The 144,179-nt window shown below is 37.7% G+C and overlaps 2 protein-coding genes across 5 annotated transcripts; one reads left to right on the top strand and one right to left on the bottom strand.

Annotated features, from left to right (window-relative positions):
* Positions 1–40,015: 40,015 nt before the first annotated feature.
* On the top strand, positions 40,016–142,567 carry LOC131034876 (uncharacterized). 4 transcript variants are annotated; one of them, XM_059213083.1, is made up of 6 exons: positions 40,016–40,321; positions 62,228–62,519; positions 62,818–64,516; positions 99,700–99,939; positions 138,242–138,381; positions 142,109–142,244. In XM_059213083.1, exons 3-5 carry the CDS (start codon positions 62,843–62,845, stop codon positions 138,344–138,346), a joined length of 2,019 nt encoding a protein of 672 aa, XP_059069066.1. In that variant the 5' UTR covers positions 40,016–40,321; positions 62,228–62,519; positions 62,818–62,842; the 3' UTR covers positions 138,347–138,381; positions 142,109–142,244. The 4 variants fall into 4 exon arrangements, with proteins under 4 accessions (XP_059069066.1, XP_057822463.2, XP_059069067.1 ...); XM_057966480.2 differs by lacking the exon at positions 138,242–138,381 and having other exon boundaries at positions 142,109–142,567; XM_059213084.1 differs by lacking the exons at positions 138,242–138,381; positions 142,109–142,244 and adding an exon at positions 100,540–100,882.
* On the bottom strand, positions 51,200–51,835 carry LOC131858866 (uncharacterized). The gene has a single exon (XM_059212334.1). It carries the CDS (start codon positions 51,833–51,835, stop codon positions 51,200–51,202), a length of 636 nt encoding a protein of 211 aa, XP_059068317.1.
* Positions 142,568–144,179: the final 1,612 nt, after the last annotated feature.

The following is a 144,179-nucleotide window of genomic DNA, read 5'->3' as shown; positions in this document are numbered from 1 at the left end:
TACTCATCTCTTTGTTCTTCTATCTCTTCTCTTCTCTCTCCCTTCCTCTCTATATCTCTCCCTTCCTTTCTTCCCCTCTCCATTTATATATCCTTCCCCCACTCTCTCATTATCTCTCTTCCTCTCTTATTCTCTCTCTTCATTGTGTAGTTCATTAACTCTCCAACCCAGCCTCTCTCCCCTCTCTAGGTTTCTCCCTCCCTTCCTCTCCACCTATCTACCTTTGCATATAGGTCTCGTTACCCACCTCTCTTTATCCCCCTCTATCTTTCTCACTCCTCTCTTGAAATCTAGGTATCTTGCCTATCTATATGTCCCCTCTATAGTTCTCTCTCTCCCTCTCTATCTATCTCCCCCTCCTCCTTAACATATGACCCACAACAACACCAAGTGGTGTCCTAAGGGGTCACAAGAGATGATATGACCCCTTAGGACATAATATGACCCCTAACAACACCTAAGGAGTCATATGGTGCCCTAAGGGCACACCATATGACACCTTAGGGCACAATGCAACCCATAACAACACCATATGATGTCCTCAAGGGTCATATGGTGTCCTAAATGGTCATAAGACACCATATGACCCATTAGGATACAATATGACCCCTAATGACACCTAATGGGTCATATGGTGTCCTCAGGGGTCATATGGTGTCCTAAATGGTCATAGGACACCATATGACCCCTTAGGAAACAATATGACCCCTAATGACACATAATGGGTCATATGGTGTCCTAAGGGGTCATATGACACCATATGACCCCTTAGGACATAATATGACCCTTAACAACATCTAAGGGGTCATATGATGTCCTAAGGGGTCATAGGACACCATATGACCTCTTAGGACACCATACAACCCATAACGATACCATATGGTGTCCTAAGGTGTCCTAAGGTGTCATAGGACACCACATGACCCCTTAGGACACCATACGACCCATAACAACACCATATGGTGTCCTAAGGGGTCACAAGACACCTGATGACCCCTTAGGACACCATATGACCCATATTGACACTATATGGTGTGCTAAGGGGTCATATGGTGTCCTAAGGGGTCTTAACACACCATAGTACCCTTTAGAACACAATATGACCCCTAACGACACCTAAGGGGTCATATGGTGTCCTAAGGGGTCAGAGGACACCATATGACCCCTTAGGACACAATATGAACCCTAACGACATGTAAGGGGTTATATGGTGTCCTAAGGGGTCATAGAACACTATATGACCCCTTAGGACACCATATAACCCAGAATGACACTATATGGTGTTCTAAGGGGTCACATGGTGTCCTAAGGGATCATAGGACACCATATGACCCCTTAGGACACCATACAACCCATAACGACACCATATGGTGTCCTAAGGGGTCATAGGATACCATATGACCCATTATTACACAATATGATCCCTAATGACACCTAAGGGGTCATATTGTGTCCTATGGGGTCATAGGGCACCATATGACACAATACGATGCATAACAACACCATATTGTGTTGTAAGGGGTCATATGGTGTCCTAAGGGGTCATAGGACACAATATGACTCCTTAGGACATAATATGACCCCTAACAACCCCTTAGGGGGTTATATGACACCATATGACCCCTTAGCACACTATACAACCTATAATGACACCATATAGTGTCCTAAGGGGTCATATGGTGTCCTAAGGGGTCATATGGTGTCCTAATGGGTCATATAACACCATATGACCCCTTAGCACACCATATGACCACTTAGCACACTATAAGACCCATATTGACACCATATGGTGTCCTAAAGGGTAATAGGACACCATATGACCCTTTAGGACACCATACGACCCATAACAATACCATATGAGGGCTCATATGGTATCCTACACCATATGACCCCTTAGGACACCATATGACCCATAACAACACCATATTGTATCCTAAGGGGTAATATGGTGCCCTAAGGGGTCATCAGACACCATATGACCCCTCAAGACACCATACGACTCATGACGACACCATATTGTATCCTAAGGGGTCATATGGTGTCCTAAAGGGTCATAGGACATAATATGACCTCTAATGACCCCTTATGGGGTCATAGGATACCATATAACCCCTTAAAACACTATATAGCCCATAACAACACAATATGGTGTCCTAAGGGTTCATACAACCATATGACCCCTAACATCACCATATGGTTTCCTAAGGGGTCATATGGTGTCCTATGACCCCTTAGGACACCATATGACCCCATAAAACACCATATAATCCCTAACAACAATATATGGTGTCCTAAGGGGTCATATGATGTTCTATGACCCATTAGGACACCATATGACCCCTAATGACAACATATGGTGTCCTAAGGGGTCATATGGTGTTCTATGACCCCTTGGGACACTATATGAGCCCTCGAGACACCATATGACCCCTAAAAACACCATATGGTGTCCTGAGGGGTCATATGGTGTTCTATGTCTCCTTAGGACACCATATGACCCCATACGAAACCATATGAACCCTGACGACACCATATGGTGTCCTAAGGGGTCATAGAACACCATATGATCCCTAACGACATCAGATGACCCCTTAGGACACCATATGGTGTTGTTAGGAGTCATATGGTGTCTTAAGGGGTCAAATAACACTATATAACCCCTAAGGACACCATATGACCCCTTAGGACACCATATGACCCCTAACAACACCACATTGTGTCTTGAAGGGTCATATGGTGTGACAAGTTGTCATGTCATGTACTAGGATGTTAAAATGGGTTATATAGTGTCCTAGGGCGTGATAGAACACCATATGACCCCTCAGGACCCCATATGACCCTTTAGAGAGGGTGTGATGGAAAGATGATGATGTAGATGGTAAAGAGAATAAGAATTAGTAGGGAAGGGAGAGAGACGAGGATAAGGAGGGAGAGGGAGAGGGAGAGGGAGAGGGAGAGGGGAAAAAAATAACAAAGATGCCTATAAATGGGAGGGAGGGATAAGAGGAGAGATGAAAGAATAAAGAGAGAGAAGAGTATGAGGGGATTGAGGCAGAGGTAGACATGGAGGGACTACAAGACCTAGGGAAGGAGATGATGCAGAGGTGGGGGGAAAGTGAGAAGAGGAGGAGAGAGTTCAAAAATAAATAGGGGTAAAGGGGGAGGGAGATATAAGGGAAGAGAGAGGGAGATAAATAGAGAGGGGACAAATAGATAGGTGAGAGAACTATATTGGGAAAGAGAGATGAGAGACCTAGATGACAAGAGAGAGGAATGAGATAGATAGAGGGGGGGAGAGAGAGGTGAGTAATGAGACATGATGCAAAGGTAGATAGGTGGAGAAGAAGGAAGTGGTAAACCTAGAGAGGTGAGAGAGAGTTGATGACCCTAGAATATAAAGAGAGAGAAAAAAAGAGGAAGAGAGAAATAAAAAGTGTGGGAGTGAGATATATATGGGGGCATGTATTGATGGGGAGGTAGAGAGGGAGAGGGGAAGAAATGAAGGGAGAGACCTAGAGAAGGGAGGGAGGGAGAAGAGAAGAGATAGAAGAACAAAGAGAGGAGTAAGAGGGGATGGATGGAGAGGTAGACATGGAGGAAGTGAAAGACCTATGGAAGGAGGAGATAAAGAGGTTAGGGGAGGAAGAGAAAAGGAGAGAGTTCATAAAGGGATAGGGTTAAGGAGGAGGGAGAGAGAGCTAGAGAGGGACATAGAGAACTATAGAGGGGGTATATAGATAGGTGAGAGACCTAGATGGCCAGAGAGGAGTCAAATAGATAGAGGGGGATAAAGAGAGGTGGGTAACGAGACCTATATGAAGAGGTAGATAGGTGGAGAGGAAGGGAGGGAGAAACATAGAGAGGGGAGATAGGGTGGGATGGAGAGGTAATGACCTAGACAATGAAGATAGAGAATAAGAGAGGAAGAGAGAAGATGAGAGAGTGGGAGAGAGAGATAGAGAGGGAAAGAGGAAGAAAGGAAGGTAGAGACCTAGAGAGGGGAGGGAGGGAGAATATAAGAGATATAAGAACAAAGAGATGAGTAAGAGGAGATGGATAGAGAGGTAGATATGGAGGGACTGTGAGACCTAGAGAATGAGGAGATAGAGAGGTTTCAAGAGAGAGGGAGAGAGTTCATAAATAGATAGAGGTAAGGAGAAGGGAGAGAAAGGTGGAGAGGCAGGGAGAGAACTAGAGGGTGGACAATTAGATAAGTGAGAAACCTAGAGGGGGAGAGAAAGGTGGGTAATAATATAGGGAGGGAGAGATAGTGAGGTGAATAGTGAGGGAGGGACAACCCTAGATATGGGGAGAGAGAGAGGATAAAAGGGATAGGTAGTGACCAAGAGAAAGGAGTGAGAGGGGAGAGAAATGATAAGGGAGTGAGAGAGAAGAGAGAGGGAGAGAGTCAAGGATAAAGAAGCGAGAGAGACAAGAGAGCGAGAGAGATAGGTCTAGAGTTTGGGGAAGATAAAGAGAGTGAGATACATAGCTAAAGAATGCTAATGGGATCATGTTGATTACTGAAATTTGACATGTCGATTATTGAAATTTGACTAGGTCTGAAATTTTATATGATCCTCTAAAAACTAGAATCTACATTATAAGTCCTATAGAGCTATACTTAAATTTTATATTTCATGTATATATTCTCCTTCGGGAGTCGATTTAACTTCTGCCAAGATTGAAAAATTTACACTCACAAAACCTTCACATTGGACAATGTAAAACATTTGGCACTTGCCAAATGCAAAAAATTGACTTTTTACATTTGGCGAGCGCCAAATAGGGAGAGCGCCATATTTGGCGCTCGCCAAATGGTTTTCTTGGGAGAATACCAACCCTTTGGGTTGGATTTGCCTTGGGAATCCAACCCATAGGTTTGGACAACCTTTTCATTCCAATGACGCATTTTTATGAAAAAGTAAGAAGTGGCACCTTTTTGGTACCACAACTTGGTGCACTTACCCCTTGAGCTCAAATTAGTATTTTATAATGTATATTAACTTTAGATAATGTATCTTTGTGTGAGGTTTGACAAGTGTTGGTTGTGGATCATCTTTCATAGGTTCATGATGCCACCGTTACAGCTATTTCATTTGACCTAGAAACCTATACGATCTTCTTCTTTGTACACATCTTGTTTATAGTTTGTATTGAGTATGCATCTCATTTGAATTGTGATTAGTTAACGTTGTTGGCATTTCAATAGGAAGAAGATTGTTGATATTCAATAAGGATATTGAGAAGGTTGTTGGAGATTATTGATATAACTAAAAAAGGATGATAACTATCTTTATAACATTATTTTGTCATTGATGTCAAGAAATTGATTTTCTGATTCAATATGATGTTGCCATATCTTGAGAAGATTGATTTGAAGAGAATTAAGATGTCGGTAAAAGACACAGAAAGAATGTGATGAATAAGGGGAGAAATAAGTTATTCAATGGGCAACTATTATCGAGTTAGACAGTGATGAGATCATGATGTTTGGATTGTTTTGATATCCTACATATGTTGTTGATTGTAAGGTTAATACTATACTATGTCACCAAGCAAGGAACCTAGTCGGTAAACCCTAAGGTTATCGATGTCAGTTAATGAAGGCAGAATGTCTACCGAGTAAAGTTTAGTATTTACTGAGTTGCAACCGAGTTTTGACAGATCGCATTGGATGGATAAAAGCATTATTTAATGAAGGATGCTGATGAGCTGGAGATGAATAAATGATTAGTATGCCACGCATGAAGTTTGTTAAGGATCTACAGCAATGGAAAATCAAGAGGAAGATCTACAGCGCAGATTGAACCGCAATAACCTAGCACAAGTTCCTAGGAAGGTATGCAAGTTCCAAGGAGAGGTAAAACATTTTCAGGATTGAAGGATACATTGAACCTAGTCAAGATCGAAGATCTGATGGCTATGATTGATCATGGGAAATGTGATCAAGGAGATTCAGCGGTTAGCAAATTGTTTATAAATAAGGAACTATTGATAAACAATGTATGCAGGCAAGTGTAAGCACAGGGATGCTATATAGTGATTACTGAGCACAGAAGCTTAAAGACCTGTTTGAATAACAGAGTAGGGAGCCCAGCAGAGGGACAAGATAAGTCCTATGACAAGATTGTTTTGAGAAAATAGAATCTGCTTTAGCATTTTAGATGTGAAGTTGCAGATATATTTTTATTACTGTTATTTTGTAAGTGACAAAAAATAGCTTAACCGAGTGGACTTGACAGTCTTATTTGTAAACCCTCTAGCAAGGTAACATTCTAAATGAGTGTTTGAAATCCTTTGACAAGGTCACTTCTAACAAAGTGAAGATCCTAACAGATCTGAGGGAAATCCCTTAACTAGGTCACATCTAGCAATGTGTTTGTAATCTTTAACAGGATTTGCTTTTAACCGAGCATACTCTAGAAGAGTATATTTCTTAGTGGGTCCAAAATCCCACAATGGTTTTTCCCTATTTGGGTTTCCACGTTAAATCTGGTGTTATATATGTTATGATGATTATGTGTTTATGAGTTAGCATGTTTAGCAGTTTTTGGTTATATTGCTAAAGTTCAAGTTACCGAGGTTGAATCTGTTGATTTTATGGAAGATTAAGTTTGTATGATTCACCCCCCCCCCCCCCCTCTCATCTTGTTAGCTATTGGAATCAGAACTTTACAATTGGTATCAGAGCTTTGGACTCCAAAAGAAAAATTTAAAGGTACTTGAGGCAAAGATCCGGAGATTTATAAAAGGGATGCACCAAAGCTGAACAAGTCAAGTTTCTCCACATGGTAGAAAAGGATGAAGTTGCATTTATCAGGAATTGGAGAATATGCAACATATTATTTGGAGAATGATTACATACCACCAAGCACCAACCCGATGACCTTGGAAGAGACAAAGGCAAAGCATGAACATATTCGAGCTATGATTGAAATAAAATCAGCATTGACCGACTCAGAGTTTAATGATCTACAAGGCTGCAATGATGCAAAAGCAATGTGGACTAAGCTCATATCTGTGTATGGCGGTGATGAACATGTTCAAAGAGAAAAAGTAGATATTCTAAGAGGACAACTTGAATCCATGAGAATGAATGAAGGTGAGAACATAACCCAATATAGTACAAGGTTAAAGGAGATTGTCAATCAAATCAAAGGAGCAGGAGGAACTATTGAAGAAAAGGATGTAACAAGTAAGTTGTTGAGAACCCTTCTACCTGCTTATGCCATTCGAGTCTCTGCAATCAATGAACTAAGGTATGTACCTAACATGCCAGTTTCTTTGGATGCTACTATTGGTAAGCTCCATGCATTTGAGTTAAGTAATTTTGATAACAGTGGGTCTTCGGTAAATAAAGTAGAATCTGCATTCAGTTCTTTTCATATTGGTGGATCTGATGATTACAATGATAGAATGAGTAAGTACTCTGAAGGGAATCACAGTGGAGCAAGTGAAAGAATTCATAAGAACATGGAAGAAGTGCACAAACTGTATGAGGAAAACAAAAAGCATGAAGAGTTTGAAGTATTATTAGCCAGAAGGTTACCAAGAGGAAAAGGTAAGTATAAAGGAAAGCTACCTTTAAAATGTTTCAATTGTGATAAAATAGGAAATATGGCTTATAACTATCCTGACAAAGAATCTAGTGAAAAGAGAGAATATCGAGATAACAGGCAGAAAGACAACCAATATAGAGGACACCAAGACTTCAGAAGGAGAGACAGAAAGACATGCCTAGTAGCTGATGAGGAATCCAACGATGATAAATCTGATAAAACAGATACAGAGGAAGTTGTTTATGTGGCTATTAAAGATGGATCTGATGAAGAAAGGTATGAAGAAAAAGCCCTAATATCTCACATAAATAATAATGATTCTTGGATCATAGATAGTGGATGCTCACATCACATGACAGATGATAAACACAAGTTTGTTAAATTAGAAGACTATGATGGAGGTTATGTAAGATTTGGTAATGATGCACCATGTTCAGTGAAAGGTAAAGGATCTATAACACTTCTTGACAATGCTAAATGTGATGATGTATACTGGGTTGAAGGTTTGAAATACAATTTGTTGAGTGTAGCATAGCTAAACAATACAGGATACCGAATAGAATTTCAGAAAGGGATTGTCAAAGTTCATGACAAGCATGGAAAGTTAATTGCTACCAGAACACAAACAAAAGGTAATACATTTCATCTTCACTCAACTCGGAACAAGTGTCTTTATGCAAAGATAGATGATACCTGGTTATGGTATAAAAGGTTTTGTCATGTAAATTTTGATAATCTGATCAAAATAAGTAAGAAGCATCGAGTAAGAGATCTATCGAGTCTTGAAAAACCTGAGAATGCTATGTGTCGAGGATGCTAGATGGGTAAGATGACAAGATCAAGCTTTACAAGTAAGTCCTACACTTCTAAAGGAATTTTAGATCTAGTACACACTGATCTTTGTGGTCCCATGAAAGTTCAAAGTTATTATGGTGATAAATATTTCATATTATTTCTGGATGATTACTCAAGGATGATGTCAGTTATCTTTTTAAAAGAAAAATTAGAAGCTTTTCAAATGTTTAAATGGTACAAGGAAAGAGTTGAAAATGAAACAGGAAGACAACTGAAATGTCTTAGATCTGATAGAGGAGGAGAATTCACTTCTAATGAATTTAACTTATTCTGCAATGATCATGGTATAAAAAGGCAAGTGTCTGCACCAAGAACACCTCAGCAAAATGGGATAGCTGAGAGAAGAAACAAATCAATTTTAGATTGTGCAAGAACCCTGATGATAGAAAAGAGGGTACCTCAAACATTTTGGAGAGAAGCAATCAGCATTGCAGTTTACACCCTGAACCGAGTACAACTAAAGAAAGGAACTATGAAGACACCATATGAGATCTGGTATGACAAGAAACCTAATGTAAGTTATTTTAAAATCTTTGGAAGTAGATGTTATGTTCACAAAGATGACAAAAATGGAAATTTTGATCAAAAAAGCGAGGAAGGAACATTTCTAGGATATTCTTCTAGAAGTAAAGCATTTAAATGTCTGCTCAAATCATCTAACAAAATAGTAGAAAGTGCAAATGTGAAAATTGATAAATTTGCAAAAAGAAATGATGAAGGAAATTCCAAAGAACCAAAAGATTATGAAGAATTTGTCTATGTTCAATCGAGAAATCCTACCGAGAAAGCTGCTGAAGAAAATGAAGAGAATGTCCAGTTACCAAGTGATGAAGAAGATCATACAGAACCTACTGAGCCTATATTAGCCAAATATGTCAGAAGACATCGTGCATCAAATCAGATTATAGGAGATAAGGATGATCCAATGATGACAAGGAACAAACTGAGACAGAACACATGTCTGATATCTGAATTTGAACCGAGAGTAGTAAAAGAGGCATTTAACAGTGAAGATTGGGTAAATGCTATGACAAAAGAGATTGATCAAATCAAGAAGAATGACACATGGACACTGATCCCAAGACCAAAGGACAAAAATGTAATCGGCACAAAGCGGATTTTCAGAAACAAGCTAAATGAAAAAGGTAAGGTCATTCACAACAAAGCAAGACTAGTTTGCAAAGGTTATGCCCAAGAAGAAGGAATAGATTATGGTGAGACTTTTGCAACTGTGGCTAGACTTGAGGGAGTAAGAACAATGTTGGCATATGCTGCTTTCAAAAATTTCAAGGTATATCAAATGGATGTTAAATCTACATTTTTGAATGGTATACTAGAAGAAGAAGTCTATATTGAACAACCTGAAGGATTTGTTGAAGACAAGATTAAAGATCAGGTATGTAAACTAAACAAAGCTTTATATGGTCTGAAACAAGCACCTAGAGCATGGTATGAAAGACTGCACTCTTATTTCATCAAGATTGGTTTTATAAGGACAAGTGAAAACAACAATATGTACATGAAGAATGATGAGGACAATGGAATACTGATCTCGGCCATATTTGTTGATGATATTATTTTTTGTGGTAATGACTCCTTATGCAAGAACTTTGGAAATGAAATGTGCAAAGATTTTGAGATGTCATTAATCAGTGAGATAAAGTATTTTATAGGTTTATAGATACTGTAAATGAAAGATGAGATTTTCATTACTCAATCCAAGTACATAAAGGAAATCTTGAAAAAAATTGGAATGGAGGATTCTAAACCTGTAAGTACTCCTATGACTACTAACTGTAAACTATCAAAGAATGATGAATCTGCATCTATTGATGAGACACTTTACTGATCTATGATTGGAAAGTTGCAATATGTTGTGCACAGTAGACCAGATACAGCACCTGCAGTAGGTATTGTTGCAAGATTCTCTGCAGATCCCAAGAAAACCCATATGACAACAATCAAGAGAATTTTCAGATACCTGAGAGGCACTGAATATTATGGCTTAGTATATGAAAAGAGGAATGATTTTGATTTAAAATTTTATACTAATGTTGATTGGGCAGGCAACATTGATGACAAGAAAAGCACAAGTGGTGGAGCTTTCTTTTTAGAAGATAGACTAGTAAGTTGGCTTAGCAAGAAACAAGGATGTATTTCACAGTCAATAGCAGAAGCTAAATATGTTGTTGTAGCATTGAATTGCACTAATATAGCATGGATCAAGCAACTGTTGGAAGGTATAAATGAGAAAGTTACCGAGCCAGTAACTATATTTTGTGATAATACTAGTGCCATTAACATTTCAAAGAATCCGGTAATGCACTCTAAGACAAAACATATCTCTATAAAGTATCATTATCTCAGAGAAGAAGTTCAAGAGAAGAAAGTTGTGCTGGAATATATCAGTTCAAAGGATCAATTAGTAGACATCTTCATAAAGCCACTGCCAAGGGACACTTTTGAGTATCTCAGAAGCAAGTTAGGGGTCCTACCCCTATCTTCTACTCACTGACAGAGTTCGGTGAAAGCATCAATTTGATGAATCTACATAATATTATGTGTGGATTGATGTTGATTTATGCACTTTAGGAGGTTTTCTAAAGGTGTGCAGGAAATAGTAAAAAGAGACAAGTTTGCTCTGACCGAGACTAAGATGATACATAGCAAGGCAAATCACTTCACAGGGGAAGAAATCATGATTTAGTTCTTTTACTTTTTGGCATTGTTGTCAAAGGGAGAGAAGACTAAATGGAAGACTAAATGGTAAAGCCCTAAATGGAGAAAATAACATAAGACTAATGATGGGGGGAGAAGATTACTGAAAAAGGGAGAAGACTTCAGAAGATTTTAACAGCTCAAGGATAACAAGATAAGTCTAACAGCAATCTGAATCCAAATCAATTTGAATATCTTGTTGGTATTACCATTTAATTGTTGGTTTTGCCATCAATGCCAAAGGGGGAGATTGTTGGCATTTCAGTACGAAGGAGATTGTTGATATTCAATAAGGATATTGAGAAGGTTGTTGGAGATTATTGATATAACTAAAAAAGGATGATAACTATCTTTATAACATTATTTTGTCATTGATGTCAAGAAATTGATTTTCTGATTCAGTATGATGTTGCCATATCTTGAGAAGATTGATTTGAAGAGAATTAAGATGTCGGTAAAAGACACATAAAGAATGTGATGAATAAGGGGAGAAATAAGTTATTCAATGAGAAACTATTACCGAGTTAGACAATGATGAGATCATGATGTTTAGATTGTTTTGATATCCTACATATGTTGTTGATTACAAGGTTAATACTATACTATGTCACCAAGCAAGGGACCTAGTCGGTAAACCCTAAGGAACGAAGGCGGAATGTCTATCGAGTAAAGTTTAGTATTTACCGAGTTGCAACCGAGTTTTGACAGATCGCATTGGATGGATAAAAGCATTATTTAATGAAGGATGCTGATGAGCTGGAGATGAATAAATGATTGGTATGTCGTGCATGAAGTTTGTTAAGGATCTACATCAATGGAAAATCAAGAGGAAGATCTACAGTGCAGATTAAACCGCAATAACCTAGCACAAGTTCCTAGGAAGGTATGCAAGTTCCAAGGTGAGGTAAAACATTTTCAGATCAAATGATACATTGAACCTAGTCAAGATCGAAGATCTGATAGCTATGATTGATCATGGGAAATGTGATCAAGGAGATTCAATGGTTAGCAAATTGTTTATAAATAAGGAATTGTTGATAAACAATGTATGCGGGCAAGTGTAAGCATAGGGATGCTATATAGTGATTACCGAGAACAGAAGCTTGAAGACCTATTTGAATAATAGAGTAGGGAGCCCAGCAGAGGGACAAGATAAGTCCTATGACAAGATTGTTTTGAGAAAATAGAATCTGCTTTAGCATTTTAGATGTGAAGTTGCAGATATATTTTTATTACTGTTATTTTGTAAGTGACAGAAAATCTCTTAACTGAGTGGACTTAACAGTCTTATTTGTAAACCCTCTAGCAAGGTAACATTCTAAATGAGTGTTTGAAGTCCTTTGACAAGGTCACTTCTAACAAAGTGAAGATCCTAACAGATACGACGGAAATCCCTTAACCAGGTCACATCTAGCAATGTGTTTGTAATCTTTAACAAGATTTGCTTTTAACTGAGCATACTCTAGAAGAGTATATTTCTTAGTGGGTCCGAAATCCCACAGTGGTTTTTCCCTATTTGGGTTTCCACATTGAATCTGGTGTTATATGTGTTATGATGATTATGTGTTTATGAGTTAGCATGTTTAGTAGTTTTTGGTTATATTGCTAAAGTTTAAGTTATCGAGGTTGAATCTGTTGATTTTATGGAAGATTAAGTTTGTATGATTCACCCCCCCCCCCCCCACCTCATCTTGTTAGCTATTGGCATCAGAACTTTACAAACGTTGTGCTAACATTATATGTTTTTGTATATTAATTATGTTACTCTTTTAGGGTATGTGTGACAAGATAACTGTTGTTACTTTCAGAGGCCATAACTTGAGAACAGTGTGTCTGATTGACGAACCGTTTGAAGCGTCAGAAAGCTCCTGAAGTGCTATATTGCCTCATAAACCGCTATGTCATTTACACCCACTTTTCAAGATGTTTCAGGGCCTCTAAATTCCTCAAAATCAAAATTAAACCTTTCATTGGACCCCTCCAAAATAGAAAATTCAATATCTTCAAAACTAATTGTGATCTTGCAACGTAACTTTACCAGAATGCTTATCTAGCCAACCAGAAGCTTCAGAGAGAATTTCACACCATTTCGTGCTCAAATAAAAAAATTCCTATAAATAGTAACCTTATGTAAATGCAAGGTTGAGACACCATTTTCCCAACAAATCTCCCATTTGTTGAACACCTTGTAAGAGAAAATGGAGTATCAACATAATAAATCAATTGCTAGGGGCCATGAGGCCCATAGACTCTAAGCACCATCTGAAATTTTATGTGCTCGCAGCCTTAATTAAAGAATTTGCAACATTCATCAAAGTTTCTACCTTAACCAGCTTCACCCTACCATCTTCAACCATATTTCTAACAAAATGATATTGAACTGCTTGATCCGGGCATGAAATGTCAGGGTCTTAGCTAGGCAGATCGCAATCTGACTATCACAATAAATTGTCATGGCTCCTTGTTTTATTCCAATGTCTAAACACAGTCTCTTAAGCCAAATGTTCTCTTTATAAGCACGAGTAGCTGCAATATACTTTACTTCAATAGTGGACAAAGTAACCACATCTTGTCGCTTACTCATCCAACTAATTGCACTACCAAATAAAGTAAATGCATAAGTACTGGTGGATCTTCTGCTATCAATATCACCTGCCTAGTTTGAATCCACATAACCATGAATATCAAGGGAAATCATGTCTCCAACTGAATTACCATGATAACACAAAGAATACTCAGAGGTGTCATTCAAATATCTGAAGACTCTTTTGATTACATCCCAATGAACTTTACCAGGATTAGACATATATCTGGACAGAACTCCCATTGCTTGGGTAATGTCAGGTCTAGTACAGACCATAGCATACATCAAACTTTCAACTATAGTTTGGTAAGGCACTCTGCTCATGTCTTCCATCTCTGATGGGGATGTAAGACAATCTGTAGCAGATAATTTCATTCCAACTATAAAAGGAACACACAATGGTCTACAATCATTCATAGTGAACCTCTATAACATTGAATTCACATACTTACTTTGGCCTAGTCATAGCTTTCTATTCACTCTATCTCTTCTAATTTCCATCCCAAGAATGTGTTTCGTTGCACCAAGATCTTTCATTACAAATTTAGCAATGAGTTGAGACTTTAGTTTTGAAATCATACCTTTCACTTTACCAATGAATAACATATCATCAACATACAATGCAATGTATAGGAAATGACCTAATTTAGAACGCTCAAATCCCAAACTCAACACATATGTATCAAATTTTTGGTACCACATCCTAGGACTTTGTTTGAGGCCATACAGGAAATTCTTTAACTTACAGACCAAATTGATTTTACCTTTCACCACATAGTGCTCTGGTTGTGTCATATAAATATCCTACTCCAAATGACCATGAAGGAAAGCAGTTTTTGAATACATTTTCTCTATCTCTAAATCATAAGCAGTAGCAATAGAAAGAAAAAATCTAATGGATGTCATTTTGGCAACAGGAGAAAACATCTCACCATAATCAACACTCTCAACCTGGGAGTAGCCTTTTGCAACCAACCTTTCTTTATACTTCTCAATGCTTCCATCTGAACCAATCTTTTTCTTGAACACCCATTTGCAGCCAACAAGATTTCGTCCTTCAGGCAATGGTACAAGATCCCATGTATCATTCTTTTTCAAAGCTATCATTTCTTCTTCCATAGTAATCTTCCATGATTATGCATCATTCATACCTAATGCCTCTTCTATAGATTTTGGTTCATCCACATTAGTATTCAAAGAAAAAATGCATCTCCAATCATCAGGTGAATACCTTTCAGGTGGTTGTCTATGTCTTGTAGACCTTCGAACAAGCTGATTTGGAGGTTCTTCCTCCTCTTCTGAAGATTCGGAGCTAGATGAGCTCTCCTCAACTTCTTGTCTATCTAGGGGTCTCGATTCAACTCTTTTAGGTGTATAAGGAAATTAGATCACATCTTCCTTTTTATTCTGTTCTAGCTACAATGTAATAGAAGGTGACTTAATTTCTCTAAAAATAACACTTCTACTATGAATTACCTTTTTTTCAACAGGGTCCCAAAGCTTGTATCCTTTCACACAATAACTATACCTAATAAAGATACATTTCATAGCCTTCTTCTCCAACTTTGTCTGCTTCTCCTTTGGCACATGTGCATATGCCTCACAACCAAAAACTATAAGATGTCTCAATGAAGGCTTGTGACCCGACCATGCTTCCATAGGCATTTTATTAACAAGAGTTGGTGTAGGAGACCTGTTAATCAAGTAGCAAGCAGTGAGAATAGCTTCAACCCAAAAGTTTTGTTCTAGACCAGCACCACTCAGCATACTCCCAGCCTTCTCCATCAGTGTCATGTTCATTCTTTTTACAACTCCATTTTGTTGTGGAAGATATAGAGTTGTCTTTTGTCTGTTAATGCCACAGTCTTTACACAATCTATCAAAATCATTAGAGAAAAATTCACTGCCATTATCAGTCCTCAAACTTCTAATTTTCTTTCCAGTCTGCAACTTAACCATTGCTTTAAATTCTTTAAATCGACTGAAAACTTCAGATTTACTCTTTAGAAAATATACCCATGTCCTACTAAAATCATCATTAAATGAAACATAATATGTGGATTTTCCAATCGAAGGAACATCTACAAGACCAAACACATCAAAATGAATAAGATCCAAAACACCGCAAGTTTTATGAGAACTCGAGTAAAACTAGATGCGGTTTTGTTTTCCATAAATGCAATGCTCACAAAAAACAAATTCAAGATTACAATCATTCAAACCTACAACAAGGTTTTTGTTTTTCATGGTCCTAAGACCCTTTTATCCAATATGGCCAAGCCTCTGGTGCCATAACATAGTTTTCTTTGTAGGTAACTCTGCTTCAGAAGGAAGAGGACCCTTAGGTACCCAAAAGCCATTCCCATTTGTTCAAGGTGAAACCCTCAAATCTTCCATAGATTTACTTTTTACAGAAGTGCTATTACCCTCAATAGTGTATGCATCTAGCTTATACAAAGTATCAAACCTGGCACCTCTAGTAATTACCATAGCACCCTTAATAATCTTACATCCTGCTTCAAAAAAGACTACCTGCACACCCGCATCTATCAGTTTGTTCACTGATAACAGATTTTGTTTTAAACCAAGGATATGCAACACATCATTAATCCTTTTTATTCTACCATCAAAAAAAATGATTCTAACTTTACCTCAACCAACAATGTCTAAATGTGAATCATCACCCAAATACACCTTACCTCCATTAAATTCTTCATATTCAAAAAACCAATCTCTATTGGAAGTCATATGAAAATATGTACTTGAGTCAATTAACCAGGCATCATTACCTGCATGAGTTCCCAAAGCTGCAATAAATGCATCACCATCTTCCCTCTCAGACTCAGAATCATAATCAATCTTCTTCTTTTTCTTCTTCTTTTTTTCTTTCCAGTCCTTATAGATGTGACCCAGTTTACCACAATTCTAGCAAATGACTTTGGACTTTCTAGGACATTTCAATCTCCCTCTCGATTTGGACTTATTGCGCTTCTCATTCTTCTTGCCTTTCTCCTTAGGTCTTCCACGAATAGTTAGGGCTTCCTTTAAACTGTTGGATACCTTCTTTTGTATCTCTTCACCAAGTAGGGCACCCACCACATCTTTAGACTTGAAAACAATAGAAGTACTATTGATTGCCATAACCAGATAATCCCACGAATCAGGCAAAGAACAAAGCAAGATTTGGCATTTCTCCTCTTCGTTAATCTTAACACCGATAGATACTAATTGAGCCACCAACATATTGAATGCTTCCAGGTGGTCTTCAACTCGTCCACCCTCTTCCATCTTCAAGGAATACAATTTCTTCCTCAAGAAAATTTGATTTAATAAAGATTTTTCTTGATACATTTCACCAACCTTAATCCATAGCTTCTTTACAGTGTTTTCTTTATGGGCATTGATCATAACAGAGTCTTCCAGGCACAGTCTAATTAGACCCTTGACCTTTTGATCCATAACATCATACTAAGTCATTGTTGTAGGATTTGAGAGCCTTTAGAAATTCACATCAACAACATCCCATAGATCTCGATCTATTAGCAGATCTTCCACCTTCAACTTCCACATCTCAAAATTTGTTCCATTAAATTTCTCCACCTCTATTTTTCTTGATGAAATTGTCATCTGAAAATTCCTGCAACAAGATCAAAAAGTGTCTTATGCACAAGCTCCCACTCAAATCTGGATTAGTTCAAAAACCCCAACAACCCACAACTGAAACCAAAGGTGATCAAGCTCTGATACAACTTGTAAGAAAGTTAAGTAGAAGAACAAATTCCTACACTAACCTTGAGAGGAGGGTAATGCAAAAACTTTTACAGATTGTCACAACATTTATAAAAAATAGAAATAGATATAATAACATTCAAACCATAACACAATGATTTACGTGGGGAAAACCCTTTCGGGAGAAAAACCCCACACTCCAAAATCCACCCAATATATTATTTAGCAATCAAAACATATTGCAATATACTTGTAGAGAAAGCTCTTCGCAAGAGTACCACTAATCAGAGATTTAGAGGTAACTCAATAGCCATAAGACTCTTACACACAACCTCTATCTCACGCACCTCTTATATAAGAGATACAATGCAAGAAATTGTCAAACGGTATTACAAAACCATGGGAAAAAAAACCACCCAATAAGGTGTAGCTGACCTTATCTCTCTTCTAGATTCCCTATGACATGTCCCTCCCTTTTTACAGCTCATTTATGTGTCTGGTGTATTTTAAATTTCTTATTTCAAGAGTACAAACTTCTGGAGACCATAACTTGAAAACTATGTGTCTGATTGATGAACTGTTTGAAGCATTGGAAAGCTCGTGAAGTGCTCTATTGCCTTGTAAATGGCTACATCATTTACGCCCACTTTTCAGGGCATTTCAGGTCCTCAAAATTCCTCAAAATCAAAATTTAACCTTTCATTGGACCCCTCCAAAACAAAACAAAAAATCAATATCTTCAAAACTAGCTGTGATCTCGCAATGTAACTCTACCGGAATGCTTATCTAGCCAACCAGAAGCTTCAGGGAGAATTTTGCACCATTGCGTGCTCAAATAAAAACTTACTATAAATAGTAACCTTAAGTATGTAAATGCAAGGTTGAGACACCATTTTCCCAACAACATAGATAAGTAGAGAGAAATGAAAAGAGAGAGAGGTAGAGATATAGGTAGGGAGGGAGAGAGATGTAGGCTGAGAAAAAGATAATAGAGAGAGAGAGTGGGAAGAGAGTGAGATTGATAGAAGTAGTAAGGCAAGGTTTGGGAGATAGAACAAAAGATAGAAATAGAGGTATTATAGAGAGGGATATAGAGAGAGAGAAAGAGAGAGAGGAAGATGGGAGATAGTGATAATTTGACAGGGGGAAAATAGATAGAGAGGTGGAGAGGGAAGGAGAGAGATAGAGAAAGGTGATATATAAAAAAGTGGAGGGGAGATTTGGAGTGAGGGAGAGGATAGGCAGTCAAAGAGAGGTCCTCGGTAGATAGAGATAAGTAGCTAGAGAGAGAGTATGGAGATGGAAGGAGAGAGAGAGAGAGAGAGAGAGAGAGAGAGAGAGAGAGTAGAATGGAGGGAAGGTGGTAGAGAATTAGGGGAGATAAAAGTAGATAGGGATAGAAAGAGAGGTAGTAGAGAGAGGGAGAGAGGAGATAAAGAGAATAGGAGGGAAGATAGATACCCATAGAGAGAGAAGAGATAAATACTTTAAGGGAGAGGTGAGATAGAGAGTATAGATAGATGGGTACTTGATAAAGAGGTGGAGTAAAGAGTACCTCTCCTTCCCTCCCTCTCTTTGCATACCTCTCCTTCTCTCCCTCACTCCAACTCTCCCCTCCACTTTTGTATATCTCACCTACCTCTATCTCCTTCCCTCTTTGCCTCTCTTTATCTATTTCCCCCCTCTACACTTATCACTATCTCCACTCTTCATCTCTTTCTTCCTCTCTCTCTATTCATACATCCCTCCCTCCTTCCCTCCACCTCTCTACTTACCCCTCAGGATACGATATGACCCCTTTTAACATCCTAGTATATGACATGACCCCTTAGGACACCATATGACCCCTTAGGATAATATGATTTCCTAAAGGGTCATATGATGTCCTAAGGGGTCATATGGTGTTCTAATAAGTGTGGCCCCTTAGGACCTCATACGACCCCTCAAGACATCATATGACCCTTTTTAACATCCTTGTATGTACAACATGACCCCTTAGGACACCATATGACCCCTTAGGAAAATATGATGTCCTAAGGGGTCATATGGTGTCTTAAGGGGTCATATGGTGTTCTAACACATGTGTGGCCCCTTACGACCCCATATGACCCTTTTTAACATCCTAATATGTATGGCGTGACCCCTTAGGACACCATATGAGCCCTGAGGACACCATATGACACCCTAAGGGGTCATATGGTGTTCTAACACATGTGGCCCCTTAGGACCACATATGACCCCTTAGGACATCATATGACCCCTTAGGACCATATGATGTCCTAGTTGGTCATATGGTGTACTCCTAAGAGGTCATATGGTGTTCTAACACATGTCCCCCCTTAGGACCCCTTATGACCCCTAAGGACACCATATGATCTCTTAGGGCATCATATGACCCCTAACGATGACACCATATGACCCCTTAGGACACTATATGACTCCTTAGGATACCATATGACCCCCTAGATAACTATATGACCCCTTAGGACATCATATGACCCACTTTAACATCCCAGTACATGACATGACCCCTTAAGACACCATATGAACTCTTAGGACATCATATGGCCCTTTAGGACAATATGATGTCCTAAGGGGTCATATATTGTATAAAGAGGTCATATGGTGTTCTAACACATGTGTGGGCCCTAAGGACCCCATATGACCCCCAAGGACACAATATGACCCCTTAGAACTCCATATGATCCCTAATGATACCATTTGACCCCTCAGGACACCATATGACTCCTCAAGACACCATATGACCCCTTTTAACATCCTAGTACACAACACAAACCCTTAGGACACCATATGACCCCTTAAAACACCATATAAACCCTTAGGACAATATGATGTCCTAAGGAGTCATATAGTGTTTTAACACATGTGTGGCCCTTTAAGACACCATATGACACCTTAAGACATTATATGACCCCTCATGACACCATATGACCCCTTAATAGACTATATGACCCCTTAGGATACCATATGACCCCTTTTAACATCCGAGTACACAACATGACCCCTTAAGACACCTTATGACCCCTTAGGACACCATATAACCCCTTACAACAATATGATGTCCTAAGGGGCCATACGGTGTTCTAACACATGTGTGGTCCCCACGTGGCCCGTTAGGACCCCATGTGACCCCTAACGATACCATACGACCCCTCAGGACACCATGTGACCCCTAATGACAACATATGACCTCTAATGACACCATATCACCCCTTTTAACATTCTAGTACACAACATCACCCCTTAGGATAGCATATGACCCCTTACGACACCATATGATATCCTAAGGGGTCATATGGTGTTCTAACACATGTGTGGCCCTTTAGGACCCCATCTGACCCCTAATGACACCATATAACCCCTTAGGACCCCATATGACCTCTAACAACACCATATGACCATTTAAGACCCCATATGACCCCTAATAACACCATATGACCCCTTAGAACACCATATGACACCTAACAACACCATATGACCCCTCGGTACACCATATGACCTCTCTTAAAATCCTAGTACATGACATAACCCCTTAGGACACCATATGAGCCCTACGAACACCATATGATGTCCTGAGGGATCATATGGTGTCCTAAGGGGTCATATGGTGTTCTAACACATGTGTGGCCCCTTAGGACCCCATATGACTCCTAACGGCACCATATGACCCCTTAGGATACAGTATGATGTCCTAATGGGTGATATGGTATCCTGAGGGGTCATATATTGTCCTAAGGGGTAATATGGTGTTGTTACAGGTCATATGGTGTCTTGAGGGGTGATATGGTGTCGTTAAGGGTCATATGGGGTCCTAAGGTGCCACACATGTGTTATAACACCATGTGACCCCTTAGGACATCATATTGTTCTAAGGGGTCATGTGGTGTCTTAAGGGGTCATATGGTGTCCTAAGTGGTCATATTGTATTGTTAGAGGTCTTATGTGGTCCTAAGGGACTACATGTGTTAGAACACCATATGACCCCTTAAAACATCATATTGTCTTAAGGGGTCATATGGTGTTGTAAGGGGTCATATGGTGTTGTTAGGGGTTATATGGGATCATAAGGGGCCACACATGTGTTAGAACACCATATGACCCCTCAAGACACCATATGACCCATTAGGACATCATATGGTGTCTTAAGAGATCATATAGTGTTGTTAAGGGTCATATGGAGTCCTAAGGGGCCACACATGTGTTAGAACACCATATGACCGCTTAGGACACCATATGACCCATTAGGACATTATATCATCCTAAGGGGTCATATGGTGTCCTAAGGGGTCATATGGTGTTGTTAAGAGTCATATAGGTTCCTAAGGGTCCACACATATGTTACAACACCATATGACCCCTTGAGATACCATAAGAGAGAGAGAGAGAGAGAGAGAGTATTAAAACTTCTAAAAGGGGACAAAGGGAGAGAGGTCCTAAAAGGACTTAAGGAGAGAGAGAGAGAGAGAGAGAGAGAGAGAGAGAGAGAGAGAGAGAGAGAGAGAGAGAGGCTAAAAGGGGACAAAGGGAGAGAGGTCCTAAAAAGACTAAAGGGGAGGGACACTATATGACCCCTTAGGACAATATGATGCTCTAAGGGGTCATATGGTGTCCTAAGGGGTCATATAGTGTTCTAACACATATGTGGCCCCTTAGGACCCCGTATGACCCCTTAGGACCCCATACGACCCCTTAGGACACCATATGAGAGAGAGAGAGAGAGAGAATGTGTGTCATGTATTTATAAAATAGAGGGGAGATATAAAGAAGGGTGAGAGGGATAGGTTTAAATCTTGGAAGAGAGGAGAGAGTGGGATAAACAAATGGGGGAGAGAAGGGGAGAGGGGGGGTGATAGGAAGAGGGATAGGTCTAGATATGTAGGAAGATAAAGAGAGAGAAATAGAGAGAGGAATAGAGAGAGAGAGAGAGAGAGAGAGAGAGAGAGAGAGAGAGAGAGAGAGAGAGAGAGAGAGAGAGAGAGAGAGAGAGAGAGAATGTGTGTCATGTATTTAGAGAATAGAGGGGCGATATAAAGAAGGGTGAGAGAGATAGGTTTAAATCCTAGAGGAGAGGAGAGAGTGAGATAGAGAGATGGGGGAGAGAAGGGGAGAGGGAGAGTGATAGGAAGAGGGATAGGTCTAGAGATGTAGGAGGATAAAGAGAGTGAAATAGAGAGAGAGAGAGAGAGCCTAATGATTACTGAAATTTGATTATGTCTAAGAAATTATTAAATCTAAAGCTCGGGGAGAGAGGAGAGAGTGACATAGAGAGAGGTGAAGAAAGGAGGAGAGAGATAGAAAAATAGATAATTCTAGAGCTTAGGGGAGGCAAAGACCGTGAGATAGAGAGATAACAAGTGAATGAAGATATAAGCGCACTGATTACTAAAATTTGACTAAGTTTGAAAAATCATAAGATCTCTGAAAATCTAGAATCTGCATTATGACTCGTATAGATCTGAAGCCACTCTCAAACATCCTGACAATATATACATAAAATAAACTTAAAGCATAAGAAAGATAAAAGACAAAGAGAAAATATAACTTATACTTTAATGTTATATTTTACGTATATATACTACTGAAGAAACTAAGGGAATGCTAAATGAATTGCATACAAGTCCATGTTACTAATCTAACTTTATGTAAGAAAAACGTGTATGTGTTTTTTTACTAAACATAACACGTACATGTTTTCTATTTTTTAAAACACGAATGTGTTTTTTTTTTTTTTTAACATGATCACATTTTTGTTTGAAAAAACTCGTACGTGTTTTTAATTTAAATAACCCGTACACGTTTTGCCTTGTACTTAGGCTTGGATAACAAGGCTAAGGCTTGGGAGCTTTTTTTCCCTCCTTTTTAAGTGTTTTCTTCTTCTAGTTTAGTTTCTCAACTTTATTGTCATTAGGTTTACACGTTATCAAGTGGGTATTTCTAAAATTTCCACCATAATTTCACCCATCATCTGAGCTTTCTAACCATATATTTTTTTAAAATTTGAACAACCCTAACATATTAATCTTGAATTTCTTTTACCAATGTCTTCATAGTTGTCAGAGACATATGTGTACCATTTTTTTAATAACTTTGATCTACTTAAATCCAAATTTTTTTAAAAAATATATATTATTGTAGTTCACTTGATTATTTACACTTTAATTTTTTTTTACATTTTTCGATTATTTTGGTGCAAGTTATGCTTCGTGCACAAACAGGTGCCTGATTTTCAAGATGTGCTTGTTTCAAAAAATCATAAAAAAAAATACTCAACATAAAATTACAAAAAAATACACAACTTCTAGTTCTCACTTTTAACTATCTTTCTACCAGAGGATTTGTCAAAATACTAAATCTAACTATGACTTTTTTGATGCGCACGCTAGACACTGTGTTATGTTTTTCAGAAAAAATAAAGATTTATTTTTTGTGCGTGAAGGTTTTGACCCCCTTAATCTTATCTAATTTTGAAAAAAATTAATAGTTTGGAAACTAGATTCAGAATACTATAATTGTTGTTCTTTGTGTATCTTCATATTTTGAGTAGACGAGTCTCAAATTACTCCTCCAAGTTCAAGTTTAGTTGATTTAAAAAAAAAAAGGTGTCCACTTATACCCCACTTTTTGCACACCATCTTGGTGCACTTACCCATACAAGGAACATCAATACCTATTTGATCAATGATGACCTCTCCTAGGAGAACGAGAGAGCCATCAGAGCCTCTGGTACACATTAATTCTATATTATAAATATTCATTTAGATAAAAGTAGATTTATTTATAGTTTATACTTCTTTGTCAGTTGTTTGTGTGTGTGTGTGTGTGTGTGTTGAATTGCATCAATTGTATTTTAATTAGTGTAGCCCCCTTCGCAATATGAGCATAAAACAGATCCTCTACGTCACCAATTTGGTAGGACTCTTGATCATCAAAGGGGACCATCATTTTCAGAACAAATCCAACAAAAAACCAACTTGAGGTAATCAATAATTCAATTGTAGAGAAATAATAGTACAATATAGTTATTTTGATGTTAATTTGATAATTGTAAGTTATTATTAACATAAGTAATATAACATGTTTGAATTGTTGTTTTGCAAGCATCTACAGAGCCACGTAGTAATAAAAAAGGCTCAATTTTGATGATCCACCACAACTATAGGATTTTTTAGTGTTATATAAGTTGTGACCATATATATATGTATATATATACATATATACATATATATGTGTATATATATGTATATGTGTATATGTGTATATATATGTATATATGTATATATACATATATATGTGTATATATATGTATATACATACATATATATGTAGACATATATATAAGGTGATATTCGATCCAATTTGTTTGTTGTGAGCATATCTCCATGCTTTGAACAATTTATGAACATCTTAAGAATTGTTAAGTTATGAATAATGTATATTTGTTTGAATAAGAATGGTTATGTTTTGAAGAACTTATGAACAATGTATATTCAACTATGAATGGTTGCATTATGAACAATTTAGCATGTTATGGATTAATAATATTGAAATTCAATGGAGCTTATGAATGAAAATTGGTATTATCTGAATTTCAAGTGTTGAATTTGGTTGCCTTGGGCAACTTCACAAAATTTTATGATCATTGAGATCATAAGTTATCAATAGCTATCAAAAGTTGTCAATAGTTGTCAATAGTTGTCAATAGCTATCAAAAGTTGTCAACAATTGTCAATAGTTGCAATGAAAAGTTGCAAGGTAGGGTAAATCTCATTCTATTTGTTGTAAGGTAGGGTAAATCTCGTTCTATTTGTTGTATCCATGAATTGTCAATGCAAGCATCTCCAAGTGGGCAACAGTTGTCAACAGTTGTCAACAGTTGTCAATAGTTGCAATGAAAAGTTGCAAGGTAGGGTAAATCTCATTCTATTTGTTGTATCCATGAATTGTCAATGCAAGCATCTCCAAGTGGGCATTTTTATGCTAGGCTGGTTGGTTCTTAAGTTGGTCAAACATTCAGCGTACTGTCATCGTGACGCCATCTCTTGAGTGCCATAAGTTTGAAAAATTACATAGAACTTTGATGGGTTGTTTCTCATAATATGGGACACATACAAATGATCCATTTGAACCCACAGGGTCATATGAGGCCCCTCTACAATATCATATCTTATATTGTGAAGAAGCAAGCTGATTTTCTTAGGACAACAATTTTTCTACTAATGCAAATATTGCTAGTCGTGCGCAATACCAAGTTGCAATAGGGTAAATCTCGTTTTGTTTGTCGTATCCACAAACCATCGGCATGAGAATGTCTGACTGGGAATTTTTATGCTAGGCATAGTCCCAGTTGGATTCCCAAGTCAGTCGAATGTTCAGTGCCCTACTTTCATGACACCATCTCTTAAGTGCCCTAAGTTCAAAAAATTGTTGAACTTTGACAAGTTATTTCTTGGAATTTGGGACACATACGGATGATCTGTTTGAATTCATAGGGTCATGTGAGTCCCCTCTATAATAACCTATTTCAAATTATGAAGAAACAAAGCCATTTGCTTAAGGCAACAATTTTTTTGTTGATGCAAATATTATGTCGTGCGCAATGCAAAGTTGCAAGATAAGGTAAATCTTGTTCTATTTGTTGTATCCATGAACCATCAACATGAACATGTTTGGGTGGGCATTTTTATGATATATATGGTTCTGGTTGGGTCCCTAGGTTGATCGAACATTCAATGCCCTACCATTGTGGCATCATCTCTTGAATGCCCTAAGTTCAAAAAATATCAAACTTTGACAAGTATTTTCTTGAAATATGGGGAACATATGAATGATTTTTTAGAATTCACAAGGTCATGTGGGGTCCCTCTACAATAACCTATCTTAGATTGTGAAGAAAAAAATTAATTTTCTTAGGGTAGCAATTTTTTTGTTGATGCAAATAGCATTAGTTGTGCGCAATGCAAAGTTGCAAGATAGGGAAATATAATTATGTTTGTCATATCCGCAAACTATCTACATGAGAATGTCCGAGTGGGAATTTTTATGTTAGGAATGGTCCTGGTTGGGTCCCCAGGTCGACTGAATATTCTACGCGCTATCGTCGTGGTGCCATCTCTTAAGTGCCCTAAGTTCAAAAAATTGTCAAACTTTGATAGGTTGTTTCTCGAAATCCAGGTCACATATGAATGATCCATTTGAACCCACAGGGTCATGTGAGGCCTCTCTACAATAACCTATCTTAAATTATGAAGAAACAAAGCTATTTTCTTAAGGCATCAATTTTTTTGTTGATGCAAATATCATCAGTCGCGCGCAATGCAAAGTTGCAAGATAGGGAAAATATCATTTTGTTTTTCATATCCATGAATCGTCAGTACAAGCATATCTAGGTGGCAATTTATATGCTAGGTATATTCCTAGTTGGGTTACCAGGTTGCCCAGACATTTAATGTCCTACCGTCATAGTGCCATCTCTTAAGCACCATAACATTCATTTTTTTTGTTCATGCAAACATCATCAGAAGCATGCAAAATTTGCATATTAACAGAAGAATAGTGCATGAATTACACATTGACAAAATAATAACGCATGAATTACACATGGACAAAATAATAACGCATAAATTACACATTAACAAAACTATAGTGCATGAATTTCAAGTAGAATCATAGATACAAAATTTGTCAAAAATTTTCATTTGTGCATTTATAATCATTTGGTCATTTATACATACAAAATTTGGCCCCTAAATAGGTACAAATTAGCTCATAATCGCCTATATACAAAATTTAGCCTCTAAATACATACAAATCAACTCATGGACATTTATATACAAAATTTGGCCTCTAAATAGGTACATATCAACTCATGGTCGTCTATATACAAATTTTGGCCTCTAAATACATACAAATCAACTCACGGCCATCTATATACAAAATTTGGCCTCTAACTACATACAAATCAGCTCATGACTACTATATACAAAACTTGGGCTCTAAATAGGTACAAATTAGCTCATGGTTGTCTATATAGAAAATTTGGCCTCTAAATAGGTATAAATCATATATACAAAATTTCCAAAATCATTCTACCCTTTTGTAGAATCAATCTAATGAACCTTGTGGATCAATTCTAACCCTTATGGTCAGATTAATGAACTTTCCATAAAGTCTTATTGAGTAGTCTACCACAAAATTTTATCAACCTGAATATTCATTGCAACAAGAAGGTTAGAATAATGAAGAATATGCATGTGTGTGTAGAAGTCCTTGAACAACCAAACATTAGATTTCTTCATAGGGCACCTTCTAAGCCATGTTCCTATTACAATAACAAACCCTATTGGGTACTCAATACCGTCTCCATTGATGATTGTGGTTGTCAAATTTTTTTCGCCTCAATACAAGGATACAAAAATTAATCTTTGCCTTCTTCATTGTTTTCATCAACAATAAACGCATACACATGACCTACATTTTATTGAAGGATAAATTAGTACCAAAAACAATGTAAGATAAAATAAAATGAGTTAAAATTTTCCAATATAAGTAAGTAATAAGTTACAATACTTGTTTGCACTATGTCAGATAAATGATCAAAATCCACATAAACTTTAATTTGGTTCAACTGTAGTGGTTTGGGAAGATATGTATCAATGGGAACTAAAGGTCTACAAGACCATCCATCAAAAAATCCATGTACATGATGAAAAAAAAATACAATTTCTCTAGCATATAAATAATTGGTGAGCTTACATATGAGTTTCTCAATGAGTGCAATTCACTCGATCATGTAAATGTATAACAATATACATAGAACCTACAACATCAAAATTGCGCATCAACCAAAAATATCTAGAAATGGTAGAATTACCTTGATTACCTGGTCTCATCGTCGAGTTACACCATTGCACAATGGTTGTTTCATCTGTTAACTTAGCACCACCTTCATACTTTAGTTCTTCCCTAGCAAGGACTCTTTTTACGCATGCACTTGCACCATTGTGCTCTCCCTTTCCATGTCCAACCTCACTAAAATTCCAAAAATGGTGTATGCCGATCCTCACATGCATCTTACTTAACCAATAGAATATCCTTGCATTCTTGAATTGTGATGTGCAGTTTTCCAAGCATATGACATATTGGTTGTATCTAATATACCTTTCCCTTAAATTCTCATAGTAGAGTTGAAAGCATCCTTGCAAAAACTCTATCGAATGACTACGATCATCGCTTATGTAGAAGTGATATTCTATTACTATCTTTTTATCTTGCTTTGTGCTATCATGTGCATGCATGAATGCTATTTGTACAAAAATAGTAACTTGTTGAGAGTGGTAATATTGGGATTGTACTTCATTTTGAGGTTTTAGCATATAATGCTCTACAAAATCTACAATAGAAATGATGGTACCAAGAGAAAATGTATCCTTACATATCTTGAATTGCTCATCAAACCACCACGCTCTATGTGTATGCATTATGTAGCCATAAACTAGTTTCTCCTAAAAAATACTCATAAACTCTGCTATAGGTATATCTTGACTCACCAACTCACATCTCTTCAGCTCTTTTCCATCTTTAACCCCATATGTGATTGACTTGCATTTTCCATAAGAGACTAGTGTCTTTCCAAATTCATGTGTAATCTCTAAATGTATACATCTTTGCAACTTTTGCAAACCACCACATGTAGCACATGAACCTTTCAAACACATAATATTATAAAAGGTCCAATAATCATCTCTTTGAGATAATACACTTGAAATAAAATCTTTCAATGATTTTGGAGGTACTTGCACACCACACTCCTACAAAACATCATTAGTGTGCAAAGTACAACATATATGACGATATATATCATAATGCATGGAAAATTCAATATGAATTCTACAAAAACATGTAGCGTGTGCATGATTTATCTTAACATAAAAGGGTTTTGTCATTTCAAAAAACCTTTGACTAGTTCTTATGTGAGGATAGGTTTGAATTAATATCTCATAAAATTGTGTTTGAGTCATATCTAAAAAGTGTTTTGGATGTGGCTCACAATTTCTTGATCCAATTTGTCTTCTAACAACATCTCTTTGATAAGGTGAAACTCTTGCGTTGTCATTCCAAAAAAATTCAATTAATTGTCTTAATACATCAACAACAACCTTGTATCTTCGTGGAATTCTACCAAAAAATGCCCAAAGAGAATTATTGTTAGGTTCCTCAAATTTTTCATGCCTCCCTAAGGCATGGCATGGTGTTGTTCTACTTGTCTTTAATGACTTACTTGTTTTTCTTATTAATCAAGACTTTTAGTTTGCTTGCTCATTATGGTTGACACACGTTGACATAATGTTACCCCCTATTTTTGCACACATTGATTTTTCTTACATTGGTATAATTGTGCCGAGATAATGTGCGTTTAATTCAGCATAATTAATTCTCTTAAGTTGTCATCTTTCTGCTTTAAGTTTGTATCGGCCAATGCATCTTTATGTCTAAGTGTTCGCGTCTTTGAACCTTTTGTTTGAACTTGGAGTTTAGTTCAAGAGTTCATCAATTCATTGAGTCTTTGTGTGTATGATGTCTTAGTTGCGGCAAGTCTAACTTATGCAGAAAATTTTGTTTCGGAGAATGAACTTGAACCTTTGAATCTTCGTTGGTTCAAGAGTTTAATGGTTCAATGGTTCAACAGTTCAACATTAAAAATGGAAACGTCGTAAAAGGAGGAGGCCAAAGGAGGGAAATGACCAACATGGAGGAGGATATTTCGAGAATCACAGTGATTTATTTTAAGGAATTCTCAATTTAGGAGGTAATCATTTTCTTGATAAGAGATCACACAAAGTATTTTGTAACAAAAGCATGTGTCGGAAGTGTCACTTCAGCAGTAACTCGACACGAATGAATGAGACGTGGTAATCATGAACCGAGTTTTAAGACATTTGTATCGACCTCAAAAAGATTTGTATCTTCATGGAGAAGCTAAATTAGGGAAGGTGTAAGTTAGGCACTGGAGGTAATTTTATCACTTCTCAAGATTAGCAGACACTCAATTGCATGAAAGGTGAGTTAAAAATCTTTGTCGTCTCTGTCATTTTCATGCCTCAAAGAAGAGATTGGTTAATTTTTGTTGTAGTAGCTATAGTGGGCATGTCATTGCAGTCTGTGTTAGTGTGTTGAATTTGAGTAAAATTTAAAAATGAGGCTCTTTCCACCAAAGTTAGGCCCAAAATAAGGTCTTAGTTGTTCTCTCTCAGAATTTGGTGACACATCCTTAGCTCATGTTGATTTGAATGAATCCTTAGAAGGAGCTAAGAATCCCTCTGATTCACCCATGATAGAAAAGATTATGAATAGTGGGTTAATATAAGCTATTATTTTTCCTCCTGCTATATAGTGCCTGGAATCAGTGCTCGAGTGCATGGGTAGGTATGACTCAGAACACAAATGTATTAGAAATGCAAATGGGAGTGTTTTATTGAATATAAATAGAGAAACTGTTATGGCTGTTTTGAAAATCCCTGCTAAGGAACCATATGAGGACTGGACGATAACCATGTCCTATGGATTCTTCATAAAAAAGAAGTACCATTATAGGAGTGTCATAGCCACAAATTGGCTCTTGAAATTTCAAGAAGGCGGTTCTAGGTTACCCAAGGCCTTAACTAGAGAGAACTTGATCAGGGAGGTAAGGGACATTGTCATTTTGTTGCACAAGGAGAAAGGGAGCCAACAAGCATTCCATTGGGAAGACTGGATGTACTTTTTCATTCAGGTCATATTAGATGAGAAGCGCTATATAGATTGGGCAGAGCTAATTGCTGAAAGGTTACATGAAGGACCAAGTAACTACCTCGAGAGTAAAAACTTATATATGTCTTCATATTTGTTCTGTTGTTTGGCTTGTGTCAGGCCTTGGCCTGGTTTGTATCATGAGGAATGGGTTGATGGAATGAAGATTTATGATTATCATCCACACCTTCAGCTGCAAAAGTGCCATGAGAATTTACGGAGGGTTCATGATGTGTTTGTAGGGAGATTAATCTATGAACTTCAAGGGAATGTAAACAAAAGACTATTTGATGAAGCTATGCAACTAATGAGCACATATGGGAGTTATTTTATTTAGTATCCTTGGTTCACTTGCATAAGAATTGGAGGGTTTGAACGAGAACCATTTAAATTACCGAGGTTTTCCCTTGACCACTTTGTGCTAATTGAACTTTGTAGGCAACTTGCTCACATTGATAAGAGGACATTAGCCAACCAAGATTCAGGTGTTTCTTTCCTAGTTGAACTGGGTTATTATATTTGCAAAATTATTTTTGATGCATTGAACCTAGAGGTTGACTTCAAAAAGCTTAATCTTCAATATTATATAGCTTGACCTAATTTTGACAGCAAAGGTTATGCTCAAGTGCATCTAGCTCTCAAAGAAGGTTTTTCTCACATCCCACAACTTGAGGACTTCTGGGAGGATTGTAGTGATGAATTTGAAGCAAGGAGGAGAACATTTTCTAGGTTCATGATGGATCAGATCAGTAGCTTTCAGCTCAAAATGAATGTAACAGGGGTTGTAGATAATGACAAGGATTTGATTGATCCGCAGTATGCTGAGAAAGTATAGGGTTCCCCAATTCTAGAAATAGAATGGGACAAGAAAGAGGAGGATCAAATTCAAATGAGAACATTCCCTATTATTCGCAGGATTGAGTAGTGGTTACGGAAATAGAGACTTTGAAAACTAGTAATCAAAGATTCTCCTGTTCTAGTTCAAAATGTTTTTTCTAATAAATTCATTAAAACTTGTGTTGCAAGTGGCACCAAAGTTAACTTTAAGGCAGATACTACAAGAGGTTCAAATAAATTCCTTGTAGGTCAGCTTCCAACCCGTATCACTAGATCAGGAACCAAAAAAAAGTGTAAAAAGCTCCCTGAAAATACAATAGTGGTGGATTTAGAAGGGTCCCCAGAGGCCGGGAATATAATGACAAAGCAAAACACTGAGATGTCTACCGTAGAAGTTGGTGATACTAAGATGCTTGAAGAAGAAGTAGATATTGGAGGTTCATTGATCTTAGCAAATGTTGGTGATGAACAATCCCAAACAAATAAGGATGCAGGTTCTAGTGCTCCTCATTAGTTAGAAAATGCTCTCAGTAGCAAAATGAGAAATGTGGTTCCCGCTTTAGTTCCCATTGAGGATATGGTCAATAAATGTTTGGGAAGGACTTCAAAGTCCAAAAAAGCTTAAAACAGTTTCAAAAATGGATTTTGACCAAGATATTGGCAATTGGACTATTGAAATAGCTCGTCTTGTTTCAAATAAAGAGGTATAAAATCCTTCAGCAAAAGATTTCACCATTGAAAATATTAATTTAGGTGTTGGATCACAGGTAGATGATGTACACCATTTGGAAGCTTCTACAAAAAGAATAATAAGCAGGAAATGGAAGGATGAAAAAGATAAAGAGGATATCAAGGAGAGACTGAGGCACATGGCTGAGTATATAGATGCTATTCATAATCCCAATTCCCAACCAATTTCACATCTACCCACGTCATTTGACCCTAAGTCACCCGCTAATCAGAAGCTCTTGGGTCAAATTCAAAAGAGCAAGATGGTGACAAAAGTCTTTCTGGAATGGTTGGATGGGATTACTCAATCTAGCATAGAGTACTTCAAGAACTTAAGCAAAGTATATAAAAATACCATAACAGTAATGAGAGAGCTGGAAATAGAAATTACTAACTGGAAAAAGGAGGAAACAAAGTGGATAGTTGTGGTGACTCAAATGAATGATGTGCAAAAATATGACATTATGAAGTTTTTATCAGAAAAACTTGTGCAGGGCTTAAACAATAATGTTCTCTACGTGTACAAGAAAAGCATTGAGTGGCGTAACTCTATTATGAAGCAGGGGTGTGAAGAGTCCGACAAACTGCGAAACAAGTTAGCTCAACTCGTTTTATCCATGCAAAATGACTTGAAATGCATAGGAATTAAATGTCTAATGAAGGATGTGAAAATAATAGAGAGTCTGGAAGTTATCACCCAATCCTTCAAGGGAAAAATTAATTATGTTGGAGAAGCCAAAATTATAACGACAGAAGATTTCTCAACTGTGACGAAAATTGAGTTCCTACTATTTCTATGCATAGCAAGCCTAGGTAGTCATGCTGATATTGTGGCCCAAGTCCGGTGAGACAAGGAAGTATGGCAATAGAGGATCACTCATATCGGACTCCCAAACTATGATGTTATACAAAGTTTTTCGACCACTTATCTGGAATGGAAACGTGTCACCATTGTAGTACATAATCAGCCTGAGGATCTCGCTCCATAGCTTCAATCTCGGCCAAGCATGCCCTTTAAAGTTATTTGATGATGAGTTTTAGGACGGTTTTTAGAAATTAGTTTTCTGGGTATATTTCAAAACTGAATCTTGATTGTAGGGTAGAGTTATGTAACTCTATGTTTCCCTAAACTACAATTAGCTGATCTGTGGCTATATATATATTTTTAAAAGACCTTGGGAAGGTCCAAGAATTTTTGGCTTTTAGAATTGATATACTTTATTTTATAGTTGCATAATATTTTGAAAAGAAAACACTCATTTAACTGTGAAAAATGAAAGTGAGTATTTTGGAGTTTCAAATTTGTGTGTTTGATGAATGAATTTGAATTTCTGTTGGAATTCATTTTTGTCGAAATAGTCTCTTGTTTCTTTAAGAATTGCTATGCATTTGATGAAAAATTTAGTCTAAAAGTTTCTTTTGAATGAAAGGGTGTGAGACATAACAAAGTCTGTGAGCTTTGTCATTTGAGAACTATATTTCTAAAAATCGTGTTTACAACATAGTGATGTGTAAATGTGGAAATGTCTTTGGTACTTTTTGGTTATAAGTATATGCATAGTTTATTTTCTTGTTTTTATTCATTGAAAATCTAAGAGGGAGCTGTACCTAAAAAAATTAAGAGGGAAACTTTCATAAGCTTACCCAACTGTTTGGTTATTGTTTTGTTCTTTAAAGGGGCGATAGAGTTGTGATTATTTCATTTTCATCAAAGGACAAATCTATTAACCAACACATAAGAACACATCGATTTTAACATTTGCATCTTTAGAGCATGATGTTGAACCAATTTGCTTGATACACATCAAATTGGTTTCTTACTATAATTTAAAAAAAAAAAAATTTCAGATGATCTTAAGCCAATAATTTTCATTGTCTCTCTAAGATTCAATTTTTTATCATTTCAACAATTAATTGGCATCTTCCAATTTGATTTAATCTCTCAAAATAATTTTTCCATACTTTAGTAGCCACTGTTCAACAAGTGCATTCAAAATTTTTATCAGACATTAGCTTCAAAATATTTTCATCAATGTCAATTATATACTTTGGTTTTCTACAAATATTTCTAAGGGGTGTTATTATTGGTGCATGTTCATGGCTTGCATTGAGTACATTTGTTTGATCATTGATTATCTCTTGTTCATGGTTTGCATTTGATTCATTCAATCCATATAATTGAGTTGGTGTAGATGGCATACCTCTCCCAACTTTCTCATTTCATGTAGTCTTTTCATGTGCTCCCTTTGCCTTTCCTTTGTTCCCTCTTGTGATTTAATGGTTCCTCACTTGTTCCTTCCCATTGTGAATATGAATTGTTCTAAACAACATCATATATGTTAGTAAATATTATACAATTTAAACAAAAAAACATTTCATAAAACTATGAAAATCATTGAATTTGACAATCAAAAGCATAAAAGAAACAAAAAAGAATTGAAAAATCAAACTAATCATGCATTTAAATCATTTGAAATCATATAAAAAAAAAGTAATCATACACTGTCCAAGAATGTCATGAGTGAAGACATGGTTACAGTGCTCCTTCACCAGAAATTGTGTTTTTTTGGTCATTATGAAACCACCTATAGTGACAAAAACCTGATCGTAAAAACCTGATTGGGGTATTGACACTATATATATATATATATATATATATAGAGAGAGAGAGAGAGAGAGAGAGAGAGAGAGAGAGAGAGAGAGAGAGAGAGAGAGAGAGAGAGAGAGAGAGAGAGAGAGAGAGAGAGAGAGAGAGAGAGAGAGAGAGAGAGAGAGAGAGTTACAAAATCATGGTCGTGGTTTTGACACTATAGACATAGTGACTAGAACTCGATTGAGGTTTTGATAGTATAGATGAAGGGAGAGCATTGCAACATCTATAGTCACCAAAACCTAACCAAGGTTTTGACACCATAGGCAAATAGAGAAAGGGAGAGTCTATAGTGACGAAAACTTGATTGGGATTTTGACACTATAGAGAGAGAGAAAGAGATAAAGAGGGGGAAGGGAGGGGAGGTATCTACACAGGGGAAAGGAAAAGAGAGATAGAAAGAGACTAAGGTTGAGAAAGGGAGAGGAAGAGAAAAAGAGAGTTTAGGAGAGAGGGATATGGAGGGGGGAGGGAGATAGAGGGGTTGAGAGAGAGAGAGATCCAGAGAGAGGGGTTGTGAGACAGAAAGAGAGAGAGGGGGAGATAGAGAGTGTGTGTGAGAGATAGAGAGAGGGAGAGAGTGAGAGAGAGAGTATGAGAGAGAGATAATGTGTGTGTAAGATAGAGAGAGGGAGAGAGTGAAAGAGAGAGAGAGTATGAGAGAGAGAGAAGGGATAGATAGATAGATAGATAGATAGATATATAGATATAGAAATACGAATATATGTATGTTTACATATATGAATATATGTACGTCTACATATATGAATACATGCATGTCTACATATATGAAACTCTATATGAATATATGTATGTTAACATATATGAATATAAAAGAACATAACCCGATCGAATTTATAAACAAATAAAAATCCAATTGGGTTATTCAAAAAATAAAACCCTGATCGGGTTATGTATAAAATAAAAGATCGATCGGGTTATGGCTTGTAATTAGCCTTGGATAGCAATGTTGAGGCTTGGAGGTTTCATTTGCCTCCTTTTTACGTGTTTTCTTCTTCAAATCTGATTTCTCAACTTCCTCGTCATTAGGTTTAAATGTTATCAAGTGGGTATTTGTAAAATTGCCACAATAATCTCATACATCTTCTAAGATTTCTAAGCATATATCTTTAAAAAAAAAATTGAACAACATTAACATATTAATTTTGAATTTCTTTTACCAATGTCTCTAGAGTTCTTAGAGACAAATGCGAACCTTTTTTTATTAATGTTTGAATTACTTGTCCACATTTGAAACACATTATATATTATTGTTCTAAACTTCATTCTTTACACTTAATTTTTTTTTTGATTATTTTGGTGTAAGTTATATGACGCACACAAGCAACTACCTAATTTTCAGGATGCGTCCACTTTGAAAAATCATTAAAAAAAATACTCAACAAAAAATTACAAAAAAATACGCAACGTCTATTTCTCACTCTTAACTATCTTTCTACAAAAGGGTTATTCAAAATAATAAATGCAACTATAACCTTTTTTATGCACACGTTAGACATTATGTTATGTTATGCTGAAAAAATAGGAACACTTTTGTGTGCGTGAAAGATTCAACCCCCTTAATCTTATCCAATTTTGAAAAACTTTAGTAGTTTGGAAACTAGATTCAGAGTACTAAAATCTTTGTTCTTTGGGTATCTTCAAATTTTGAGTGGACGCATCTCAAATTGCTCCTCCTAGTTCAGGTTTATTGATTTCAGAAAAAAGTGGCCACTTATACCCCCCTTTTTGTTCACCATCTTAGTGCACTTACCCATGTGTTATTTTTATATACATATACATATATGTATATGCATTGTACGTGACTATACATCTACATATATATGTATTGATGAAGTAATAATAATATTGATTATATATATATATATATATATATATATATATATATATATATATATATATATATATATATATATATATATATATATATATATATATATATATATATATATATATATATATATATATATATATATATATATAACCAAGAGGGCAATGATCTAGACAAAAGGTTAAATCTAACCATCACATAGATCTAGGTCCAAACACTAGGATCGACATAGGTCATACCAACACTTCCTCGAAGTGATGCAAGGGGTAACAATCAAACACAACCGGAAGACAATGATGGCTTAAATCTGTGTGTGTGTGTGTGGAGACTTTGATGTCATCATTCACCCAATTCCCACATCTATATCACACTCTCTAGTGATGATCTCCCTCTCCATCCTAGAGGGCATGTTGGATCACCCTGCATCCATCTTAGCAACCACAATTGTAACTTTAGCCCATTACATAAGCATCATAATATACACTGAAATAAAACCATTAATTGTGTATCATTAAACATTAATGACAAGCATTAGATACACATATGCTCAACAAAAAACATACATATGTAAACTAAATCCACATGCATATTTACTACATAATATCATGTAAGTAAAAAGTATCGTCAATGTCACAAAGAGGGACCGTGTAATAAGATACTTAATCATAACTCCTAGGGTGACCTAAATACATATATATGATTATAATAATAATTATTGTAGCTTATTTAAGAGTTAAGTTAGGGCCACAAGCCAACTACTCCTAGCTCAATACACATTATAGGGTTAGGGGCATAACAAAAGTGGTCATTTGATGGGGGGTTTTATGTGTTGCAAGGTGTGCGCCCTTGGTCTCCTTGTGCTATGTAGCGCAGCGCTTGGGTTTGTGACATGGCTTAAACGCCTCCTGTGGATTCTATAAGTCTAGTGGTTGTATCAGGCATTAACAGGTCAATCTTTTGGTGCAACAACAACCGCACTTGTAACATGTGGTATCCGAGCTTGGTCACAGGTTCAAACCCCTCGCTTGCGTTGGGGGGGGGATTGTTGCAAGGTGTATGCCCTTGGTCTCCTTTTGTTGTGCAGCGCAACACTTGGGTTTGTGACATGGCTTAACCGCCTCTTATGGATTCTATAAGTCTAGTGGTTGTATCAGACATTAATAGGTCGATCTTTTGGTGCAATGACAACCACACTTGTAACATTATGATCTATTTTTATAGAGCACCAACTCCCGTGAGATAAAAAAAACTACTATAGGATAAAGTGGAATCTTATATTAAAATATAAGAGCCTCTTTATTTTAGCTATCAATTTCCAACAACTATCTTAAAGATGGAGCTACAAATTTTTTTCATTAACTTAGGAGTTTTTTGCCACAAGTCATTATTAGAAGACATTTCGGTGATAGTTTCATGCAATTGCCATTTTGATTTGCTAATTAAATTTTAAAAACACATGCCATTCCATGTATATTTTAAATTAAATATGAAGGATAATTTGAAATCTTCTCCAAGTGTACCTACTATAATTTAAGGATTGAAAATAAGTTGAAATTTCCTTGTTAATACAAAAAAATACACATATCTAATATGCATTTAATAAGCGTTGAATTTTAAGCCAAAAAAAAGTTCATAACACCATTAACTCTAAAAAAATTTCTAAAACATTTGAACAATAATTGATAAACAAAATAAATTAGACATTTACATAAGATCCCCTCTTACAAATTTTTTACATTAACCACTAAATTTCTAAAATTTTCAATGAGCATTATATAAATGTTATTATAAAATCTATAGAATTCTCTTTAATTGTAAATTGTTAAAAAGGTCTAATAATGACTTGAAAAAAAAATTAAAAAAATAATAATAATTGATGAGAAAAATATTTGAACAATAATTGATAAGATCCCTCTTACAATGTTTAACATTAACCAATTATATAAATATTATTATAAAATCTATATAATTCTCTTTAATTGTTAATTGTTATATAAATGTTATTATAAAATCTATAAAATTCTCTTTAATTGTAAATTGTTAAAAATGTCTGATAATGACTTGTGAAAGAAAAAAACAAAAAAAACAAACAAAAAAAATAAAAAAAAAACCCTCTTACAAATGTTTAACATTAACCAATTATATAAATATTATTATAAAATCTATATAATTCTCTTTAATTGTTAATTGTTATATAAATGTTATTATAAAATCTATAAAATTCTTTTTAATTGTAAATTGTTAAAAAGGTCTAATAATGACTTGTGAACACTCTTTAGTTGATGAGAAAAATATTTGAACAATAATTGATAAGATCCCTCTTGCAAATGTTTAACATTAATCAATTATATAAATATTATTATAAAATCTATATAATTCTCTTTAATTGTTAATTGTTAAAAAGGCCTAAAAATTTGTGAACAAACACCCGCTCAAAAAAATTAGATAGCCCCCTTCATAGGACCACAGCCTCATGTTTTTTCAAAATTTGTGAACAAACACCCGCTCAAAAAAATTAGATAGCCCCCTTCATAGGACCACAGCCTCATGTTTTTTCAAACTTTGAAGGTTAGGAAAACGGTTAAACCGCCAAACTGGTACTGTAACAAAACTGAAAGTGAGTTCGGAAATACGATGAAAGACAGAAAGAAAGAATTAATATATAAAGCAGATTTCTATGTAAACACTAAACAAGAGGAAGCGGGTAAATAGATGAGAATGAGAACAATCTAGGTGATAGAGTAGATTCGAATACGAGCAAATTTTGTACGAAAATGTTTTGTCGCTTATTATTGTCAAACTGCAACTTCATGAAATTTAGGTACGTCTGAACATGAAATGACGGCGTGACGTGCTCTGTCTTGGTTCTTCCTAGCATTTGAAGGGTTTGGTTGTTGGCGTTTTCTCGCTTTCGCTCCAGTTCACATCGTTCAATTTTGGCACGCGAGGAAGAGCGACTTTTTAATAGAACAAAATTGCTCTTCCGAAAGTGGGACTAGGTATTCTTCTGTACATTATAGGGTTTTGAAGATCTTTTCGTTTCATATGTATAATTTCACAGAGCTTTCAAACTAGTGCTAGTCAATCTTTTCAGATGGAATTTTGCATCCCATCAGCGGTTCCAATTATTGGTGAATTTCATGTATTATCCCGACATTGTTATTTGCCTCTGTTAATTCGGCTGATTATATTACACTGTAGTACTAGCATATACTACATGCTTTCATTGAATTATAGAAGAGGTTCTTGTTTCATTACATCATGCAATTCATATTATTTGCATCCACTTTTGAGCTTGTAAGGGTTCTTCCCATCTCGGGTGGCTCAGATTTATCCCTGTAAGGAGCTTCGACTCGTGATATTTGTCGTTAGTCACGATGAAGTGCGGCACGCAAAGTGGATTCACTTTTTGTCAAGGTATTGTTTCCCCTAGAAGTTGTTTTCTATAAAAAATTCTGTCCAAATGACTAATTTCAAATTTGCACTAGTCTTAACATAACGGTGAGAACAATACACAGTTCTCCATACTAGGTTGGTCTTCCTTAAACTTTGGCCATATGTAATGCACGGAGCAGGACTTCCTTGTTAAATAATTTAATTTAATTAATTTAAATTCATTTTTTTTTTCATATAATAGGGAAGAGTTCACCCCTCCTCGTTATCAAATAACTGAACCTGAAAGGAAAATCACAAAGATATACCTGTTGACAGAAAAAGCTTCATACCACAGAGACAATTATACGCTATTTCTCCCTGCGAGATGGACCCTATCCCTATGGGCTCAAATAGAGTCTTCCACAAACTTCAAATACACTAAACCCCTTGCAAAAAAGCAAACAGATAAATAGCTGAGAAGAAGATTGCTATTAATTCATGGTGATCTATTGCCATCCTCAGCTATTCACTGTAGAGAAAGATAAATTGGAAGAACTTGAAAATTGTTTCCCAAATATCTGATAAACCCAACCACCTTTCAACGACATTATCAATGACTGCAATCTCCTTGGAATTTGCCCCACAGTTAGCAAGAAAATTTGTTATTTTATTGGCTTCTCTGAAGTGGTGCTGGAAAGAAAAAGAATCAAATGAATCCAAAATATTCCAGGCTAAGTGAAGGATATTGTCCAGTCTTCAGTTAGGGGACTCTGTATCTCAAATGACAATAAAAGCTGCTCTAATCAGGGATTCTGTACAATTCCTGATCACACAACTAGCTCCCGAGGCTCCAGGATTTTATCTCGCGGCTCTGTCAAATTTGAGTTTGAATACACCCAGAAAGAGGAGGTTCCCATTTAGCTCTTAACCTTTGTCGGTTTCTGAGTTGGGTCGATAAAATCCAGGCTTTAACAAACTCCACTTCCTGAGCATATAATTATCCCACCCTGTGATGTCTATTGAATTTCCTTTGTTTATATTATTCGGGTTGTAGAATAAAGATTAGCATCAGAATCATAGTGGACATTCACGTGGCAGACTACCATCTTTGGCAAGGGCTATAACCGACAGTTGCTATTTTTTATGTTCCTATTTGTAGATAGAGGATGAAGGCCTATTTTTAGGTCACTGTAGTTAGTTGTTATTTTATTACTTGTTTTGGGATTAGATTTGCATTAAAGTTTATTTTTTCCAGGTTTTTTGCCATCCCTTCAAGCATTTTGCTTTAAAGCTTATTTTTTGGGATAAAAATTATATTATTCTAAAGTCCCGTGGATTGAGCATTTGTAATCTATAAATAAGTGCTTTGAGCACATAAACTACATATGATAGTTGATGCTACCCTTATGCTACAAAAATTTGTTGTTCAAGCTATAGTTATTGTCGAACGTGTGTTTGTAATTCCATTAATTGAATTTAAAGTGGATTTTACAATCAAGCTTTGTATCGGGGATTCCTATCTATTTAGGTTGTGGCTTTGTATATGATGCAATTGTTTAATTCATGGAATGATGTCACCTTTTTGTTATTCCTTCGAATCTTGTCTGCACTGAATAGCTGTTCTTTATATTAGCCAGCTGAAACATATTTGTGTGTTTAGCTTAGATACTTAATCCTTTAACATTTGAAAATTTCGTTTGCAAATATGGTTATTATAGTCTGGTATCTGTATCTAAGGCAAAATCATAGTTATTTCATTTATGCAAACCTCCCCTTGTGAATCTTGTATATTGTGCATAATTGTATATTTTGTTTCTAGGTTTTTTTTGTCTAGGGTTGTTTTAAGATTAGGTTAGTTTAGGTCTTCGGAAACTTCCCTCCGAATTTGAAGAGAGGTTTATTCTCGTGCACTATTCCATTTTGTTTCTTCTTGTTGAAGACAAATTAAAATGTTTAAAACCTTTATGCTCACTTATTTTGTTAATCTGGAAGTTGTGGCTTACACTCTATCAGGATGATCTTTGATGAGCTGAGCCTTAGTTTGATGAGAACTAGAGACTCTTCCCTCCATAGAATCTGATCGTTGGCCCAACTAGGTGGCTATCTCTCTTCTTTTAATTTTCTCTTTTGGCTTCTTGTCAGACATCAACTACTCTTATTTCTTTAGTTGTTTTTCTTTGTTGGTAACTTTTTTTGGCTACTTCTGTTTCTGTTTTGTGGCAAGGTCTCTTTGTCATTCTCCTCCTTTTCCTTTGACTTTTTTAGTAAGTTCCACTTGTTTATTCTTCTTTCGTTCTGCAGCACTTGCTTTTTGTGTCTATTCCATCTTTTCCATGAGTCTTTTTCTGCTGTTTCTCATCTTGTTTCTTGGCCAATTCTTTTTTTCATTTTTCGACCTCTTGCTTTGCAATGAATTTTGCTGTTTTGGTTTCCTTCTCTTCAAATAGTCACAGTGTTCCTTGGTGGCTTTCTCTGAAGCTTTCTTAACCTATGTCTTAGTCCTAGCTGTAGTGGCATCCATTTTTTTCAAGGTTTTGACCTTCCAGTCACTTTAGACTTAGCTTTAGCCTGTCTCCTTGCTTGTGTCCTCGTACAATTTGGCCTAAGCTGCTGGTTCTTTTCTTGCAGTATATTTGTGGGCATTGGTTTTCAACAACATTGTGCCAAAGACCGAGAACATCCATAGTTTATGGCTTTCTTCCAAATGACTTAACCACTAGTGAAATCCAAAGTGAGTGCACCATAGAGGGGAGAGGGTGGATGGGAGGGATTCATAGGATGTTAGGTCAAATCTAGAGGTTGCTCAACCTACCCATCCGCATGCAAACAAATACATGCAAAGTACACTTGTAAAAATTTGAGGGCATAGGGTTTAACAGTGTTGCAATAGTCATTTAGGGCTTCTTCATTAAAGATTAAAAAAAATGTGGTGTTTAAATCTTCACGAACTGTTCGATTCATTCTAGGTTTGTCACATTGACCTTAGAATCATCAGGGTTTGAGCTGCAACATTTCCAAATGTTTCCAACAACTCCAAATCGAATCCTATGCTGACCAATAGTTCATTTGACTTAGTACCTGATTTCGATAAAATGCATATCTGGAAATGGCCAATTTTCTGGCCAATTCAGTAATGTAGGATTCAAAATATTGCCAAAGGATTACTGATGAGAAACTTGATCCCCTAATACTTTGCCAATCACCTACTTGTGACCTCCAAACATAATGGCTAAATACTAGCATTGATAGACATGCTCACAAATTAACTATATTTTAATTCATCAAATGAATCACGAAGCTCCAAACATTGCTCCTATTCAGCATCTAAATATTTTTTATAGGGATTAAAAAGGACTACTATAAACAACGAGGAGCCAATTTCATAAGAAATCCTTGGGAAGATATGTGGCAATACTAACAAAACCACTTAAACTTTGTATTAGATACCACTCTAAATCAAAAAAGGAACACATAAGACTAAATCAAAATACAGATTATAGATAAAATTCTCACCTCTATTGTTAATCGCATTTTCAGTATCTATTCTTATAAATAGTTGTAAATATGGCATAACTAAAGCTCACTCCTGAATGATAACTGCCTTCGTAATTTATTTAATCAACATACTTCATCTGAGATCTACTTTCTCCTCCTTTGAAGAACATTTATTCTATTGAAGATACGGCTATTGATTCTCTCCTATATCTAGTTGTTGTGAATATTTTCATGGAAGATTTTGAAGGCAAAGCATTGTCTTCAACCCATTTACAACCAAAGTGGGAGATGTTTCTACGTCAAGTGGCTTTATTGGAATGAAAGTCTTTGGAAATTTCATTCAATTCATGAAACTAATATAATATAAAATTTCTCCTCTTTTTTCTGGATGTTCTTGTATCAAGAAATAGTGATGGGTCCTTGGCACAAAATGTTTGTAGAAAAGGTACTGAAAATGATCTCTACCTCCATGCCTTACCACATCATTGTCCTTCTTAAAAGATTGATGTTCTTTTTACTTTCATCAATAGTGCATTCAAGATCTGGGATGCAGACTACATTGAAGAGGAAAAGTGTCACTTGACAAAGGATTTTTTTTCTACTTTTTAGAATGAATGGGTATGACATGTAAATTTTGAATTTCTTCAACCGGTTGGGAAAGAAGATTTCTTTTAGTATCCTAAGGTTGTTCTTCCCATTAGATAAAAAGAGCAATAATTTTGGTCAGAGAGGAGCATTATTTGGGAAAAAAGCTTAGAGAGGCCATTGAAATTAGGAAACATCTGAACAATTGTAAGAGAAATGTAAGGCTGAAATTCGGTGATTTGTGGAAACATATTATTCATTTGCTCAAATGACAAAAAAAAAAATTAATACAAGTGATTTTTTATTTTTTTTGATTGGTGAATTTGGCCTAGGGGGCCATAACAAAATTTGGGCTGCTCCAAATGAAGGGCCATAAAAGAACAATGCATCAAATACACAAATAGGGATGCACAATTTTGTCCTTGAGGATTCTAAATTTTTGGATCATTGAAAGTTAAAACAATCTATTCTAGTTTGGAGACATTAACACTGTTCTTGGATCAAGAGTATAGATGCATATTGTGGCATGCATCATTGCCTTTGCTGGAAACTTTCTCTTTCTTTTACATCACTTTCCATGCTTCATTGCAGCCTTCTTTGTTTTGTGTGTCTGCAGAGATGCTATAGAAGTTGTAGAGGTTTCCCCACACCTGCCCATTGATATCTGTTGATTAATATCAATCATAGTTGGAGACATTTCTTTAGATTTTTTCTTGCCCTAGATGAATCTTGCTGTGCCAAATTATAGTCCAAGTCTTGCTGAGATACATGTGAAGTCTCACGTTCACCCATATAACTCTCAACAATGTAATGATGAGGAGAGCAACTTTCCTTTATTGATTTTCCTTGGTCATGACTCGACTCTTGTTGTGCATGTAAATTGTCCATTTTTTGCTCAAGCTCGGCCAAAATTTCTTGAACTCCCACTAGGCTGTCAACTATGTAATGGTGAGAAGTAGCATCTTTCCACCATGTAGCATGATGATTTTATTTGGATTTTGCAATGGGGCTGTCTGTAGCAAGGTGGCCAATGTTATAGCATGTTCGACAATGAATAGGTAGTCCCTCATAATCCAAGGATTAATCTTATTAGAAGAAAGTGTCTAATTCTACCAATATGCGAGCAAATGTTGTATGAATGAAATCAGAAGGTTGCTTGCCAATAGCGAAATGGTTGCCCAAGGAGTCATTGATAGGTTCAAAGAAAGATTCACTCCAGAAATGAAGTGGTAAATTGAGAAGGCAAACCCAAACAGGCTTAACAGTAAAAGATTCATGGAAGGATTGAATGTGGGGTGCCATGTTTTAATCTAGGAGACAAGGCCATAAGCAAACTTGCAGATTAACCCTTTCTTTGAGAAGAATTCTTTACTTCAATTATTTCTTTTTTTACATCGTCACCAAAATTTAATTCAATGGGCTTACTAGTGATTTGAATGGGTTTTCCCAATTTAACTGTTCCATTGTTGGATTCCCTGATTTGTTTCCAGTTCGTTGAGGATTTGGGTTTGTTCACCACCATGGTGGCATCTAGGAAAAACTTGCACTCTCCTTCAGGGATTTTGCCAAAGCCCTTATTGGTGGTCATGCTGCAACAAGGGAGGATTTGAATTTCCATTGACCTGCCGCTGAACACATGCGAACAGACCACAGAAGCTTTTCCATTAATGCCATTAACTTGTCGTTGAAATCCTATAGCCAAGCTGTTCGAAGTTTTTCCCTTATCGCCATCAACTACGGTAGGAGGATCGACCCCTAAGCAGACAACTAATGACAAAAAACCTATCTTTGGTTTTTTCTCAATCATTATTTCGTGTTTAAAGGACAATAATTTAAATTTATCATTGAGCTTTAATTAATGTTGTTATTGATCTCTTCCTCTTGTTTTAAACTTGGTTATTGATATAAGGAACCTTTGTTTGTAATTTTATCATTCCTAAGTTGGAGGTTCAGGTTCGGGGATCTGGTTTGCCGGTTTGGCTAAAATTTTTTTGGGGTTTATGTTCGTTAGTACAAAAAACATGTAAAATTCACACACACACTATAATAATTAATAGTAGCAACAGAGCCTGCGTATATCACAGTCACAAAAGCAATCAATGTGGTGTATGAGGAGGAGCCACCACTTTGTTGACTGCTGACTGGAACCTGCAGCAAACCCAGATCCGCACCGGGACTGGGCCCAGACCTGCATCCGGGCTCTTGATGCTGAACCCAGTTTCATAGATTAATTCATCCTTCTAAAACTCTTTACTTTGTCTGAAACATGGCTATCTTAATCTGCATCCAGTTTCTTCTCTACCCAAGCATCTTCAATGACACGTAAGCTACCAATAATTTACAAAGCTCTTCTTTGCTTGTCTAGCTTCTACTGTGGTATCCACTTTTTTCATTTCCATAGATCAGGTGATATATTTTTGGTGGTCTTCTGGCTTATCTGTGGTATTTCAACTCTGCATGTAAGTTTGTGGCTTTGGTAGTTATGCATGTGACTTTTCTTGTATTATACATACCTGTTGCTTGGCTGTTGTTCTCCTCTAGCAAAGCACAGAAATCATTAACTTTGTTTTTAATCCTTAGCTGACCACAGGTCTTCTAAGATACAAACACTTTTCTTATATTTAGAACAATTCTAAAATTTAACTGCTGTTCTTATTTCTAGAACAAGGCACTTTGGGTCTTCTGCTTTCTTTGCTTTCTAAATTAGTTTCTTCTTTTCCTAACTTTGCGCTCCATTGAAATGGGTGTTTGTGAAGCCTAGAAGCTTCTCCTATTTAATAATAGAGACCTAACGTGCATAACTGTGTGTAGAGAAGAAGATAGAGATAATAGTTTTGAGTGCAGTGTAAGTTGTTTCAGTTTAATAGAAGATAAGCTTTTTCAGTGTTTGTTGTTCATATTTTAAACACTGTGTGTTTGCGTGATATCATCCTCAGGTCTGCTGTTTTGGTTGAAGTTTTAACTTGCAATTAGGTTTTAATTTTCTTAGTGCAGAATAAATTTAACTCACAATTAGGTTTAATTTTATCAATGTAGAATCTGATTACTAAAAAATTATAAAAAGAGGATTGTTTTTGAAAAATGATCTTTTTGCTCAGTCTATCAATTTCAATTTATTAAAATGAACATTTTTTAAGGACAGATGAAAATCCATTGGTATGTGGTAACTGGTCATGTTGCCGGGCTTAAATTTTAGTGACTTTGATAGCTGTGTTTCCCCCCCAAATCAATTAATGGGCAAGTGCAAGGGGAGTAGAGACCCTCTTGTAGGGCATGGGGGGCCTGGGACAGAGCCCACGGTAGAGGTTTGGGGGCAATGCCCCCGAAGCAAAAATTTCCCATCGTTTGATAAAGGAGTTGGTTGTTATTTTGGTATGTAAACTAACCTTTGTAAACTGCCAAAAAGGCTATATAAATAAGTTTCCTTGGAATGTGAAAAGCCATGAGATTGGAATTTGTTTCTTTGTTGGATAATAGAAGAAAGTGAACAACTGTTTATTTGTGGATGTAGCCCACATGGGTGAACCATGTTGAATTTGTGTGTTATTGTGAATTCTTATTTTTGCTTTTTATTCTGCATTCTATTTAATATTGTTTTTTGCTCCGATTTGCCTAAACCCTAACAAAACCTTCCTAACCATTAAGAGCAATTCTAAACAGGGATTAGGCTTGTCATACAACTGATCAAGATTTCCAATTTTTAGTGTTGATTTTGGTTTGGAGCTTCTAGTTGCGGATTGACAAGGTGAAATAAAAATATTGTTGCACATTTATCTAAGATTAATCCTCATTGTTCAAGTTGTACCATTTGGCTTTTGGTTATACCATTTTTAGCTAGAATCAAGTTGTACTATTCCTTTTTTTTGGGCTATTCAACTTATTGGTTAGTATTTATTATTCTACTTATCTTTATATTGGACGCCAAGTTTATGACATTGTCTTCATTCTTTTAGTTGGTCAAATACCTTCTTGCATATTGTACACGTGTTGTCAATGGATTGCATCCTTGAAAAAGTTTTAAAAGGCTTGCATCTAAAATAAAATATGTTGCCTCTTGCTTATCACAATCCAAAATATCTTCTACACAACTCAAAAACTCTCACATGCTTATACAACAGTGTTTGTGGGAAGGTATAATTTTGACAATCTTGGAAGGAAAGTGCAACTTTCACAATCAAGACTATGAGATCAATTCACAACTTACAACTTACAACTTGCATAGAACTTGCTATCTTGCCTAAAGTTTTTGAAAGAGACAATGCTTAAGATTTTATGTCAAATACATAAACATTTATCTATTTGAGAAGGTGAATCTAGAAACACTATTGATTAGGTATAATTTTGACAATCTTGGAAGGAAAGTCCAACTTTCACAATCAAGACTATGAGATCAATTCACAACTTACAACTTGCATAGAACTTGCCATCTTGCCTAAAGTTTTTGAAGGAGACAATGCTTAAGATTTTATGTCAAATACATAAACATTTATCTATTTGAGAAGGTGAATCTAGAAACTCTATTGATTATGGAGAGGCATAAGCTCTGTTGCAATAACAGAGATGCACAAATGCACAATGCATGAGATTTGCAAAGAACACCTAGGAAGTAACCCTTACAAATGAAGCTTATCAAACTATTTAATCGTCAATGTATGCCAGAAAGAAGGGAAAAATCTGACTTTGTACATTCAATCTGATCCATAGGCATGGGGAATGTCTTTTGACAAAAGAAAGATGCTTGGAATGGATTGAAAGTACTATGTGCAACAATCAATGGACATGGAGGAACAATTATGGTGCCACATTTCAAACTCAAGCTCATGGGATGAAGAGATCTTATCATTAGATGAGCATGGGACATGTTCCTTTCTTCAATCCCATGTTAGGGTGTTGAAGAAAATTCTACAACTCCCATGGCTCGAAGAAATAGTGGTTGGAATGGTTGTTGAGTCTTAATGGCAATCACTATGTCCAAAATTCATACTATCAGGCTTATTCCTACAAATAAAAGGCTTGTAGATAATGGTTTTCTAAGTTTTAATGTGGGTAGTTGATTGAAATTTTGCGTGTTGGATCAATGGTGATCGTGTGCTCTAATTGGATTTGAATATTATGACTTGGATGGTATGACATGTCGAAAGTTATTGGCCAATTGGAAGTTGTCCTCCAAAAGTCAAACCTGCACATCATGAGTTGGGGCTTGCACAATAGGTAATCCCTTTTGAACAAGATGGATAGTCTTCGCAATTGTGCACCATTGTACTTGAAGTTGTGCCTCATGTGGATCCGTTTGACAAGTCAGTGTCTTTAGGGAGTGGGGATAATATGTGGGCTCAAGACACGTGTCCATATTTTGCAGTATTGTGGCTATGTGATGAGCCTATTTTTTGAAGCCCACAATAGTGTGAAACTAGTTAGGAATGACCACATGGAGCGTCGTAAACAGTTAGAGTTCACGACTAATTTGAAGCAATGGAGAGAGTGGGCCCGTACTAACACTAGGAAATGCGTCATAGCAATTCACCATCGTGGGTTGAAGTGGATCAGCCTTTGAAGTCTTGTGGTCGCATGATAGGGAGCCATGTGAAAGAAGCGGGGACCACCTTCAAGGTGCTTAATGAGAGGACTTAAGGATTTTTATAAGCACAAATACAAAGGTTGACATGCAATTGTGCTAGGAAAAGGGGTTGGTCACTCTACAAACATAAGGACTTAGGTTGTAACTAAGGTGACTGAGAACGGGCGATAATAGGTCAACGATAGATTAGAACATAAGCCAACAAGGGTCAAGGGTTTAGGGTGTAAAATCAGGAAACAAACTAAACCCCTCTAACATGCATGATAAACCCTAGCCTCCAAGAATGATTAGATGGCAAGAAATGCCAACATTTTTGGTGACCTTTGCAGGATGTTTGTCTGCTAAACATGAGATCTAGTAGCCTTACCATTCCATTGGGTACAAAGTCATGGGGAACTACTTTAACAACTAACCTGCCTCAAAACACAAAAGGGAAAACCCTATGCACTCCTACTCTTAGAGGAAGACAAGAACTAAAACATACATTCCTTTAAGGAGAATGCATACATTCCTTTAAGGAGAATGTAGATTCAACGACAACACTTCTTTGCAAATGAAACTAGGCTAAACTATATACATGAATTGAATTTGAGATGAATCCCATTGACTGGTATGGTAGCTCTTCTCCATCCAACTTGGATAGTCGGAAACCATTATGTTGTTTGCACTTAGAAATCACATAAGGCCCAATCCACATTGAATCAAATTTGGTGTGTCTCTCAAGCTTGCTCTTCAGCACATGCCATTTGAGGCCCGTATCACCTTCTTTAAAGATTCTAGAGATTGCTCTCTTGTCAAAAGACCTCTTCACTTGTGCTTGGTGCAACTCCATTGTCTTCATTGTCTAATCTCTAATCTCTTCCAACTCTACTTGCTGTTGCAACATTATTGCCATTGGCTCTTCTCCCATCATTTCAAGTTGATTGACCAAATCAAAAGCTGGAAGCTCAAGGGAGATAGGAAACCTTGCCTCTTTACCATAGACCAGCATGTTGGGTGAGTTACCAGTTGACCTTTTAGGGGTGATTCTATTAGCCCATAGAGTTGATTTCAGTTTTGTATGCCATGCTCTTTGATTATCCTCAATTTTCCTCTTGATGATTTTAATTAAGTTCTTGTTTGTGGACATAGCTAGTCCATTCCCTTGAGGATAATAGTTTGAAGATGTATAAGAAAATCTGCCATTATGCACTGCCCACTCACTTATCTTTGTTCCCACAAAAGCTAAGGCATTATCAGAAATGATATAATCAGGAGTACCAAATCTTGTTACCAAATCTTCATAAAAGTTTAGGACAACACTCTCACTAGCCTCTTTTAATGCTACAACTTCAGTCCATCTTGTAAAATAGTTAGTAGTAGTGAGAACCCACTTATGACCTTCACTGGAACATGGGTTAATGGCTCCAATGAAATCAATTCCCCACTTTATGAAGAGTTGCTCAACTTGGATAGGCTGCAAGGGAAAAGCTTCTAACATTTCTTTTCTTGAGAAGGCACATTTTATATTTCCTCACCCATGCATGTGCTTCCTTGAATAGACTAGGCCAATAATAGCCTTTTCTCATTATCTTCCATGCTGTTCACAATGAAATTCTTGCAAAAATTGGTCAACATCAATCCATCTAATTTTCTATATAACACACCATTGAAATCCTTCTTGAAAAGTATACCATTCAAGATCACATATGGGATAGATTGCAACCTAAAATGTCTTCTTTTAGCCTTATCCATTCCTTGTGGACACTCACTTATTTGAAGGAAATGAGTCATGTTTTGCACCTAGCTTGAAGGAGAAGCATGTGCAACTGTTTGGGCATCATTTTGGAGAAATAGAACCGCCTCCCTAACTTACTTTTTGTTACTTTCAAAAACACCTACTAGTTGTTCACACAAGCCTTACCTTGTTACCGGCTTTGTTACCTTGATTTCCATACTCCATGACTTTAGTAATCTAACCTGCCCTCTTCTCACCCAAGTCTTTGCTCAACAAGAGTTCTTTAACACTTGGATGGGCAACCTAACGACTCCAAGGTTCATGAATGCAGTGTCACTACGTGTGGATAAGCTCATTGGTTTGATGTGATTATGCTGGAATCACAAGGGAACTTACATTCGAATGCCTAAATGCTTGATTTATTGGAACGTGATCATTTGATGTTACAATATAGTGATGCTTTTGATCCTAAACTAGCTTGAATTGAAAAAAAAGGCAAAAGGAAAGGGTTGAGAGAGTCTATTCTAATCCTAAGAGCGTAGGAATATAGATGAATGACTCGGTAGAATCCTACTGAGCGAGGTCTCACCATCAAACTGAACAATTTGACACAAGCTCAATGCAATCTTCTAAGGATGTTTCAAAGATGTTCAAATCAATATCATCAAACATTGCTCACCAATCAAGTTAATGCATAAGCAATGAGTGTAGAACGATCCGAAATTAAGCTCATATCACTTCAGTTGACCATGCAAGGCACACTTACAATCAGCAAGAGGCTAGTGGTATGGATAAAACAAATTCCACACAAATTCATTCAACAATTTCTTCCATTCAATCTAATCAACATGAAAATAAATTGAGAAGTAGAACCATGAGGCTTGTTGAAATAACAGATTTCGCCAAACTTCAATGAAAAGAGTATCTCATTTACAAGTCATACCAACAATTCTTCCCTCGCCTAATCTACTTCTATTCTATCCTCTATTCTATTCTCTTCTATTACTAACTATTCACTATTAACCTTTACAAATGAAGAGTCTGAGCTTTTATAGAGAGCTCATTTACAATGAATGGCCAAGATTAAATCACCATCAATGGCCAGGATTAAATCGCCATCAATGGCCAAGATTTTACAATGAAAACCCTAATTAGGGTTTGTTACAACAAACTCAGTTTGACCAATGAGAAAATTACATTTAGTAAGTGTGGACCAATAGACATCAGGGATAGGTGCCTCGCAGTTTGTGCCATCACTGGTGAATCAGGTTCATTGAATCAAGACATGCCGATGTGGATCTTCTTTAATTGGCAAATGGTGACTGGGATGATGACTAGGAGGCCACCTTTAACTTGCACCTTTGTAAATTGGATAGATTCATCATGATGAAGAGATATCAAAGAGATATCTCTTGATACTCAACATTATCCAACTTGCTCAAGTAGTGGTGATGGGAATTATTGATATAGCCGAGTCCTCCTTCCATCCTTGCTTGCCTGCCTTGGAGTGATTGTATGACTTCTCCTTAACACTCCTTTGATCTCTTCATGCCTCCAGGGTGTGGTGAGAATCGAGATTCCTCTTAGGTATTTTGTGCTTGTAAATGAAGCGTTCCCTTTGCATGCTGGTGTAGATATCTTCCTTGCAACTTGATCTTGATGTTGACATTTTCTTTTTAGGACATTTTTTTTGATCTTCCTCCAACGTGATTCTCTCCATTTCTTTCTTCATTTGCTGCAAAATAAACAAATAAGCATCAACACATATGATTTATAACCTTTTCATACTTCTAGTTTGACCCAATCTCTCATTCTACATGTGCAGGTCTGATATGTGTTTCTATAGGGGAAATTGCTCCTTTTGATAACTGAATTCACTGTCTAAAAGGTAAACTTAATGTCCTAGGGCAGATCTGGGCTGTCTAATGATGAAATCTGTCTTCCTTGATCATCAGGTCTGCACCTTCAAAGTCCAATTTCGCCCTTATATTGGAGCAATTCATTTACGTTTTGATGAAATTTGTTTATGTGCTGACAAAATCTGATGTCTAGTTGGAGAAATTCGCTGACCTGCTGACAAAATTCGCCGATGGAGAAAGATAATGTTTTGGTTTGATGTTAAAATGATCTTTTGAGCTCCCTTATATATGTGACCTAGGGTAGAGATGTGTCTTTTGGGATGCGAGGCCGACTTGATCTAGTGTAAACAAAATATAAATTATCCTTCTTGATGCTGGCCGACTTGGTAAATCACACTCTCCCTTCTATCAATTCTAATTTTTGAATTAGTTTAGGTGCCCAAATGTTTGTCTTGTGGAATTTCGCTCTAAGATAATCTCGCTCTATGTCCTTGCTAGGGACAAGACCTATATGACAAATTCGCTCACTGTCCTTCCCAAGGTCAGGACCTAAATGAAGCTTGCTCATCGTCCTTTGAGAGGGCAAGACTCATATCAAAATTTCGCCCTTTGTCCTTTGGAAGGACAAGACATAAATGAAAATTTCGCTCTGTCCTTTCCAAGGACAGGACCTAAATCAAAATTCGCTTTCTAACCTTTGCAAGGTACGCTCTCATCTATTTGTTCCATGTCTTTTGGGCGGTCAAGGTCAAGACAGGACCTATAATGACATTTTCGCTCTATGACCCTCCTAAGGATAGCTTCAAATGGTAAAGTTCGCTCTTGGACCACGGTAAGGACGAGGCATGAGTCTAACAAAGTTCGCTCTAAGACACACTCAAGTTCATTCTAGACCATCAGCAGGGACAAGGCAAGCAGTTCGCTCTAGACCATCAGCAAGGACAAGGTTGAGGTGATGAATTCACCCAATGTCCTTTGGAAGGACAAGACCTTTAATGCATTTTTTGCTCTAAGACCTCTCTAAGGACAAGTTTCAAAAGATGAATTCGCTCTATGTCCTTGATGAGGACAGGCCTTAAAAGATTCATTCGTTCCAAGTTGATGCGAGATTCATGATTAAGTGAAAAAGCTCGCTCCATGTCCTTGATGAGGATTTCACTCTATGTCCTTGATGAGGACAAGACCCAAAGCATAATTCGCTCACCGTCCTTTGAGAGGACAAGGTCAAGATAGGTGAAATTCGCTCACCATCCTTTCCAAGGACAGGACCTAAATGAAGACCTTAGGATCTTTACATGTACATGACTTGAAACTCTTTTACCTCATTGATTTGAAAGCATCATCAATTCAGCCCTTAAAAAACATCTATAGAGGAAATTCGCTTTGTGACCTTCAGAAGAACGGGACCTAAAACAAAATTTCGCTCTAGGACCTAAGCAAGGACAAGACTTAGAGGTTTCGCTCTAGGACCTTAGGAAGGGTAGGACCTAAGTAAAGATTTTCTCTCTATGTCCTCTCCAAGGACAAGACTCAAAGACAAAATTTGCTCTGGGACCTTGATGAGGACATGAAACAAGTTCGCTCTTGACCCTTGGCAAGGTACGGGAGCTAAATGTAAAATTTCGCCCTAAGTCCTTAGAGAGGTACATGATCTCAAACAACCTTAAACTCAATCCTTCACTTCCCTTCACTCAACTAGGTCATATCCCAAATCTTCACGAAACATGTTAACTTTTACCCTTCAAGAAGGCTTAAGGAAGGAATTCGCTCTAATCTTGAGGCCAAGGATGTGTCTAAGGCATGTTTGTTCCAGCAAGGGACATGACTCTATGTAGACACTTCGTTCAATCTCTCCCCTTGCCTATACTTTATTCATCCAAACTTCCAATTCTTAAGTCATTTCAATGTCCATATCAAATTAATCTTCAAAAGTGACCCTAGGGAAGACTCCTCATTTAATCCCTTTTCACCTGAATTGATGAATTCTTTGGCTACTCAATTCTATCCCTTCAATGCAAAAATTAATAGTAAGGATTCTAAGACAACCTAGGACTAAGCAAAAAGGACTAACCCTAGAAAGCGAAAAGTGGGGGTCCCCATTTCCAATGGGGCAATGTGTGAATACCTCACAACACAACCATCAAGTAACTTTGTTATTTGAAATCAGGTGTCTAAATTGTTTGAGGCTCCTAATAATGGAAAGAACATACTTCTTAACAAAAGTATACCTTTGCTCATCCATTCCTTGTGGGCACTCACTTGCTTGAAGGAAATGAGTCATGGCATATAGGAAGAGGCCCTTTGGATTGTCCAATGCTAGAACAACTTTTCAAAGAGCCATGGATATAGCTTTTCAAGGACTTATGAACAAAAAAGATGCAAAAGAACATTTCACTCATCTAAGGCAAGCTCTTGACATGTGTAGGGAGTATGGTATATTCCTCAATCTAAAAAAATTCATTTTTGTTGTTCATTAAGGTAAGCTTCTTGGCCATGTGGTGTCCAAACATAAATATTACAATTAATTTTGAAAGGGTGAGAGCTATCTTAGCTTTGCCTTTACTGACCCATAAAAAGGGTTTACAAAGTTTTTTAGGAAGCATGATTGGGCGTATTTGGAGTGCATTTGAATTTGAATTTGGTTGGCAAAAAGTTATAAATAAGTGACTTGGGCTCTCATTTTGGTTGTTGTCGGGTAATTAAGCAATAAGACATTTAATGTAATTAGAGTAAAATGACGGCAGTTAACTCGTCGGTTGTCGACAGTTGACACCGGGTAACTGACCGGTCACCTTTATATATTAGCGAGTCCTTGGTCATGGGGACGGAGTTAGTATGGTCATTGTCATTGTACTGACATTATTATGAATCAATGAAGATCTGAGTTTCTTTATATTCTGTCATGTCTATTATTTCTGCAATGCATTGAATTACACTTTATTGGCAAAACATTTGGCGTCGTTGCCTAGACAGACTCGGGAAAAGGAGCGGATGGCGTACGGACGCGATGGGCCTACCCGCGAGTGAGATTAACCCTGAGGCGGACGACGCACGAAGAGAGCTCTACGACGGAGAAGATACTACGAGGGAATTTTCAATCCTGCTTCAGGTGGCCATCGAAACCTACGTCTGAAGAGAGGCCACGGAGGCGGAAGTTCCAACAAGTGCCGTGTGGACCGCACTGGAAGTTAGCCCTGCGGTGAATCAGTTGATGAACCACCTCCCCTAATTGCTCGCACAAGCTTCACTCGCACAACGAGCTCGCTTGGAGGAAATTACTTGCGAAGAACGACACCAACAGATCCTCCTACAGTATGAAGAAAACAACCATCGTTGGGAAGCGCAACAGGATGGCATGCGATGGGACACTTGAACCTTGAGCCGTACGGGGTGGAATAAAGAACACTCATTGTAATAATTATGTCATATTGTTGACATAGACTTGTATCCCACAGGATGAATGAATAAAAGTGTTCTACTTTTTATATGTTGTTGTTATATATAAAGCTGTACGGGAATTAATGCCCAATACATTGAATAAAGACAAAAATAAGCAAGAGTATATAGATGAATGTGCAGTAGCCCAACGTGCCTTGATCCTTGAACAGCAAGCGGAAAGGCGACGGACGTATAAGTGAAGGGGGGAGGAACGCTCCGAAGGGGACAGTGAGGCCGATGGCCACCCACGGAGTCGGGAGGAGTTACTTGCGGAAACCCGCCGCAGGATAGAGTGTACTAAAACTCAGTTGAGGGACTTGAGGGACTTGTCACACACACCAGAGGCTAGGAAAACCACATGGAGTGGGGAGGAGGCAAGGGAGGGAGAAGACATCGGGGCTGCCAAGAGTGTCGAAGGGACATTGGGGCATGGCGGTCAAGCACCTCTTACAGGATCTAACCCATCCGGAGTAGGACAACAGCCACCAGTAGTAAAAAGACAAGGCATGGCGCAAAAACAAAAACTTCCAAAGTTCCATGGGGACGAGAAAGAAGACCTTGTCCGCCACTGTTGCACTTGTGAAACAATTTGGGAAGCGAATGGTGTTACCGATCCGGACAAGTGGGTAACACAGTTTCCCACAACCCTAAGGGGCGTGGCCATCGACTGGTTCTCTGATACGGAGAAGGCTAAAATTAGCACATGGCTTGACTTGAAGAAGGAATTTCAAGTGGAGTTTCGTCTCCTAAGAGACGATAATGAGATCGTAGCCGAAATTTACGGCACGAAACAGAGGAAGAATGAGACGGTTCAAACCTACAGCCGGCGGCTCAAAGAGCTCCTAGGAAAAATGGAGAACCAGCCCGCAGACGGACTGAAAAAACGGTGGTTCGTGGAAGGTTTGAAGACGTCTCTTAGACGGAAAATGAAGATCGTACCTCCCTCTTTATATATCAACGCCTATAATAGGGCAATGGATTTAGAAAGCAAGCAGAAGACGTCCAAGAAAAAGAAAAAGAAATCCTCGTCAGACGATGATTCCTCTTTTGACAAAAGCAGTAGTAGCGATGACGAGTCTAATCGCAAGGTACGGGCTCTCTAGAAAGATATGGAGCGAATGATGAGAGAGATGAAGGCAACCAAAGGAAGCACAAGCAAAGCCGACGAAGGGGATTTATGGTGCACGGACTGCCACAGCGACGGACACACCAAGGGGTCTTGTCCGAAGAAAGCATTTTGTGATATTTGTCAGATTGCCGGACACCTTACCAAGGAGTGTCCGTACAATATGAGGACCCGTAACCAAAAGGTTCTCTTTACGGAACCGTCTACGCCAACCGGCACGTTCCAGCTTGCGATCAACAATGCGTTCAGACTTTCTACCAAACTTTCCCACTAGAATAATACAGAATTTTCTCTAGCTTTCATGATACAGAAAACATGGCAAGACACATTACCCTTCCTCTTTTTATTTGCAAAACAATCAAACCTTTTACCCATAATCAGTAGAACAGGTTCAAAAGTCTTTTGCTCACTCCATAAACCAGATTTTGAGAGATAGAAAGGAATTTTCCAGAAATACGGCATATATATGTATTTATTTGCATATATATATATATATATACAAATACATACGTATATATACCATACATCTCCTCATGGTGATAACAAAAATAATACACCCCAAATTAGATTAACCCTCTCCTTAAATTCCAGGAACAAAATTAATATTGAAATAAATAGTAGAATAATGGCAGGAGAAAAACGTATATCTACTTTTCAATTTCAAACTACCACTAAATCCCAAATAGAATACATGGAATTACTTCATGCTGGTTATCACTTGATAAAACTGAAACAACAATTAATATACATTATAAAAGTGCAAAAGGGTTTCAAATCCATACAAAATGCCATGAAATTTTTCTAAGCTTTCAGCATTTTACAAACCACAGATGTATTTATGCATTTCTCCCATTTTAATTTTCGAAACGAGAATATAACGGTAAGAAGAAGAGTAAATCGCAGGTCTGAGAGATAACATGACCTGTGAAATGAAGTATCACGTCAGAGAATGTATTCCAGCGCCCTCCTTTTAGCAGAAGCCTCTAAACTTCGAAATAGCAGAGCTGAAAATGAGAGAAACTGCACAACAAAACCCTTGTTTCTCGCTGTTTTGCAAAAGTTAGGAGTAAAAGTAATGAATCGTTCTTTTCCCATGTTGGCTTACGTATTCCCAAAGTCGTTTTCATTATTGCCAAAATGCCCTAATACCAGACGGGATTCTCAAACTGCCCAAGGAGTCACGCAGGGCATGCTTACTCCCTCACGTGATCTGCATTTTTCCTTCCTCCGAAAGCTTCTCCTTCACGCGTTGAGCATTCTCGGCACTCAAGACATGCTTCCAAAATATTTTCCTTCCTCTCCATAAAATAATGAAGTGTTTGAATATATTATAACTTCCTTTATTGACTTGCCCGATATCTCATGTATATAGGATGGCGATGTAACATGTTTTATTTTTAAAATTGCATTGCTCTTCATTTTTTTTTTAAAACTCTTTTATGCCCGATAAAATCATATGGCAAAGTGGAGCGATAAAATATGGTTAAATTAAAAGCTTATATCCCTCTCAATATTACCATAATATATACTAAGCCAATCAACTAGCAACTTTAGGAGGGACAAATTTCATATCTCCCCCTCACATAACCTTCACTTGATTATAGAGTTGCCAATTTAAAGTTGGCAAAATAATAATTTATTTAATAAAAAATAAACCTTGCCAAGCAAATTATAAATTGATTTAAATATAAATATTTATATATATTTATATATATGTGACCCATACATCCTATGTAAATCTGACTGCGGAAGTACGTATACGACTCTGCATATGTACTCCCATACCCAGGTATTCACATAGGATATATATGTAACATATATATACATATACATAAATATATATTTATATAATAAAAAAATAATATTAGTCCCAGCTAACTTGATTAATAGTTAATGATTTAATTAATAATTATCTCGAGATGCGACAAACCCTAGGGTTATGAACCCTAAACTCTCTACACTGACCCTCTAGGTTACCTGGCGCACTGGCTAACAAGGTCTGACAAGGTCAACATATGTTTACCTGGCTAGGTTAGGGTTTTCAAATGGCATTGAGTCCTTTCCTTCCTTTCACGTCCCGACTTGATGATACTTTCCCTCCTTTCGTGGAGGACGGCAGTCTCCTGCACACATTTGGCCCATGAAAATCGGTTAGATCCAAATCTTGCCTAATTCTGACAATTAATAATTCATGACAAAAGTAAAACATTGTACCATATTGTTAACTGCAAATTTATCAATTAATAAATCAAAGTCCATCAAATCATCGTAGAAAGCATAATTATCATCATTCACATATAGCATAGTCATCTGAACATATCCATCAATTAAAGCATGAAACTAGGGCACATTAAACATCTACAAGTATATCAAAAATGCACTAGGGTTAACATGTATCAGGGCGTAAATACTGCACATAAACAACTAGGGCACAAGTGGGATGTAACAAGATGGCTCATGACTAGATCCATGCTATTATTTTGAGAAGATCTTGGTTGATTTATCTGTTGATTCCATTTTATTTTCATTTCATTATCTGCTAATTTGGCGTGAATTAAAATTAGATGATATAGTATTACCAGGCATTGATGCATTTCTACTTGTTGTCTTCCATTTTGGCATGATCATAACTTGCATGTTATTATCTGCCATTTTGGCATTTATTGATTTTGTTGATTTTATATGTTGTAATTTTGTTGGTTAGCTGCCAATATCTTGCTGGTTATTTTCATTTTCCATATTCTAGTCTCTGTATGCTCTCATCTTGCTCACATTGGGAACTTGGTGATTAGAAAGAGCTAGGATTTGAATTGATTTAAAATTTTTTTTGGTGGATTTGAACTAACTGTCCTGCTAGGGACGCTATAATTCACTCAATTGAAATTTTATTGTATGGATTAGGGTTAATTTTCTGATTGAATCTTTACCATGGTTTGAAAATTCAAGAATATTGATCTATTAAGTTTAGTAATTCACTTGATCTTGATCTGCAAACTTAAAGGTTAGCTTGTTTACCATGTTTAAATTGTTATAAAACATTTTTGAGATATCAAGTACTCCTTGAATTGGCTCATTTCTTTGGAAATTAAGTAAAGTCATTTCTTTTGAGTAATTGCTGAGTTTTATACTAATTATGACATTGACATGTTATGTTTCCCATTTTTATGAAGGCATTTTTGTATCTATCTTGGAAACCTTGATGTTATATCTATGCTATGTTTTCCTATCTGCTGTTCTAAGCTCATTTTCTTCAAAGTTGATTATATTTTGGCTTGCTTTTGTTACTGGGTATTACTATTAAGAGTATTAACTACTAAAAGACAAGACTTTTTATAACATTTTCCTGAATAAGATTAACATTGACATCCAAACTTCTACTGAAATGGCATACATGGTCTAAGATGATCTTTAGGCAATTCTTTGCTCACTTATTGCCAAATTTCCATTGAATGTTGAGTGACGAGTCAACTCTTATTTTTAAATTTTTTTGGTGTGTTAAATCAATCTCAAGTCTGAATTGTGTGACTATGTAAATAGCAACTTTGTTTATGCTTTGCTATGCTCTATAATTGAAGAGCAGTAGGCTCAATCATAGGTTACTGCAGATGTTGGTAAATCTAAGGTGCATTTATGTGCTTTTAGTTTTAAGACTGAATATTCTTCTCTCCTCCGGTACCATGCATTTCTTTCTGTTTCAGAGGTTTAACATTATGAATTATGTGTGTTTTCCAGGAAGTCATTTTTTTAGTGGAGTGCGGTTTGCTCCAAAGGAATGTTTTTTGAGCAATGCCTCCAGTGGTGATGTCTGATTTTTTTCAAAGAAAGAGGATGAGCTAGGATCCAGAAAGCAACCACCTTCTTGATGGCATACGTGATTGAGATCCCTAAAGAACATAAAACTGGATATTCAGAGAGAGGAAGTAGAGAAGGATCTGAAACTGTCGAGATCAATCCAGACAAGGAATCTGAAATTTTTATCAAGAAGGATCAGTGTACCAACAGTTCTGCAGAGTCGATTCCCTTGGTAATTTGTCATGCTCTACAATATAACCCTGAGAAGAATAATTCTTTCGTAAATTGGTGTCTTTTGCTGACTCTTTCATATGAATTATCTTTCATATTTTGCATTCCCGATTTTTAATAGACATTGGTTGAAGTTGAGACAAATCAGTTCTCTGCTGTATTTTGTTTGATTAAATTACAATTCAAGATTTTAGTTACATATTTCTTCTCATATTGTTTGATTTTCATTGATTGTATTGCGTCTTTGAAAATCATCAAAACTGACTGGAATTATTTCTCATATTCTTACTTGAATTTAGGCCATTGAAGAGGTTTGAGAAAAAAATGGTAGCGGTAGGTGGACTTTCAAACATAGCTGAAAATGTTATTGATGCTGAAGCAAAACTTAAGCCTGCACAAGATAAAACTTTGAAGCTAAAAGAGGAATTGATGCTTGCTAAGGAAAAGGAAAGGAAGATGTATTTTCTAGAGTTAAAACAAAATAAGGTTGAAAAGGAAAAGGAAGATGTCCTGACAGAATGGGAAAGACTGAAGAATTTTGAGTCAAAAGCCAGAAGGTTGACAAGAGAGCTCATTGACTCTGAATTCTTCCGAGGCCGATTCACAAATCTAGGGCAATTTAGGGATGACCCAAATCTTTTGGATAAATTAAAAGAGGTAACAGTGGCCTTGAAAGAAAGAGATTTGATTTTGCATGAGCAATTCCAGGATGCTGAATGCAAGAGAACAGAGTTAGAAGATAAGTCTAACATGGAACTTGACTTGTTATCTCAAGAAAAAATGCATAGCGCTCTGCAGGAAGATGAATTGAAAAATGCAGTGGCTAGATTAAATATGCTTGAAATGAATTCAACATGCTTTGAAGAGAAGGTTCCAGCTTTAGAGGGATCGATAAAGTTTTTGATGAACAAAAATAAGGAATGTGATGAGCTAGCTAAACAGGCAGAAGATAATTTTGTTGAAACTTTTAAAAGGGCTTTGGAATCAGACTATTTACAAGTAATATATGAGTCCAGGGCAAATGAAATGCAGAAAATTTTAACTAAACTGGAAGAAGAGATTGAAGGACTTCATCAAAAGCTTAAAAAATGTGACCAAGTACAACAGGCAATGAACAAAATGGAAGCAAATCACTTCAAAATTGAGGAAGAATTTAATTGTTTTCAAAATTATTCTTTGGAGAGAGTAAAGAATTTTGAGACTGCACTATTGAACTCACGGCAAAAGGAACAAGAACGGCAGGAAAACTTAATTTCTGCAGAACAAGAAGTATGTAACTATAAAAATATTGCAAAAAAATCAACAGAGAGGCTTTTTGAGGTTCAGAATTTGGCTGAAGTACTGGAAGGTTTGTTAAAGGACACACAAGAGAAATGGGAAACTGTTGAACGAGACATGAAAAGAGTGTCTCAAAGGGAACTTGTACTTCAAAGTAAGCTTGAAGATTATGAGGTAAAATTCCTAGCACAAGAGAGTACTCTACAAAGTATGACAGCTAGGATCAAGGAACTCAAACAATTGCTTGAATCTCAAGTAAATGGTCCAGAAAAGAAGTTCAAGATGGATCAAGAAAAATCTGCATTTTCTGAAGGTGAAGACATGAGGATGTTGAATACATTAGTAGGTCATGTTAGAGAATCTAATAATCAAGTGTCAGTTGCATCCAAATCGGCCATAGCAAAAGACATTGAGCTGCAGATTCTATATGCAAAATTGACTGAGATGGAGACCTTAGTGCAGCAAATTCAAGGTAAATTCTTGACTGCAGAAGACAGAGCCCTGCATGCTGAAGCAGAACGCACACAGTTATTTGAAAACAATTTAAAGTTGAGTGACGAATTTGCCCATATCCAGTTCCAGATGGTTGAGTTGCAGACAACTTTGAATCGAGTAGAGAGCAAGGAAGTGTTAGCCACTAATCAACTCATGTCTACAGTGAAAAGAATAAATGGTTTGACTGGACAACTGCGGAATGAAAGACAAGATCTTCACAATAAGGTATGTGTCTTTGCATGTTCAGCTGTATTCATGACATATAAATAATTCTATCCTGATTTCTTTGCACAGATGTCAGGAAATTCGCAAACAAATGGTATTGCCTTTTACTCTTCAGTAATAAACAAAGAATGTACTTACCACCTGGCCTGAATGTGCATTTTGTCAATTTCTGGCATGACTTCTCATTTATTTTGTTCCCAGGGGACAGGTCCCTACCCTTTGAATCTCGTGGGGATGTGTGCCTCATGAGATGGGGATGGGGGGAATGGTGGGACTTAGAGATGACTAAGAGACATCCCTAGTTTGCTTTCCAACCCATCAACCGTGGAAACATATCCCTTTTTTAATTAACAATTTGAAGAAAATTTAAATCATACTTCAAATAAAATTTAAATCATACTTTTCATACTTGCTCTAGAATCTTTAGTTTTTGTATTGTTGTGTCATACTGTGATGTAGTATGAGTATCGAAGTAGTCTTATTGACACTTAGGCTGCTATTAGAATTGATAAAATCCTTGATTGAAGTTTTGGCTATTTTTATATTAATGTTAAATTTTAATTCATTAATTTTTATAGTAATTGGTTATACTACCCCTTTGCTATCCCCTTATTCCTAATTTTTTCATGGCACCTCCATTTCTCCACCATTTTTACATCCTCCCGCAAAATAAATTCTTTATCTCATTTTCAAATTCCCCTGTGCAAGGGTCTTGGCAGAACATATTTTAATTTTAGGATTTTAACAGTTCAAAGTTCAAACCTTTTGCAACTTGCCAATTGAAATTCATACTCTCAAAATATATTCTAAAAGCTGATCGTGTCATAAAACATTTATTTTGAGGAATGGGTATTTCATTTGCTCATTTCTCTGGGTTTTTTTTAGGCTTTTTAGTTTTTGTTCCTTATGGATGGAAAGCTCAAACATGCTATTGATTTTATTGCTCATTGTTTCTACTAGAAAATAGTTTGAGAGCTTAAATACTCTAGTCCTTTTTGGAAGTCTTTCTGCAGTGATAGAATACTTAATCTATACACCTCAACACATTTTTAAAATCAATTTATGAATTTAATTCTCTTTGTAATTCTGAAGTAGCATAGGGGATGAAATAATGCCTACTTTTGGTCTATGCTTATCCAAGCTTCTGTTATGGATGTGAATGTATTGGTGATGACAAATCATTTCCTGGATTTAAGGGTCGGGTATTAACAAATATAGTGATGATGACAATAACGACTTTTAACATCCTTTAGACCAGATTGATTTAGGATGTTTTGAAGTGTATTTTGTCTTTAAATTCAGTAAGCAATACATTATTGGAGTTGCTATTTTTGTTGTTATTTCCTTCCTTCTTGTGTCATCCTTGAGAATTTGAAATTAATATTAATTTAGCAATCATTTTCATTTTCATTTTGTAATTTGATCCCTCAATGTGTGAAATACATTGAAAAGTAAAAAGAGACATAATATAGTGTCCATACATAAATATAAAAGTGAGGCTTTCTATATTTGAACATGGTGGGAATGGAGACGCCTAAGCCATTGTGGTTCTTGGAGTTTAGGAGCTCACAAAGAGTAAGATTAGTTGCATTGTTTGGTGAAGGGAAGATCAAAATAAAAGACTTAGTGTTCATCCTAAATATCATTGGCGCTGCATATTTTATGAGTTTTACTCACCCTAAGGTGTTTTCGGGTTTGTTCAATTGCTGGTTTTGCTATGGAGGTCATGAGCAATAATCTTTATTTTAATATTCATTTGTTTTTTTAGGTTTATAGTGTTGGAAAAATAGTTTTGATCAGTCAAACTAGGGCTTATACAATCTTTGTAGTATTTCATCACTCCTTTTTTTTCTGGAAACCTTATAGGGATGTAAGATTTAATCTATGTATAATTGATTATGTTTTTATTTTTCAAATCTAGGTATTCAAGCCAATCTTTAGTATCTATTGTCCAACCTTTCTTCACTCAACGGTAGTTGTTACTTATATTAGAAACAATAAACGAGAGCCTAGTGTTACTCCAGATAAGTGCAACCACCATCAATCAATAGAACAAGTTAATTGGTATTACATTCTGTTTGAAGCCCAACAATCGAAAGTTTCTGACCCCTCCGATTGGAACAAGAGGAGTTTTCTTGCTCTTCCTACATCACTACTATCTTATTGGCTCCAAATCCCATCTCATGTGTGGGGAAACTATTGCTGTACTATAGTTCCCCCACTCAGGAATAGAAAGTCCTTGGGGGCCAAAGTCCCCAGCCCTAAAGAAACAATAGGCAAATACTTTGAAATAGCCTTCCCATCCCCCCTACCTAGAATGTGCAAGACAAATCCATTGATCTTTTGGCTCCAACTGCTATTTAATCAGCTTGAACTAAAAGGTAGGAACTGATCGAGTAGATTTTATCTCCCCTCGATTATATAGGCCTCCTCTTTTCTATTATTGGCAGTCAGATCCTCTCTACTACTTATGGGCATGCCGAATCCATCTCTCCACTTGAGGTCTAGGTTAGGTCGATTTTCAATGCGAATTGTCTCTCTCCCAATTGTCATCAATGATGCCACCTTTAGAATAGCAGTTTACAAAGTGCTTTGGAATGTTCTCTCAATTCTGTTCCAAATATCATGGGAAATACTACAAATTTTTGCATTCAAATAGAATAACCCAGTAACAATATTTAAGTACCATTCATGACATTAAACATTGAAAAGAAAAATTAGATACCGGTATGACAATAGCAGTAGGAATTAGAACTAGAGTTTCTGCAAACGCATGTTTAGGGTTTGGGGGCCATTTATATTAGGAACAAGGCCCACCTTGGTTATTCTTTATTTAAAATTTTGAAATTTGATATCTTTTAATGTTTCAGACAATTCACATTCTCTGTGACATCCATCCCTAGGATAGTTGAGGAATGTGTTGATGTCCCCATCTATACTAGGAATATAGGATTTCCAACATAGTATGGATATTCCTAGATATGTTGCATTTGAATGCCCCACAAATTGAACATAAATGGTGAAACATCTCTGGGACACCATGAATAACCTTAGATGCTTCATCTTTACTCTGATATCCTTGAAATGCATTGAATCAAGACAAGTTGGAAATATTGAGGGTGTATATCGTGGTGCAATGTATTTTTCTCAGCCTATTTTCCTTCTAGAGAAATGTTGGTAAGGTATGTGTTGACGTGTTTTTTATGACAGCATCGAACACAAAATAAAGTTACCAACGGTCACCTTAGGCTTACTCTCTCTTAATCAAAATTAGTCCGTATGCTAAGATTGCACAAAAAGTTCAAACGGCTAACTCCAAGGTTCCTTCAATGTGTGGACATGACTCAGTTGATTGATAGGTTTGCTGTTAACCCAAGGGGCCTTACTTATTCTCTTGAAGAGGATAACAAACTTATGTGAGTTCAAGGATTTTTATGTGAATGATTTGCAATGAAAGCCCTATTTTTTGGATTTTTGGATTTAAGAGATGCGGAAAAGTAAATGAGGAAAGGTTTAGAGGACTAAGTTAAGGCTAATCTAATCCTATGAACACGGAGGCGAGATTACTTATGCAAAATCCAACCACGCTTCGCTTCGCCAACAATGCACAACTACATGAAGGCGGTGTAATCTTCAAAGGGTGTGTTAAAGATTTTCAAATCATCAGTAGAAACCATCAAATTGAACAATCTCTACTGATAATCAAAGTTAAACATACACAAATAACAGAGGCTCAGGCTAACTTTGCACGGTATGCAACAATCAACTGCACACCAAAAGTATGAGCACGAATCTTGCACAAAGCAATCCTATCAAATCCAGTCCATCTAATAACATGAAAGAAAATCTAATCTATGAAGAGAGCAAGACCATGCAGATTGCTAAAATAGAACAAGAATACACCATCAAAGTGGAACAATGTATTAAGTTGGCTACTTCAACAATCCTTAGCAACAATCTCAGACAATAATCTCTCTTTTACAAATGAGGGGGGTCACCCCTTTATATAGGCTCTTGGCATTGACTACATGCAAACCCTAAACATTCCTCACTCAAGATGCAACAAGGTGGGAATGGGCTATTAATGCCCACTAAGCCCATATACAATTATTCTAAAAGCCCAAAAATGGCGTCCATCAGTGCATTAAATGCACCCTATTACATCAAACATGCCCAAAATACAATAAACATTCCCATGCAAGAAATAAATGCCCATCATTCCCCATGCAACAGCTACATGTGTAGAGAATTTGTCATAGAATTAATAATAAGGCGTTTCCATGCAAGAAAATTCCTCATGCATTCAACATGCATTGACCTGGACCACCACTAAGTCAAAAATATTCCAGCAGTAAATATGCTGCCACTATTTAGCCAAAAGATTCTCGTCGAGGAATGGACAACCATTATCCCGTTCATTTATTGCATATGCAATGAATTTACTGATGACGGCTTCCAGCTCTCCGATGGAGACACTTGGCACATTTTCAATACGAATTCCATCAAGGGAATTTCTTCCTCACTCTTGGAAAAGAAGCTTTCCCATTCCATCATGATTTCCCGTGTCTTCTTCATTATACTGGAAAATGAAGAAACATTTGCAAAATGTTCCTTAGGGAATGAACCTACGAAGAACTCATGTAACTGAGATTTCAGGGAGTTCACTGTTACTCCACTATCATTGAGCTTCCTTGCGAACATTGCTTCAATTGCATTGATGATTTCCTCTTGCTGATCGAGTCCCTCAAAGTTAAAGACTCCACGTTGAATTTATCAAAGGTGTTCTTTCTTGAGCAAACGACGTAGAACTAATGGGGAAAGTCATAAACCTCGTTCTCCTGAATTACTTTCCCATCAATTAGAATTTGCCTTGGAATCTTTGTTAGAGCCTTGAGCCGCGGAATGGTTAAGTCCTGGTATATGTGACCATCTTCCCACAATCCTTCCGCTGTCTCCAATCTGTTGAGGAGGGCTATGAACTTTGAATGAAGCTGAGCCAAGTCCTCGATGAATTTTCCTGCTTCAGCGTAAACATCTATCCATTCCTTGGAATTCTTTGCCATTACTCTAATTACCTCCGCATCATCAACAACTTTCTTAGGAAGGGAAGGAGGAATGAATGAAGGGCTTGCCTCCTTGAGTGGCCTTTTAAAACTTCTGATGTACTCGCATAGAGCTCTATTTTCTTCCCTCAGCCTCTTATACTTCGCTTTTGTCCTCAGCATCTTTTCCTTCATGGCTAAGGAAGATTCTTCGAAGTCTCCAATTACTTGTCCCGTGGAAGCAGGACCAAGATCAACCTGTCTGATAACATAATTTTCTTGCTTGATTTTATTCCTGTCCTTAACCACTGCAGGCTCAACAATGTGCAGGGTTCGGGATCCAGACTCATCCCTCACAACTTTAGAAAATTTTCGGGAGCCTTCCTTTCTGCTGGCCGATCCATCTTCAACAACTCTTCTAATTCCCGAGCTGGATCAATTTCCTTTTTTGGTTCCTTCCTCAGCCTTCCTATCAACCAATATGGAGCCGGAATGGAGTGATTATGGATTTCCATGTGCTCCTGCTCCTGTGATTCTTCTTCCATTTCGCCAAGGATGGCTTCTACGAAGCTATCCCGACGAGTCTCTTACTGGTGTGGAGAACTTTCTTGTTTTTGACTTCTTGGCTGATTGGGTCTGTGTGAAGCACTAAAGCTGAGTATATGTGGTGTTGGAGTATTACCTAGAGGTGGATTTGCTGGATGTGCAAACATCTCTACCTCATGTACACAGGGAGAACTTGCCGGTGACTGCACCCTTTCTACCCTTGCTCTCTTTTGCGGAGGTTCTTACTGTCGCACCTCTTGTTGAACTCCTTGTTGAACTTTCCTTCTGCCAACTTCCTTATTTGCCCATCAAACCAGTGCTTAATGAATTTCAGCACCGGTCTAGACAGGACATTCAAATCATCAATTTCGGGCTTCGACCAGTCTAGCAATTGAATGTGCTAATCTTTCACTTTCTCAAATTCAGGTTGCATTAAATCCGAATCCTCTTTCACCTAATTCGACACCTGGTAAATTTCACTTATCCTGATGGTGTCAAGTGGCAGTTTGGAATACATTTTCTTCCGGACTTCAAGGTCATCCTTGACACTTGCCCGATAATCTTCTAAGTGAAATTTGTGTATGAATTTAATGCCAGCAACCTTCCTGATTTGGCGGTAAGGATCATACTAAACTCTGGATGTATAAAATGGTAGGCGGTAGAATGCCAATTCCTCCGCTACACTCTCAACCGCTTCCAAACTTGGGCACATTTCCACGAAATCACCTAGGACAACTAGGAATTCAATAGACTGCTTCTCCTTTTTCTTCTGTAATTGATCATAGGCTGTTAACTGCCTCATGAGTTCCAACAGTATGAGCTTGTCTGATGGATACCTTGGCAACTTGAATGGCTGGTATGAAAATCCTTGCGTCTTGATGTAGGTGAATCTAGGAAACTGTAAGAACATGGCTCCATACTTCTGGACCAAGGCCCTCGCTTGCAATGACACTCTTACGTGCAATTGTTTCTGCATAAGCCGTGCCAAGTACATAGTGAAGGTGTCGTTTGCCAGCCTGTAAGAACTAACATTGTGAAGATGCAGTTGGGCATAAAACTCATGCACTTTCAGCTGTGCTGGTCTGCAACCCATGATTCCACTTGCTGGCAGACCATCAAATCCTCCCCTTTGTGCAAGCATATAGATTACGTAGGAGCTCATGGAGAAGGATTGGTACTTTCTTTCTTTTAAGTTCTTCAGCTATTCGTGCAAGTAATGACTAATCAATCTGGCCTAGTCAACTAGCCCATTTGCATTCATGATCTCGCCTATATAGAACATCCATGTTTCAAAGTTCACGGTATGTGGACATCCCATTACTCTACTCAGCATCTTTATCAGGTCCACATATTCCTGTTTGAACTCAAAGATAGTGAGAATCTTTGGCATTTTGGAGATATGTGGCCTAGGCTTCAGCAACCACTATTTATTATTGATCAATTCAGCTCACATGGCAAGACCTGCGTCATATATTGCTTTAGCCCCGCTGCTAGTCCTTTACGTCATGGGATGGTTTGAAGGAATTCCGAAAGCTTCACCAATTGACTCCGGAGTCAATGTCGCCAACAACCTGCCATCTGACGTTGAAGTTGTCTTCCACTTCGGATTATAATGCTTTGCACACTCCTGAATCAGACTTGGACACTGAATAGGAGGAGGAAAACCAACTACCGCAACATTTCCGCTCTTGACAAATTTGACAGCTATTGGTGATGGACTATGTCTTGTCGTCCCGAACATTTTCATCTTGAAGGCAGCCAGATTGAATGTGCCCAAATTTGTATTGTTGATTTCCTTCCATCTGGAATTCATCTGGGAACTAGGAAGGAAGCCTTTCATCTCTGCCTTGATCAATGCTTGCCTGGTGAGGGTAGCCGTCTTGCTTGATTCCGCCATCCTGAAAAGTACTTTGGAAATGATGAAAAATCGACTAAGTATGACCTCTCTTCACTCCTCCAATTCTTCTTACTCAAATCCTGCACATGAGAAATGAAATGCCTCGTCCATGCTTATATAGAATTCATTAAATCGTATTGCTAAGTTAGGAGACATTAATTTGGCAACTGAATTTATTATGCGTCATACTTTCCCAATCACTGCACCATGCGAAAGAAACTTCCCTTGTAAGTGAGCTTGAATTTAGAAGTTTCACTTAATGCACTAAGTTATGCCATACTTAGAATATTCCCTTTGCCAACTCATTAACTTTCCATTCTTTCAAATTTCTTCAAGATTCTTCAAGATTTGTTTGATTCTCCATCCTAGCTTGACTTTTTCTGCTTCGAAGGGAATTTTCCATGCTTCTTCAATATCCCCTATTTTTGAGGGATCCTCCTAAAATTTAGGAGCCGGGTCTATTAGATAAAGAAATTTCTCGCGATTCCGAATCCATAAAAATTTCCAGATTTCGATAAGATTCAGTGCTTAAAAATGGAAAATTCAAAAATCTTCTTGAGGGAATTTTTTTTGCTTTTCATTCCTCCTTGACACTTGGACTTTCATGCCTTGGACAAATTTCTTCAGTTTTCAAACTTAAGACATGGAATTCATGGCGGAATTCATCACTTCCTTGATTCTCCTTGCATACCTTGTTATAGCACCTTGACTTGGCTTGGGGCGGATTTTTTAACTTGTCATGGAATTCATGATTTCCTCCATTTTCCAAGGCATCTTGAGTTTGGCGCCTTCCTCCAACCTAGGGCGCTATTTCACCTTTAGCATGGAATTCTCTCTTTTTTCCATCTCTCAATGCACATCTCTTTTTGGCACCCTACTTGAGTGTTGGGCGGTGTTTTGTATTGGTGGAGGATTCATGCACTTCTTCATCTTTCCTTGCATACCTCATTATAGTGCCTTTACCATGCCTTGGGTGGATTTTTGAACTTGTCATGGAATTCATGATTTGGAGGATTTTCCTTCATTACCCCTCTTTAGCGCCCTTCCTGAGTGGTGGGGCGGATTTTTGTCATGGAGGAGGAATTCAACATTTTGTCTATCCTTCCGAGCATACTTCATTTTGGCGCCCTTTTGAGCGGTGGGGCAGATTTTCACCATGGAGGAGGAATTCAACATTTTTATCCATTCTCCATGAGCATGCCATTTTGGCGCCCTCCTCTGGCTTTAGGCGGATCTTGATCATGAAGAAGGAATTCATGATTTCCTTGCTTCTTCCGGACTTGGGTGAATTTCTAAGTTTCTTCCGGATCAGGCTAGCATATATGGATTTGAGGTGATTTCCCGCACTTACACAAATTTCTCGAGCCTTACACTTCAGGAATGGGCTTTCAACACTTAGCCATTTTTGACTCTCTCTGTTTGATTTCTAACTTTCTAGAATTAGAAGTAGTCGTGAATGCTTGGCCTTCATCACTCCGCTTGAATGGTCTTGCCAAAAAGGAACTTCCAAAAATAGAAACCTTCAGAACGTCAGTGTTAGCTCCCTAGAATAGGACATAGGAATGACTTACTATAAATAGAAACTTACTAAAATAGTAAGTTTGATTTTTTGGCAAAATGACGACATTCCAGGACTCAGTAAAATCCCTAAAAAATAGGAACTTTCTAAAAATAGAAAGTTGCTCTGTTTTGGCTCAAATTTTACTGGGAGGTTCCTTGAAGGATCCTGATTCCAGTTGTATGTTTAGTTTTTTGAAAAACCTAACATAAACCCCTAAAATGTAGGACTAAAGGCAAAAACCCTAAAATTGACAGAATAGGCCCTAGACTTCACCAAAATCACTCAAACAAAAAGAAGACTAAATCAATGCGACTCCCGAACACTCGCAAAGCCGAGAGACTGCCACCAAAAGACCCCAAATACCAAAACCGAATGACCAAAAGGGCCTAAAAGGTAGGGGGTCCCTTCTGGGATAGGGTGATGTGTGATTAAGTCACAACATCTGGCAACTCCACAGGTGGTGTTAAAAAACACTTCAAGTGTTGAGAAACACTTCAGGATTTGAATCCAGAGTAAAATTCAGGATTTGAAACACTCTAGACTTGGATCATGAGCATTTGTGCACAAGTATTTGAGATCAGATCATACAAACAACCACTACTTGCAATTACCATGGTACACACCACTTGTTCAAAATGGTCAAGGTAAGGCAATATGTAGATCAAGAAAAATGGTAGTCTTTAGCAACTCTACTCTCAGTTCCCACAACTCACTGAAGATGTGAATGGTGCCATGACTTCTCAAGAAAGTGTAAATGATTTGAGTGCAATCATGCAAACTTCAAATAACCTCAAGTAGACATCCATATTGGTTTGTGCCAACATGCAAACTTTTTTGACATCTCACGCTACTGCCCAAGCTACAAAGATAGTATGTACTGTTGTGCTAGCTTTGCTAGTATTTTATGCATCACCTAGGGTACCCACATGGTCAACAATCTTGCCAATGTGGCAGTTGCAAATTGTTTCACTTTTAGCCTATAGAGATGGAATAGCAAACAACAAAAACCCAACTACAAGTTGGAAGGTCAAGCTACATTGGTCATGCAATTTGAACCATTTTCTAATTACATGTAACTATATTTTACATATAGACATCCAATCCTTTATGTTGCGGGACATATAGAACAATATTCCAAGCAAACTTGTCTAATTTGTATTACCCTTTCTAGCCAAGCTACATTTTCTAATTGCATGTAACTATATTTTACATATAGACGTCCAATCTTTTATGTTGGGGGACATATAGAAGAATAGTCCAAGCAAAGTTGTCTAATGTGTATACCCCTTTCTAGTCATGGGACTTTTCATTCTCATCCTTGCTATATCTATAACATCCACTATAACCTATTTATTTTTGTCTTACATAGATGTAACACACTATTTCTAAAAGTCTTGCTTTCAAATGTTTATTTGATTAATTGTGTTTTTTTCCCTTTGCATATTCTATAATTTTGTCTTTCACTAAGGATTTCTCTAGATCACCTAGGATCTAGATCACTAATAGAAAGAATCATACACTAATCAACCTCCTTGTGCCATTTGAGAGTGACATGGTCTTCCTCAAATCTGTAGGATGTATATGATAGAGTGAAATCAACCCATATGCTTCTCTACTTATTTGGTGAGGTACTAATAGAGGTTATACCACAATATTTAGTGCAATCTGTTATAGATAATGTAGCAAATTGTGTGGTAGTAGGTGAAATTTTGATGAAATATTCTACATTGTTCTGGAGGCCATGCACACCAAATTGTCTTGATTCAACCTTGGAAGACATTGACAAACTTCCATGGGTTAAATTTATAATAGAGGGGAAGATCCCTCACTAAATTCATGTATAGTCACACTAGGGTGATCAACATGATGAGATCCTCAACCAAGAGAAGGGAGGTTTTGCGACTAGCTATGACAAGATTTGCCAATGACTTGTTTGCATTGCAAAATATGTGGCTCGAAAGTGAACTTCAAACATGTATCTATTTCATTAGATTGGATTTAGTCTAGCCTTGCCAACCACTTGTATGGTATTACTGTTGCATGCCTTGTTTTTGATGACTTATTTTGGACAAATGTGCATGAAATTGTGCAAATTTTAGAGCCCTTGGCTAGAGTACTATGACTGGTTGATGGGCAAAAATCCTTCATGGGATATTCTTGTGAGGCCATGGATAGGGCAAAGGAGACAATATAGTCCAAAATACAAAGTGATGAGAGTGGGTACATATTAAAATGGGAGATTATTAATATTAGAGGGGATCATCAAGTACATTGTTAACTCCATGCCATTATATACTACTTACCATAGTTGAAAAAATCTCCAAAAATTCTTTTGACTCGAGAGTACTAGTCCAAAATACAAAGTGATGAAAGTGGGTACATGTTATAATGGGAGATTATTAATATCAGAGGGGATCGCCAAATACATTGTTAACTCCATGCCATTATATACTACTTACCATAGTTGAAAAACTCTCCAAAAACTCTTTTGACTCGAGAGTACTCTCAAGTTAAAAAGCTAGAAGAGTTACTCGCCCAAAAAATCTTAGCAATTTTTCCAATAAAACTCCCAAGTAAATGCAAATATTTTTGAGTTTTGTATTAAAAACTCCAAATTCATATTAAAAAAATAGGATTTTAATTGGTGGTAAAGGCAAAGGCCTTAACTTGGGCTTGGTTGCTCCTTGAACCCATTGGGGCATTGCCCCAAACTCCCATGAGGGGCACTACCCCTCCTCATTGGGGTCTCTACTCCCAAATCCCCATAGTTATTGGAATCTGTCAAATAAAAAACTAAATTACAATGAGGGGGTGATGGGGAATTGGGATATAACTCTTAAGTGTGCCTACTTAGACGTTATTATTGCACAACTTGCCAAAAATCTCTTTAGATGAGACAACTTCTACATATGACTGTAATATTTCAAAGTTTTTTAAGTGACAGTTAGTTAAATTGATTTTTATTAAGTTGTCAAAAAAACAAATGAATTATACAAATGATGAATTTTTATTAATTATTTTAATTAAATAATAAAATATTATCATATGTCACTTCATTAAATAAAGTTCTCCAAAACATAATTAATATTTTAGTCGACCAAGTCAGCCTAATGTTCTAGATGATTCTTGGAGTTCTTTATAAGGAGGCTAAATGAAAGAAGGCAGGCATACTTGATGTGATGTTTTTGATTTGATGAACGTTTTATGCTTTTTGGAGAAGAAAACGTTTAGGAGTTCAATAGAAAGTTTGGATGAAAACTTGGTTCTTCCAAAGGGGTGGATTCGTGACGGAGTCTACATTAGGGCTAAATTTGTGAAGTCTCCTGTGGTCTGTAGACCAGAGGTATTTTCTATCTATTTTGAGAAATAAGGATATGTTTATTTTGGGCTTTCTATACCGATGAGATATTAAATATATGTATTGGATATATTTTTACGGAACAAGAAAAGATTCCATAAAGTCGTGGTTTGATTAATATGAAGCCAATTCATGTTTGAGGCGTCTGTTCTAAGGTTGAATCGAAGGATTTATTGAGGCTTCATTTATATCGCTATTAGGTGTGAGGTGCGATTATATTTTAATAATCGTTGGATGTATTGTGACCATAGCAATAAAATAAAAGGGCTAGTTGTAAACTCCTAAGGCGGCATAAATAAATTGCTATAGAAATAATCTTATTAGTGGTTGGATTAATGTTAGTGGTGGAAATATTTATTTGAGCCTACTGTGAAGACTAAAGTTTCATTGCCATTGCATGTAATATTTGAGGGAGTTGTTTATTAACTCTTCAATTGTGTGTGATAAATTTGATAATGGTTCTTCCTTGCGTGAGCTTTGGCGATAATTATTTCTGAGCAGTCAGTGATTCCTTCATTCTATTCATTGCGGTGTGCCCCCATTGGTGCGACTGAAACAAGCGGAAATCTTCCTTCAATTGGATATTGGCAACAAGTGTGAAGATGGGCATTGACATTATCATTTTGTGCCTTCCAATGCAAACTCCATCTATTCCTAATCGCAACCCACCTTGACTATCGTGGAAGAAGGAGAGTGTCGCAGTGATACACAGAGTCTACTTTAGGGGTGTTTACAGGTTGCACAGCTGCATTAAACATTCAAGGAGCTGAAATGGGTACTATCTATGAGCGAATATATTGTATGGTTCTAAATAGAATTTAAGATTCCTTGTTCTCGATTCTGTCAATAAACTTGGTTCGCACACTTTTGATCATTTGCTATTTGCCTGAGTTCTTTTGAAGCAATATTTATGACAGAAACACCGAAGTTATATTTCTGATATATAAGTCTTATGTTTGAAATTATGACTCCCAGTTTTGAGAATTAATTGCTTTTGAGTTTGCAATCATCATTGAAATTATTGTTTGAGGGAAATCTGGTTATATACATCTAGTACCCTGTTTGGGATATTACAATGACATGGCTAGTGGAAGTGGCATTATAACTCATTTAGAGTTGAACTTGTTTTTTTGGTCTATGGTGTGTATTAAATTCCAATTTTGATTTAAATATGATGGAAATTAGTAATGTGCTCAACAAATTTAGTAATATGCGTGTTTTTGAAGAATTTTTTAAAACATTTATGTATATAAAATGTTCGATAAAATTGGTTATTGCCAAGTAAGAGTTGAATGTTTGGTTTTAAAATTTTTTGGGCCAAAAGAGCTATTGTCGAGTAAGAGTTTTCCAACTATGCTACTTACAACCAACATTCCTTTATTATACATCATTCAAGGATGATGAAGAGGTGACAAAAAGTGTATTCAAGTGCATTGCAACATTTTTCCGTGATATAAAGAATTGATGTGTAGCTATTGTATAGTGCCAGTATATTAGCAATCTTCTCTAACATGTGTTGTAGACTCAAGGAAGACATAAAATCATGTATTAATTTATAAATTAATAATTTGCAATTAGAGTTTAGCTATAGTGTTTTTGATGTTGAAAAATTGAAATAAACTATGGATTTGTTAATAATTTTTTCTCTTGCAACGAATCTAAATGTTAGTGCTATGGTGGGACTAATTTGGCAAAGAAATTAAAATGCTTTGATGGATGGCAATTAGTATTCTAAGCCAACCATGGAATTCTTTTGGTTGTGATCATTCTTGACATATACACTCTATAAAACACAATTGCCCTAGTCAACAATAAATGAATGGTTCACTCATTGTTCATCACAATCTTTGTTGTCAGCTAAGAAATTTCAAGGTTAGAAACTATAAATACGATAAATTTTATGAAGTTTAATGATAATTAGTGATTCAACTTTTCTATTTTAGATTTTAGTTACTTAAGTTAAATCAATTTGAATTTATAGCATACAATAATAATTCAATATTTAATGGGTTGCCAATCTCAGTTAGTGTAAAAAATGATCAGCCGATTGACCTTGATGAGATTAATCCTAAAATCAAAATAGACATCTTTAATGAGGCATTTGATGATTGTGACAAAATCGTAGGGAGGAGAATAGTTATATAGGGGCATTGTCTTCCACTTCACATTTTGTAGTCTAGGATCCTCAAAGTGAAATTACGTTTTCAGCATTTGTTGTATGCTCTTAAGTGATAGTGACACGTTAAAAGCTAGGTTGCTGGTTCGGGTTCGGGCTTGGGTTCAAGTTTGGGTTCGAAGAACTGGTTTGCTGGTACGACAAAATTTTGAAATGGGATTTGGGTTCGTTAGTACAAAACATGTAAAAAATTTATATATATGCAGCCTATAAACAAGAATTAAGATTAGAATGTCATATAAACACCATAAACACCATAATACCATATAAACAACAAAAACACCATAAACTTGTAATCATAGCATCATGATCATACCATCATAACATCATATACTTCAAGTTCAACATCAAAATATTAAAATGATAATATCAAGTTCAAGTATCATTGTTTCAAAATTCAATTTGCAACAATTGGAACTTAATACTAGTTTAAATTATCTAATGGATTCTTCTTCTTCTTCAATGGCATTAGTTGATTCACAAATACTATCAAGGCCAATGGGGTCAGCTGCACGAATAACATTCTCGCTGTCCAAGTCCTCCAATGCAGCAACTGCAAGCTGAGAAGTGGAAGCATCCAAGTCTGTATGCTCTGCATTCATATGCCACATCTTTGCTTCCCTTCTTTGTATTCATTCTGCTTGTGTGAAAAGAGACGCAAGTTGGAATGCACATATACTAAGTTCTCCGCTCTTTTTGATTGCAACCTATTGTGCTTTATTGAGTGGATGAAAGAATATGTACTCCAATTTCTTTCTGATGCAAATGAACTAGTAATGTATGAAGACAAGACAAAGTAAACAATTAAAACTAAAAATTATTACCAACCTATGAAGGCAAAGTAAATTAAAATTATAAATAAAACTTGTGATATAATTTTGATTGCGAGGGGCTGCAACAATTGGAATCGTTGGCCATGGAGGTACCACCAACTATGACCATCCTTCTTAAATCGATGACAAAGAGAGTCAATACTTAAACCTCTTGCATTCACAAAGTCTATGAACTCATCTGAAATCAAATCTTGCATATCATCATCAGGAAAGAGTCTAAGGAATGCTACCTTGTACCCATCAGACACTTCTAAATCTCTATATGGTGGAAGCCTTCATGGCATATGAAGATATTGGTTTCTATAATATTTTGGTGTCAATGCATAGGCAAGATGTAGAGGAGTGGTCATTTTGTTCTATCGTTCTACAACAATTGCTTGCAATTGTTTGAAGAAGGTCTCCTTAGGGTCTTGCTTTGTCATTTATGATTTTCTTCATCTTCTCAAGCATTTAGTCGATACCATCATACACCTCTCCAATGCAAGGCCTATCCACATTATTGTAGCAAAGCAAGCCCATAATGGGCTTGGTGAAGCAAAGGAGATACTCTACACTTTCCCACCATGAGTCATCCAATATCCTTAGCCTAATTTTTGCTGCCCTCTCAATGCTGCTTTGCTTCCATATAGACCAATTATTGCTGATCACCATATTGCAAAGTGCTGCTTTCACTTCCACAAGTCGTCTCAAGATGATTAAGTTAGATGCAAAATAGGTCTCAGCAACCTGTAATAGAAATTAAAGAAAATTAATACAATTAAATAGAAACAAACATGTAAAAAGAATACTCATTACACAATCAAATTATGAAAATAAAAAAATGTAAATTTTAATTAAATTACTACTTCAAGTTCATTTACCTTCAATAGCTTCAAATTTGAGAATAATCTAAAAATTACTCGAGACATGTGGTGGTTTGGGATGAACATTTGGATGTCCTTAGCCTCTGCATACACCTCTTTGATCCACCCAATTTTATTCCCAATCCATTGTAGCATAAGATTGAGAGAGTGGACTGCACAAGGTGTCCAAAAGATATGTTGATATCACTCTTCAACCAACAAACCGACAGTTCTTCAATTCTTTGCATTGTCCATTATGATTTGAACAACATTTCTAGGTTCCACTGCCTCAATGGCAGAGATGAGAATATCAGCAACAAATTGCCCATCTTTTCCTTGCCCCCTCACAATCCACAAATTTTAAAAACATTGCCTCTTTAGGGGACACTGCTATGACATTGATCATGGGATGGTTTCTTGAAATTTTCCACCTATCTGAAACAATGGATACCCCTGTCTCAATCCATGAATCCCTTATGGGCTTCAATGCATCCTCAACCCCCTTGACCTCTCTTTCCAACAAGGTGTTGTGTATCTTCTCATAACCGGGGTCCTTATACCCTTTTGGAGCTTCATTGACACTTTTCAACATCTTCTTCTAGTATGGGGAACGAACAACACTGAAAGGCAACCCATTCGCATATATGCATCTTCCTATATCTTGGTCGGCAATGTCCCGAATCTCATTTTCAAATGAAGTTTCCAAAGGTCCCTTTCTTTTGCGTGGAATGAGTGCTTGAGTTTTAGTGTCAGGCTTAGTTGCGGTAGTATAAAAGGGTTGGTCTTCTATCACAATATTCGAAGATGGGGGCTGCATTCCCTTTGATTTTTTTTAATGGGCATATTTAGTCTACATGCTTCTCTCTCTTCTACTTCTTCATGCTCCATGATATATTTTAATAATGTATCATTTGGTAAAGGAGCACTTTTTTTTCAGGGAATTTCTTGAATCCTCTTTCAGATATTCCGCACAAATGGCTTGCCACCTGAAAATATGACCTATTCCTTTCTTTATCACAACCCTGACATTTACAACAGAATCCCCCACCTCCTAGAAGGGGTCTTATACCATCAACATACTTCCACAAAGGAGAAGAAAAAATTGGTTGTTCATTATTGCCTATGGAGGAAGAGGTAGATGCCATTTTAGTTCCTATGACAAGAAATTTTATATACGTTCAAAATAAAAACAAGAGAATGGAAAAAAAATAGTTAGATCTTTTGGACAATTATGAATTAAAGAGAAAAGAAAAAATTTAAAAAACTTGAACAAAACAAAATAAAATGAAAAAAAACTTACCTCTTTCACCCAATAGAAGCTTGCAAAGGAGTAGGAATGAAGCACAAACACTTGATCAAGCTTCACAAATCAATCTTCCAACTCTCTCTTGCTCAACCACCTCTTTGCTCCAGTTCAAGAGAAAAGAATCTATTTGCACACCAAATGAGACACAAAACCCAACATAAGTCATTTTAAAACCACTTTTTATGGTTGTGGATGTCAAATTTTTATTAAATTTGCAAAAAAAATGTGTTTGCTGACAGTTTTCCAGCCGAGTTCATGCGTGGTCTATCAAAATTTGCTCAAGTCCAGCCATGGTTCGAACATGGTCCATCCGGTTGAACCAGCCGCTGTGGTCATGTACCCTGTCCAAATCCACAGGCAGACCAGCCCCGAACCCGGACCCAGTTTGGCCCAAACCGGAACTAGGGGGCCAAAGGGCTGAACCAGACATCCTAGGTCAAAAGTATAGAAATAAAATTTAATCCCATTATAATGGATATGTTAGCATTTCAATGTTGTCCAAACACTTAAATAGATATATTAACCATCAACAATACAAAAAATAATTGAATAACATGCACAAATCTAGAAAATTCCCTTTAATATGGAGAAAACTCACTTCGGGTAAAAATTCTAGTCTGAGAAGCAAATATGTCCCATTCCACCATGGAAAAAGGAAGTACAAAGGTTTTACAATAAACCAAGTGGCCTCTAAAACCAAGTGGCCTCAACAAGCTCCACATTCATTAAGAGAGCTCACATAAATACCTTAGAAAACATTCCCCTGGTACTTCAGACTTGCGTAAACATGCTACTCTCTGAAAAATGGCTCTACACACTGTTGTGATGTTTTCACACATCGCCCCATTGCAAATGGGGACCCCCTACTTTTTAGGTCTTGCGAGTCTTTTGGTTTTGGTTCTTTGGGACTTTTTGTAGTGGTCTTGTTAGTATCCTCGGTTTGCAAGAGTTTTGGGGTTAGTTTGATCAAGTTTGCAGCTCATTTGAGCAAATTTGGTTAAGTCTGGAGCTTGTTTTGTTTGTTTTAGGGTTTTGACTTTTAGACTTGATTTTGAAGCCTTTCCTTTAGGGTTTTTGAAAAACTAAGTGTTGCATTGAAATCAGGACCCTTTAAGGAACCTGCACGTGAAATTTGAGCGAATTCTAAGCAACTTTCTATTTTTTAGGCATTTCATTGTAATATCTCGGATGATTTTTTTTTTTTTTTAGCACAATAAGAATTACAAACAAACACGTAACCCGTTAAGGTTAGAAAATATAATCTCAATGCTTGCTAAAATTGTAACCCTTCCACTTTCTGATCACCAAGTGCCCAATGTGGGAAGGTGAAAGCATACGGTGATAAGGGGTTCGTTAGCTCACTGATCTACTGGAAATTATAAAGTAAGTACATTGTTGGGCGGCAAGCCAGCCCCTTCCACTTTTCAGCGGGATGAAGAACAAGAACTTGGTGGTAAACCAGCCAAGGGAACAAAAGCATAACCAAAACCAAATCACTTTACTGCTTATGCAGCAGGAGAACTTATGCATAAAAACTATCACTCAACTGCATATTTCAGCGGGAGGACAATACCACTCAACCACTTATTCAGTGGGAGGACAGAAGCACAAAGAAATTACAAACACTAAGGCGGCCCAGCCAACCTCTTCCACTTATGCAGTGGGGATTACAATGAGCACTTCAAGTTCAATATGAGGTTAGTACTACTAACCAATGATACAAGATGATTACAATGAAGTATTACAAGATTCAATCATAGTCTAGAACTAATTTTAGGCTAAAACATAAAAACAACAATTCTGTTATAAATACCAACATCTGCAGAAATGGGCCAGCAACATGGAAATGCACATAACTCTTCCGAATCAGCTCCAAAATGCTCACGAACTTAGGCAAACAACTGTTATGACCAAGGCGAATCAACTAGGAACTCAAACCAGCACCCAAATCACCACACACAAAAGGCACACAAACCAAGGCACAACAGGAAAGGTACGCTGTTTTGAAATTTCAGAATCTGATCTATCCGTAGAATAGCACTTCATTTGATGCAAATTGCCTTTCCCATGACACTTATGTCCTGGGGCCCAAGGTTCTCTGCAAGAATAGCAAAGATTCTTTCTTCGAAGCTCTTGACAGAGCTCATCATCCATTCGTGAAGGAAACCTCTTGGTCTGATTTGTAAATTTTTTCTTATCCTTTTGGAAAGGGAAAGGCTTGGACTGAATTTTGTTTCTTGGGGCAGCCAACTCCATGCTTCGAGATTTCTTAATAGCTTCTGCCAAGGTGGGTGGATCAAATGCTTTAACCCAACATTTCAAAGGTTCCTCAAGTCCTTCAGTGAAAAGGACCACTAACCGCTTCTTAGAGATACTACTTACCATAACTGATAGATTTTGAAATTCAGTTATGTAAGTGTCCAATGAACTTTGCTGTTTGAGTTGAGCAAGTTCTCTAAATTTCACCTCTGGATCCTTGGTGTCAAACCTCTCAATTAGCTTGTTGGTGAATTCAGCATATGTGGTGATCAAGTTATGACCAAGGGTGACCAACACATGGTACAACCATTCGTGGGCCACTCCATCCAAGTGCAAAGTAGCGAACTTGATGGCGTCTTCTTTAGGCATAGGCCTCAAGGACAAGTAATTGTCCAACTTTTGCACCCATGCTCTAGTTGTGCTCTTAGTGCTCCCATCAAAATGTGCCAAAGTCACCCTTCCAAGGGCTTGTTGATAATCTCTTGGGGCAGCAAATCTGTTGTCATTCCTCCTTCCTCACTTCATTTTCTGATTCATGAATTGATCCAAAGTAAGGATATCTCGGATCTCTCCAGGGAAAGAAGCATATTTCATATAGCTGTTCCTTATTTCATTAGCTGTAGGTATCTCCATTTCAGCTTGTTGTGCTTCTCTTGGTAGGAAGATAGGTTGTAGAGGTCTTGGGGCTGAACCTCCATTGTTGCTCCCATTGTTACTCCCATTTCCATTTCCTACAGGAGCATTAGAAGTGCTGACTTTTGGTCCATTGTTGGGTTGGTCAGGGGTCCCAACAACATTCTGGTTAAGTTTGGCCAACAATTGAGACATCATATCCATCATGGCATTGAATTGTCTTTCAGCCTTCTTATCAGGTGCCTCATTCTGTTTAGTAGCCTTATCTGCCATTGGGTACACTGAATTTGCAGAATCCAATTCCTTCCCTCTATTTCTCAATACCTCTGAAAAAGTATCCTCTTCCACACTACAGGAATCAGAAATTGTTGTCTCTTCTGTTATCTGTGGTAGTAATGGATGTCTCTGTCGCTCATGTAGAATTCTGGCTCCTTTGAAACTCACAGGCTGGTAGGAAAACCAGCTCTGATACCACTGTAATATCTCGGATAATTTTTATTTTATTTTTAGCACAATAACAATTACAAACAAACACGTAACCCATTAAGGTTAGAAAATATAATCTCAATGCTTGCTGAAATTGTAACCCTTCCACTTTCTGATCACCAAGTGCCCAATGTGAGAAGGTGAGAGCATACGGTGATAAGGCGTTCATTAGCTCACTGATCTACTGGAAATTATAAAGCAAGTACAATGCTGGGCGGCAAGCCAACCCCTTCCACTTTTCAGCGGGATGAAGAACAAGAACTTGGCGGTAAACCAGCCAAGGGAACAAAAGTATAACCAGAACCAAATCACTCTACCGCTTATGCATAAAAACTATCACTCAACCGCATATTTTAGTGGGAGGACAATACCACTCAACCATTTATTCAGTGGGAGCACAGAAGCACAAAGAAATTACAAACACTAAGGCGGCCCAACCAGCATCTTCCACTTATGCAGTGGGGATTACAATGAGCACTTCAAGTTCAATATGAGGTTGTAATACTAACCAATGATACAAGATGATTACAATGAAGTAGTACAACATTCAATCATAGACTAGAACTGATTTCAGGCTAAAACATAAAAACAACAATTCTGATATAAATACCAGCATCTCCAGAAATGGGCCAGCAACATGGAAATGCACATAACTCTTCCGAATCAGCTCCAAAATGCTCACGAGCTCAGGCGAACAACTGTTATGACCAAGGCGAATCAACTAGGAACTCAAACCAACACCCAAATCACCACACACAAAAAGGCATGCAAACCAAGGCTCTCCAGGAAAGGTACAATTAGCTGCAAATTTCGGTTTGCTCTTAAAAAATCATATCATCACCAAACCCAACGCCCTTCCAGAGGAATGATCGCCTCTCCAATGTGCTTCTGACGAGCCTCTACCCAGAAGAAACAGACACTTGGGCAAGGAGTTATAATCAGAAATCCGCTTCAGCCAACATAGAAAACTCACCAAAACTCTAAAACTGAAAATCCTCACACCAAAATCAACTCTCAATCACACCCACCAGCTAGGTACTATATTGCAAGTCAACCCCGAAGCTCAGTTTTGCTCTCCATTTCGGCAGCATAACAAAGCAATTTCTTTTGATGATCCAAATGAGAGCCCAAGGCTCTTATTTATAACTTTTTGCTCCCTAAATTCAAATGCAAATGCACCCAAATACATCCAAATTACATGTCACTTCATTATTCCCCTCAAAGGTGCCCAAAAACATTTGAAAAATATAAAATAAGTCCCTCAAGGATGGCGTCCCCTTCCCTTAGGCAAGTTCGAACTTTTGCCTAGGATAATAACTTGCAAACAAGACATTGAGTGATGCTCATGAAATAATTCAATTTCCCTTATGCCATTGACTTAGGAAAAATTGATTAAATCACTTGAATAAAATAAACTTCTATTTCCCAAAGTCGTCAAAATGATATAATTAAATATTAACCTTAAAATGCAGTGTTAATATTTAATAAATCATCCTGCAAGCCAAATACTACTCAAAACCCGAATGAATTGAGGATAAATAGAATCCCCTGAACTGATACTTACCAAAAATAGTAAGTCAAGCAATATAGCTCCGAAAACATCATCTTCGCACCCAGTGACAAAACATGGAAAACTCAATAAGATAGCACCATCTAAACAGTCAACCCCCGACTTGCTAAAAATAGTAAGTTCATGTTGCACCGATGTTTGAAACTCTAATTCTTCATTCCACATAGCCTACCAGTCCCTGAGATAGGCCAATAGACCACTGAAAGCACGTCATTGAGAAGGGGACATTACATTCATTGCCTCCTAGATTGGTCTAGCTTCGCCAAAAATCAAACTTACTATTTTTAGTAAGTGCCCCTGCATCCTGTTTTGCCCTAATCCTGACATCTTGAAACACTTTCTATTATTGGAAAGTCTATTTTTAGCAGGTTCTCCACAAGCAGACACTGAGACTGAGCATTCCTGAACAATCCTAAATCCGGAAAAGTCAAAAAGTAGGCGAAATAGATCAAAAATGGCTAAGTGTGGGCATCCATTCCAAAAGTGGAAAGCAACATGAAAATATTTAAGTCTAGAAAATCATTTCAACTCTCGGATATGGCATCTTGAATATGGAGAAGTTTGAAATTGGCTAAGTTTGGATAGAGGAAGGTCAAATTCCTTGACCAAGTGAAAATAGTGCCTAAGGTCAGAGAAGGGCTCTAAACAGGGAGTATCATGGAAAATCTAAAAGTTGAAGAATTCCTTGGCCATGGCAAAACAATGCCCTAGTTAGGAGAAAGGTGCCAAATTCATGTTGGCATGGAAAATATTAAAAATGATGAAAATCCTTCACACTAGCAAAATTGCGCCCAAGTGCTGAGTAGGGTGCTAAAATGACTTAGTCATGTAAAGATGGAAAAGTGGAGAATTCCATCACTCAAGCATTTTGGCGCCCATGCACAAAGAAGGGAGCTAGGAGGGGGGGTCGTGGAAAACCAAGAAAACTGCAAAATTCCTTCCTAGAGGCAAAACAACGCCCATGCATAGAGGAGGGCACCAAAATGGTCAAGGCATGGAAAGTAGTAAAAGTGGGGATTTCCTTGCCTTTGGTGAAATAGCACCCATGCACAAAGAAGGGCGCCAAAGTAAGGTGAGCAAGGAAAAATGTTTAAAAGTAGAATTCCTCCATCAAGGGTGAATGGCGCCCAAGTCAAGGAAGGGGCGCCAAAACCATAGTACTAAGGAAAATGCATTCGAAGATTGAATTCCTTCACCGAGGAGAAACAATGCCCATGCACAAATAGGGGCGCCAAATTGAGGTAGTTAGGGAAATTCCACATGCATTGAAGATTCCACCATGTGATGAAATTGGGTGCCAAAAGGATGGAGTCAAATTTCCACGCCCAAGTCAAAATTGAAGAAAATTCTCCAAGGAAAGGAAATTGAAGGTCAAGGAAGAAATTGAGAGAAGGAAAATCCCCTTAGGGAAGAATTCAAAATTCCCTCCTAGGCATGGAAATTCGTCGAAGAATAAAGAAATTTCAAGACGAGAAGAAGAATTGGCCAAGTGAGAAGTTTTCTCTAACTTGAATCTTGGAGCTAGAAATGGAAAAATTCCTAAAAAATAGGAAAGGTGAAAAATTGACGAAGTGTTGGAAATTCTTTCCTTCAAGACAAATTCCAAGAAAGGTGAAAATTGGCTAAGTGAGAAGTTTTCTCTAACCTGAATCTTGGAGCTATAAATGGAAAAATTCCTAAAAAATAGGAAAGGTGAAAAATTGACTGTGTTGGAAATTCCTTCCTACAGGACAAAATTCCAAGAAAGGTGAAAATTTGGCTAAGTGATGAAAATTCCTTCCTTCAGGACAAAATTCCAAGAAAGGTGAAAATTTGGCTAAGTGATGGAAATTCCTTCCTTCATGACATAATTCTTGGAAAAGGTGAAAATTTGTCTGTGTTGGAAATTCCTTCCTTTAGGACAAATTTTTTTGAAAAGGTAAAAAATTGAACGAGTGTTGGAAATTCCTTCCTTCAAGACAGATTTCCAAGCAAGGAAGAAATCACATCCAAGGATGAATTGAAGATAAAATTTCTAAGGCAAGGAAGAAATCAAGGATGAACTAAACAAGAAATTTCCCCCTAGGAAAATATTTGGAAAACCCATTTTTGGGCATAAAAAATAATCCAAATTTCAAAATGATGACATATTTGGATTCATGAGATAATTTTCTCTCCTAGACCCTGAAACCCTAATTTGAGAATTGTTCCTAAAAATAGGAAATGTGCAAAATTGATGAAAAATCTTCTCTAAGCAAGGAAAGTTCAAAAACTTCAAGAAAATTCTTCATGGATCAAATTTTTCTCTCCTGAAGTTTTCTCTCTCCAGGGGTTTCTCGCCAAGTGGTAGTTGGGTCAGCGCATGTTGAGTCAATGGAGCATCTTTTTGCATGCAGTCGTCGCATGAAGGCATGGTAGCTCATTCATTGATGGAATATTTGACCGTGGTGGTAGCTAATTCATTGCATGGCAGCCGTCGTACTTAATGCAGTGGTGGAGTATCTTTTGCATGTAACTATTGTATTCAGGAGATAATGGAGCATTTATTACACATTGGGCGAATTTGAAACAAGTGGTGCATTTAATGCACAATGGATGTCATTTTAGGCACATAAAATTAATTGTATATGGGCATGATGGGTCATTAATTGTTGATTCCCACCTTGTTGCATCATCAGTGAAGAATATTTTGGAGAAAACCCTAATTAGGGTTTTGCATGTAGCCAATGCTTGAAGCCTATATAAAGGGGTGACCCCTTCATTTGTAAGCAGGGAGATTTGTATGAAATTGTTGCGACAAGTTTCTAAGATAATAACAGCGAAACATTGTTCTCTGATGGTGTCTACTTAAGTTATTTTTCAAAACTTGCATGGTTTCACCTTCCTCAGAGTAGAATTAGAATAGTGCTTTGGTTTCAATGGAGAATGTAATAGTGTTTGATGAATTTCCATGGTTCATACTTTTTGCATCTTGCTGATTGTAAGTTGCAGTGTAAAGTTAGCTTGAGCCCTCAAATTTGTGCTAAGTTCGATTGTGAATAGTTGTTTGGATTGTGTTGTGTTGGGTTTTCAAATGCACTTTCTCAATATGAAAATCCTTCAACATCCTCAGAAGATTGCATCGGTTCTTGCGAAGTTGTAGTTTATCTTGGCGAAGTAGAGCTTGGTTTATTTGGAATTTGTCCACTAGAGCACTATCTATTGATATTACTGCCCTTACGAGTAGATTTAGATCCTTCTAAACCCTTTCCTCTTTATTTTCAGTTCATTTTAGTTCATTCGAAATAGAAGCATCACAGGATCGCTACATCTGATGATGGAGTTCTGTTGATGTGTATTTTGTACACAATCATACACAGAATAAAATACCGACAGGCATCTTATCCTCTCTTGAGAAAATAGTCTCTAACTGCTGAAGATCTGCAAAAAGGATCAGTTAGATGGACTCCAAGGTTCTTTTAGTGGGGTCTCCACGTGTGGACAAGCTTTTTAGTGGTATGATGTGATTTGTTGTTTCCTCCAAGGCGTCTTACGTATTCAAAGCTCGAAGATTTTACTAGTCTAAAAGGAACTTTCAAAAAATGGAAAAAGGACAGGGTTTAAGGAAGTCTAATCTAACCTAACCCTATGAACGACTTAGCATGAATGAGATTTGGCAAGACTCAACTAACTTCAATTTTGCCATAAGATAACAACTCAATTGAAATTAGTGCGATCTTCTAAGGTAATAATGGTATTCAATGCATCAAAGACCAAGGACACTACTACGAAGGTACATATCCTAGATGCGAAAATGCTTGAAGGTTAAGGACATCAAAATGTTTTCCAGTCGACCACGCAAGGCGTTCCTACAATCAGCAAGAAGCTAGTGGTTTGGATTGCGAATCCTACCAAATATCAAATCTCACACTTAGCCTTTCAAATTAACAAACTACTTCGATTGAGCGTGATTCAAGTACATCCAACAACCATGAAGATAACTTAAGAAATTTGCAACAAAACACCATAACTTCAATATTTTATTGATTTCCAAGTCATCATATACAACAATTGCTTGAATTTCTCTCTTCAAGACTCAATCTTGCTACAAAATAAAAATTGCTTACAACTCTAATCTCTCTATTTCACTCTTAACTCGATTACAAATGAAATGAAAAATGGGGGTATAAATAGCATCCCCAGTTACAATGAAAGGTCCAGATTGAAAGTAAATCAATGGACAAGATCATGACACCTAAACCCTAATTAGGGTTTGTTACAAATGACCTCCTTTTTACTGAACAATATTAAATACATAGCCAAATATTAAATTTGGCACAAAAATCTAGGAGGTATCAACCAATGAGAAATAAGATGTCATGTCATCTGTAACAACCTTTCATCTAGAATCTTATTCCCTTTCCAATTCTCTTTCTTGGCATATGCAATGAATTTTGTCACGATTCCTTCGATTTCTGTGCTTGGAATCTCGGGAAGATTCTTGATACTCTCTTCTAAGTGGATAACCTGATCAAATGCATCTAAAAGAGCTGTGTCCCAAGTAGGTTCAAGTTCCTTCGTTCTATCAATCAGGAGCATGGTAGCATACATCTGATCATACTGCTCATCTGTAACATCTGCGTCCTTGCGAAAGATGATTTTGATTCTATCTTCAAATTCCTGTAAATCCACATCTGTCTCGACCTCGATCCTTCTGCCAAGAATGGTACGAAGTACCTCAAATACTCTGTCCTGGATCGGATTGATCACCTCCTCAACTTGACCACATCTAACACTGATGTCCTCAAAGAGAACACTCTTTATATGGAGTAAGGTTGACCACTGAAACAAACTGTGAGAATCACCTTCTAAGATCTTCTCTTGTGCTAGAATTCTTCTGGATGTATGTCTTATAACTTTCAAGACAGGGATGACAACGTCCTCGGTATGGGCAAATGCAGCTACTGTTGCCATCAATCTGTGAATAATCTCAAGAACTTGGATAGCCTGATGGGTGATCTTCGACATTCTTGTAACAAACTCTATGGCCACCGTGTGAGATCTATCCATCCAACTACATGTACGCTGGACCATATTCCTGAATCTTTCTGCTTCATTGATTGATTGAAGGGGCAATGCCTGCAATGGTGATCTAACTGGATCCTGAAGTCCCAAAGGTTCATTGATGTGACTGAAATATGTCCTCCATGCACCGACCTCTTTCTCCAGCTTTCTACTCTTTTCTACTTCTTCTCTAAACTTGTCCTTCAATGCCTCAAATGTGTCGGTGGCATCATCTAAAGTCTGCTCTGCTGTGGATGATCCTAACTCAATAGTCTGTATATGATAGTCCTCTGCTAGGATCTCACCCTCATATTTGTCTGCTGCCGGTGTAGCTATCTGCAGTTTTCTTGATCCAGTCTCATCTCGAATCATCTTGGACATCTTTGTAGCCTTCTTTTTCTCTGTTGTCATATGTGAGCGTTCAACAAGGCTCTCTAAATCAATTGCACTGTCCTCGTCCTCAATTACGATCACCTTAGTCAATCTTTCCTTCAACCAATCTGGGATATTTGACCTTGTCTCTTGAACTTGAATCTCCTTATGTACCATTTCTTCTTGTCTGGGAGGAGATGTTACTTCATTATCATTATCTAAATCATAGTCTTGGAGAGATCCATCGGATGAAACATGCTGTGCCTGTTCTTCTTCCTGTCTGTCATTCTGTACCATCGATTCCATGGATTCTTCCACTCGAACTGTTCTATCCTCTGGCCTGGAAGAAATACCTGGTGTTTGATCTTTGTTGGCACCTTGCTTTTTCTTGGAAGGCTCTTTCTTTTCTGATCTTTCCTTTCTCTTTGAACCTCTCGAATGGAGATTGCCCTCACTGGCACATCGAAGGTTACCTTCACCTGAATTCCTAGGATTAGGATTGCCTTCACTAACACTGGCTCCACCTTCGGCTGGTTTCTCTTCCAAAGTAAAAGACATGGCTATGCCTTGTTCTCTCAACTTCTGATGCTGAACGTCTACCCATCTGCGAGTACAAGACAAGACTGGTGCCATCAATTCATCTAAATCCACGGCCTCGGGCTCATTCCAATTCAAACTTATTGTCTTGCTTTCTCTATCATATGAAGATTGGATGTGCCTGCCGTTGTCCTGAGCTTGGTCGGCTACTCTGTAAATCTTACATTTCCTGATGAAATCCAGAGGCAATCTAGAATGTATCTTTCGTTTCACTTCGAGATCATCTAGGAGATTCATCATAAAATCTTCAATCTGGTACTCATGTCTAAATCTTCTACCGACCGTCTCCTCTAAATGTCCATGTGGATCAAAACTATTCCTCCAAGCAAAAGATGAAAAAGGATACAAGGCTAACTCCTTCTCTGCGTCATCCATGGCTAAGACATTAGGACATACCTCAACTGAATTACCCAAAATAATAGGTACCTGAACTCCATTCTGATGTCTGTGTCTGAATGCCTTCACATATGCTGCCAACTGCCTTGTTACTTCAAGTAACACAATTCTGTCTGTCGGGTACCTCGGCAACATGTATGGAGGTAAAGGACATCCATACACTCTAATGTAAGTGAACTTGGGAAACTGAATGAACCAAGCACCGTACCTCTTGATGAATTCCTGGGCATCCTGAGATAATCTGTTGTGGATCCCTCCTTGCAACGTCCTTGTGATGTTCATCGTGAAAGTATCATTGATTAACTTGTAGTTCTTCCCTGGCGGATGATGCAAGTAGGTATAGGATTCACAAACTCTGACCTCGCCGGGTCCTCTTCCAATCACTCCTCTGTGAGGTAGTCCTGCGTACTCAACGCTCCTGATTAAGGCATAGATGACGTATGAACTCATGTGGAAGGACTTAGTGGCCCTGAGTCTTCTCAACTGTACGTCTAAGCAATGGCTAATTATCCTAGCCCAATGTATTGTACCCTTCCCTTGAACAATCACCTGGATGAAGTAAAACATCCATTTCTCAAAATAGAAGGCATGAGGTGCTCCTGTAACTCTGTTGAGCATGGTGATCAAATCTCTGTACTCCTCCTGGAAATCAATCCTGTGTGGTGTGTTCGGTACTTTGCTCAGACGGGGACGACTCTTAAGTAGCCAGTTCTTGTTGATTATGCTTAGGCAAGCATCTGGATCATCATCGTACACTGACCTGGCTCCTTCAATGCTCTTGTATATCATGTCCCTGTGCTCTGGAAGATGGAAGGCTTCACTTATGGCTTCCTCTGAAAGGTATGCCAAAGTGTTTCCTTCATTGGACACAATTGTCCTGGACTGTGGATTGTAATGACGGGCACACTCGATCATCAACTCGTGGCACTGAATGGCTGGAGGAAAACCGGCCGCCTTAATGATGCCACTCTCTATTATTCTCCGGGCGACAGGTGATGGCTTGCCAATGTAAGGGACCTCTCGGAACTTCTTCGTGCTAAAGTTCCCCAAGTTGGTATCTCCAATGTTGCTCCATTTGGACACGATCTTGGTCTCCACTTCTTCAGTCTTCTGATCTTCTTTCATGAGAGCCGAGCGACTGGTGGATGCTCCCGCCTTTGGAGTCGTCATACCTACACAACATTTCATTATAAGAAATAGATTTTGCAATAAATAACGTAACTAAGAGAGATAAATTTTAGGAAACCTCATGATAAGTCTCCAGAGTTATCATTTCCTAAAATACAACGATTGAGCCAAGAGATATTCAAGAATCAAAATTTCAAAATTTAAAATATGACGATAAATGAATAAAGCAATAACAATTAAATCGCCATACCTCGATAGAGAGCTAACTCTAGAATGCAAAAACAAAATTTGCCTAGGCAAAATTGAGGTATAAAGATAATCTTCAATATGATCCCCTCAAAATTGACTTCGCCACCTCTGGATAGAATGTGATCTTCACTTATCGCCTTGGACGTGGTCTCAAATGGATCTTCAAATTTGCACTAACAAATCTCCAAGTCCTTAGCAAATTCCCCTTTGGCGTGGTCTTAGATGGATCTTCAAATTCGCATCACCTTTTGATTGCTTACGCCACCTTGGATGGAATTCGCACCTCTCCAAACACACTTTGCACTCCACGCAAGATGATACTAGCGCCACCTTTGGTTTGAAATCGCACCACCTTTGGATGAATGAAACTCGCACTACATTCGCCTCTTCTCAATTCGCATGAAGGAAGGTAAAATAATGATGTAGAAAATGATAATTCTACCCCCCTTATATAGCGCATTCATCCTTCACCCCTTAGGCCGACTTAACAAAAATAAAACCATTTTAAACGATTTTTTAAATGATTTGCAATGACATGACAAGGCCGACCTCCATATATGAGCGCTCCAATTGATTTTTTATTAATTAATTAATCAATTATTTAATGCCTTGCGTTTTTTTTTTATTTGAGAATTTCGATTTTAAATAAAGGCAAAATAATTAATAAATGTCTAACGCCATATTAAATGCCAATTTAAATAAGATTTTCAATTTTTAAATCGATTTAGCATTTAAGGAAATTCGAATTGTTTAATTTGGCGCCAAAAATATGAAAATGAAAGGGACGTACCTCATCGCTCTGGTCCCTTGGAGAGGGACAGGAGCGATTCACCATCTTTGGCATGATTCTTGCGTTTTTAACGTTCAACTCCTTCATTTTCACGTCCCAAATCGATCATCTGGTGGTCCTTCGAATTTGAATTTCATTCTTGTGCGAGCAAATGCACCTTATGACCACCATCGCCCTGGTCCCTTGGAGAGGGACAGGAGCGATCCTAAGTTTTTTGCTTGAAATTCTCCATTTTGGTACGATCCTTTCCTTGTATCATCTTCCAAACGTCATTTAAAACCTTGTGCGTCCTTGCCTTAACGTGACTTTCAAAGAATGTCATGTGTTTTATCTAACATCGCCCTTGTCCCTTGGAGAGGGACAGGAGCGATCTCCATGTCTCCATGTTCATCTTGTATCTTTGACCTTCGAAATATCAATGCTTATGTTCTTTTGCGCTTATTCCCATTTGCTTTTATTATGTGTTTGGATGCATTAAAGGGACCATCGCCCTTGTCCCTTGGAGAGGGACAGGAGCGAAGTTCATCATTATGTGCTTGTTCTTGTTTGTACCAACTTGCAATCAACTTCATTGCGTGGAATGACGTCCCTTCGACCTTTTTGGTTGCTCGAAACTTGTTTGCCTTTTGAAATCTACGCCATTATGTAAATATCGCTTTGGTCCCTTCCCAAGGGATAGGAGCGATCTGGGTCTTTAGAGCGCAAATCCTTCCATGTGATGACCTTTACAACCTTGCGCTTGATGGAAATGCCTTGAAATGTCTTCGCCACCCTTCATCTTGACTTGGATCGGTCTTGAACCTTGGAGGGACGACCTTGAACTTGCGTAGAGAGTATTATCATCATCATCGCCTTGGTCCCTTGGAGAGGGACAGGAGCGATCCTTCCCTTGTGGCCACTATCTCACTTTGCCTGGTTCCAAGTTTATATTCAACGGACTCGTCCTTCTTCCCTCCATTCGTTCATGCCTTGACATCATTTGTAACTTTGCAAGAAAAGCAATTATATCAAAAATCGCTCTGGTCCCTTCCTGAGGGACAGGAGCGAACTAGGCATTTAGCACTGTTATGGACGTCCCAAAAATCTTCAATTTATATTCAATGCGTTCATCTCATGTTTTCCCTTGTTTTTGAACGTAAACTTGCCTTGACCCTTGTCTGGATTTTGCAAAATGGAGGAAATCGCTCTGGTCCCTGGGAGAGGGACGAGAGCTACAAGGTACCTCGCCCTGGTCCCTTGGAGAGGGACAGGAGCGATTTAGTCAATATAGGTCATTTTCCTTCGTTTTTGCATCTCAAGTTATATTCATTTGGCAAAGCATCTTCCCTTGGACGTCCTCAAATTGCTAAGTCATTAAAATCTTGCAAGGACGAGGTGAAATTTGATTCGTAGCTCCGGTCCTTCACTGAGGGACAGGAGCGATTTTCCTTCTGGAGGCCTTTCTGTGCTCATGAAAATCTTCAATTTATATTCAATGAAAAGATCTCGTCGTTCTTCATCACTTCAAACGTAAAATTTGTCTGGACTCTGCAAGGATGATGAGATATTTGAAATTGAGCTCCCGTCCTTCACTGAGGGACAGGAGCGATTTTGCTCCTACAGGCCAAAATAACAAGATTTTTCACATTTTAACACTTCACGAGGCGAAAACGAATCAATTCCAATGCCCAGGATCAAACTTCAAAAAAGTCAAAATTTGGTCAAAATATTCAATCAAACAAAAATTCATATTGACGGTCAACACTTAGACAAGTTTAAGCTCTGCATGAACATTCCAATTGAAAATTAGACCAATTTGGCGAATTCATTGTATTTAAAATTTGCATTCTAGAAAAGAAGCTCAAAAGCTCTCAAAAATGACTGGATTTTGGCTTGGAAAGGCGAAATTTAAAACCCTAAGGCTTGGCCCTAAATCCAGACGACCAACTAACCGACAAAACCCTAAAAACAAAAGCGAAAACGAGCGAAAAACAAGCAAAAAGAAGGGGGTCCCCATTTGGTATGGGGCGATGTGTGAAATGGTCACAACAAGTTCCAACCATAGAAAACAAGTGAAAGAACGATCCAGACGTAAGGCCCCTTGGATTACCAGCGATCACATCAGCCAACTGAGTCACATCCGTAGCATAAAGGAACCTTGGAATCGATTGTTTGAACTTCCTGCAATCTTAGCATGCAATTGCACTTTGATCAAGAGAGAGTAAGGTGACTGTTGGAAACTTTTTTCTATGTTCGACGTTGTCATAAAAAACACGTCAACACACACCATCAATCGTTCTTGTAACCTTCTTTTAAGCACAAATATCAGCTCTAAAACATTCTTCTGCCTCCCAACAGTCAGAATCCAAAAGCTCAAACGCCAAAATCCAAAGATCTTGATTTTTGGAATGCCTAAGATTATTATTTTGTGTGTTTTTAATTGAACATGACAATTTTCTGTTGTTTACGATATTGCTATTATGGTTTGAATGCTTCTAAGATGCTTACTGACCACATATGATAATTAAAAACCTTCAACAAACCCCCTAAAAGACTCAGCAATCATTTAAATAAATTAAAATCATGCCAAAAGCACTTTGTCAACCACTGTGGCAGTCTTCATCAGGAGCCTTTCCGAAGCCATATCTTTTGCATACAAACTCAAAATATGAGGTGGTTTTTAGAAATTACGTAGAGTTTTGAGACAAACAAAAATATGTAAAAACATCTCACCTTTGACTCTATTTAAACATTATTTGGCCCTGCAAAGGTACTACACATTCATGACATGACCCCATTGGTCCAAATGTCAAAAATATGTTCAAGCTTCAAACCACTTAAGCACTTTCAGATCACTTGAACATAAGTTGTAGTGGGTACACTGTACTCAATTGGGAATTTGATACTTCTTGAGGATTTGAGAGTGATTGGCAACATTGAATGGTTATTTATGTCTTATTTTGAGCTTTGCTTCTCTCTCCATGTACCATTATATGAATTGACAATAGCATTTCATTTTCCATATTTTTATGAGTATTAATTTGTCAGGTTTTTCCTCTGTTCTTGTTTTAAAGCCAAGTATGTGAATTCCATTTACACTTTCACTTTGCCTTGTCAATTCTGTGTAAATAGAATACTACTATAGAATATACATTTTTGCATGAACGTGACTTGAGCTCCTTGATGCCCTCCATCATTTCCTTCTAAACTTTAGAGTACCCTCTTCCTAATAAAAATCCCTACTTAAAGATATCAATCCCCAAGCTTGTGTTTCTTATGTTAGTTCTCTTTATGATGCTCAGAATCAACCAGCAAGTAGATTCATTTCTTCTCTTGCTTTTTATTATTTTCTATAGGTGACATTAGAATAGGTACTTGGAAGATATGTGAGAGTGATTTAGTGAGGTTATCTGCTTGGGGCTTCTTTTCCTTGGTCACAACATATCATCTACCCCATTCACAAAATGAAAGATAGTTCAAACACAAGTAGCAATATAATTATTATGATTGGGTGTACATTCTCTTATGAGAATTGACAGGTCCTTCATTGGTCTTTTTATGATGATAGATGATGATGCTTTTGGTTCTCCTTTTTTCATCTCTTGCTTTCATCTTCATTTGCTCATGCTTCATTGAGGGATCCTTCCTCCTAGGGTTATTTGTACGTGTACATGGTCATTACTATTTGGACTTGACCATTTCAAGTTTTACCCTTTGTTGTGCTTCTTTATAGTGCTTATTATTGAGTTATTTTCCATAAGTAAAGGTATGCTAACTTGCACTTCTCAATTGTAGCTTAATGTACTTTTGAGGTATTAATTTAATTTCTTTCTTTCTGCATTTTTAATAGACTAATAATATTGGACAATGATGTTGTATGCTATAAAGTTCTAAACTTTAGTTAAAGATTAGTATGTATAGAACATTGCAGTCTGTATAAGGTTAGCTACTTTAGGTAGCATGTAAGGTAGCCCACAGTTTTTAAACACGAGTATTGAAATTTAAATATTCTTTTGAAGTGCATAATAATACAAATTTTGGTGAACTCTATATTCCTTTTAATGTAGAATAAAGCTTTGTTAAACTTAAGATACCAATTGTAAGTTGAAAGATTTCTCATATATGCTTTTCTTTTTTGCAGATCTCAATTTTGGTCAAAGACAACAGCAATTTAAATGAAAAATACATGAGCGTAAAAAAGGAATATCAGGTACTTTCATCCAAGCATGAAAGTGAGCTGAAAAAAGTAAATCAAAGAGAGGAAATTCTTAAAGAAAAGTTGTTGGATCTTAAGACCAAACCTGGAAAACGAGTTGATCTAGATGCACATCTAGCAGGTCTTGAACAAATGACACGTTTGGTTAAAAAGGAGTCGCAGCAGGTTTTACCCCTTATGCCTGCTTTACGTTTTTTGTCCATTAGTCAACTTAATGGATGCATTTATAACAGAATGACTTGTTTGTATTGATTATCTTTCTTTCCTAGTTTCTGTTTACTTGCTTTCAATAACCTGTTACCTAACAATTTTTATTCTTGTACTTCTCTTTTTATAGTCATATTTCCTGAGTTGCATTGACCTACTTGGATGTTCGTGAACATAATTTTTTTTTTTTTTGTAAATTCTTTTTTTTTGATCGGTTAAATGGGTCGCTTCTCGCTTTTGACTGGAGCTACGAACCAGTGAGTTCATAATGGGGGACCCCATCCCCGTGGTTACATCTTATTGACCTGCTGAGGCATTAACACCTCCCTAATATGTCTCGGGCTGATCTCGGTATCTACTCACGTTTATCACTCCATTTTCCTTATCCCTCCATTTCTCTCCTCATCTCTCCATGATTCTCCTTATCCCTCCATTCCTTATCACCCCACTTGTCTTGGCTGCGTTGCACTCCACTGCTGCGATTCTCTGCATCAAGCCAGCCGTCCACCTTGCTTCTTCGTACTTCTTGCGCCTCTGTCTGACTGCGCTGGTTTGCAGGTTCTATCATGATGCTCTAGCGTGGAACACTAATGTGGGACCTTGTGCGCTGCACTGTCCACACACGACAACCTCCTCCGACTCTTGTCAAGCACACCTAGGCGAGGATAGAAAGACCTGCATACGATTCGAACACGGGATGCCGCATCAATGCGGTTTTGCAATTTGCCGTTGCATTGCGGGATTAACCCCACTTTTTGTAAATTCTTATTGTTACATTGGACCAAAGATTATATATACTCTTTTTCAGAAGTTGTTGGATGTCACGTTTGTTTGGAAAATGTGAACTTTGACCAAAAGATTCTAGCTATTGATCTAATTTCAATTGTTTACCATTTTTTCATTCAATGTTCTTTAGGGATGCAATGTTATTAGATAAAAAATGGTAATAATAATTTTACATTATAGGCATACTAAATAGACTAGGGTTCTAGACATACAACTTCATGAGACTTGACTAAAGTAGTTGTTCCAATAAAATGTAACAGAAATCAGGTACCATCTATTTGTAGGGTTTAGTATAATGTTCTATGTTGCCCTAAGTTTCTAGGACGAGGACAACTGGGGATGGTGGGACGAGTTTCCGGGACAGCAATTTTTTTGCCAATTTTGGAGACAGTATGGGGACGGCAATATAAAATATATAGGGAAATTTTAAATGTTCATATGAAAAATAGATAAAGCATGTATATAATATATATACATTATATTCATATGAAAACATGGATAAAGCAGGTATATGTACATTATAGAACCTTAACATACCACATTTGTGTTCAGAATTCATTGTCAATACTCAATATGCATTCATAATTCAGAATTCATTGTCAATACTTAATATGCATTCATAATTGAAAATTCATTGTGAATATGCCAACACTTGTTTGCATGTAGTTCATTGTTTCTTTTTGGTTGGAGGATATTTTGATAGTCTTCCATTACTATTATGACCTACAACTGCTTCTTTATGCACTACAAAGTTTTGGGTGTTTGTGAAATTCATTACCAAGCTGTTATTCATATTTCTGAGTCCTTTGGGCTATGATTCAAACCTGTTTACCTTTCATATCACTGAAAAGTCCAATATTGCAGACCTGTAACCACTTTTTTATGCACTACCGAGTTCTAAGTGTGTGAAATTTATTACTAGGCTGCTGCTCATTATTCCTAAGCGCTTTTGGAAGTGATACAGACATGTTTACCCGTCATATTAGTGAAAATCCAGTTTTACAAACCTCTAATAAAATAAAAAAATGGTCTTTTTGACCATTCAAGTCTTTTAAAAAAATGTGTTGGGAAAAAGGGGACAGATGGCCGTCCCCAGGACGGTTAGGGGATGTCACAGACGTCCCCAACCATATTGGGGACGGGGGGATGTCCCCTTTGAGAATCACTACCGTCCCCAAGTTTTTGGGACGTTTCCCACAGATTTTGCAAGTTTGGGGACGGTGGGGGGACATCCCTTAGCCATCCCCAAGTCCTCGAAACGTCCCCGGTATGGGGAGAGAGGATTTTAGCCCAGGGACGTGTCCCCGGGTAACATAGATAATGTTGTATAGGCATTTATGCTCTAGAGTAAACAAATGTTCATGTAGGCTTGAGGATGACTAGATACTTTAGGACCTCATTCATTTTTTATTATTAGTCATCCTAGTTGGTTTTGGGGGCACCATTGTAGTGATATTTGAGGGACAATACCTCATATCAGGTTCCTTGTGGTACAACAAACATTATGCTAGAAATGGGGCCGTAGGCGTAAGATCTATATCTAAGTCCCCAAACTTGGTACATGGGATCAAGCACAAAATTATACAAACTATGATACTTCATCATTGATCAATGACAAATGCCAATTGATAGTTCAAAATTTCAATACATCATATTATGTCATATACCATATAATATATATCAATGTATCATAACTTCATATATGTCCATGTTCACGATTCCAATGAAAATCATTACAATTACAAAAAATGGCAATCAAAAGTAATAATTGTCTTCTATCTTCATCAATCATCAAAAGGATCTAGATCAAGATCATCATCATTTGCTCCAAGTTCAAATTCAAAATCATTAGAACCCAAAGCAGTGCCACTTCCACTAGGTGCATTAGGTGTAGGTATCTCATCACCATCATCCATAGTGACTCTAGCCAGATCATCAATATTTGCACCCAAGTTGGTACACTCAGGGGTTTCATCCCATTGCTTCATTGACCCTTCCTTGTATCGTTATTCCTTATGTGTTAGAAGACACAAATTGGAATGAATATATACCAAGTCTTATGCTCTTTTTGAAGCCAACTGGTTACACTTCACTGAGTGGATAAAGGAGTATGTACTCCAATTCCATTCAACAACGGAAGAATTTGCAACCTATTGAAATTGGAGAGAAAATCAACAAAACTTAAAATTACAAAATGCAAAATAAATTAAAGAATGTTAAATGCTAAAGTCTACAAATGTAAAAAATAAAAAGTAAAAAAACTTGTGATAGAATCTTGATTGCAAAAGGTTGGAGGAACATATAATCTTGACCATGGAGGTACCAGCATGTACTACCATCCATTTTGGATTTGTCATTAATGGCACAAGGACTATGACTTCTTTCTGAGATAAACAAACCAAACTCTTTCCTAATACTTTCCACCACTTTAGGATCTGTGAAGAGTCTAGCAAATGCCCCCTTGCACCCAATAGGAACTTCAAAATCTGTATATGGTGGAGTTCTCCTTGACAAAGAAAGTACTTCATTGCTATAGTACATGGGAGATAATGCATGTGCAAGGAGGTGCAATGGCGTGGTTATCTTGTTCCAACAATGAAGAATGATTTTTTCCACCCTTTTGAAAAATACTTCTTCGAGATCATTCTCTTTTTTTGCTATTACGACTTCGATTTTTTCAATCATGGTGTCCATGCCATCATAGACTTCCCCCAAAAATGCTGCATCTGTATCCGTATACTTGATCATATTCATGATAGGCTCGGTGGAATTCAAGACATTCCACACAATCCCACCAATTGTCATCTAGGATCAATGACTTAACCTTTTGAGCCCTTTCTGAATTCGATTATTTCCAGACACCCCATTGGTTACTAATAACCATGGCACTCAATGCTCATTTGACCTTCAAAAGTCATCTCATCACTGTTGTATGTGATGCAAATCATGTCTCAACAACCTAGGTTCATGTAAAAAATATGTCAATAAAATATTAAATTTTTTTATATACATATTAAACATGGCATAAATAAAATTTATTAGATAAATTAAATTTACCATCAGCAATTCCAACTTCAAGAAACTCCTAAAAATGGCTTGTGACATATGGTGGTTTATTACAAACATTTGGATCTCCTCACCCTCTTGGTATATTTCCTTCACCTACTCTGTTTGAGTGCCAATTACTTGCATCACCAAGTTGAGGGAGTGTATGATGCATGGTGTCCAAAAAATGTATGTTTGCTCAACCAAAGCACCTACAACCCTACAAACCTTTGCATTGTCTATAATGACTTGGAAAACATTTTCATGACCCACCATATCTATGGAATCAAAGAGGATTTTGGAAATGACTCAAGACCAAAGTTGAACTACTCGCCACTCGGCAAAACTCGCCAAGCCCCTGGGAAAAAAAGTCGGCAAAAACTCGGCAAAAACTCGACAACTTAAAAACACGCTTAAATTTAATAAAAATGCATTTTTTTTGCACAATTTAATGAGAAGATGCATCCAATGAGTCAATAAATGACAACACAAAAGAAACAAGCTGATTCTAGATATATTTAAATGCAAAGTGTCTACAAAATTGTATCCTCATGAGGAATGCTGATGGTTGGAAGCCTTAAAGCAATATAGTAAATATTTTTTGTAAAACCAAAAGTAAATACATCATTACAAATTACAATTACAACTTCCTCTTCCCAGCTACAACAAAAAATTTGGGAGAGGTAGATCTAGAGGGTCCAATCCTAGAAGTCTGTAGTGGGCGTGTGATTGTCTGTGCGTCCTCGCTCGGTATGGCTGGCTCATCCTCCATCATGGCTGAAGCTATGTCTCCACCTTCTTGTGGCATTGGCAATGACTCCTCATCCTCTTCCTCTTCCTCCTCAATGTCATGCAGTGTGAAACCAAATCCACCCCCCCCTCCTCCATAGCCTGCCTCTCCAAATCAATGATCTCACCCTCAGAAAACAATGGAGGCTGCTCTTGTGATGTCCAATCACTGTAAGGATCTATATCATCCAAGTCAATTGGACCACCTTTTACTTTCTCTACCTTCCTTATGCACAATCGAAAGTTATATTTCACGAAGACAAGGTCATTGAGGCGTTTCTGCGCTAACTTGCACCTCTTCTTCGTGTGGATTGCTTCAAACAAGCTCCAATTGCACTCACAATTGGATGAACTGCAAAGCTGACATAAGACTCTTAAGTGCAAATTTTTTGAGATGGGGGGTGTTTCCACCCCAATTTTGCCACCAAGCATCTGCAAAATAAAAAAAATTGAAAAGTTAGAAAGCAAAGAGAAAAGAGAAAACATAATTTATCAGTTTATCAATCACTTTAGATCCCAAAATCCAAATGACAAATGTTATACTTGGGGTTTGAGTGGTTCTTCCTCTCCTAGCCAACTCTGAAGAGAATAACTTACCCCTTCCTCATAATTTTGGAGCTCACTCACAATGAGGTCTCTCTCCTGAACATCGGGTACCATCCTCTCAATGCATGTACTGAGGCCCTCCATGATCTCTCCATTCGGATCTGAGTAAGAACCCCTGAACCTAAAACGAGGGTTGAGAAAGTACCCTGCTGCATGAATGGGTTGGTGGAGCTGATTGTTCCACCTTCTATCAACAATTTCCCAAATGGGATCAAATTTGAGTCTATCCCCCTTGTAGTAGTTTTTGATAGACTCCTTGGCCCTATCCATGGCCTCATAAAGATATCCCATTGGGGTTTTATCCCCATCCACCAAGCGGAGAACTCGAACCAAGGGCTTTGACACCTACAATTGAAAAATACAAATTACAAAAAGATTAATTAATGAAGTTACAAATTAGTAATGAGAGACTTGAATCAATAATAAGTAAAAATTAAAGTTTTGAAGTTACCTTCACAATCTTTGCAGCCCTTTGTGCAAATTGGTTGTCGAACACTATGAATGTCACAACCTCTCCTTCAGGCTTCTTTGAATAAGGTGAGTTAATCCATTCTCCACTCACAAACATTTGTTTCAAAGAAGTCAATGCAGCAAGAACACTTTGCAACGTCAAGAAAATCGTTGCAAACCTTGTGACACCAACTCTCACCAAATCTCTCCCTTGGGTGTTGTCTCATCAAATTTAGAACCCAAGGGTGATCGTAAATATATTTGGTGATCCTCCTTGCATTTTCCACAATTGGAGTCACCCACTAAGTTTGCCTATGTCCTCCAAAAGAAGGTCAAGGACATGTGTTGCACAAGGTGTCCAAAAAAGAGTGGGGTGCCTCTCTTGGAGGATTCTTCTTGCAAAAGAAGTTATTCTTAAGAAAGATGCAACCAAGTAAAACAAAGCCACAAATACAACAAATGAAAATATTGGTAATGCCTAAAGGTGATAATTCAAAAGGATTGTACCTATTGACACATATGCTGTTGCATTATCTGTGATGATTTGCACCACATTCTCTACCCCCACCTCCATCACAACTTGCTCCAACATTCCAGCCAATGTTTTTGTATTTTTCACCTTGCTCGAGGAATCAACCGACTTCAAGAACGCTACATTGTCCTTGCAAGCAACCAAAAAATTTATAATGGTGCGGTTCTTGCCATCTGTCCACCCATCAGAAAGAATGGTGCAGCCATATTTTGCCCATTTTGTTCCTCTACCACTTCCTTTGCCCTACCAACAACATTTGTGAGCAACCTACAAGAACAAAGTGAAATTAGTTCTTAGTACAGTTTTGAGAGAGTTATGAGCATTTTAGTGGTTTTTTGGATGGTTGGTTCTGCGTTTCATTGTCTTTGATTTCGGAACAGCAAGTAGTGTTTGTGGTGAGAATGTGTTATTGAATTCTTGAGATATTTACTTAATTCTATCTTCTCTCACAACTCTATCTTTGTAAGAATTGCTTCAGTAGTACTGACCAATTCATTCTATGTTGCATTTCCCACTGAACAAGTGGAAGAGGATGGCTTAGCCGCCTGTATGTCTTGTAATTCAGCTTTGTCCTCCCACTGAGCAAGTGGTTGAGCGATATTGTCCTCCCGCTGAAATATGCGGTCGAGTGATAGTTTTATGTAAAATTCCTCCTGCTGCATAAGCGGTGGAGTGATTTGGTTTTGTTATGCTCTTGTTACCTTGGCTGGTTTACCGCCAAGTTCTTGTTCTTCATCCCGCTGAAAAGTGGAAGGGGCTGGCTTGCTGCCCAATATTGTATTTGCATTGTAATTTCCAGGGGATTAGTGAGCTAACAAACCCCTTATCACCGTATGCTCTTACCTTCCCACATTGGGCTCTTGGTGATCAGAAAGTGGAAGGGTTACTTTCAATAGGATTGGGATTATATTTCCTAACTTTAATGGGTGCATTGTAATATTTGTTGTGCTCAAAAATCGAAAAAATTAGTGGGAATATTACAGTGGTATCAGAGCTGGTTTTTCTTCCAGCCCGTGAAGTCAGAGTAAATAGAGTTCTCCATGAGTGAGAGAGACGTCCGCTACTATAATAGAGGAAAGAGACGTTAGCAATATCTGATTTCTGCAATGCCTTTTGAAGAGACTTTTTCAAAAGTCTTGAGAAACAGAGATAAGGAAGTTGATTTAGTGGACTCAACAGATTCAATGGGGGAAAGACTATTTGGACAGAATGAAACAACTATGGCTATGGCTGTAGAGAAAATTGAGAAGAAATATGACACTATGATGGACATGATGTCCCAGATGATAGCCACCTTTAGGCAGAGTGCTGGAGGGGGGCATAATCAAGATCCAAATCAGAATATGAGTGGTAATAATGTCAGCACTTCCAACAACTCCGGTGGTAATGGAATGTTTGTTGGATCGGTGACTAGGCCATTGCAACCCGTTTTCTTTCCAAGGGAAACACTGCCTCCTGAAGTTGAAGTTCTTGGAGCTGAGGAGATTCGGGCCAGTTTTGTAGAGTATGCAACATTTCCCCAAGAGATTCGAAATGCTATGTCTCTTGACCAATACATGAATCAAAAGAAGAGAAGGGAAGGGAGATATGATAATCGTTACTCTACTCCCAGAGATTATCAACAAGCTCTTGGGAAGGTCACTCTAGCACACTTCGATGGAAGCAGTGAGCGCAGCTAGAGCTTGGGTGCAGAAGTTGGACAATTACCTGTCCTTGAGACCTATGACCGAAGAAGAGGCCATCAAGTTCGCCACCTTGCACCTAGATGGAGCCACTCACGAATGGTGGTACCATGGGTTGATCACCCTTGGTCATAGCTTTATCCATACCTATGCTGAATTCACCAACAAGTTGATAGAAAGATTTGATACCAAGGATTTGGATGTGAAGTTTAGAGAGCTTGCACAACTCAAACAACAGGGTTCTGTGGACACCTTCATAACTGAATTTCAAAATCTTTTAGTTATGGTTAGTAGTATCTCGGAGAAAAGATTGGTGGTCCTATTCACGGAAGGACTTGAAGAACCATTGAGAGGTTGGGTAAAAGCCTTTGACCCGCCCATCTTGGCTGATGCAATCAAGAAGGCTAGAAGCATGGAGTTGGCTGCCCCTAACTCTAGATTTCAGTCAAAGCCTTTCCCATTCCGTAAAAACAAGAAGAATTTTTCTAATCAGCCTAAGAAGTTCCCTCCTTGGATGGATGATGAATCGGTCAAGAACTTCAGAGGAAGAATTTGTGTTATTCATGCAAGGAACCTTGGGTTCGGAGTCATAGATGCCATGGAAAGGGTAATGCTCGGCAAATGAAAGCATATTCAGTTGATGGATTAGATTCTGAAAATTCAGAACAGCAACTTGATTCGGAGGAAAGTGAGTATGAAGAGGCTCCAGAAGGGCACGAAAGTGATCAAGATGATAAGGGTATAGTTGCCCAACTCTCTAGCTTCCACAAGAATGAATCATTCAGAGTTCGAGGAGCATTGGGAGAGCATCGACTTGTTGCTCTAATTGATACCGGAGCAACTCACAACTTCATTGATGCTAGGATTGTTGCCAAGAGAGGTCTTATCACTAATGATGTTGAAGACTTCAAGGTCATGGTGGCTGATGGATCAACAATTTGTTGGAAACGGATGGTGTCAAACATGTCAATGAAGCTTGGTAATTATGAAGTCAAGGATGACTTCTATGTGGTCAATATTGGAGGGACCGATGATGTGGTCCTTGGCATTCAGTGGCTGTGATCTCTTGGTGAGATCACTCTTAACTTGCAAACCATGGAGTTAAAGTTCATGACTGAGGGGAAGAAGGTGGTTTTGCGAGGGATGTCTAATGGGGGTCCTCGGATTGTATCCCTGAAAAAGATGGAGAGGCTGATTTGTCATAACCAAGTAGAGTGGCAGCAGAATGTGTGATAATGCCATCAAACCCATTAGAAGACAAGGGCAGCTACACTACTGATATGCAAGCTCTAATCACAGACAAGAGCAAGGTCTTTGGAAATCCACCACTTAGAAGATCTTCTGAGTGTATGGTCATGCCATCCCACTCATCTGAAGAAAAGAGAAGCTATCCTGAAGACATTCAGGCTTTGATTTCAAAGAGGAGCAAGGTGTTTGAGACTCCACCCATAGGTAGGCCGCTCGAGCGTGGTACTGTTGTGACCATTTCACACATCGCCCCATTAAAATGGGGACCCCCTCTTTTTGCTCGTCCTTCTCTCTGTTTTTTTAGGGTTTTGGGTTAGTGAGTCAGTCGTCTGGACTAGGGTCAAGCCTTAGGGTTTCCGTTGCAGTGTTTTCAGGCCAGAGTCCAGTCAATTTTGAGAGCTATTGAGCATCCTCGCGTAGATGCAATTTTGAAATGAGGTGAATTCGTCAGAGGTCAAGTAAGTTTGTCTAGGTTGAGTCGGAATTTTTGAATGCGAGTCCAAATTTTGCCTAAGTGTTGATGATGGAATTGTGAATTTTGTCCAAGTGAATGATTTTGACCAAATTTTGAAAATTTTGATAATTGTTCCTAGGCATTGGAAAAGTCTTATTTTTGCCTTGTAAAGTGACTAAAGCATTAAAATCTTGATATTTTGGCCTAGGGAAGCAAGTTTGCTCCTATCCCTCAGCCAGGGACCAGGGCGAAAATCATAATTTTATGCATCCTGGTTATTAATTTGTTTCATTTGTCTTGTGCAGGGTCGCCGGGAGATGCAGTTGAACGTGAATTGAAAGATTTGGAAGAGTTTTGAGACTCAAAATGGCAAATTTTGGAAGTTTAAAGCCAAATCGCTCCTGTCCCTCAGTCAGGGACCAGGGCGAAATGTCTTGCCTAGGTCATTTTGACCTCATTTTGATCAAACTAAAGCATCAAGAACGTGATGGAAGATGGAATAAACATGATGGAGTGTCCAGACTTAGTCATTTGCAACAAAAGTTGGATATTTGCCCTCAAGGACAAAAATCGCTCCTGTCCCTCACTGAAGGACCGGAGCTTGTTTCTCAAAATTTTACTGTCCTTGCAGGATCAAGACGATTTTTGGATTGGAAGAGATAAAGGGAGGCATGTTCTTTCCATTGAATATAATTTGAAGAAATTCGCAAGCAAGGAAATGTGCCAGGAACAAAAATCGCTCCTGTCCCTCACTGAAGGACCGGAGCTTAAAATCCAAAATTGCCTTGTCCTTGAAAGATTTGAACAATTTCGCGATTTGAGGAGAACAAAGGATATACAGTTTATCAGTTGAATATAATTTAAAAATGCCAACATGAGGAAAATTGGCCCTAGAAGCAAAAATCGCTCCTGTCCCTCAGCCAGGGACCAGGGCGAAATTTAGTGATAGCTCCCGTCCCTCTCCCAGGGACCAGAGCGATCTTCCTTATAAGGCATGTTTTGGGCGAAGAGCAAGTGAATGTTAGGTTTGAGGCAAGCAAAGGAGGCGTAACGAATCCATTGAAGATAATTTGGAGATTACAAAACGCCAAGTGAAGTCCATGTTGTCCTAGGCGCTCCTGTCCCTCAGCCAGGGACCAGAGCGATTTCTTCCTAAGGAGAATTTCTCACCAAGATAAAACGAATTCCATGTCAAAGGTGAATGAAAGGGAGCATGACGAGTCCGTTGAAGATAGTTTTTAGTATTGGCAAAAAGTGATTGAGCCTACAAGTGCAAGTTCGCTCCTGTCCCTCAGCCAGGGACCAGGGCGAAATCAAGGTTATCTAACATTTCCCTCCAAGTTTAAGTCACTACAAGTCAAGGTACAAGGAGGCAATGATGTTTGGAACGCCTCGACGAAGAATGAAGTTGCAAAGACCGCCAAATGTGATGAAATTACCTAAGTTCGCTCCTGCCCCTCTCCTAGGGACCAGAGCGAAATCTCTAAGTATGCTTAAATTTTGAAGGCCACGTTCGTTTCAAGTGTTCAAGAAGGAATAAAGGACGTCATTTTACGCCTTGAAGACAAATTAATATCTAACATTTCCCTCCAAGTTTAAGTCACTACAAGTCAAGGTACAAGGAGGTAATGATGTTTGGAACGCCTCGACGAAGAATGAAGTTGCAAAGACCGCCAAATGTGATGAAATTACCTAAGTTCGCTCCTGCCCCTCTCCTAGGGACCAGAGCGAAATCTCTAAGTATGCTTAAATTTTGAAGGCCACGTTCGTTTCAAGTGTTCAAGAAGGAATAAAGGACGTCATTTTACGCCTTGAAGACAAATTAATATCAATATGATGGAGGATTTGCACTATAGACCAAAGTTCGCTCCTGTCCTTCAGTCAAGGACCAGGGCGATATTCACTAAATTGGTCATTTCTTTCAAAAACCACGTCAAGGCAAGGTCGCACAAGGTCGCACAGGGTCGAAAATGTCTTTGAGAAGATGATAAGCAAGGAACCAAACGTCAAAAAGTGATCAACTTGAGCAAAGAGGCAAATTCGCTCCAGTCCTTCAGTCAAGGACCAGGGCGATATTCACAAAATCAATCATTCTTTCCAAAAGATCACATCAAAGCAAAGTTATACAAGGTTGAAAATGTCATTTGAAAGGTGATGAAGGAGAAGTTAAGGTTTAAAGATGACAAATTTGAGCTAGAAACTAAAGTTCGCTCCTGTCCTCCAGTCAAGGACCAGGGCGAAAACCACTTGAAGGACAAATTTGCTTTACAAAGAAGAAGTTTGGCGTGGGTGAAACAAATAATGAGATCATTGCCTACCTCACGAATCAATTTGGCAACTTAGAAGACAAAGGACCAAAGAAAAAATGCAAGTTCGCTCCTGTCCCTCAGTCAGGGACCAGAGCGATATGGTTTGTACCCCATACCTCTCTCATGTTTTGGCGCCAATGAATTTTTGAATTATATTAAATGCTAAAAATCGATAAAATTTGAAATATTTAATTAAAATTGGCATTTAAAAATTGCGCATGAACATTTATTAATTAATTTTGCCTTTTAGAAAATCGAAAAAATTAATTATGAAGGCATTTTAATTAATTATTAATTTTAATAAAATTGGTGTGCTTGGATTATATTTTATAGAAGTCGGCCTCCATTTTTTTTATTTTATTTGCCTTATTTTCAAGTCGGCCTAGAGGTAATAAAGGAGGTGAGCGCCTATAAAGGAGGAGGTGAATTATTGGATCTTCAAATCATCATTTAAACATCATTCAATCATCCTTTGCATGCGATTTGGAGAAGACAAGGAGGAAGTGCGAATTTCATCAAGGAGGTGCGAAATTTCATCAAAGGTAGTGCGAATTTGGTTCAAGTGGAGCGAACTTGCCATCATCACATTGAAGACCCCTAAGGTTGGTGAAGTTACTAAGAGAGGCATTCGCTAGAGGAGGATCACATTGATACATCAAACTTCGTTTTTTGCCTAGGCAAATTTCCTAATTTTGCATTTTAGAGTTAGCTCACAAGTAAGGTATGGCGAAGTCTTCCTTTGTCTTGAATTTTGAATATTGATCGTCCTAGCCTCAAGTTTAAATTTTGAATTTTGAAATTTTGAATTTCAGTAGCTCGATCGTATTTAGGAAATGATAACTCAAAGACTTATCATGAAGTTTCCTAAATTTAATCTCTAATCTATAGTCATGCATTGCAAAATCTATTACTTATTATGAAATGTCGTCTAGGTGTTACAATGGCGACCCTGAAGGCGGGAGCATCCACCAGTCGTCCAGCTCTTATGAAGGAAGATCAAAAGAACGAAGAATTGGAGACCAAGATCGTGTCTAAGTGGAGCAACATTGGAGATACCAACTTGGGCAACTTCAGTACGAAGAAGTTTAGAGAGGTCCCTTACATTGGCAAGCCATCACCTGTCGCCAAGAGGATAATTGAAAGTGGCATCATTAAGGCGGCCGGCTTCCCTCCAGCAGTACAATGCCATGAGTTGATGATCGAGTGTGCTCGTCATTATGATCCGCAGTCCAGAACGATCGTGTCCAAGGAGGGAAACACTTTGGCTTACCTTTCAGAGGAAGCTATAAGTGAGGCTTTCCATCTTCCAGAGCACAGAGATATGGTCTACAAAAGCATACAAGGAGCCAGGTCCATGTACGAAGATGATCCAGATGCTTGCTTAAGCATCATCAACAAGAACTGGTTACTCAAGAGTTGTCCTCGCCTGAGCAAGATCCCGAACACACCACATAGGATCGATTTCCAAGAGGAGTATAGAGATTTGATAACAATGCTCAACCGAGTCACAGGAGCTCCTCAAGCCTTCTATTTCGAGAAATGGATGTTCTACTTCATCCAAGTGATAGTTCAGGGAAAAGGAACAATTCATTGGGCTAGAATGATTAGCCATTGCTTGGACGTACAATTAAGGAGACTCAAGGCTACCAAGTCCTTCCACATGAGTTCATACGTCATATATGCCTTGATCAGGAGCTTTGAGTACGCAGGACTACCTCACAGAGGAGTGATTGGAAGAGGACCCGGCGAGGTCAGAGTTTGTGATTCCTATGTTCACTTGCATCATCCGCCAGGAAATAACTACAAGTTAGTTAATGATACCTTCATGATGAACATCACCAGGACGTTGCAAGGTGGGATTCACAATAGACTATCTCAGGATGCACAAGAGCTAGTAAAGAGGTACGGTGCTTGGTTTATCCAATTTTCGAAATTTACATATATTAGAGTTCATGGATGTCCTTCACCTCCATACATGTTGCCGAGATATCCGACAGACAGAATAGTGTTACTTGAAGTAACTAGACAGTTGGCAGCTTATGCGAAGGCATTCAGACACAGACATGGGAATGGAGTTCCTGTACCTATCATATTAGGCAATTCAATTGAGGTATGTCCTAATGCTCTAGCCATGGATGACGCAGAGAAGGAGTTAGCTTTGTATTCATTTTCATTCTTTGCCTTGAGAGAGAGCTTTGATCCACATGGATATATAGAGGAGACAGTCGGTAGAAAATATAAACATGAGTTTCAGATAGAAGATTTTATGATGAATCTCTTAGATGATCTTGAAGTGAAAAGAAAGATGCATTCTAGATTGCCTTTGGATTTCATCAGGAAATGCAAGATTTACAGAGTGGCTAACCAAGCTCAGGACAGTGGCAGACATCTCCAATCATCCTATGATCGAGAAAGCAAAACAGTAAGGTTGGATTGGAATGAGCCCGAGGTTGTGGATCTAGATGCTTTGATGGCTCCAGTCTTGTCTTGTACTCGCAAATGGGTTGATGTGCAGCATCAGAAGTTGAGAGAACAGGGCATAGCTATGACTTTCACCTTGGAGGAGAGACCAGCTGAAGGTGGAGCAAGTGTAAGCGAAGGTAATCCTAATCCCAGAAATGCAAGTGAAGGCAACCTTCGAAGCGCAAGTGAAGGCAATGTTCATCCAAGAGGCTCGAAGAGGAAAGAGAGACCTGAGAAAAGAGAATCTTCCAAGAAGAAGCAAGAGGCCAACCGAGATCGTTCATCCGGCACATCTTCTCGACAAGAGAAGAGGACATTTGAGATAGAGGAGTCTATGGAGTCAATGGTACAGAACGATAAAGAAGAACAGGCACCTCGAAGGTCACCAGGTGGATCTCTCCAAGATAATGAGTTGCATGAAGATAGGGAAGATAATGAAGTAACATCTCCTCCCCGAGAAGAAGAAATATTGCCTAAGGAGATTCAGGTTAAAGAAACAAGATCGGCCATCCCAGATTGGTTAAAGGAAAGACTAACAAGGGTGATTGTGATCGAGGACGAGGACAATGTGATTGATTTGGAGAGCCTTGTTGGACATTCCCAGGAAGTCCCAGAGAAGAGGAAGGCTACTAGGATGTCCAAGATGATTAGAGATGAGACTGGATCCAGAAAATTGCAGATAGCTACACCGGTCGTGGACAAGTATGAAGGTGAGATCCTTGCAGAAGAATATGATGTAGAGACATTTGAACTTGGTCCACTCACAGCCGAGCAGACACTAGATGATGCCACCGATTCATTTGAGGCATTGAAAGTCAAGCTTAGGGAAGAAATGGAGAAAAATAGAAAGCTTGAGAGAGAGGTCGGTGCATGGAGGGCATATTTCAGCCATCTCAATCAACCTTTGGGATGTCAGGATCCAGCAAGATCACCTGTACAGGCACTTCCCCTTCAATCAATTGGTGAGGCAGAGAGAGTCAGGAGTTTGGTCCAGCTTATGAGCTCATGGATCGACAAATCTCATACAGTTGCCATGGAATTTGCAACAAGGATGATGCAGACTATTCACAGGGCTATCCAGGTTCTTGAGATCATCCACAACTTGATGATAACGGTAGCTACCTTTGCTCATACTAAAGATGTTATCATTCCTGTCTTGCAAGTAATCAGACAAACATCAAGAAAGGTCCTAGTGCAGGAAAAGATAATGGATGGAGGACCTCATAGTTTACTTCAGTGATCAACCTTACTCCAGATGAAGGAAGTTCTCTTCAAGGACATCAGTACTAGATGCAATCATGTTGAGGAGGTTATCCACCCGATCCAGGACAGAATGTTTGAGGTACTACGTATCATTCTTGGCAGGAGGATTGAAGTTGAGACAGATGTGGATTTGCAGGAATTGGAGGAAAGAGTTAAGGTCATCTTTTGCAAAGATTCAAATGTTATCACAGATGAGCAACGGGACCAGATGTTTGCTACCATGCTCCTGATTGAGAAGACCAAAGAACTTGAACTTGGATGGAACGTTGCTCTTCTCAAGGCATTTGATCAGGTCATCCACTTGGAAGAAAGAATGAGGAATCTTCCCGAGATTCCAATTGCTGAGATCGAAGGAATCGTATCAAGATTCATTGCATATGCTAAAAAGGAGCATTGGAAAGGGAATAAGATTCTAGATGAAAGGTTGTTATAGATGACATGGCACCTTAATTGTCATTGGTCTATGTCTCCTAGATTTTTGTGCCAAATTTAAATATTTGGCTATGCATTTAATATTGTTCAGTAAAAAGGAGGCTATTTGTAATAAACCCTAATTAGGGTTTAGGTGTCATAATCTTGGCCATTGATCTTCTTTCGATCTGGACCGTTCATTGTAATTGAGGATGCTATTTATACCCTCACTTCTTTCATTTTGTAATAGTTATGTATTAGAGAATTAGAGAGATAATAGAGATTAGAAGTAAGTTACTTTTGTAGCAAGATTGAGTTTTGAGGAAGAGATTTAAACAATTGTTGTACATGATGGCTTTGAGATCAATAAAATATTGAAGTTATGGTGTTTTATTGCTATTCTTGTGGTTATCTTCATGGTTGTTCACTTTCTTGAATCATTCTCAATCAAAGTAGTTTTAGTTTGAAGGACAAAGTGTTGGACTTGATCTTCGGTAGGATTCATTTTCCAAACCACTAGCTTCTTGCTGATTGTAAGAACACCTTGCGTGGTCAACTGGATAAACTTGAATCGCTTAAACCTTCAATCGTTGTTGTATCTTGGATATGTGCCTTTGTGGTAGTGTCTTTGATCTTTGATGAATTGAAAAATCATTTGTTACCTTAGAAGATCGCATCAATTTCAATTAAGTTGTTAATTTATGGAAATATTGAAGTTGGTAGAATCTTGCCAAGTCTCGTCCACATTGAGTCGTTCTTAGGGTTAGGCTAGACTAGATCTCTTGCAAACCCTACTCTTTTGATATTTTTTGAGAGCTTGTTTAGTTTAGGAAATTCTTCGGAAACGTAAGGCCCCTTGATGACACAGCAATCACAACGACCACTGGTGCTTATCCACACGTAGAGACCCTACTAAAAAGAACATTGGAGTCACCCTAACTGATCCTTCTTGCGATATCTTCAGCAGTTAGAGACTTTATTCAAGAGAGGATAAGATGCCTTTGGGTATTTTATTCTGTGTATGATTGTGTACAAAATACACGTCAACAGGTACTAAACACATCATTGAGTTGGAAGAAGGTACTGAGCCTATCATGATTACTCTTTACCGTTACCCAAAGAAGTAAAAGAACGAGATTGAGAAAGCCATTAAGGAGCTTCTAGACATGGGTTACATTAGGCCAAGCAAGAGCCCCTTTGCTTCGGCTGTTTTATTGGTGAAGAAGAAGGATGGGACCATGCGTATGTGTGTGGATTACCGAGCCTTAAATCAGAAAACCATCAAGAATCAGTACCCCATTCCAAGGATTGATGAGCTCCATGGTGTCGTGTACTTCTCCAAGATAGATCTCAAATCGCACTACCATCAAATCAGAATGAGGGCTTCTGATGTTGAGAAGATTGCTTTCAGATGCCACTTTGGGCATTTCAAATTTCTAGTCATGCCTTTTGGTTTGACAAATGCTCCAGCCACATTTTAGTCCTGGATGAACAGGATCTTTCAGAAGCAATTGAGAAGGTTTGTGCTCATATTCTTCCATGAGATTCTCATCTTCAGCAAGTCATGGGAGGAGCACTTACAACACTTAGATGAAATTCTTAGCATTCTAGAGTCTGAATCATTGTTTGCCAAAGAATCTAAGTGTGAGTTTGGAATGAAGGAGTTGCTCTACTTGGGGCACATCATCAGTGCAAAGGGTGTGAAGGTGGATCCTGAAAAGATTAGAGCTATCCTTGATTGGCCACCACTTGAGAACATAACTCATTTGAAAGGATTCTTGGGTCTATGCGGTTTTTACAGAAGGTTTGTGAAGGGTTATTCTTAGTTGGCTGCCCCCCTCACAGATCTCACTAAGAAAGGAGCCTTTAAGTGGTCTGCAAAGGTACAAACAGTGTTTGACCAGTTTAAGGAAATCATGAGCTCATGCTCAGTTTTGGCCTTACCAGATTTCACCAAGCCTTTTGAACTGCAATGTGATGCGTCAGGAGAAGGTGTTGGTGCAGTTCTTATGCAAGACAAGCATCCTATTGTCTTTGAAAGTAGAAAGCTAAGAGGACCTGAAAGGCTATACTCAATTTATGACAAGGAGATGCTTGCCATAATGCATGCCTTGGTGAAATTTAGGTAGTATTTGGTGGGAAGAAGGTTCATTGTTAATACTGATCATAACAGTCTTAAGCATTTCATGCACCAAAAAGATTTGAATGAAAGGCAGCAGAAGTGGGTTAGTAAGCTTTAGGCCTATGACTTCGACATTGAGTATGTCAAGGGGAAGAACAACATAGTGGCAGATGCACTTTCACAGAGACCCCATCTAAGCTCTATATGTGAGCTCACTGCTGATTGGAGGGACCTATTGCCTGCTCATTATACCAAAAATCAGTTAGCAACCAGCATTGTTGAAGGCACTTTTCATGGCGAAAAGTACAGTTTGGTTGATGGATCGATTTTGTATAAGGGAAGGATCCTTCTTCTACCTGAATCTAAGTTGAAGGAGAAGGTATTGTAGACTTTTCACGACATTCCTCTTGCTGGCCACCAAGGTTTTTTAAGACTTACAAGCAGATCCGAGAGAGATTCTCTTGGAAAGGGTTGAAGAGAGATGTCCTGAAGTACATTAGGGAATGCCATACTTGTCAGAAGAACAAGGATGAACACACAGTACCCGCTGGTCTATTGCAACCATTGCCAATTCCTAGTCAAAAATGGGAAAGTGCCTCTATGGATTTCATCCTTGGGTTGCCAAAGGCTAGTGGGAAGGATTGTATCTATGTGGTGGTGGATAGATTAACAAAATTTGCTCATTTTTTCGCCTTCACTAGCTCATTTACAGCAGCTCAGGTTGCTGATTTGTTCTTCCGTGAGGTGTTTAGGCTACATGGGCTACCTAAAAATATTGTGAGTGATAGGGAGAAGAAGTTCCTAAGCTCCTTCTGGCAAGAGATTTTCAGATTGTGTGATACTGTGCTCACCCCAAGCACAAGTTACCATCCCCAGACAGATGGACAAACAGAGATAGTAAATAAGTGGTTGGAAGGTTACTTGAGGAACTACGTTTCCGAGCAGCAGAAGGCATGGGTAAGATGGCTACATCTTGGTGAATACTGCTATAATTCCACTTATCACATGTCCATCAGGATGTCACCTTTCATGGCACTCTACGGTTATGAGGCCCCTAGTTTTGCTGATTTGGTGTTTGGAGATAGCAGAGCACCCCAGGCTAGGGATATGGTTCAGCAGTGTCAGGATATTCTGAAGGCATTGAAGGACAACCTCCAGATTGCACAAAATCGGTAGAAGTTGTATGCTGATCAGCAGGGTATTGAGCACTCATTTGAGGTTGATGATATGGTCTACCTAAGACTTCAGCCTTTCATACAGTCTACTCTCAAGAAGAGTGGAGCGGAAAAACTTAAGCCACGTTTTTATGGACCATTCAAGGTCATCATGAGAGTGGGAGTTTTGGCTTATGAGTTGGAGCTACCAGCGAGTGGCCGAGTACAAAATATCTTCCACATGTCACACCTACAAAAGGCGCTTGGGCACAATGTGATAGTCTCTTCTAATTTACCTCCTTTGGATGAAGAGGGAGAATTGCTACTATTTCCTGAGGCCATCCTTGAGGTCAGAGAATGATTGTTGAGGAGGAGGACTATCCGAGAGTATTTGGTTAAGTGGAACGACTTACCGATGGAGAATGCTCCATGGGAGAATGAGGAAGTTTTACAACATCATGGCTTGCGATTGCTTGAGGACAAGCAATTTTGGGAAGGGCGGATTGTAATGTTCCCTTGTGATGATACATTCAGTGGTCCATTGGCCTATTCCAGAGACCCGTAGGCTATTTGGAAAGGTGAATTAGGGTTTCCATGTTTTTTGGAGTTTTGACCAAGCTTGTCAGGGGTGGAATGTGAACTTACTATTTTTAGTAAGTTAGGGTTTGGCCGTTGGGATGGTGCAAAGTTGCTAAGCTCGCCAAGCTCTTTCTCTGGTTGCGAAAATCACGATTTTCGAAGCATTATTTCTTGACTCACTATTTTTAGTAAGTGTTAGTTTGGGCATTCTATTTTGAGCAGTCCTGGTCTTGGTCCTTATCCAGCTCAGTTCAGTAATCCTCATTGCTCAGCCTCATCTAGATTTTGTTGATAATCGGTACTGGAGCTATAAGCGATTTAATTAAATATTATTCCTTATCCCAAGGTTATTATTTAATTATTTTATTACTAATTAATGTTATGGGGAATTGTGCAAAATATGATATTTTTCCTAAGTCATGCCTGGGCGAATTATTTGAAGATTAAAAGCAGACATTATTTTTCTATACTTCAAAGTTTTATTATGCCAAAATCATGGTCCTCTCTCTTAGGTGCGATTTTTGACTTGGGAAGTGGGTGCCATTTTTGGGTCCACCACATGAAATGAAATGCAGTTTGAACAAGGAGAATTTGGAGGCAATTTCGTTTGAATTCCAGACTTGAAAAACTATATAAATAGGTGTTTGGCTCCTCATTTGTTCATCCAGAGAAAATATATCGTTATGCTGTCGGAATAACTCTAGGCTTCTTTGAGGGTGAATACCTCCTAGATCTTTCTTTCCAGTTTCGAGTGTGAGACATCATTCCTAACTCTGGTTCGAAGTTGTAAGCTATTTGGTGATTTTTGGGTGTGTTGGTAAAGAGTTGGGTGCTGCTGCATTTTTTTTGGTATTGCTGGTGTGTGTTGGCTGGAAGTGTATTTTGCTCGTAGCTATCTGCGTGTTGGGTGCATCGTTCTGGGTGAGGGCTCGTTGGAAGCGTATTGGAGAGACAATAATTCTCCTACATTGGTGTGGCATTTGGAGAACTCTCCAATTTACATTTGCAAATCGAAATATTCAACCAAAATACCATTTCCAGAATTGCCTTAGGTTGCGTGCATCATATTTTCTGCTCTCCAATCGCAGTTTCAAGGTATTGGTCTGATTGTTTATGTTATACGCTTCATTTGCATTTGGTTTGGCATGATTCCATTTAGTTTTGAGAGAGTTACGAGCATTGTAGTGGTTTTTGGGATGGTTGGTTCTGCATTTCATTGTCTCTGATTTCAAAACAGCAAGTAGTATTTGTGGTGAGAATGTGTTATTGAATTCTTGAGATATGTACTTAATTCTATCTTCTCTCACATCTCTATCTTTGTAAGAATTTTTTCAGTAGTACTGACTAATTCGTTCTATGTTGTATTTCCCGCTTAACAAGTGGAAGAGGATGGCTTAGCTGCCTGTATGTCTTGTAATTCAGCTTTGTCCTCCCACTGAGCAAGTGGTTGAGTGATATTGCCCTCCGGTTGAAATATGCGGTTGAGTGATAGTTTTATGTAAAAGTCCTGCTGCATAAGCGGTAGAGTGATTTGGTTCTGTTAAGCTCTTATTACCTTGGCTGGTTTACCGCGAAGTTCTTGTTCTTCATCCCGCTGAAAAGTGGAAGGGGCTCGCTAGCCGCCCAGTATTGTATTTGCATTGTAATTTCTAGCAGATTAGTGAGCTAACAAACCCCTTATCACTGTATGCTCTCACCTTCCCACATTGGGCTCTTGGTGATCAGAAAGTGGAAGGGTTACTTTCAATCATAGTTTTAAAACTCGTGGACTCGCCACGGACTCACGAGGCCATGGGAGCCACGAGTTGACTCGCCAAGGACTCGCGAGGCGAGTCCTAGTGAGTCCATCTGAAAGACTCGCGAGTCTTTTGCAAGGACTTGCGCGAGTCTTTTGCATGGACTCGCGAGTCTTTCAGATGGACTCGCGTGACCCAGAAAAAAAGTCATGCAAGCTTTAAAATTGAGTTTTTTTTTTAAATTTGCCTTCATTTGGCATAACTGAGGGAGTGAAAAATAAAAAAAAAACAATAAAAGTATTTTTGGCCTCGCAGGGCGTTGCCCCTCAACCCTGCCTTGTATCGTGACAGGGAGCGCGCAAGGGGCATTGCCCCTTGACCCTGCAAGGGGCGATGCCCCTTGACCCCAACTTGGGGGCGCTGCCCCCAAACCCGCGTCGAAAAATATAGGGGGAAATTGCGCCGATGGAAGTAGGGAAAATTTAACCTCTGAGTCTGATTAGGCTCCATATAAAAGCATAATTAGCATTGAAGAAATCTTGGTATTATACATTTTAGAGTTGAAAGTTTGAAACTATGAGTATTTGACATGTGTAATGTTTCAATTATTGCTCTTATGTTCTCTAAATGCATCAATTTCTTTATGTTTTTTTGGTAAAACTATGGTTTTTTTTTGCCGAGTCTTTCATGAGTCCAAATTTTTGGTTTGTGGCGAGTCCGAGTTTTTCAACTATGCTTTCAATAGTATTGGGATTATATTTCCTAACTTTAACGGGTGCATTGTAATATTTGTTGTGCTCAAAAACCAAAAAAATTAGTGGGAATATTACATGAAGACATTCTTGGAGGTAGTGAAATCCCTAAAAAATAGGAACTTTCTAAAAATAGAAAGTTGCTCAGGGTCCACTGAAATTTCAGTGGGACGTTCCTTGAAGGGTCCCGATTCTAGTTTTACGTTCAGTTTTTACAAAACCTGAAAAGAAACCCCTAAAATTTACAACCGAAGGATAAAACCCTAAAATAGCCAAAACAGGCCCTGGAGTTGGCAGGAATTGCCCAAATGAAAAGCAAACTTGACCAAAATGACCCCATTCACAAATTCAGAGAGAGTGACGAGACTGCCACCAAAGACCCAAAAAAACGAAAAACAAAAAGACCGAGAGGGCCTAAAAAGTAAGGGGGGTCCCCATTTTGAATGGGGTGATGTGTGATTAGGTCACAACACTAAGTTTGGGCCCATGGCCATGAACTCTCCTTGTCTTGTTTGCGCCCTACAAATCAATTTTGTTATGGTATGATCCAAGTTCATGGCCTTGAATCACACCATAATGCTTTGCATTATGGTGCGGTTCAGGTTCATGAACCCGAACCATTGTTGTTCCATTCTCCTTTGCGTAGATAGCGTTTATCTGCCCTATCCACACCATTTATTTCACTGCATTTTGTTACGGTGTCATTTGGGCCAGCAGACCTGAACTACACGTTCACTGGTGCACTCCGGGTTCGTTGACCCGAATTGCATCAGGCGGCACATCATTGTTGCATGGTGTAGTTCAGATCCATAGATCTGAACGACACCATAGTATGTGTTCATTGGTGTAGTTCGGACCTATGGATCTGAACTACATAATAATGTAAGTTTTTGTCAAGTTTGAATTACACCAAATATAGTGTGGTTCGAGTCCATAGACCTAAACTACAACCCAATCAGCTCTTTTCATGTGTAGTTCAGGCCTATGGACCCGAACCACATGAACCATGTTTTACACAGTCTTTGCAAAAATGCAAGTCAAGTCTATAGACTCGATTTACATGATGCATATACCATTCATATTTAGGTGTAAATTGGGTCTGTAGACCTGATTTGCATTTAAACAATGAGTGCCCTTAGTATGCCAATGTGCGAGTTGGGTCTATAGACTTGATTTACGCCCAATACTTGGAAATTTTTCAAGTATAGAAATTGTACCATTACTGAAGATCTATCAGTTTTAAAGGTGGCTTCCACAATGATGTTTTCATCTAATTCTGGAGGACCTTTTTTGAACTCTGATGCAGTTCAAGTTGTTTACAGATGTCAGAGCCATCTCCAGGAAAGAAGACAATGAAGTTCAAGAAGCAAGATCCCTATCCAGTCTTTCCACCATCTGCAGTGGTATCAAACATCAAAAACATCATGGACTCCAAAATAGGTCACATGGATATTGATGAGTTTTTGAGGCGAGTTGAGAATCCTCCACAATACTATCTAATGGAACCCACCATTAATAGTAGTATTCATATGAAACAATTCAAGTCTAGGAATGATTTTTACTACAAAGGGGTATGAAAAACAAGTTGAAAAAGAATTATACACATGTTCATAGAATTGAGGATATTTGGGCAGATTGCAGGACTAAGGAAGCTATCAAAAGACTTGATATCTGTCACCTCACCAAAGATCAGATAGTCAATCTCAACTTGGAAGGTGTTCCCGATGACTTGGTTGATGATGGTAATGTCCTAGATCTTGTTTATGAAAGTAGGAAGATTGCCAATACTCCTCTTCCTTATATCCAATGGTCTCAAAAAGAAGTGGTTTCCATAAGAACCAAATTTCAAAAGATTCTTGCAAATAGAAATGTTTGGCTGACATAGAAAGAAATCTAGTTGAAGCCATTTACCACTGAATGAGAGGATGATACTGCTAGATATATTGGAAAGAGATCAGAACTAAGAACAAAGAACAAGCAAGATCATGTTGCTTCGCCCTAAGCTCCCAAATGCAAGTTCACAGTTGGAATGAGTAAAGGGAAAGAACAAGAAAAATCTTCTACTTCAGATGCTTAGCAGGAGAAAGAACAAGAACCGGAAGAAGGGGAGTGTGAGGATGAGCCTATTGATGTGGATCAACTAAAAGAAGAACAACAACATCATGAAGAGAAGGAAGAAGAAGAATTTGATGAAGAGGGTCTACCAAAAATCCCTAGGAGCACTAAACCTGGAGACACAGGGCGACACATTTCTCAGGTACCAAGTCTTGTCTCAATTGCAGCAGCTTCACAGTTTCATGTTTCTGAGACAATACCATTTGGGTGCACTATTTCATGTGTAAAATTCTCCTAGTGTGTCCATTCCTATTGTTTCTTCTTTTGCTACAAATGAAGTTGTCTTAGGTACCCCTCGGGATAACATTGAGAATGTGTTCTCCACCGTTCCAAATTTATTTGAAGTATCCACAACCATATTTGAGGATTTTGATAAGTTCATGTCAGATATGGGGACCTTACCCAATGTGTCAACTACAAAAAACCCATCTTCAACTACAAAAAACCCATCTTCTGTTATGACTTCCACTCCAATTGTAAACACTGTCATTCAAGATCAAGGAACTTCTTCCCAAGCATTGGCTACAGGTACTGATGATGACTCCATCCTCCACCATGGTTGCTTTCAAACACTCCCAAGAGGAAGAAACAAGCTATTTCACCTGATGATTTTGATTTCGGTCAACTGGTGTCTGGCAAATCAAAGACTGTAAAGAAAGCCAAAACCATCTCAAGGGTTAAGGTAGATAGTGCTAAGAACAAATATGCAAAAGTAGTAGAGCCTCCTTGTAACAAATATATAAGTGAAGTCCAAGTAGAGGACTATGTGATAAGAAGGATTGAGCTTGGGAAACAAACCCATGAAGGTACAGTGGAAGATGCTCAGTCAACTTTTGATGCTCGTGGCAAGATACAATGAAGGGAAGGTCAAGAAAGATAGACTTAAGGCACAAGTGGAGCAACTCACCAATGTGTTAATCAAAATAACAAAGTCTTCAAAGGTTATCGAGCCAATGACTTCAATAGTTGATGAACAAGTCATAAAACTAGCTGAGCGAATTACCTCACGAGGAAGAGCAACAAGAGAATGGATGGACAAAATGCTCAATCAAGGAACACACCTTTTGAGTTTTGCTACCAAATTGATTAACAAGTGGAGAGTGTTCAATCTGAATTAGATTCAAAACTGAATGTCTTCTTGGAGAAATGTCTACACATGAAAAGAATTTTGATGCTTGGACAAAGCTCAGGGATTTCTCCCTAGATGTTTTGGTCCACATTGGGATGATTCCTTCTAGCATAATGTATGTTCAACACAAGGAACTACTGAAGCATCGCATAGAAGTCCTAGAGCAACTAATTGAAGGCCTAGAAGAAGCAAAATGCCTAGGTGAGAAGACAGTGAAAAGCATCACTGACAAGATTGATAAACTTCCTTGCGATTTACTTGATTAGGATCACAAGTTACTACCCCTAGATCCAGCCATACAAGAGTTCAGCTTGCTTGTTCAGGCTGAGGTTGAGAGAGTAGATTTTACTCTCTCATCAATTGACAATTGATAGAAATCCAAGTGATCTTGGATAGTTTGGGATTAATCTTGAAGAAATCCAAAGAAAACTAATCCAGTTGCCAGATTCAATCACACGAGCTCAAGTCCTCTCAGGGCATGATGATGAACTAGAGGACTCGAGTGCGAGCTGCTCTCCAAAAGTTTGAAGATTTCTTGAAGAAAAATGAAGATGATGATGCTCAAGATGGAGTTCTAGATACTTAAGTCATTTTTCATGCTTTCTAGTTGTAGTTGCATTTTTGTAGTTGGCAATCGACACTTCAGGTGTTGTTTTGTATATACAATTTTACATGTAGGATTGCACAAGTCTTGAGTCAAATAGAACTCTCCTTAGGACTTAGTCATAGTTAGTTGATTTTTTCGTAATTTTGCTCATAGGCCCTCTCCTATATATATGAGGGTGCTCATTGTAATTTTCATCTTTTATCTATATGCAACTAGACTTTGCCGAAGTGAAAAGCAAAGTGAAACTTTGATTTCATTTGTGATTTTGCAAATTCAATCAATAAAGACAGCATCTTTGGCACTCAAACTTTTTGTTGAGTTCATTGTGTTCTATGGTGAGAGTGTTCTTATGTCATTCTTGTTATGGTAATTGAATTGATTGAGTAAAAGTAGTTTGTAGAATTATTGTGAAATAATAGCGTAAATTTGGTTGTGTAGACTTTGTGCTACATTTCGGAATTTGTATAATAGAACTTGTAGGAAGATATCATATAAAGACTTTGAGCTTTATTTTGGTATTTTAAATAAAGAGTTTATAAATTTGTATGAATAAGAGCATTATAAAGACTTTGAGCTTTATTTTGGTATTTGAGAGAAAGATTGTATTGGTTTATAGAAGTTATTGGAAAAGGGTGATAAGATAATATTGAGTTGAAGACTCTGAACTTCAACATTATTTTCTTGTCTCGAGAAGCAACATGAGACTTTGTGCTTTCATAGAAACTTTGCTTCTTTATTTGTAAATTTCATGTATGTGCTCCTAGGTTATTTCTTAGGACCTTAGAAGTTGTTTAAATCATTATTTCTCTAAATTGTAATATCCTTTCTGAAAAGAGAGAAAAGGATAAACATCTATTCAGAAGAAAGAGAATGAGATGCAGAAACACCCAAGCTTAGAATAGGATTAGTAAGTAAAATTTTGTTTTAAGAAAGAGTAATAAGCAAAGGGGGAGCCTTCCCTTATAATTAGGAGAGATTCAATCTCACATACTGTGGCTGAAACCACCATTTTGTAAACTTAAGAATAGTTATAGGAGCCCCAAACTTAAGAATAGTTCTCTAGGTGTTGGGGTGTTGTGGGTGGAGGAAGTGGTGGTGAACCAAGATGTAGTGACAATCGACAAAGAGAAATGGAGGATTAGTAAGGAGATGTTGTATTTCTTATTTTGTTGTTTGAGTTGGCAACTGTTTGTGTTTTGTCATTAGCTTTGTTGGAGATGTTCTATGTGATCCTTTGTAGAATGATAAAGTTTTGTAGTTATCTATATAGTATGTTTTTAGTTGGTGTTGGCTATGATATTGTAAGAAAAAAAATTCAAGGGTAGGGCCTGTTGTGACCTAATCACACATCACCCCATTCAAAATGGGGACCCCCTACTTTTTAGGCCTTCTCGGTCTTTTGGTTTTCATTTTTTGGGGTCTTTGGTGGCGGTCTCGTCAGTATCTGTTTTGCAAGTGTTTGAGGGTTAAATTGGTCAAGTCTGCTTTTCGTTTGAGCAAATTTGGTTAGGTCTAGGGCTTGTTTTGCCTGTTTTAGGGTTTTCAAAAACTGAATGTTGCATTAGAGTCAGGAACCTCTAAGGACCCGACACGTGAAATTTGAGCAAATCTGAGAAACTTTCTATTTTTAGAAAGTTCCTATTTTATAGGGATTTCACTGCCTCCCAGAATGTCTTCATTTTGCCAAAAATCAAACTTACTATTTTTAGCAATTTCTAGTTTAGTAAGTTTCTATTTATAGTAAGTTGTCTTGCGTCTTGTTTTGAGGCTCTAACTCTGACATTTGAGGCACTTTCTATTTTTGGAAAGTTCATTTGTAGTAGGGTCATTGCAGGCAGACATTGAAGATTGAACATTTATGAAGATTCATCTAATTCCGGAAAGTCAAAAGCAGGCAAAGTGATCAAAATTTGGCCAAGTATGGGAATCAGTCTAGAAATGGAAAGCTTGCAGATCATCTTAGTCTGGAAAATTCACCTTGATTCCTAAAGGGGCATCCTGAATCCTAAAACATGCAAATTGGCTAAGTCTGGAAATTGTGGAAAATCTGAAAATCCATCACCAGTTGAAATTGGCACCCATTTTTGGAGAAGGGCGCCAAAATGCTCATGTCCTGGAATTCATGAAAAAATCAAAATTCCTTCCTAAGGTCAAAACAGTGCCCATTTCCTAAGGACGGTGCTCAAATGCTCATGCCATGGAAAAAGCAAATTGTATGAATTCCTTGCCTTTAGTGAAAATTCCACCCAAGGGGTCACGTTGGGCGCTAAATAATGGTTGCAAGGGAAAAGTCAAAGATATCAAAAATCCATCACAAAGGAGAAATGGGGCCCATGGAGGAAGAATGGCGCCAAAATGAGGTTAGCAAGGAAAATGCAAAATGATTGAAATTCCATGCCCAAGTTCAAATAGTGCCCAGCGAAGAGATAGGGCGCCAAATCAAGGTGCTTGTGGAAATCAAGAAATTCAATGAATCCTTAGCCAAGTGAAAAATCCACCCAAGGTAGTCAGGTGGGCGCTAGAATGAGTTCATCATGGAAAGGGACTAAAGCATGAAATTCCTTCACTAGGTAGATTTAGCACCCTAGCCTAAGGAGGGGCGCTAAAGTGCTTGTGCCTTGGAAAATGTTGAATGGTGGAAAATCCATGACCAAGGCAAATTAGCACCCAAGACATGATCAAGGTACCAAAGGAGGGTCATCATGGAGAATGTTTAAAAAATTGTGAATTCCTTGCCAAGTTCAAATAGCACCCAAGCTGGATCATAGGCGCCATAATGACAAGGTCGAGGAAAATTTAGAAAATGATGAATTCCTCACTGGCATGGAAATGATGAAATTCCATCATCTAGTGAAATCCACGCCTAGGTTTGGAATGAAGTTTTTCCAAGGCAAAGGGGAATTTGAAGGCTAGGAATGAAAAAGCAAAAATTCCCCTCGGTAAAAAATTTTGAAAAATCTATTTTTAGACACCAAATCTCATCGGAATTCATAAATTCTTGCAGATTTGGACTCATTAGAGAATTCTCTCTCTTGTACCCGAGTCCTAAATTTTAGGAAAGTTCCTAAAAAATAGGAGATGGTGGAAAAGCATTGAAAATCTCCTTAAGGGTGTGGAAAGTTAAAAAACTTCAAGAAAGTTCCTCCGAAAGCAAAGATTCTTTCTCCTGAAAGATTCACTCTCCTAGGGTTTGGCGCCAAGTGGATAGATAAGAAAGGAAATCAAGTCAAACTTTTAAAAAAATCCCTCCAAAACTTGAAGAATGCAAAGTAATAAGTTGGTGAGGGAATATTCTAAGTATGACGTACAACTCAATGTAGTAAAAGAAAGTTCCACAACAACGAAGGTAGGACCTATTTGCATGGCGCCTTAGAGAGGAGAGTATGACGCGTAATTAATGCAATTGCGAAAATTTGATTCCTCGTAACTTAGCAGCATGTTGGAGAAATTCTATATAAGCATGAAGGTACAATTCATTTCTCACGTGCAAGTTTCAAGAAAGAAGAGTTGGAGAGAAAGTGAAGAAAGTCACACTTAAAGAATTTTTTACTCTTTTCAAGAAGTTTTTCCAGGATGGCAAAATCAAGCAAGGCGGCTACCATCACCAAGCAGGCACAGATAAAAGCAGAACTGAACGGATTCCTTTTGGAATCCAAGATGATGTCTAGATGGAAGGATATTAATGATACAAACTTAGGAAAATTCAACATGGCTGCCTTCAGAATTAGGATGTTTGGAACAGCAGGGCATAGTCCATCTCCCACAGCTACTAGGATTGTCAGAAGTGGAATTGTTGCAGCAGCTGGTTTTCCTCCTACTATCCAGTGTCTAGTCCTTATTCTGGAATGTGCAAAGCACTACAATCCGGAGAGGAAGACGATTTCAACGTTAGATGGCAAGTTGTTGGCGACCTTGACTCTGGAAGCAATTGGTGAAGGCTTTGGAATTACTTCACACCATTCCATGACCTACAAGACCATGAATGGAGCTAAGGCAGTATACGAGGCATGTCCTAACAGATGTGCAAATATCATTAACAGGAGTTGGTTGCTGAGATCTAGACTGCACATCTCCAAAATGTCGAAGATGCTCACCACCTTCGAATTCAAACAGGATTATGTGGACCTGATAATGATGCTGAGCAAGATAATGGGGTGTCCACATACCGTTAATTTTGAGCCATGGATGTTTTTCTACATTGGCGAGATCATGAATGCCAATGGGTTAGTGGATTGGGCCAGTTTAATCAGCCACTACGTGCATGAACAACCAAGGGATTTGAAGGAAAAGAAATCCCAATCCTTCTTCATGAGTTCCTATGTAATTTACATGCTTGCGAGGATGGGAGGCTTTGATGGTTTGCCGACAAAAGGAATCATGAGTTGCGGACCAGCACAGTTGAAAGTGTATGAATGCTATCCCTAGTTGCACGTCTACAATACCAATTCTTTCAAGTTGGCAAATGACACCTTCACCATGTACCTGACAAGACTTATGCAGAATGAACTCCACACAAGGGTGTCATCACAGGCTAGGGCTATAGTTCAGAAATTCGGAGCCACATTCCTGCAATTTCCAAAGTTTACCTACATTAGAACGTAGGGATTCTCGTACCAGTCCTACAAGTTGCCAAGGTGTATCCATCCGACAAATTGGTGCTGTTGGAACTCATGAAGCAATTAATAGCCTATGACCAAATGCAGAAAAAGAAGCAGTCTATTTAATTTCTAGTTGTCTTAGGTGACTATGTGGAGGTGTGGCAGAATCTGGAAGTAGTCGAGAAAGCAGCAGAGGAGCTAGCATTTTATCGCCTAGCATTTGACACATCCAGAGCTCACTACAATCCTTATTGCCAAATCAGAAAGGTTGCTAGAGTGAAATTTATACATAAGTTTCACCTTGAAGACTATTGGGCAGGTGCTAAGGATGACTTTGAGGTCAGGAAGAAGATGTATTCCAGGCTGCCCTTGCAAACAATTAGAATAGGTGAAGTAATGTAGGTGTCGAATCATTGAAGGAAGATTCAGACTTGGTGCAACCAAAATTCAAAAAGGTGAAAGATCAACCTATACAGCTCCCAAATTGGTCAGAACCAGAAGTTGATCTGGATATTTTGGCCAAATCGGTTCTAAAATTTACTAGACATTGGGTTGATCGGCATAGAAGAAGGCTGAAAGAAGGAAATGTCCACTTGACTTTCCAATTGATGGGAAATCTTGATTCCCATAGTGAGACTACAGGAGCATCTTCACAGGCCCAAGGTAAAGGAGAAGTTCGACTTGATAAAGGGAAGAGCACTCCAAAGAGGCCGAGGATGACAAGGAAGAAGGATGTTCAGCAAGAAGTCCATTAGGAAATTGAGCAGGAAGAACCACCGCAGAAAAGAGCAAGGGTGGAAAGGATGCAGTCGCCAACTAGTTCTTCCAATGTGCGGCAGGTAGAAATGTTTTCATAGGAAAATCTAGCAAATCCACCTCCAAGCAACATCCCTGACAATGCTATAGCACAAAATATTCTCAGCATCAGTGCTTCACATAGACCCAATCAGCTAGATGGACAGAGACAGGAAATTCCTCCTCATCAGGAAGAACCTCGCCAAGATAGTTTCATGGAAGCCATCCTTGGGGAGATGGATGAAATATCCCAGGAGCATGAGCAGATGGAAATTTAGTCACTCCATTCCCGCTCCTGATTGGCTGATGGATAGATTAAGGAGGGAGCCAAAAAAAGAGATTGATCCAACACGAGAGTTAGAATAGCTTTTGGAGGGAATGGATCATCTGGTAGAGAAGAAGGCTCCCTGGAAATTCTCCGAGGACATAAGGGATGAATCTGGATCTTGAACCTTGCATATAGCTGAGCTTGCAGTAGAGAAAGACAGGAATGAGATTATGCCAGAAGATAATGTAATTAGACATGTTGATCAAGGGCATACTTCCATCGGGTAGGTAATAGAAGACTTCGAAGGATCTTCCTTGGCCATGAGAGAAAAGCTGCAGAAAACAAAGGCAAAATGTAAAAGGCTGAAGGAAGATAATAGGGCCTTATGTGAATATATTAGAAGTCTCAAGCGGCCGCTTAGAGAAGCTGACGCCTCATTCATTCCTCCTTCCTCTCTCCCTAAGCAAGTCGTTGATGACACTGAAGTAATCAGAGAAATGGCCCAGAATTCCAGGGAATAGGTGGAAGATGTCTTTACTGCAGCTGGGAAGTTCATTGAAGACTTAGCGCATCTTCATACCAGATTTGTTGCCCTTCTAAACAGATTGGAGGTGGCGGAAGGTCTATGGGAGGACGTTCACATCTATTAGGACTTAACCATTCCGTGACTCAGGGCTTTAATGAAAGTTCCAAATCAAACACTAATTGATGGGAAAGTAATTAAAGAACAAGGTTTATGACTTTTCTTGATGATTTTGTGTTGTTTGCTCAGGAAGGAATACCTTTGAAAAGTTTAGCATGGAGTCTTTAACTTTGAAAGACTTGATTAGAAGGGTGCAGGAAGAAATTATCAGCGGGATTGAAGCATTGTTCGCAAAGAGGGTGAGTGAAGATGGAGTGACAGTGAATTCCCTGAAATCCCAATTTGCATAAATTCTTCTTCGTAGGTTCATTTTCTTAGGAACATTTTGCAAATGTTTCTTCATTTTCCAACACGATGAAGAAAACACAGGAAATGATGGTAGAGTGGGAAAACTTATTTTCCAATAGCGAGGAAGAAATCACCTTGATGGAGTTCAACATTGAAAGTGTTCCAAGTGTCTCCGTAGGAGAATTGGAAGTCATCATCGCTAAGTTCATCATGTATGCAATTAATGAGTGGGATAACGGTTGTCCATTCCTGGACGAAAATCTTTTGACTGAGTAGTGGTGGCAAATTTACTGCTGGAATATTTTGACTTAGTGGCAGCCCAGTCAATGCATGTTGAATGCATGAACACTTTTGCATGCAGTCGTCGCATTAATGATTTTATGACAGATTCCTTCGGCATGTAGACGTTGCATGGAGAATGATGGGCATTTATTTTTGCATGGGGAATATTCATTTTTTTGGGCAAATTTGATGTAAGGAGTGCATTTGATGCACAAATGGATGCCATTTTGGGCTTATTTGAATTAATTGTATATGGGCTTGATGGGTATTAATTGTTGATTCCCACCTTGTTGCACCTTGAGTGGGGAATCTTTTGGGGGAAAACCCTAATTAGGGTTTTGCATCTAGCCAAGGCATCAAGCCTATATAAAGGGGTGACCCCTCTCACTTGTATAGAGGAGAGATTGATTTCAAAGATTGTTGCTATAAGTTTTGAAGAAAATCACTTAATACATTGTTCGATTGTTGGTGTATTCTTGTGTTGTTTTAAGACTTGCATGGTCTCACTCTCTTTGTTTAGATTAGGTTTTCTTTCATGTTATCAGATGAACGGGATTTGATAGGGTTGCTTGATGTGAAGTTTGTGCTCATACCTTTGGTTTGCAGCTGATTGTTGCTGACTGTGCAAGGTTAGTCTAAGCCTCTCATATGTGCAAACTTAACTTCTATCGTCCAGTGAATGTTGTTCAAATTGATGGCCTTCATTTGGTGATATGAAAACTTATAACACAATTGTTGAGGATTGCACCGTCTTCGTTTAGTTGTGCTATGCTAGCAAAGCGAAGAGTGGTTTGATTTTGCACAAGTGATTCTGTCTCTTTGTTCTTAGGACTAGATTAGACTTGGCTTATCTTTTTGAACCCTTTTCCCATTTACTTTCAATATATTTTAAATCCGAAAAAGTCTCAAAAACATTGTTCTTTCAAAGCCATATCATTCGCATCAAATCCTTGAACCTGCAAATTTGTCAAAATATTTTGTGAACATATGTAAGGCCCCTTGGATTACCAGTAGAACACATTCGCCAACTGAGTCACGTCCATGTATGAAGGAACCTTAGAGTTAGCCGTTTGATCTCATCGCAATCTTAGCATACGGTTTAACTTTGTTCAAGAGAGAGTAAGGCGACCGTTGGTGATTTTATTCAATGTTAGGCATAGTCATAAAAAACACATCAACATGGCCTCAATAGAATCTTGACTATTTAATCTAAAAGGAAAAATTGTGCTTAAGACCATTTGAGTAATTTGTTGAAGGTCACTTGAGCGTGAAATCTTTTAAGATTTGTATAGTCCATTTTAAAGGCCACCTTAGTGCTCTGAGTTTGAGAATGAGAGATCCAAGTTGTATGGATTTCTTTCTTTTTTTGGCTAATTGCCTTCCCTTGGGGGGTGAATGAAGATCGATCAAGGCTTATTTAATCTAAAAATAGAAGTAGATGATCAGTAAATGGTATTGTTGTCATTTTATGACATCCTTGGTCCATCAGTGAGAATTGATTAGAGACATGTTCTACGGACTAGTTTTGCCCCAAGTGATCAAGTGCTAAGTCAGGGAATCAAGAAAATGCTTAAGTGTTCATCATGAAGTAGACTTCGAGCCTGATCCTCTCACTTCCTTTGTCAGATTTGGGTAACTGGTCTAACCCTTACTCTTTTGGTAAGCGTTAGACTATTTCCACGAACTCCTAAATCGAAAATTCTCTTCTTTTGTCAAATTTTGGATTTTGAGGAACTACTCTAACCCTTACACTTTTGAAAAGCTTTAGACTAGTTCCTCAAACCCTGAAATCCGAAATTCCCTTCGACCTTTGTCGAATTTCGGGGAACTGGTCTAACCCTTACTCTTTTGGTAATTATTAGACTGTTTCCTTGAACCCCGAAACCCAAATTTCCCAGGTGGGATTTGGGATTTCGAGGAATAGGTCTAACCCTTACTCTTGGTAAGCATTAAAATGTTTCCTCAAACTCCGAAATCCGAAATCTCTTCCTTTGTGAAATTTTGGATTTCGGGGAACCATTGTAACCCTTACTCTTTTGGTAAGTGTTAGACTGTTTCCCCAAACCCCGAAACTTGAATTTCCTTTTCTTGTCAGATTTCGGATTTTGGGAAACCGGACTAACCCTTACCCTTTTGGTAAGCATTAGCCTATATCCCCAAACTCTGAAACCCAAAGTCTTTCTCCCGCCTCCCTCTCATTCCTTCAACCTTTCAAACTTCAGGATTCTCAACTCCTCATCTTTAGCGATGGTTTCTTGAAGGCCCGATGCTCGATTTTTGATGACCAACAACACTTCCAAATGGCATGATCAACACTCGAGGATCTTAATCCTTCACAACTCTTGTACCTTTCTACTTTCATTCACGGAGCTTTAGGGGCACATTTAATGTATTTTCAATTTTCTCTTTCTTGACAACAATTTTGACAGCAATGACATATTAACAACATTTTCATTCCAAGTGAAATCTCACACAATCACACCCTCTATTATCCTAAGAAAGTCAGAAAATCTGACCTTGACAAGGAATTTTCCTTGTCTTGAGATCACACCTTTTGGAATTTTCCTCATTTTTCCACACATATCATTTTCAAAATTTCAATCAACCTAACAATATTTCCTAACAGCTTTTGCAACATTTTTTGCATTTTGACAACATTAACAATAGTTTGCAATTTTGACAATATTAACAACTTTTGACAATTTTCTTGCTCTATGACAACATTTTCTATCAATCCTTAATTCTCAATCATAACGCCACCACCATGGATTCCAGACATGTAATATCCCCTACGGATATTTGCTCCAGATTTTACCAAATGTTCCACAGTAATTTAAATAAACAGTTTGCATGAAAAGTGATTTCTATCTATTCAATAGATTATTTGAAAATCATATAATATCAGACTGAAATAAAGATCTGAAATTAAATATGAATATTGTCATCAAAATAGATAAATCATTACATCCTTCAGTAGAATAACAACAGAATTATCTTCCCAATCTTAGTCACAGAACTTACAGAACGATTGGATGTATAGGAAACCTCCCAATCACAGATCAAGATGTACAGTCGAATTGGAAAACCACACACACCAATAGCAGATCAAACTGATATCTTCAGCAAACACTAGCCAGAGTAGATCTTTCACTATCGTAGCCAGTCTTCTTCAAGATGGATTTCGTCCGCAAGAAGGTTAATATGGACCGAGTCCAAATCTCCAGAACCTCACAAGGTTACAACTCCTCTCAATCCTCTTTTATAACTTTTTGAATGTCCCTTGGCCTTCCATCTCCTCTTGCCTTTTCATTTCATTTTCTTTTCTTTTATTTCACTTCTGAATTATAGGTGACTTTATTTGATTTCTCACTTTATTAAGTCACTTAAGTAATTATATAATAATATCCTTATGAGGTACTTTTTAAAAGGAATAATATTACATTAATGGCTTATTAAATAATTAAACATGCTTTTAATTATTTAATTATATCTTAAGCCAAAAGGGGACATTACAAGACATGAGACATGACTCGCTGACTTGATTGTATACCAAGGATTTGACATACCCTTCTCGTAAGCAAAAGGCTAAAAACTACAACTATTGCCAAGCTAAGACAACTAAAAGAGTAAACGTCACAACAGTTATCTTGTCACATGAAATGGAATTGAACAATCAAATTATATCTTGAACTGCACTCCTTGCTATTCGGAGTTTGTCACTATTCCAACTCTTGCTTTGAAGGGATGATTGGGAACCTAGAAAAGTGCGTGGGACAATATATGAATCCAATCTTGATCCACAAACTTTAGGCAAACACTAGTGCTTGAACTCTAAGGGAATGAAGGAAATTTATATTTAAAGGTGTCTGCTTTGGAAACAACAGCCGTTTCTTATCATGGACTCTTTATAAGGTCCTTTTCCTCAAAGGTCTCTAGCGGCATTTGCACCTCAGTTAGGCAGTGCTTGTGTGCACAACAAAACATTCAACAAGGTATATGAAAAGGTGAAATTTTAGGCATTCAATGTCTCCTCCACTAAGCTTTGATTTTACAATAGTGGCAAACTATTTTCCCCTTCTTAGCACCCAAGGTGGTGTTTCCAAGAAGGATCATTTTGTATTGACACTGACATTATGACAATTAGTAGGTAGGTTACAACTTTCGAAAAGAGGGAAATATTTAATATGTATAGATGATGTAAAGTATAGAAATGGGATGAATAAAAAATTATAGAACAAGATAATAAAAGAGAGGAAGATGATGAAGAAAATAAAACAAGGTTACTTCTTATGGACATTGACATTATGACAATTTGTAGGTAGATTGAAGCAAAAAAAGGGATTTTTTTACATTCGTAGATTAAAAATATTATAGAAATGAGAAAAATAATGAATTATAGATCAAAAAAAAGAAAAATGGTAAGGGGAATAAGTTCTCTTCATCTTTCCCTCTTCCTTGTTTCATGATAAAAACTTTGATATAGGAATAAAAAATGAAATGATTAACAGAAAAAATATATATATATATTAAAAAATTTCCCCTTCATTTTTCTCTATTTTTAATTTTGTTCCATAATGGAAACTTGGAAAAAAAATGAAAAAGAGCATATGTTAAATGGGGGAAAAAAAAGGAAAAGTAAGACACCTCTTCAAATTTGCTGTTCCAAATTCATCCTTTTATGCTTCAAATACTTGTGAGCTGCCTCCAAATACACTGATAGCAATTTCTTGTTTATGTATTTGCTGTCTTTTTGTGTTGCTGCTCCAAAATCACATATTTTTGTATTTCCTGTGTTTGTTAGTGGTTGTGCTTTATGTCTTTTTAGTGTGTGCACTTAGTTTGTGTTGGAAACTAGTGTTGTGTTGTCATTGATGTCAAACTTGTTGTTGGTGTTGTCTTTGACGTTGTTAAGTTGTGAAGATGTTGCAGTTGGTCTCGAAATGGGTGTTTAGATGTTATGTGGTATGGTGGTGATGTTGAGTAAGTATGAAGTGTTTTTGGAAGGCTAGTGTAGTGGAAATTTCAATATGCAGGAAACAGTATTTATAAGTCTTCATGGAAGAATGCTCTATATTCCTTCGGTTCTTGATGTTCATGGCCTACGGTTTTGGATATAATGTTTGTTTTGTGGATGTTTTACTATCATGTTTTCAGGTTCTCAGTTGCTCAAATGATGTAGTTGGTTGTAGCAGTTTGTTGACAGTGAGATTGTTGTCAAGACTGGTTTGGAGAATTTTTTGGATTGCTCCGCCCTGGTGATTCAAGTGTTGCGGCTTGGAGGACATGTTTATATGGTTCGTGCAATGTTCTAGTTCAGTTTGCTAATGTCGGTTTGTTCGGCAAGTGAAGTTATCTTGTTCAATGTTCAATGTTGTTAGTTATGTTGGTCTCTCGTTGACTCTGGTGGCGTATCTTATGTGTCTCATCATGGCGTGTGTAGATCTGCATTGAGTATTTTGCATTGGGTGATGTGTTCGGGTCGACTAGTTAACGTGTTTCATTGTTGTTGTACACATTATGTTTGGTGCCATCTTTGGTGGATGTTCTAGCATGTGTGGTTTGTTGGAATCAACTTTGGAAGATATGTTGTGATGTGTTTGGGTCCTCTTTATCTCTTGGAGTTGACTGCATTGTGTATTTTTGGTCCAAGTGGCCGACTTTATGTAATTCTTGTTTATTATGTTTGTGGCTAACCTAGTTGAGGCTTTCAATGAATAACCTTGTATAAATGGAAGTGTGGATGTGTGATTTGTGGTGTGGAATGTTATGAATTAGATGGGAATGATATGCAAGCAAGAGAAGTGTGAATTTTAGTTTGTGATGAGCTTTGATGATTATGTGTGACAATTTGTTGAGACAGTGAATGAACTCAGTGATGTTTTCCATGATATTTTTCACTTGATACAATGGTTCAAAGACAGTTTCATGATCAAATCTTGATCATTACAATTCATTATTTCCTATACCTGCCGAAAGACAACGAGTCCTTTGGTAGCCTATGCAGCTCTTTGTATCTTGCCTTGAGAGTGTCTTAAAATTGCAAGTCCTTTGTATCTTGCCCTAAGGTTGTGCGCCTTGGTTTTGCAAGTCCAATCAGGTGTAGTGAGCTCCTTGGCCTTGAGCCTAAAACATTGTAATCAGCTATTCATATTGCGAGTGTGATTCTCATCGTGGTTTTTCCTCTTCTTGGGTTTTCCACGTAAATCTAGTGTTCTTGTGTATTCTGCTTTGTGCTTTCATGTTTCATATTTGCACTGATAAGTTAATTGTGGTTTGAACTTTGAAGTTCAAAGGATAATAAGTAAAGTGTTTTAAGGTCTGGACTGATTCACCCCCCCTTCTTAGTCCTATGGTGTGTTCAACAGTGTGTTTATGTCATGTTGGTTTTAGTCTAGGTTTTAAGTTTTTTAAGGTAATTTTGGTTTTTTGGTGGGTTTTGAATCATTTTTTAGGCCAAACAAGTCTCTCTAGCAGGACTGACTGATTTATTCAAAATTTGTTGAGCAGAGATTGTTTAGGTCTACCCAACCCAAGACTTGCCATTTTTTTTTGCAAATTGGTAACATTGGTTGAAACACTTCTCTATGCAATAGTAGTAGAGGGAGTCATGAGGTTTTAGTTAATGAGAAAAATAGCTTATTTTCCACTAATAAAACTGTCAATTTAAATGTTAAATCACCAACGTATCTTTTTTAGATAGCATGAGGCAAATTGTTTTGTTATAATATACTTAAAGAGAGATTTATATAGTTCTAAAGCAGATTTTGATGCTCGTTTGCTTTATTCAAGTATCCCATGGCTGCTATTAGTTCACACATTGTTTGGGATGGGTCAATGAGATGACGTCAATCTTTGCATACCAAATTAGAGTACCTTATCTTAGTTTGATAATATACGTGTTATGGAGTAGCTTTTCTTTGGCTTTGAGCTCCATCCACTTATCCTTGCTTACACGCTCAGCCAAGGAAACTAATATGTGATCTTTTTGTCTTGGGAGATTGCAAACCTCGGATGTGAGAAGTTCTAGGGGAGTATTTTGTTCCTTACCAGGATTGTATAGTTTGTCCCACCTACATTTGCATATCCTCCTAATGATGCCATTATATTTTGTATTGGTTCTATCTTGGGGCTGGATGTTAGCGCTATCAGATGTCTTCTACTGTGGCAATGTTAGTTTATGAATTTAGTCTTATTTGCCTTGTTTGGGTTTCATACGCATCTCTTTTGCAAATTTATAATTTAAAAAAAAAACATTTCACCCTATTATTTAACTATTATAACTTGTACTAGTTCCATTGACCTATTTTAGTCGCTTGGGGAATGTTAATGTACACTCTTTCTTTTTCAAGACCTTAACACGTCTTGATAGACATTACATAGTCTTTATCGTTCTAAACCTGAGAGATCTTCCTTTCCATTTTGGCACTTGATCAACAATGTAATTGATGCCTAAACCTAAATGAAAAAAATTGATTACTCCTAAATTTCAATACAATAAGAAATTAAGGGAGAGCTGTGCGATAGGCCACCAAGTTAGAACCAAATCACTCTACCTTCTGGTCATCATGTTATTCTTTGAATATGAAGAGCCTCATAAATTGTCAAGTCTGTTAACCTGACAACCAGGAAAATACAGTAAGAAAGCACTTGTAACTTTAACCTTAAATCAGAACCAAGGGCGGATTTGATTGAGGCTTTAAACTAATCAAATTCCTTTTATTAAACATTTTAACCTTTTTTTGTATATAGTGTCATGACTCTGAACTGCCAAACCCATCCTTCACCATGTCTCTGAAATTCAGCTGTGCCCAGCAAAGTCCTTGAAAGTTGCGAATCTTCTTGCCTTCTAGCTCTGTTCTTTCAGTAGCTTCTTATTATTTTCTAACCCATTTATAGTCTGTTCATTAATAATTAACTGTTCCATTAGCATAGATAACCACTAGCCAAGGTTTATATCACTGAAAGACTTGGGTAAATTACCATGGATCCAAGGGGTTGACTATAACACTAATAAGCAACAAATAATCTATCATTGTAGCAATACAAAATAAGTTTTATGGAAGTACAGGTTTTATTTGTATGTTTATCTTACCATCTTAGAAATTATCTTATGGTAATGTATATCTTGGTAGTTATGGTAATAGTTATGATGATGACTTCTGAAGTGTCATTTAGACCAAATTGGTCAGTACGACCTATCATAGTGCTTAGGAAAATATAGCACGTCTATATCCTCTCTTCGAAGAGTGGTCTTGGAGTTGCTTGACTATGCCCGACACATTTTTGTTTTTATTTTGTAGTATGTCTATTTACAATTTTACATGGAATTTCCAGTTAGGTAAAAATTAATATATTTCTTGTTTGATTAGCCTAAAAAGTGTACCTTTTATTGTATCCTACATGTGTTAATTAACATTTATGGGTTTTTCATCTGCCATCTTCACTTTTTCTGCATCGTTTGGCTTAGGGTAAGTTTTTTGGTTATTTCAGTTATTTTTAATAGGTTTTTAGTGTTGCGAGTTCTGCAAAGGGTTACAAAATTAAGAAATTACCATCAAGAAGGCTAGAAGATTTTTCGTGTAAACATGCACTGTTTAATCTTAAAATTTTCCAATTCCATGAAGCAAATATTTGGCATTACCAGTAGGGAAAAGCATTTGTTTACTCCACACTTTGTGCTGGCCAAATTGAATATGTTAAAGGAAAAGAACGTTACATATGCAACTCATTTGATACTATTTTGTTTGTTAAATCTCTCTCTTTCTCTCTCTCTACTTACATGCACAAAAACATGCACTGTTTAATCTTAAAACTTTCCAATTCCATGCAGCATATTTGGCATTACCAGTAGGCAAAAGCATTTGTTTACTCCACACTTTGTGCTGGCCAAATTTAATATGTTAAAGGAAAAGAACGTTACATATGCAACTCATTTGATACTATTTTGTCTGTTTAAATCTCTCTCTCTCTCTACTATTATTAAATTCTGTAACTTATATTTATGCGGTTTTGAATCTTCAGCATCTTAAATCTGAAGATTTACACTTGGAAAGCAAGCCTATAAATTCTGGAGATCTTCAAAAAAGCTATGTACGCTCAGATTTAATGCACCTTAAGATGAAAAGTCCAGGAGCATGTCAAACTGGGAATGTTTTTGATAATCAAACCATTGGAAATTTTCATCCAACGGGACTGTTTAGTCTTAACTTCATATCAATATTAATGATTATTCTGCTATCAGTATTCACTGGTTTGATAATTGGAAGAAGTTATTAGATCTATGATAGTTAGTAGATCAGGAATGTTAAATAGGCCTGCACTAGAGTGATTTATGGTATCCAACAGTTTTGAATTATTCCTTGCAGATATTGTTCACCTTTCCGTTAAAGAATGCCAATGTGAGTGAACAGTTGCTAACTTGATAATGTCATACCAGATTATTTATTATTACTCTGGAATAGAAGTATCTCTCTCTCTCTTCTTTTGTGCAAAAACATTCTTCCATCACTATCCATGCAGTTGAGTTGTTCCTTGAGCACCACTTTCCAGGACCTTATATCGCTTTATTTGCTTGGTCTTGAAGATAAAGGAATTAAAAAATTTACTTTTCTAAATGTTATATTATATATTTGTTAGTCTCCTTATATAAAAATCTTGAAAATAATGCCAAACAAGATTGCTTTCTATACGGTAATGCCTTTAATCTGCTAGATCATTTTAACCACAAATTATAGTAGTTATAACTTAACTAAACTCACCAGATTACTGTAGTTCATGATGGTTATTGTAAGTAATTTCTGGATTCAACTGTGTAGAATATTTTGCATCAACGTTTCAGATTACCTGATCCATCATCAAGATGAAATAGAGAAAGCAGTAAGAGAAAGATGTAAAAACTTGATCTAGTCTATACGTACGTAAATATTTGGTGATTTGTTTGTAATGAACTTATGTGTTTTCCTGGTTAACTTCAATTTAAACAATTATGGCCTTTCCTAACCCAGGAAAGGATCTTGAATCTTTTTTTATGTTCTTGCTTCATTGGAATTTAATGAGCCATTGAAGGCTAATTGACCTTATCATGGGCATTAGTGATCCTCAATTTGATAAAAAGAGACTTCTTTGATATCTTCATTTGCTAATGCAAAGATTCAAGAGACATTACAATGATGTTGCGTGGATGTGTGTGGAATATTGAAGGCGAACTTAATAGTTTAAAATTTTTGTCTCTAGGAAGGTAGCACATTCAAGCTTCAATATGGATTTTAGTTTGTTCGAAGAGGTGTCCAAAAGACTCAGGGTGATCCCATGGCACCATATAGTGTAATAGTATTGGGGTTGGCACCTCTATTCTTTTGAAGACTCGCAACATATATGAGATCCATGTTAAGATGGATATATGGTGGCTTTAAATCCCACCCAAGATCTATATTTAGATGGGAAAATAAACATACGAAAAAGGATTTTAGGGCAATATTTAAAAAAAATAGGGGGATTATTTAGTGCCATGAACGCACGTGATAACTTAGGTTCACTAAGTGAAGCCCTCGTGTGTGTACACAATCAACATCTTGAGTGGACCTTTGCAACGATTTCAAAATTGAAGGAATTTGATATGGTGTGGACAACCACTATGAATGCATTTGTGAAAGGCACAATAGGGAGCTATTTGTCGGAGTTCGCAGAGACCAATTAGGGGAAGCATACCAAAAGTGGATAGAGCTAACTTCGTGCACCTAGAACTCCTAAACAGTACATTAGATTTTGATGATTTTTTTTTTGTTATCTTCATATGCGATTTAATTGCTTATAACTAAGGTTTTGGCTTCTAGGTAGTAGTGATGCATGTTGTGGGATCAATTATGCACACAAGGTTCAAAAATTACACATTTCAAAGTGTGTTTGATACCTATATAAAGATGTTCCAATAACTGTCCACTCAAAATTGTCAGTACTTGTGGACAAATGGGCCAATTATGGAGCAAAAAAGCTAAAAAATGATCGGCTATCGATACATGTGAAACTTATTAATGAGCTTTTCATATCACTTTTTTGCTCCTTTAAAATTAGTAATTGGGTGGTTGGGGGCACA

Source organism: Cryptomeria japonica, chromosome 10, assembly GCF_030272615.1.
Source record: "Cryptomeria japonica chromosome 10, Sugi_1.0, whole genome shotgun sequence".
NCBI lineage: Eukaryota > Viridiplantae > Streptophyta > Pinopsida > Cupressales > Cupressaceae > Cryptomeria > Cryptomeria japonica.
Note: the sequence above shows the minus strand (reverse complement) of the source record. Positions and strands in the feature narration are given on the sequence as shown.

Bases quoted from the DNA above. Each gene is read 5' to 3' on its own strand.
- LOC131858866 (XM_059212334.1), bottom strand. From the start codon at position 51,835: ATGTTAGAAGCTTTTCCCTTGCAGCCTATCCAAGTTGAGCAACTCTTC.
- LOC131034876 (XM_057966480.2), top strand. From the start codon at position 62,843: ATGGTAGCGGTAGGTGGACTTTCAAACATAGCTGAAAATGTTATTGAT. The intron at 64,517-99,699 runs GTATGTGTCTTT...TCTTTTTTGCAG, and splicing joins GACAAGATCTTCACAATAAG to ATCTCAATTTTGGTCAAAGA. The intron at 99,940-142,108 runs GTTTTACCCCTT...TTGAATCTTCAG, and splicing joins TTAAAAAGGAGTCGCAGCAG to CATCTTAAATCTGAAGATTT.